The sequence below is a fragment of the Nomascus leucogenys genome, chromosome 22a (assembly GCF_006542625.1).
Source record: "Nomascus leucogenys isolate Asia chromosome 22a, Asia_NLE_v1, whole genome shotgun sequence".
NCBI classification, from domain to species: Eukaryota; Metazoa; Chordata; class Mammalia; order Primates; family Hylobatidae; genus Nomascus; species Nomascus leucogenys.
Window position 1 is genome coordinate 60756556 of NC_044402.1, and position 144179 is coordinate 60900734.

A 144179-nucleotide genomic window follows, 5' to 3' on the forward strand; every position below is an offset into this window, starting at 1 on the left:
AAAATACATACAAGATTTACATGCAGAAAACTGAACTAAATGAATGGAGAGATAGCCCATGTTCATGGGTATGAAGACTCAGTATTGTCAAAATGTCAGTTCTTCCCAACTTGATTTATAGATTCAATGCAATCTCAATCAAAATCCCAGCAGTTATTTTGGGGATATTGACAAACTAGTTCTAAAATTCATATGGAGAGGCAAAAGACCCAGATTAGCTAGCACACTATTGAAGGAGAAGAACAAACCTAGTGAATTGACACTACCCAAATTCAAAACTTATTATGAAGTTCTAGTAGTAAAGACAGTGTGATATTGGCTAAAGAATAGACAAATAGACCAATGGAGCAAAGTAGAAAACACAGAAATAGACCTATATAAACACAATCAACTGATCTTTGCCAACGACATAGCAAAGATAGTTTTTTATTTTTTTTTCAACAAATGGTGCTGGGACAACTGGACAATCATATTTAAAAATAAATTTAGACACAGACTTTCCACCCTTTACAAAAACTAACTTAAAATGGATCACAGACCTAAACATAAAAATGTAAACCTATAAAACCCCTAGATAATAATATAGGAGAAAATTTAGATAACTTTGGGTATGGAGATGACTTTTTAGACACAACACCAAAGGCATGATCCATGAAAAAAGTTAAATTTTAGTAAAATTAAAAATTTATGTTCTATGAAATATACACTGTCAAGAGAATGAAAAAACAAGCTACAGACTGGGAGAAAATATTTTCAGAAGCTATATCTGATAAAGGACTGTTATCCAAAATATCCAAGAACACTTAAACTCAACAATAAGAAAGCAAAGAACCTGCTTAAAAAATGGGCAAAAGATTTATAATTGGGTTTTAAATTTAAGTCTTTAATTCATCTTGAGTTAATTTTTGCATAAGGTATAAGAAAGGGGTCCAGTTTCAGTTTTCTGCATATAGCTAGCCAGTTTTCCCAGCACCATTTATTGAATATAAAATCCTTTTTCCATTGATTGTTTTTGTGAGATTTGTTCAAGATCAGATCGTTGTAGATGTGTGAGGATATTTCCGAGGTCTCTGTTCTGTTCCACTGGTCTAGAAGAAAACCTAGGCAATACCATTCAGGATGTAGGCATGGGCAGAGACTTCATGATGAAAATGCCAAAAGTAATTGCAACAAAAGCCAAATTGACAAATGGGATCTAATTAAACTAAAGAGCTTCTGTACAGCCAAAGAAACTGTCATCAGAGTGAACAGGCAACCTACAGAATGGGAGAAAATTTTTGCAATCTACCCATCTGACAGAGGTCTAATATCCAGAACCTACAAGGAACTTAAATTTACAAGAAAAAAATAAACAACCCCATAATAAAGCAGACAAAGTATATGAACAGACACTTCTCAAAAGAAGACATTTATGTAGCCAACAAAGACATGAAAAAAAGCTCAACACCACTGATTATCAGAGAAATGCAAATCAAAACCACAATGAGACACCATCTCATGCCAGTCAGAATAGCAATTACTAAAAAGTCAGGAAACAATAGATGCTGGCAAGGCTGTGGAGAAGTAGGAATGCTTTTACACTGCTGGTGGGAATGTAAATTAGTTCAACCATTGTGGAAGACAGTGTGGTGATTCCTCGAGGATCTAGAACCAGAAATACCATTTGACCCAGCAATCTCATTACTGGGCATATACCCAAAGGAATATAAATCATTCTACTATAAAGTCACATGCACACACGTTTATTGCAGCACTATTTACAGTAGCAAAGACATGGAACCAACCCCAATGCCTATCAATGATAGACTGGATAAAGAAAATGTGGTACATATACCCCATGGAATACTATGCAGCCATAAAAAGGAATGAGATCATGTTCTTTGCAGGGACATGGAAGTTGCTGGAAGCCATCATCCTCAGGAAACTAACACAGGAACAGAAAACCAAACACTGCATATTCTTACTCATAAGTGGGAGCTGAACAATGAGAACACATGGACACAGGGAAGGGAATGACACATACTGGGGCCTGTTGGGGGCTGGAGGGAAATGGGAGGAACTTAGATAATGGGTCAACAGGTGCAGCAAACCACCATGCTACACATATACCTACGTACCAAACCTGCACGTTCTGCACATGTGTCCTGGAACTCAAAAATATATATAATATAAATAATATATTATATATATATTATTTATATATAAATATATTAATTATATATAAAATATATATTTTATATATAATTATATATATATTTTTAAGTTCCGGGACTATATATATATATATAGAGAGAGAGAGAGACAGAAAAAAACGAACAGAAATGGGCACAAGATCTGAACAGACACCCACCTCACCAAAGAAATTATACAGATGGCAAATAAGCACATTAAAAGATGCTCTACATCATATGTCATCAGAAAACTGCAAATTAAATAACCAATGACACATCTATTAGAAAGACCAAAATCCAGAAAACTGACACCACCAAATGCTGGTGAGGATGTGGAGCAGTAAGAACTCTCATTTACTGCTGGTGGGAATGCAAATGGTACGGCCACTTTGGAAGACAGTTTGGCAGCTTCTTACAAAACTAAATATACTCTTACCATATGACCCTGCAATCATGCTCCTTGCTAATTATTATTAAGAAATTATGCAATAATTTCTCAATACTTAGAAATATTTACTCAAAAGTGTTGAAAACATATGTCCACACAAAATCCTACACATGAACGTTTCTAACAGCTTTTTTCATAGTTGCTAAAACATGGAAGCAACCAAGATATCTTTCAGTAGATTAAAGGATAAGTAAAGTGTAGCCCATAAAGACAATGGAATGTGATTCAACACTGAAAGAAAATGAGTTATCAAGCCATGAAAAGACATGAAAGAAATGAATGCATATTGCTAAGTAAAAGAAGCCAATAGGAAAAGGCTACATACTCTATGATTCCAACTATGTGACATTTTGGAAAAGGCAAGACTATAAAGATAGTAAAAAGATTAGTGGTTGCCAGTGGCTAGGCGGGTGGAAGGAATGAATAGGTGGAACACAGAACATTTTTAGGGCAGTGAAATTACTCTGTGTAATATTATAATGGTGAATTCCTGTCCTTATACATTTTCCCAAACTCATAGAATGTACAACACTGAGTTAACCCTAATTAATATAAATTATGGTTTGGTAACAAAGATGTGTCAGTGTAGGTTCATCAGTTGTAATAAATGTGCCACTCTGGTGGGGGATGTTGATGCTGTAATGGAAAAGACTACTTATGTGTCAAGGCAGGGGTTATACGGAAAATTTCTATACCTTCTGCTCAATTTTGCTGTAAACCTAAAACTACTCTAAAGATAAAATCAATTTTTAAAAAGCGGGCTGGGTAAGGTGGCTCTTTGGGAAGCCAGGCAAAAGGAATGCATGAGTCCACCTGTTGCAATCCTAGTTACTCAGGAGGCTGGGGCAGAAGGATTTCTTAAACACAGGAGTTTGAGGTTACAGTGAGCTATGATCGCACCACTGCACTCCAGCCTGGGCAACAGAACAAAATCCTCTCTCTAAAAATAATAATGAAAACTAATAATTTTTAAAAGGAGATACTCTTGCTTAAATAATAGACTTAAAATAATTTATGTTTACATTATTAAGAGGATTCTATTTCAAGCTTTATCCATAGAGTAATTTTCTCAAAAATCTGTATTTTCTAATTATTGTAGTTAATAAAAAACAGAGAAATACTGGCATCATGAGAAATATACAAATCTATGATATCAGCCAACCACCTATTAACCAAGGTTATTCTATTCTTAACTGAATCAATCTATACCTCTGCTATTTGGCAGATTGGTAGAAAGAGATGATACCCAAAAAGGCTTATTTTATACACTATGTAAATTCAAGTGTATAAAATATATTGATGCCACAAATAAAATTAAAAAGTGTACATTAAATAAGACTTCCTCACTTTTCATTTGGCATGCCACTTAAAATTCTGGTATCTCCACAGAACACCCCACTAGGTATTATTGATACTGTAAAAACAAAACATACCCAAAGTCTGGCTTCTGCAGAGGTGTCTGTGATGCCAAGATTCGCATTTTTGACCTGGGACAGAAGAAAGCAAAAATGGATGAGTTTCCACTCTGAGGCCACGTGGCGTCAGATAAATATGAGCAGTTTTTCTCTGAAGCCCTGGAGGATGCCCACATTTGGGCCAACAGATACATGATAAAAACTTGCAGCAAAATTGGCTTTCATATCCAAGTGTGGTTCCACCCCTTCCAAGTCATCCACAACAGCAAGATGTTGTCCTGTGCTAGAGCTGACAGGCTCCAGATGGGTATGGAAGATGCCTTTGGAAAGCCGCAGAGCACTGTGGCCAGGGTTCACATGAGCCAATTCACATGTCCATTCACACCAAACTGCAGAACAAGGAGCATGTGACTGAGGCCTTATACAGGGCCAAGTTCAAGTTGCCTCACCAGCAGATGATTCACATCTCAGAGAAGTGGGGCTTTACCAAGTTCAAGTCAGATGAATTTGAAGGCATGGTGGCTGAGAAGCAGCTCATCCCAGATGGCTGTAGGGTCAAATATAATTGTGGGTTTTGCCATTAAAAGTAATTTCTTTTGCACCACCCTAATACATCCTCAACTGTGGCCTCCTGGACCAGTGGCAGATGCTACATTCATGAGACTTTCCACTGTGCCCGCTCCTGTTTCTGCCCACCAATAAATCTTGCTTCCTATAAATAAATAGTAAGACTTAAATTTAAGCAAATATGGATCTATCATTTAATAGCCTCATGAAGCTGGGCTTGTGACTTCTTTAAATCGAAAAGTCTCCAGACTTTTAGACAAGGGTGAACTAACACCTATCTCATAAATGTCCTATGCTAGTGTTTTATGCTAGAGTGCCTGGGATAAAAGAAAAGCCAAAACCCTATTATACATGTTAATATTGAGCCCAAAAGTAAATCAACAGCAGAAACAGAATCAAGCAAAGCAGCTGGGATAGATAACGGTAAGAATTTCGAAAGATTAAGCAGGAACTTTACTCTTAAGCCTTGCCTGGAAAAAGAAGTATTCCCATTACTATTACACAGTTGGCTTTATACAATGAGTAGCATATTAGTAAGAAAAATGCCTGTGGGTGTTAGGAATGTTTGTAAGTCTGTTCATTTCAGAACTAACACTTTCTGAGTTCTTCAAGGTGAAATCCGTTTTTATTCTTCCTGACATTGATCTGTCTCCACAACTCGCTCTAAAAAAAATCAATGGCAGTTTCTTGCTGGGCTCTGTTTGGAAGGAACTGGAAGCAAGTCAAACAGCTTTGGAGTTTATTTTTGTTAAAGGGTAGGCACAATAGAGGATGTCCTCGACATCTGCAGCATCTGTGATGAATTATTTATTCCTGATTATTCTGAGCAGACAGACTTGTTTGCTGCAATATGTCACACATATTACAAAAGTTAGAATGCAAATGAAAGAGGGTCAATCTTATTTTTAGAGCCATAAAAATTTCTTAATGTTTAGAAATATTGTCTTTGATGTTAATGATAAGAAATCTTTTAAATCAATTTTTGGCTTCTAATAATACCTTACTCTTATGTTTATATTTATATTTTATTTATCAACCTTTTAGTGGTTGGATCATATAACAATCTTATTTTTTATGGGTATTCTGGAGGATAAATCTTAAATATGACATCTCATTATTAATTTAACTTGAATTGACTTAACTGTTTTCAATGATGGGTTGAATATAGCAATATAATCAAAAGTCATTTTTAAATTAGTTTGAATACATGTGAATCACAATTGAGAAACTTGGTAAAAAGAAAATTCCTTTTTCTTAAGAATAAAATATGAATTTAGTCTTAGTGTGTGCTGTTTTGTTTTGCAGTTTATTATAAATAAAATAATATTCAAGAGCTATCTTTTCATTTAACTAAAATGTATATAATTGCTCATAAATGTAGTACTCAAATATTCCTTATTTACAGTATAGGTAGCTGCTATTGAAGACATATATATCATTTACTAAAACAAAATACCATTTCATATTTTATCTACACCAGACCCTCACCAAACTCTTCAATATCTCCACCATTGTCATCAGCAATCAAGAGTGAGCATACTTGTTTGGTCATGGCTTTGCTATCTTGATAATATTTATAAGATTTTATTGTCAGCCTGCTTCAGTGAACTGATGAATAACTGTTATAGTATTTCTATGAAAAAACATTGTCTCTGCACCTACAATAGATAGACCTCAAAGAACTTGTTAGTTGAAATGTTGGTTGGTATTGTCAAAGTTATCATTTGTAAATTGGTTTTCTATTATATTCCCTTTCAATACCAACTTTTATATGCCCGATTTACAGTTTTTATTATTCATAAAGAATTCAGAAAATTCTGATAATTAACATGGAGAAAACTTTAAAATGATATAACACACCACTTTGGAGAACTCTATACTTATTTTGCCATATTTCCTTCTAAGAATGTTCCTGTCTATATTCATGTCTTTCATATATACAGTTTATTTAAGAAGCCACTGAACCATATTATTTTTAAGCTTATTTTTTTACTATAATATCTTATCTTGCATTTTATTAAATATTATACCACAACAAAATTGTAATGACTACATGGTATGAATTGTATGACTGTATCATGGTTTCTTCTTTATTTTCTAATTTGTCCTGTATTAGAAATTTAGGCTGCCTTCCAATATTTAGCTTTCGAAGCAATTTTGTGATGAACACCACTGTAGCTATACTCTGTCCATATTTCTATTTCTTTGGGATAAATTCTCAGAATAGCAATTCCTGGGTCAACATATAAAAACCTCTTGGCTGGGTATGGTGACTCATGCCTGTAATCCCAGCACATAGGGAGGCCAAGACAGGAGGATCACTTGAGTCCAGTAATTCAGGACCAGCCTGGGCAACATGGAGAGACTCCATCTCTACCAAAAAAATGTTAAAAAATAGCCAAGTGTGGTGGCACGCACCTGCAGTCCCAGCTACTCAGAAGACTGAGGTGGGAGGATCACTTGACCCCAGGAGGTAGAGGCTGTAGTGAGCCATGATTGCACCACTCCACTCCAGCCTGGATGATAGAGTGAGACCCTGTTTCAAATAAATAAATAAATAAATAAGATTTTCAATAGGTACTGACAAATTGTCTTTCAGAAATATATTAGGTTTGTGCAAAAGTAATAATGGTTACTTTTAATGGCAAAAAATTGTGATTACTTTTGCACCACTCGAAGAGTATCAATTTATACTTCCACCAAGTATGTTTAAGGGTCCTCTTTTACTTGACCCCTCATCAAAACCTATGGTCCACTATATTCTTCAGAGTATATACTAGAAAATCAAGGGGGAAACATACAGTCAGGTATGGGGGAATAGTGAGAGTAGAAATAGGAAGAAAAGGAGGCCATGACCTCCAAATGTTGGATAAATCACAACTTTGAGATCACTGTGGAATGAAGAAACGGTTTGTTTGGAAGACTTTGAGGTCCAATGTGATTTTACTATGTGAGTCCCTAAAAGTCTCCTTCATGACTTCCCATGAAATTTCCCATCATTGGTTTTCTCAGGAACTTTCTGCTATACGAGTTTAAAATGTCAGGGCTAATTTGTTCTCTCAAGAGCCTGATTATAAAAGCATTTTAAAATCATGAAAATCTATGCAAACATAGAAAACATCAATAGAAAAATGCTATGGGTGTTAGGAATGTTTATAAGTCTATCAATTTCAGAACTAACACTTTCTGAACTCTTCAGAAAGTTAGAAATTATGATAATTCATACTAATCTCCCAACAAGCTGATAATCCCAAAATACTGTTAGAAATATTAATTATTCATAATGTGTCTCCCATTTAGTGTCTTGGGATTATATGTTCTCTCACCTGACCACCGCAGAACAGCGCACACACTTAGCCTATTATTACTAGATTGCAAAATAATTTATAGAATAGAGATTAGATGATCTATAAAAATATAGTCACTCATTGCTCAATTTACTGGGCACAGGTTCAAAGCATTGTTCAATGTCTTTCATTCACACTGTGTTTCACTCTTCTGTATCCAGCTGGCTGCTTCTCAAGACTCACATTCTCCAAGGTCATTAATATTTTGTGCTAGAATTAAAGTGTGTGTGTGCACGCACGTATGCATGCGTTTATGTGTGTGGAGAGAGAGAGAGCACGTGTGCAGAGATTTGAGTTCACTTTACATCAAATGGAAACCGCTCTCCCAATGCCCGTAAAGGCAAACCAGCCTCTATACTCTGCTTAGGGATTCCTCCAACTAAGCTTTTTTCCTCTCTTGGATACATTGCATTTCTTCTCTATCTTAAGCTACTTTTCAAGTTTTAATTATCACATCTGATTTTAGCTAATATGCTTTTTAATTCTAAAATATTTATGTCAATCTTATAATTTTTCACTGTGGCCTACAAACATCAATTATGAACTCATTTTCATAAGATCATTCAGCCGAATTTTCCTTAGGAGAAAACCTTTTGTCATTTAAATCCGTTAAATATATCTTCAGCCTCATTCCATTTGAGGCTGACTTGGAAATGGTTTCCTTAGTTAGAATATCAAATTATAAAAATTGAATAACTATCTTTATAAATATATAAAGTTGGATCTTACACTACCACTTCAAAATAAGTTTGTTGAAATGGCTCTACTATGAATTTTATAGCTCAAGTTCATTGGACTGCTTATTTTTTATCTAAATAAAATTATGTGCCATTTCTATAGGATGAATGACTCAGAAGACACATTTTAAAAATTCTGGCAATTAATGAGTGCCTACATTTAAATTTTTTTTTTTTTTCTTTTGAGATGGAGTCTCACTCTGTCACTCAGGCTGGAGTGCAGTGGCGCCATCTCGGCTCACTGCAACCTCCACCTCCTGGGTTCAAATGATTCTCCTGCCTCAGCCTCTCGAGCTCGAGTAGTTGGGATTACAGGTGCCCACCACCACACCCAGCTAATTTTTGTATTTTTACATAGTAGAGATGGGGTTTCACCACCTTGGCCAGGCTGGTCTCGAACTCCTGACCTCGTGATCCACCTGCCTCATCCTCCTAAAGTGCTGGGATTACAGGCATGAGCCACCACACCCAGCCTAAAATTTGTTTCCTTTAATCTTTGAAATCCATATTCTAATAACTATAACTTGTCAGTGTTGATGGAGAAATAGATTTAACATTATAAAGATCCTTTTTCTAGTGCTCACAGACTTTTACTTCCCTATTTCTTGTAAATAATTTTTAATGTGTAGCTTTTAGAATCTTTGAAATAAAAGCAGCTTGGTTCATGAAGATGTTAGAGCATTAAACTTCTTTCAGGAGGTCCAAAATTCTTATATGATCTTATTTGTATACCAACTTAATTCATTCTGCCTGCAATTATTTGAACTGTTATTATTATTCTCATTATCGAGAAAAAGTCTCGCTCTATCACCCAGGCTGGAGTGCAGTGGCATGATCTCGGCTCACTGCAACCTCTGCCTCCCGGGTTCAAGCGATTCTCATGTCTAAGCCTCCCAAATAGCTGGGATTACAAGCATGTGCCATTATGCCCTACTAAGTTTTGTATTTTTAGTAGAGACGAGGTTTAACCATGTTGACCATGCTGATCTCGAACTCCTAACCTCAAGTGATCCACCCGCCTTGGCCTTCAAATTGCTGGGATTACAGGTGTGAGCCACCATGCCCGGCCTGATCTATTATTTTAAGTATTCCTAAACAGTTGTCTCCCTTTACCATGGTTCCACTTTCCATGGTTTCAGTCACTCACTGTCCAAAAAAAAAAAAATTCAAATGGCAAATTACAGAAATAAACAAGTCACAAGTTTTAAATTGTGCTACTCTGAGTAGCATGATGAAATTTTGGCTATCCTGCACTCTCCTCTGGACATGAATTATCTGTCCAGCAGATCCACATTGTAGACTTTCCTTTTCCACTAGTAACTTAGTAGCCCTCTCAGTCATTAGATCAACAATAATGATATTTCAGTGCTTGTGTTCAAATAACACTTATTTTACTTAATAATGGCCCCAAAGCACAAGAGTAGTGATGCTATCATATTTTTGTGATTGTTCTATTTTACTACTATTGTCGCTATTCTTTCACTGTGCCTAAAGCATAGGTATGTATGAGTAGGAAAAACACATAGTATATATTCAGCTCAGTATTCTCAGTTTGCAGGTATCCACTGAGGCTTGTGGAATGTATTCCCTGTGGATAAGGGGTAACCGTTGTATTTCAGTTTGACAAAAACAAGTCATGTTTTTAAATAAATGTTATCATTGCATATTTAGTCTGTATTAGAGCTATTAAGATTCATTGGTTTGCTGGGATGGAAAGTATAACAACAGCCCCCAGGGATATTCAAGTCCTATTCTGTATGTTAGGTTATTTGGCAAAGAAAAATTAAGGTTGTAGATAGATTGAGATTGCTAATCAGTCGATATTAAAGCAGCAAAATTATCCTGGTTTATCTAAGTGAGCTCAATATAATCACAGGATTCCTTAAAAGTGGAAGAGGGAAGCAGAAGAGGAAGAATCAGAAGGTGGCAGCATGAGGACTCCACCAGTTGTTGCTGGAGGAAGGGGCCATACACCAAAGAAAGTGGGTGACCCCTAGAAGCTAGAAAAGACAGGGAATGGACTTTCCTCTCAAGCCTCCAGAAAAATACATAGCCTTACTGACCCCTTGATCATAGCCCAATGAGATCCATGTCAAATTTCTGATCTACAGATTTAGAAGATAATAAAGTTGTGCTGTTTTAAACCATGAAATACTTGGTCATTTATTGCATCAGCAAAAGAAAACCAATATAGTTGGTAATTTGGCTGCCTAAGTAAACATTTAGATTAAAATTCTACATTATAATTTAACTAGGTTTAAATATACTCTGTTTTCCCAACTCTGATGTTTGACTCTATACCTTTTCTCCATTTATGTAGTTTTAGTTTAAGTTCTAGTGAGCATTTGTTTATTTTGCAAAAGGCCGCAAACTGTCTCCCTGTTTCTGCTTATCCCTATACCCAGTCGTACAAATATTTCCCGAGTTGCAATTTTCATTTCATCACCCTATTGCTCCCAACTTGGGAATGACTTCTAAACTTCTTCCTCAATATAATTATAATTCTTGATTATGGGTTCTTATTTCTCTACCAACAAACCCCACCTTCTTGGGCAAGTACATGTGCCTTCTCAGGGCTCCAACAGTACTTTGTCTATACTTGTATTCCCACCTTTCATTGCACTTTGGTTTACTTATATGCATCCATCTGCTCCCACCGGATTATCAGCTCTTTGGGATATTGGTATAGTGTATGGCACATGGAAGATGATCAATGTATAGTGAATACATGAGTAATTTCTACAAGAATACTTTCTAGCATCACGGATATACTGTGCTTTTTATTGCTTCTAATTTCCTGTATATTCCACTAACCCCGCACTATACAGGAGGTGCCTTCCATTTGTTTGCTTGCTTGCTTTTAGACAAATGAATTCCTTTAATACTGGTCTCTCTTTACTCTAGAAAACATCCATTGCAAATCTTCACATGCACCGATGCTGTCAGATGTTACTTTAATGATTACGTTTCAGTGAATTTTGGTGTCTGTGCATTTTGGCAGTGGAAAGGGCTACCTGTATTTTTATATGACTCTGAGATTGTATTTATTTTTTGTCTACTTGCCATTCCACTCGTTTTGTTCAGCCTAAGGACTGTAGTGAAAGGAAAGGAATTGTTTCCTCCAGATTATTGACTTGACAAACTGGCATATCCAGGAAGGATACCAGGCTGTACAATTTTGAAACAATATTATATTAGAAATAAAGATATGTTTATTTAGCATGAAGTTAAGACAAAGAAGAAATCTATTTATCTATTCATCCAGAGATTGAAAGACTATCATATAAAAGGAGTATATTTATTTTCGATTCATTGTTGTTTTAGACATTAGAACTTAGATCAATAGATGAGAACTATAGGGAGAATCTAGCTTACACTACAATTAAATATGTCAGTTCGTTTTAATTTTAATTATTTTGAGAGATCAGAATCTTGCTCTGCTGCCCAGGCTGGAATGCAGTGGTACAATCACAGCTCACTGTAACGTCAAACTCCTGGGCTCAAGCAATCCTTCTGTCTCAGTTTCTCGAGTAGCTGGGATTACAGGCACGCACTATCACGTTCCACTAATTTTATTTTTTATTTTTGTAGAGATGGGATCTTGCTATGTTACCCAGGCTGGTCTCTAACTCATGGCCTCAAGCAATCCTCCCACCTCGGCCTCCCAAAGTGTTAGGATTACAGGCGTGAGCCACCATGCCTGGCGTATGTCAGTCTATGTGACTATGTAGGCACTGGTTTCCTGCATATTTTCTAACAAAGGTTGTGCCATCATCTAAATAAAGAAGATGCATCTTTGGGGTGAGGACAGGACACCTCTTAACTCCATCTTATAAATAAAGTATGATTTTTTTATTCACCCTCAATACAAGATAGATGTTTAGAAAATAACTCTTGGGTTGAACAGTTTAGTTTTGAATCCTGGCTCCCAAGCTTCCTAGTTGTTTGATCAAGCAAACTTTTTTTTTTTTTTTTTTTTTTGAGATGGAGTCTTGCTCTGTTGCCCAGGCTAGAGTGCAGTGGCGTGATCTCAGCTTACTGCAATCTCAAGCCATTCCTGCCTCAGCCTCCCTAGTAGCTGGGATTACAGGCGCTCGCCACCATGCCTAATTTGTGTGTGTGTGTGTGTGTATTTTTAGTAAAGTCGGGGTTTCACCATGTTGGCCAGGCTGGTCTCCAACTCCTGACCTCGTGATACACCTGCCTCAGCCTCCCAAAGTGCTGGGATTACAGGCATGAACCACAGTGTCCAGTCAATCAAGCAAACTTTTAAAGTATTGTGCGACTCATTTTTCTTCTCTGAAATCTGGGGAGTTTACTCCCAGTGCTATTGTTAGGAGTAATGAGATTAGGCATGTAAAAAACTTGAGAAGAGGCCGGGCGTGGTGGCTCACGCCTGTAATCCCAGCACTTTGGGAGACCGAGGCTGGTGGATCACGAGATCAGGAGATCGAGACCATGCTGGCTAACACGGTGAAACCCCGTCTCTACTAAAAATACAGAAACAAAATTAGCCAGGCATGGTGGCAGGCACCTGTAGTCCCAGCTACTGGGGAGGCCGAGGTGGGAGAATGGTGTGAACCTCAGGAGGTGGAACTGGCAGTGAGCCGAGATCGCACCACTGAACTTCAGCCTGGGCGACACAGTGAGACTCTGTCTCAAACAAACAAACAAAGAAACAAGCAAAACAAAAAACAAACAAACTTGACAAGAGCGCTTCACAATTGGATATCAATAAATGTTAGCTAATATTATTCTCAACTGTACTGGATTAGTTAGGAATGAGGTTCATTTCCCAATAACTAAAATACTTGTTTTAATTTTACAGTTATATATGTAAAACAGATTTTTACAAAAATTAGTAATAGAGTAACATGTTCCCTTCAAATCCCAACAGTAATATAAATTACTATTCCCAGTCTAATATATATCATATGAGAATTTTATATATATAAAATATTTATGACACCTATGTGTATGAATTTACCTATGTGTATACATATTTACTATACTGCACCATATTTTCTTGCCTTTATTGTATACATGTCTCCATTTGTGTATATAAGGAACAGCTATATCTTATTTTTTCACAGCTAAAGACTAGTTTATATTAAGGATGTATTGTACATTTTTAATTCTTCATAGATGAATATTTAAAATTTTTAACTATTGCTATCAGTGTTATGATGAATAGTCCTGAACATCTTGAGCATATTCTATTAGTATCCCTTTAAGAAATTCCTAGATCTATAATTGATTAGTCACATTTTACCTTTGTTACACTTATCAAAATTGTCCTTCTGTAATTTTTAGCCAATTTGTACCCCCAACCCAACTGTATGAGTGTGTCTGTTTCCCATCACCTTTAATAATATGAGGCATGAAAAAGATTTTCAATTTTATCCAAAGTCATATTTTCTTATTTTGATTTACATTCCCATAGTTAATAGCAACCCTTCATCTGTTTAATTTGATATTTATATTTACTTCTGTTATCATTTGTACAAAAAAAAAGGACAAACATCTTCTCAAAGTTAAATTCTTTGTTTTACTTTTGGGCTATTTGTCATTTAATAATTTGTACGGACTCTTCATATTCTAAGGAGAGTCACATTTTGTAACACTTAAAATAAATATACATATTTTCACTTCTTCATTGATTTTTCAACTTCGTTCATGTCTTCTGAAAAATATAATTTAAAAATATGAACCAAATACAGCATTTAAAAAAAATGTGCACCTTGAAGTCAGAAAAAAAAGGCTATTTCTAACCTACGATTATAAACATATCCTTGAACATTTGCAGTTCAAGTACATGACATTTACAGTTCTACTTTTTCTCTAAATTTTTAATTTGTCCGAAATTCATTTTTTCTCTCCTGTATTTGCAAAAGATACTTTTTTTTCCCAGTGGATAGTCAAATATCCTCAAACCATTTATTCAGTAATCCATTTTTATTCCACTTATTGGTAATGTCAGATATATCTAATATTAAATTCTCATATCTATATTGGACCTGTTTCTGGACTTTACATTTTGTTTGCTAATGTGTTTCTATTTCTATGTCAATATACCACAGTGACTTACTTGCTAGCACCTTATAATATTTATTGATATCTTTCTCACAAGTAACTTGGTTACTCAACGAATGTCTTCACCTAAATGACCGCTTTGTCAAATCCCTTACCTCAAAAGAAGACAGACAAAAATTACAAAAAATAGAGAAAGAATGATGAAAAAGGAACTCATATCTACTGCCATTTTTGGAGAAATTAATTTAGTTTACCTTTGGTAACAATGTACATATTAAGGTGTTGAAGCCTCTCATCCTGAAACATTAATTCCCTCCTTTTATGACTCTCTCTGCTATCTCTCTCATTCTTTCTTCTGTATTCACATTAGTATTCTAGTAAAATTATAGCTGAATTTGACAAAAATTGATAGCTTACTCAGTGCTTACCTTAGTATTTGCCTGTATATTTTTTCTTTAAAACTAATGTCTTTGAACACTAAGCTTTTCCAAATAAATTGATTTTTTAAAATATCAGCCCAGCTCATTTCTTGTTATCTTTATTCCTAGGCATTTGATTGTTATGATTGTTATTCTTTTTCTTTTTAAAATTATTTGCTTTTGTAATTATTTTTTTCTATTATGTATCTATTTTTTATTTTTAAATTCTCTAATTTGTTATTGTTGGTACTGCTTGTTTCATTGTTATTGGTTGGTATTGTATGATTTCTTGAATTTGACCATTTTTTAATTGAATTTTCACTTTCAAATGGAATGCTGCTGCTGCTACCTAACTTTGTGACTCGGATAGTGGTCCCGTTTAGTCATGTGATCACTTGATGTCTCATGGTCAGGCAGTTGGCTTCTATCAGGAACCAATGTCAAGCCAGGAACTGTTTCTCAAAACGGGATAATCATCTGTAAAGGAGGTCATGGCTTTTTTTTCATGACCCTGTGTCTTGCGCTATAATTCTCCTATTGGGGCTTGCCGTACTTGAGCTGTATTTAGTGCAGGTCACCACTGAATGCAGACTTTAGTCAACCAAAAAGCATATGGAGACACTCTCACCCACTTGGGCTAGTACAGCAAATCCATAATCTCTCTGGCATGTGCTCCCATATTAAACTCAACTTAATTGAAACCTATGTTCCTTTTTCCTAGTTCTGGAACTCTTAGAATCGATTCTCACATTTCTCAAGTTTCTACAGGCATAATTTAGAAAAATTTTGTAATTATTTTGGGTCATACCTTGTATTTGGCCTTCAGGGCCAAGTAGGAGGTAGAGGAGCATGTTGGAGGCAATGAGTGGTAAGACATGGGCATGAGGAAAGTTCATGTCTCCTCAAGAAAATATATTAGTTGATGTCACTGAAGAGTCTTCATGCAGGTCAGACTAGCACACCAAGACAACAAGAAAAAAAAAAACACTCTTGCTATCAAGGAGGACTCAATAGAACATTTTGGTTCACAGTGCTCAGACTTATTTATCAAAATACTCAAATTCAATTTCTTAGTATTTCTATCCTTCGCACTAGATATCCAAAAATTCACATAAAAGATACAGTGAGCCTATTAATTCAATTTACATTGTTTCATTAATCCATTGTATCTGACTCTGTCTCATTTTCAGAAATATTAGCTGTGAGATTCTTTAGACCATCGATAGAAAATCCCTAGTCCTCTGATCATGCAAAGAGTTACGAATTTTTCTTTCATTTTTGTTTTTTAAATATACTCTATTTTTTAGAGAAGTTTTAAGTTCACAGCAAAATTGAGCAGAAAGCAAAGAGAATTCCATTATGCTCCCCTATCCTCACAGGTGCATAGGTTTCCCACTATGGACATCCTAAACCAGAGTGTTACATTTGTTATAACTGATAAACCTACACCAGAACATCATTATCACTCAAAGGTCATAGTTTATACTAGAGTTCACTCTTAGGGACGTATATTCATATATAAGAACATGTATCCACCATGTTGGTATTATACAGAATAGTTTCACTACCCTAAAAAATTTCTACTCTCTGCTTATTCATCACTCCCTCCTCCCTAACCCCTGGCAACTGCTTATCTTACTGTCTCCATAGTTTTGCCTTTTCTAAAATGACATTCATCTGGAATTATATAGTATGTATTCAGATTGGCTTCTTAACTTAATAATAGGCATTTAAGTTTCTCCCATTTTCTTTCACAATTCATTTAATTTTTTAGGATGGAATATTCTTTCATTGTCTGGATACACAGCAGTTTATTTATTCACTCATCTACAGAAGGAAATCTTGGTTGCTTCCAAGTTTTGGCAATTATGAAAAAAGCTGCTGTTAACATATATACAGAGTTTCTCGTGTGAACGTATGTTTTCAACTCCTTTGTGTAAATACTAAGAAACATGATTTCTGGATCATATGGTAAGATATATTTAGCTTTGTAAGAAACTACCAAACTGTCTTCCAAAGTGGTTGTATCATTTGCATTCCCACCAATAACAAATGAGAGTTCCTGTGGCTCCACATCCTCACAAGCATTTGGTGGTGTCAGTGTTCTAGATTTTCGCCATTCTAATAGGTGTAGAGTGTTATATTATGCTGATTAATTTGCAGTTTTCTGATGACATATGATATACAGCATCTTTGGATATGCTTATATGCAATCGGTATATTTTTTTTGGTGAGATGGGTGTCTGTTCAGATCTCTTGCCCATTCTTTAGCAGGTTCTTTGATTCCTTATTGTTTAATGTTCTTGGAGTTTAAATGTTCTTGGATATTTTGGATGACAGTCCTTTATCAGACATAAATTTTGTAAATATTTTCTCCCAGTCTGTGGCTTTTCTTTTCATCCTCTTTAAATAATTTTTTTTATTTTGCCAGTGTTGTGAGAATCTACCCACTCCACAGTACCTGTGATCCCCATTCACACTATGTCCTTCCTATATTTACCCTCACTTAACCTGCCTTCCATGGGAATGTTTTTACAGGCAATCACTAACAATAATTTAAGTAACTTTTTTGCCTTTGCATTCTGTGGGCCAATATTTTATTTTCCAACTGCAAGCCGATTAGCATTGTCTTCAGATCCTACCAGGTTAGATACCAGTTACAGATGTCCTTTCCTACAGGTCTATTGCATGACGACATTCATGGTATCTAATATGGTATTAGTCAAGTTCCAACTCAAACAGAAATTACACTAAATTTTTTTAAGAAGAAAGGAATTTAGTGCAAGGAAACAGGTCCTATCATTTGAAGAGCTAGAAAAGTAGCAATCAGGAGGCTATCACTATAATTATTGAATTCAAGGGTATACCGTTGTTACAACAATTCAGGTATCAAAGGAAAAACTATTATGAATAGCCATATTGTGTCCGGAATTGGTGGGTTCTTGGTCTCACTGACTTCAAGAATGAAGCCGCGGACCCTCGCGGTGAGTGTTACAGCTCTTAAGGTGGCGCGTCTGGAGTTGTTCATTCCTTCTGATGTTCAGATGTATTCGGAGCTTCTTCCTTCTGGTGGGTTCATGGTCTCGCTGGCTCAGGAGTGAAGCTGCAGACCTTCGCAGTGAGTGTTACAGCTCATACAAGCAGTGTAGACCCAAAGAGTGAGCAGTAGCAAGATTTATTGCAAAGAGCGAAAGAACAAAGCTTCCACAGTGTGGAAGGGGACCCGAGCGGGTTGCCACTGCTGGCTTGGGCAGCCTGCTTTTATTCTCTTATCTGGCCCCACCCACATCCTGCTGATTGGTAGAGCCGAGTGGTCTGGTTTGACAGGGCCCTGATTGGTACATTTACAATCCGTGAGCTAGACATAAAGGTTCTCCACGTCCCTATCAGATCAGTTAGATACAGGGTATCAACACAAAGGTTCTCCAAGGCCCCACCAGAGCAGCTAGATACAGAGTGTCGATTGGTGCACTCACAAACCTTGAGCTAGACACAGGGTGCTGATTGGTGTGTTTACAAACCTTGAGCTAGATACAGAGTGCCGATTGGTGTATTTACAATCCTTGAGCTAGACATAAAGGTTTTCCAAGGCCCCACCAGAGCAGCTAGATACAGAGTGTCGATTGGTGCATTCACAGACCCTGAGCTAGACACAGGGTGCTGATTGGTGTATTTACAATCCCTGAGCTAGACATAAAGGTTCTCCACATCTCCACCAGACTCAGGAGCCCAGCGGGCTTCACCCAGTGGATCCTGCACCGGGGCTGCAGGTGGAGCTGCCTGCCAGTCCCGTGCCGTGCGCTCGCACTCCTCAGCCCTTGGGTGGTCAATGGGACTGGGTGCCGTGGAGCAGGGGGCGGCGCTGGTCGGGGAGGCTCGGCCGCACAGGAGCCCATGGAGGGGGTGGGAGGCTCAGGCATAGCCGGCTGCAGGTCCCGAACTCTGCCCCGTGGGAAGGCAGCTAAGGTCCGGTGAGAAATCCAGCGCAGCACCTGTGGGCTGGCACTGCTGGGGGACCCAGTACACCCTCCGCAGCCGCTGGACCAGGTGCTAAGTCCCTCATTGCCTGGAGCAGGCAGGGCTGGCCGGCTGCTCCGAGTGCGGGGCCCACCAAGCCCACACCCACCCGGAACTCCAGCTGGCCCGCAAGCGTCGCACGCAGCCCTGGTTCCTGCTAGCGCCTCTCCCTCCACACCTCCCTGCAAGCTGAGGGAGCCGGCTCTGGCCTTGGCCAGCCCAGAAAAGGGCTCCCACAGTGCAGCGGTGGGCTGAAGGACTCCTCAAGTGCCACTGAAGTGGGAGCCCAGGCAGAGGAGGCGACAAGAGCGAGCGAGGGCTGTGAGGACTGCCAGCACGCTGTCACCTTTCAATATCACTACAACATGGTTTGCCTGTAGAAGCAGCAGCAAAAATAGAGCTTCAGTTTTATTTTGCTTTCAAAATCTCATATGAATACATCTAATTGGTAGAAACTAGCTTTTATCCAAAACCATGGCTTCAGACTATGGAAAATATATTTTAGTGTTCTGGACTCCATAGCACAGAAACACACACAAAAGAGAATAAATGCTAACTATATCAGCCTTAGTCATACTCTATAATTAATTATAACCCACACACATTATTAAAATGTATAATTTTGTGCTAGGATACTACTTGACCCATAGTAATAGCAACACAAGGGTTAGCTATTATGATTATTATATTTAACATCTCTTTCTAGACTGAAATCAATATGAATTCTTATTAACACATATGAGTGACTTCATCATGTCCTTATGTCCTTGTAAATTCCTAAAGGACTCTGGGGGTACAGAAGAGATTGTCAACAGGTAAACAGGTGGCAGTGAAGGTTCATGACCAAGCTCCAGACAAGGAGAATAGGCAGGCAGTGAGGAGTTGGATGGGCTCCCCACCCCTCACCTGCTCTGGCTCCAGAGAAGCCCTGAGTTCCTTTGTGTCTTGCACTGTTGTGATAAAGTTCAGCTGAGCATTCTCACAGGGAGCTGTGAAAGAGAAGGAATCAAATGTGTGCCCTTAGATATTTATACTAACCTTGCATTTCCAGAGAGAAACAGAGCTTGAATCCAGTCAGTGGGAGTGGGGGCAGTGGGACATGGGCATTGTGAAAGAAGAGTTCTATGCCCGTTTTTTGATGCTATCTTAATTTTTCTGCCAAGTCCGTATTTTCGTATTAAATTGTAATAGTAGAGGTTAGGATTGAGCCAGTATGCTGCAACATAGACTATTGTAAGGAATTTGTTTGAAAACTTATTTTCACAATCTAGACTAGAATTAACTGCAATTAGGTAAAAATTAATTGCTTTCAGATTCAGATATTCAGATTGCAGAACATAAAAGATGATCCTCACATCTTTATTTTTCAATTCCCTGTTAAAAATATGATGATAAAGACAGCTTCTGCAACACATTCAAAGGCTCTTCTACTTCCTTATAATTTCATTTCAGTTATTCTAATAGAGATATCTCAAGAGTCAAAAAAAAGTGGATGCTAAATAAGTAGCTAACATTGATTGCTAAAAAATGAGAAATGAGAACATTCTCCTAAAACTACATATATATATATATATATATCCTGGTTCTCTGTGAAATTAAGTTAGCATTTTTTTGTTGTTCATGTTCTCTCTCTTGCATCAGGCCTACTGAAAGTTGATATGGCAGAAAAAAATAGAATAGAAAAATCTGTGTATTATCTATTGAAATTCATTAGAGAATGTTCCTCCCTGATAATTTTTGCTCCGTTAAACACTTATTCCAAATTATCAACCGAAACATATTTACGTTTGAGAAGCTCACTGAGAAAGAAACTCCATCTTGAGGATTCTCATCAGCTTTTCCACTTTAACCTGCTTTCCCAAGAGACCCTTCCCTCTGATTGCTAGTCTTCTTATGGAGAAAAACAGAAGTAAGATTTCCTTAGAGACACCCCTGCCCCTTAGGTAAGAATGGGTGAAGATTACTAATCAGAATGGCAGGAGATACAGAATTTTAAAAATTTAACTCAGTTCCTCTTCAGATATTTTTATAAGTTGCTACAAAAAATGAAGAAAAACTAGGTCTAAACCTCTTGGACAAAGTATACTACTTACCCACTCCATAACGATTAAATTGAGACAGAAGTAGGTTCTAAAAATTTATTTCAGACCCTCTCTATAAAAATGCCTGTTTGTGAGCTGACCCCTCAATACGCCTTTCTTGGATGCATTAATCACTCATTTTCAGGAACTTTTTTTTCTTTCTCTAGGGAACTTAAATAGAGCGTGTAAGACTAGAAGTTTAATGTAAATACAACTTCTTAATTTTCTTCTCCAGATCATTATAGGCTGAAGTAGAAAAAGAAATAAATTACAGAAATTATATTATACCTTATCACTGGACCTAGTTATGGTCATAAAAATGATACATATCACTCAGAGTCTGCTGGTGTTGGAAGTTCAGACTAAAGACACTTTTTCAATTATGGAGGAGAAAAAAATATTTGTTAAAAAATTGCTCTATTAAAAGTTGTGGCCTTTCTGCAAAAGAGCAGGTAGACTCTTCCCATTCTAAGCTTTTTTCCTTTTCATTATCATGCATTTACTTCTCAATATAGAATCACTTGATGCTGTCCAATATATGAAATTTTACCTGAGAGCAGGATCTCAGCTTATAGTACAGGGAGTGCAATATGGCCCCAAAGGGTATTCCCAATAGGAAACAGACACAAATGCCATCCTTATAGCCAGGGCGCTTCTCCAGTAAAGTGGGTAATAGAAAATATAACCAAGTGACATTTGTTCCAGGGATTCCTACACAGTTTTAGATAAATCCTTTTGGAAACAGTTTACCAAATGTAAGTGTAGCATACAAATCTAACAAAAATGATTCACTTTACCAAGCACCATAGCAGGCATTAAGCAAACATAAGGAAGTATCACTGTATTAAAGTAATGATGTAATATGCCTTGGGATCCAACAGACTTGGATTTAATTCTTGCTTAATCACTTTCTTGTTGTTTGTCTTAATCTGTTCTCAAGCTGGCTTGCGGAAAAGGAATTTATTGAAAAGTCCACATGTTTCTAGACTTTGCTTCTCTTCTCCTTCTAGGTTTTATTCAATCAGACGTGCTTGTGCCACATGGCTGAAAACATTGCTACTAGAGGTGACTTTGCCTCATTATCTCTGGCCCCAATTTTGTATCCTGGAAAAAGGTTTATAATTGTCTGATTTAAGTTAAGCACCCATCTCAGAGAAAATGGTCTGTTTCTCAGAGCAGATGGTCGGATGGTCTGAAACGGTATTAATAAGAATATGGCATTGTCAATTCGTACCATGTGGTTGCAATGATTTCCATATTAAGAGAATGGCCTGGTGGATTCATGCCTAAATCCATTTCAGTTAGCCTTCTTTGCTACAAGTAAGAGAAATTCAGACCAAACTGGCTTGGACAAAAAGGTATTTATTGTCCAGCATTACAGAAAAGTCCAGTTTTAGATTCAGCTATACAAAGGTGTTAACATGATATCATCCGTTTCTAGTATTCTCTTTCTCTCTCTCTCTTCATTTCTTGGCTTCACTTCATTTTGGGCTTCTTCTCTTAAACAAAAACTTTCATTGTGGTGCCAAAATGGCGGCAGAAACTCCATCTTTGTAGTTTTAAATCCACTGGAAATGGCAAGCCTCTTTCCTAGTAGCCCCCGTGGAAATGTAAAGGTTTATTCCAGTTAGACTGCCTTAGGTCACATTTTAACATGTGAAATGGATAGTGTGACTACAATAATGTTGGATAGTTTAGACTGGCTTTGGCTTGAGTCAGGTGCCCAAGCAGGTAGCAGAGGTATGGAGCCCCACACAGAAGATATTGAAAATTTTTTGAATAATTGATGCTCATCTAAAAACTGGGGTTATTGGGAGAAAATTGTGGAATGGAGGCTGCAAAAGGCAAACACGAAAGTCTATAAATAATACCCTATGGAGAAGTAATAAGCAGAAGGTAGAGTAATTGTGTTAACAGGACACTTTCTCAAAAGTAAAAGCAGTTCTACTTTGATGTCAAAAGTGACAAGGTAGGTCACAACAGGTATTATAAGTATATTCTCCACTCATCTTCTCAGAATACCAGTTAGTTTCAGTACATTGAGGGATAGGATGTGTACTTTAGGTATATAGTTTGAGTAGAGCCAGGAAATAATGGGTTCTGGGAGCATCATTAGTGGGAAGATGCCCCTAAAAAACTTCAGAGAATAACAAAGAACATAAGAGGACTATTCAAAAACTAATGAGTCACCTTGGGTATACATAGAAATTTGTGACATCAACTCAATGATGATAACAGCTGGTGAAAAGTGATTATCAACTTGTTTCACAGGTTGTATTCACAGACTGGTGAAACCCCAGGAAACTTTAGTTAAAATTACCCAAAAAACCTCCAAACAGTAAATGCACTAGAAATAGAGGAAAAAAATTACAGGGGAAGAGACACAAAGCAATAAGGTAGCAAGAAAAAGAGGAAGACAAATTTAGTTCAGCAAGTTGTATATTGCAAGGCACAGTTATATGGGAGGGAAAAAAATAAACTTGACCTGAATCCTGCTCTGGAAGAATCTCTAATCTAGGAGTAAATATAGGACATTTACCTAACTAAATAAAATATGATATAAAAAACAATAAAGAGTACTGTATTAGTTCATTATCACACTGCTATGAAGAACTACCTGAGACTGGGTAATTTATGAAGAAAAAGGGATTAATTGACTCACAATTCTACATGGCTAGGGAAGCCTCAGGAAATGTATAATCATGGTGGAAAGGGAAGCGAGCATGTCTTACCACAGAGAAGCAGATGAGAGAGAGACAGTGAAGGGGAAAGTGCCACTTTTAAACCATCTGATCTCCTGAGAACTCACGATCATGAGAACAGCAAGGGGGAAGTCCACCCCCATGACCCAAACACCTCCCACCAGGCCCCTCCTCTGACACTTGAAGATTACAATTCAAGACAAGATTTGGGTAGGGACACAGAGCCACACCATATTAAGTACCTTGTATTCTTTTGAGAATGTCATGAAATAATAAAAATGCATGATGCATTTAGCATATTACCTGGCATACAGATGAAGCCTAATTAATGTAATAAATATTTTTTAGAAGAAAACAGTGAAAACATAAAAAAGTTACATTAAAAAATACTATGAGGGTTTTGGATGAAGAACACATTGAAAGAAGACTTTTCTGGTATAAGAAAACAGCAGAAGTAGAAGTACTATAGCAAAGATTTCAGAGCATTTGTTTTATTAAGTTGATCAGTTTAATCAGAGTTGAGGAATGGGTTGGAAGGGCCTGGTTAGCAATTTATAGTAAGAGGAGAAGCAGCAAATTAATTCATTGACAGTGGACTCCCAGAATACAGCAATGTGCACTGTGATGGGTAATACCTGTCCTGGGTAGCAAAACTTAGAACTGATAATAGGCATACCAAGAACATGCCATCCCAGATAGAGAGGAAAAACAAACAGAGTGGAAACTGAGCCTGAAAAAGAGGTATGAGTGAAATGTTAAAAGTGAAAATGCTATTATCAGAAACTTGGTCTTTTTCCCACAAGTGACAGTGAGCTAGCAAAAATTTTTGTGTAAGAAGATGATATTATAAATCTACTTTACAAACATAGCCTGGCAGTATATGAAGGAGGGAGGTACAAATTTATTCAGGAAATTATTGCTATGATCCTGCTAGAAGTAGTGATAAGGCCTCAAATGGGACTATGGCAATAGGAATGAAAAGAGAATGGATAAAAAAAATTCCAAAATACAATGAATAAATCATATTGCAAGTGAGGAGTAAGTGAGAAGATGAGAAAAAAAAAAACATTCTGTGGTTTCTAATTTGGATTTCCAGGGGGATGTAATAGAAATCATAGGAAGAAAGGAAATCTTGGAGAGTAGAAAGAGGAAATTTCGGTTTTGGACTTTTGAGTTAGTGCCAGCAGAACATCCAGTTAAAGTCACTCAGTAGATATTTAAAAATCTGTCTTCAGCCCTATAGAAAGGTGAGATCTACAGATTAAAACATATGATGAATTTTCCAAGTGTCAGTATTAGTTAAGAACAGGGAAGTGATTCTATTTGCTTCTAGACTAAGGAAGCATTAAAAAGTATTGCATTGATCATAGGCATGGAAGAAGAGTTAGAGCTGCCCTTTTCACAAATATTCTAAACAAGGCCTCCTCTTGAATGAAGTGCAGGCTACACAAAATGAATTTATCTAATGGAACTTGTAAACCGAGGAAACATTGGAGCAACCTACATACAAAACAAAGAGATAAAAAGCAAGTATTTGACATCTAAGGAAGAAAAAAATAAAAATAATGCAACATAAGTGATTAGTATTGAGAACCTTTGTGGAAAAGATAAACTGAGTTTTAAGTCTTTGAGGTAAAGGTGAATTTTAATTATAAATTTAGTTTTTAGGTAAATGAAGTATTTTTAAGGAAACTGAATATTGTTTTGTAGTAATACAAGTCCAGCGGACACTGAGCTATTTTACAAAATGTGCTTACAATGGACGCTCATAGAAGTTTGGTTGCATTCCTCTGGCGTTTCCATTTACAGTCACAGCATTGATTCCCTTAAAATGGTTAAAACGTTTATTGACTTCATCTCTCCAGGATGTAGCAACTGGTAAAAGACTTGTTCTTTCAGTGTTAAAAATGATAAAACTGGACCATGCATATGAGGCAACTGTTTTCAGGCATTGAATATGGGCAGTTCAGAACTTTCTGAGAGAAAGGAATTAAAAGAGATAAGCCCACATTCACTCAAGCTTTCATCTGGGATCAATTTCCCAAACAGCCCAAATGGGAGGTGGGGCTCAAACAGTGAATGGAGCACTTCATGATGAGAAGAACAGATCAGAAATCAGGACTGGGGAAGAGGCTACTATAGAATTGGTAGGAGTATAAATCAAGGAGGAAGAATCCACACAGGGTACCCTAGAAGTCTGCACGTGATTCCCTGTAGGTCCTTGGCTGAGGACCGAATTGCACACATTCAGGACAAGGGTTTACAATATGTAGCATAGTGTGGTTGCAGTGGGTCTGGGAGCTAAAAAAAAAAATACCAGAAGACTTGTAGGATGAGGAGACGTTAGAGTTCTGACCCAGCTCGGGTAGACAGACCTTACTGAGCACCATGGGAATTCCACTGGAATACATGGAAAGACCATACCTTGAGTAAGAATCACCTACTGAAACAATGACAATACCCAAGGACTAGGAAGAACTGAAACAAACTTACCCCAACAACAAGTAAATCCCAACTAAGAGAATCAAAATTATTTTCTAGTGATTTAACTGCCTGCCAGAGCAAAATTTAACACTAAAGAAAAGCAATACAATCTAGATTCCCTTCAATGAATCAGCCACAATATTTAGCCTACAATAAAAATTACTGGACATGCAAAGAACCAGGAAAAGATGACCCAGGATTACAGAAAAGAGTTGTCAATAAAGAGATACTGTGAAATGACTCAGATATTAGAATTAGCAGACATGTATTTTTCAAAATGCTATTATAGACATATTCAGGACTTTAAAAAATGGACATAATAAAGAGATGAGCTATCTCAGCAGAGAAAATAAACTTTAGAAAAGGCTAACAAAGACTTTTAATGAAAGAGAAATAGAGTTGGAAGACTCACATTCTCTGATTTTAAGCCTTATTGAAAAGCAATAGTAACTAAAACAGCATGATGTTGGCAAAATAATGGAGATATAGATTAATGGAAGAGAAAAAATAATGATGGTCAATTGATTTTCAACAAAGGTACTGGCCCAAATTCAGAGGATAAATTAATCTCTTCAACAAATGGTTCTAGAACAAGTAGATAGCTCTAACTCATACAATCCACAATTTGATTCAGTATGAAGCATAAATGTAAAGACAAAAGTGGAAGCTATAATTCTTTTAAAACAAAGCATAGGACAATAACTATGTGACTATGGGTTGGGTGAAGTTTTCTTAGAATACAAAAAGAACTATAGGCCAGGCATGGTGGCTCACACCTGTAATTCCTGTATTTAGGTCAAGGAGGGAGAATTGCTTAAGGCCCAGAATTCCAGACCAGCCTGGACAACAAAGAGAGACCTCTACTTTTACAAAAAATAAAAAAATTAGCTGAGTGTGGTGGCTTGCACCTGTAGGCCCAGGTACTTGGGAGGCTGAGGTGGGAGGATGCTTGATTTAAGGAGTTTGAGGCTGCAGTAAGCTATGATTGTGCCATATCACCCCAGCATGGGTGATGGAATGAGAGCCTGTCTCTAAAAAAATTAAAATAAGGAAGAACTACAAGAAAAATAATGTTAGACTTCATCAAAAGTAAACATCTCTGCTTATCAAAAACCAGTGTTAAGAAAATAAAAAAAAGAATGGCTAAAGATTGGAAAAACATATTCTAAGTACACATATTTGATGAAAGACTTGTTTCCTGCATATAAAGGATGTTTTCAAGTCAGTAATAAGAAGACAAACAACCTAATTCAAAAGAAGCAAAGGATTTAAAAAGACACTTCACAAAACAAAGTTTTCTAAATGGCCACTAAGCACACGAAAAGATGTTCAATAGCTTTGGTCATCATAGGTATTCCAATTGAAACCACAATGAGATATCATTTCATAGCCCCTAGAAGAAACAAAATTTTAAAAGCTAACAACATAAAACATTGGCAAGGATATGGGAAAACTGGAATTCTCATGCACTGGTAGTGGGAATGTAAAATAGTACCAAACTCTTCAAAGTTTTTTTATAAACATACATCTATCCTACTACTTAGCAATTACAATTGTAGGTATTTACCCAAGGGAAGTGAAAGTATGCATTCATAAAAAGAATAATACAAGAATATTTATAGGAACTTTATTAAAAATAGTCCCAAATTAGAAACAACCTGATGAAGTGAGTTCCACTAACAGAGAATAGAAAAACAAATTGTGGTCCGTTTACTCAACAGAACATTATTCAGCAATAAAAGAAGCAATGAACTAATAAAAGCCATAACATGGATATATATAAAAACCTGCTGAACAAAAAAAGCCAAACATACTATACTCCATTTGGATGACATACAAAAGCAGGCAAAATTAACCTATGACCATAGAATTCAGAACAGTGGTGTTGCCTATGAGTAGTGAAGACTGTCAAGAAAGGGACAGGAAGGAAATAACTTGGTAATGAAATTGTTCTATCTCTTGATTAGAGTGTTGGTTACATAGAATTGTGTGTTTTAAATCTATATATTTTATTGTATGTAAAGTTTACATGCATACACATGTACATACATAAGAAAGAATGTGTACTGAGCTTCTACTAAGTGCAAAGCTCTATAACAGGCATTGTGGGGGATTCATAGAAAAGTGAGATACCAATGAATGTCCAAGTGTTCCCAGACCAAACTGAGGGTTGGGCTGCTATTTCTTGCAGCCCAATAACAAGATGTAGATGAAGAAAGTTTTATTTTCTGCAACTGGTTATGGGAGAAGGCCTAGAAATTATTGCCAGACCAACTCAATATTACAAACTTCTCCAGAGCTTATATACCTTCTAAGTTATATGTCTATGTGTAAGTGTGCATTCATCTAAAGACATAAGTGATTAACTTCTTTTAACCTACAACTGAGGTCTGAGTCTGGAAAAACTTCCTTTGGAGCCTCAGTAAGCTTACTTAATCTAAATGGGTCTTGGTGCTGGGATGATTACCTTTATCATCTCTCCTACTAAATCATAAAGGTTTTGAGAGTTCCTTTAGGCCCCAATAAACTTGTTTGTGCAGGCCTGGGAAGTTTCTTCAGACCCCCAATAAAACTTGTTTAATTCTTAAAGGATTCTGTTAAGAATTTCTTTGTTATCTTGTCATGCTTCAAGGCCCAGGAAAAGCCTAGGCAAAACTCTTTGTGGGCTCTTTGTTACATTCTAGCCTTTGTATAAGGGCACTGGCTCAATCAGCTTTTAACGTATGACCTGGTAACTCAGTCAGTGCTGGGACAGTTGTAATGGAGGCCTGTATTAGTGAGACCTGGCCTGCCACATAAGGTGTGAAAAGCTTTAGTAAATCACTCTTTTGCCTTTAACAAAGCTAGCTTTCTTTTTCATTACAATACGTAGACATTTATAAACAAACACAATTACTAATTTTTTAAACAATTAATTTAGAAGTTAAATATATTTTGTAAAAATATTTATACCTTGGAATGCTTCTGTTTCACTCATTTATTTTTAACAATATTCTTCTTTTTATATTTAAAGGTAACACCTTTTATAATAAAACTCATTCTTATCTCTTAATGTTTTCCATGCCTGCCTTTTCCCAAAACTCCAGAAGCTCTTCCCAACTTTTTAAAGGTAGCTTTCTTTCATTTTTTTCTCTCTAGGGAGAGAGCTGATCAATTCCATCCTAATCAGAGAGTAGGCATTAAGTTGTCTTTTTTAGCATTCTAAATTAGATTGCTCAACACCAAGCATCCCTGTTGTATTCCTCCTGACATCCACGTTTCTTCCCCCTCCTCTTGGCAAAACAGGAGACAAAAATTATGCAGCAGCATGAAGCCTCTAGTCTGAATGAAAATTCTGTAATTGTCTTTTCCCAACCAGCAAGTTCTCTGGCAGACAGCTTCTAAATTGCCTTAAGCTCCCCTCCCAGAAGATATGCTAGATGCTTACTAATTAATTTGAACTGAATGGGCCCTTAGCAACCCTCATTCACAGAATTAAATTTCAGTGCTTTGTAGATTTGAAAAACTATACCCTCCAACAAGAGTGTAACATGTTCCAACCTGGATAACATTTATGAGCAGAAAATAGTTTCTATATGCAGCAAGTTAAGCCTTGTTATTGTAGATCATATGACAAAGAAAAGGATGTGAAAAGCTAGTTTATGGAGAACTGCAGACATTAAACCGAGTCACTTAGCTTTAATTCAACAGATTTTTTAGGTGCCGATTATATGTAATAACACAAAAAGAAAGCATTTGACCATAGTTTATGTATTGTTTCTGAAAGTCTGGAGATTTCATTTATTATTTATTTTTATGTAGTTGATCTTCAAGAGTGGGGAAATACATCAGATTCTAAAAGAAGAAAAACTGAAATATCATTTCAGATGCTCATAAAAATGTTAGAAGTGGATGAATATTAGTTATAAAAAGGCAAAATGATAGTTGCTTAGGAATATTTAGATTAATATTAACTCTGTAATGCTTACTAAAAAATAAATTATAGAAGGCACCCACCTGTAATTTATCATTATCATTACAGAAAATAATTTTTAGAAGAAAGAATGCCAGTGATAGCATATATTACTGGAGCTGAAGTATCTCCTGGAAATAAAACATTTTGAGCTCCTTCTAAGGAAATATCAGGCACCTGGCTAGCTCTGAGAAGTAAACGAACAACTGAATAAACAAGAAGGAAATAGTATCCCAAAACAATAGCCAGGGAAGTTAGAATCAGAACATTTTCAGCTCCTTGTAGAAACTGAAGATAACATCTTAACGTATAGTCCCCAACGTGTTCTTCAGAAACCCAGATCCCACCACACAGAAGATTCGCTGACACGTAGACCTCAGATAAGAGGAAACTGAGCACTGAACTCTGACCACTGGTTATTTGTAATTTCCTCCTGAGGGGCCTACAGGAGGTTATGCCCACCCGCCTGAGCTCACATTCTTTTCTGCTGATCCCAAATTCTAGGCAACATTTTATATCTTTAACCAATAGGAATTCAGAAAATCTTCGAATCCATCTGTGACTAATCCTTCTGCTCTCTCTCAGATGTCTGGCCTTTTCAGGTCAAACCAATGTATGCCTTCCATGTATTGATTTATAACTTTTCCTGTAGCCTCCTCTGCCTCCCTGCCTTTAAAAATCCTCACCTGTGGCCCCGCGCGGTGGCTCACGCCTGTAATCCCAGCACTTTGGGAGGCCAAGGTGGGCGGATCACGAGGTCAGGAGATCGAGACCACGGTGAAACCCTGTCTCTACTAAAAATACAAAAAATGAGCCGGGCGTGGTGGCGGGCGCCTGTAGTCCCAGCTACTCGGAGGCTGAGGCAGGAGAATGGCGTGAACCCGGGAGGCGGAGCTTGCAGTGAGCCGAGATCGCGCCACTGCACTCCAGCCTGGGTGACAGAGCGAGACTCTGTCTCAAAAAAGAAAAAAGAAAAAAAAAAAAAAAGAATGTAGTGAGAACTAAAATAAATAGAATTTGGTCTCTGTGTTAAATTATATTGGGACAGGGTATACTTTACCATTTCTATGCTAAAACACACTGGAATTAAGCAAAAATAATTTAGCTACTTACTTCAAGGAGTATTTGCACTAAGAATATGTTTGTGAACTAACCAAAAAAAAGCTAACTTATCAAGACTAACAGCTTCTACTGTTTGAAGACTCTTCCCTTATTGTGCTCAGAAGTCCAAGATGTTATGTGATAAAATCTGCCAAATCCCGATCAGCTCTTGCTTTTAAACTGGGCTTTAAATTTCTAGCTCAGGCCCTTACACCCTATAAATATCCTTCTTGACCACTACACCCCTTTGGAGAAAGTTTTAAGGCTGTCACAATGGTGTTGCCCTGATGGTGGTAGGAATAAACCTAGCTTTGCTTGATCAACCTGTATTTTGGTAAGCTGGAAGTCACTCAATTGCATAAATTATATATTTCATAACAATCGCCTTTTTTGTAAAAATAAAGTATACAGTTTGATTGAAAGGCACAAACTACCTAGTTATAATAAACTGACACCTGGAATTAATCTGGCATTTTTGCAAATGGTCTCTTAGTTTTTCCTGTCTACAGAAGATTTTGTTCTTACATGAACTCTAGAAATCCTTCAAGCTTTAATATTCCAGAACTTCCTTGTGTAACCTTTTGACCTGAGTCAGCTGTCAAAAATCGCTAAGTATATATAATCTGCTTATTATACCTAAAACCTTAAATAATTCAAACTTCTTACTCTCCCAGGAATGCAGAATCCCTGATATTTTTCCATATCGGAGGTCATTCTGTTGCTGCTTTCATCTGTTAATATATTTCACAAATAGAATTAAAAATCGGAGAAAACACCATTTTCTATAAAAACCCAGTGCTAACCAATCAAGAAAATATTGCATATGGCAATTAAGCAATGACAACATTTATTCTGGCTTCATCTTGCTCCTTTCTTTGAAACAGCCAGTTTCTATTTACTTTATACAGAAATAGCACAATGTTACTCTAATTCTCACTCTGTGCCTGACTTTAGACAAAATTTTTTTAAAAAAGAAAAAAACTTGAGAAAGTACATCTGAACTCATGACCTGAGACACCAAAATGGAAAGTAATTCGAGATTAAGAAACTCTTCAAAGAAAAAAGAAAAATTAATTCAGTTAAGAAAAAAAGAATCTGAGAGAAACACTGGGGTACATATAAAAAAGACAAATAGGACAATCCCATGGGACCGATGAGCTCGGACTTTTAAAGGACACCTATGAAAGATCATTAGGAAGGAATGTGAGAACAGAGGAATGATGTGAAAGTCCAGAAGGAAAGTATAAAAATAAGAATCTGGAATACGACTAATGTTGCCACACAAAAGAAAAATGACATTAAAGTTAAATTTGGCAATAATTGCCTTTTAAATTATGTGTATAATATGAAGAAGAAGAGACACTGAACTTGAAAAACTGGATGGGGCAATTTCAACTCCTCCTGGAAGTATGTGGCTAAAGCTCAACATCTTTAAAATCTTTTCAATCAACTTCGCTAAACCTCAAGTATCTAATTATCTTATTCATAAAGTTTTCCATCATTCCATATTTGAGATAAAGATACACCATAAATTTTTACCATATACATTTGTGACCTACTAGTTGAGGCTTTGGGACATATCTGGTTTAAGGCAATGAAGCAAGAAATTGGAGTCATACAACACCTGAGCTTAGGAGGATATTTACACTGGATCTGCAGTCAAGCTGCATGTTCAGATACAAGTATGATATGTGGCATTGTGTATGCTAGGACTCTATGGCATATTTTAAAAGAAATGAGCATTAGATTTATCCATGATTGTAATTTATTTCTGATTTTATTTTATGAGAATTTGAGAATCAGTAGTTGTGTAGGGAAAAAATTCTCTCCCACCGTGTTTTTCTTTTGCTCTCACACCATCACAACAATTATCAACCTAGAAGACTTCTGTGACTAAAGGTATGGGAGGTTGTCCCCTACACACCACACAGCAGACAAAAGCTGGGTGTTCTTCAATTCAGTTCCAATACTACCTAGTGGGAAATAGTGTCAGATCCCACAGGTTGAGCTCAGCCTCACAAGAGAACCCCTTTCTTTCCCCCAGTCACAAGTCTGGGCCTCCAGAACTTCTGACCAACTGGCTTCAAGTTGGGGTTCCCACAATCCTGTGAGTCCAATTAATTTGGTAGAGGGGCTCACAAAACTCAGGGGAACACTTTCTGATGTTTACTGGTTTATTAAGGAGGATATTTTAAAGGGATAGGGAAAGGGGCATGGGGCTTTCATGCCCTCCCTAGGGGCGTCACCCTCCAGGGACCTCCACACATTCAGATATGCCGAAGCTCTCTGAACCCAGTCTCCTGGGTTCTTATGAAGCTTCATGATGTCAGCATTCCTTCCCTAAGTGTACAGGATGGGACCCTCTCCGAAGGGTCTTAAGACTCACAATCAGAAAGGTGGGGGAAGATTAGAGTCCTGGCCTTGGAGCAGGTGAGAGGAAAACAGAAGATTCTGTGTCTCGAGGCCTGCCCCTGAGACCCAACACACTCAACATTATAATAAAAGACTGTAACAAGGGCTATATCTGTTATGAACTAGGAAACATGAATGAAAACCAATATATATTATAACACAGCAGCGTTAAAGGCAGCAAAGGTGTGCAATGAGTATGGACACTTAAATCTACCAACAGACTTCTGAAGACCTATGGAAAGATGCTTTACAAGACTTAGATACAACACTGACTGGGATAGCAAGAATCAATATTGTGAAAATGACCATGCTGTCAAAAGCAATCTATAAATTCAATGCAATTCCAATCAAAAACCACCACCATTCTTCACAGAAAAATTGTTTAGAAAAAACAATCCTAAAATTCATATGGAACCGAAAAAGAGCCCACATAGCCAAAGCAAGACTAAGCAAAAAGAACAAGTCTGGCAACACATCCTGACTTTAAACTACACTGTAAGGCTACAGTCACTAAAATAGCATGGTACTGGTATAAAAATAGGCACATAGACCAATGAAACAGAATAGAGAACCCAGAAATAAAGCAATATACTTATAGTACACTGAACTTCAACAAAGCAAACAAAAACAAAAAACATAAAGTGGGGAAAGGACACTCTTTTTAACAAATGGTACTGGGATAATTGGCAAGCCACATGTAGAAGAATGAAGCTGGATCATCATCTCTCACCTTATATGAAAATCAACTCAACATGGGTCAAAGACTTAAATCTAAGACCTGAAACCATAAGAATTCTAGAAGATAACATTGGAAAAACCCTTCTAGACGTTCACTTAGGCAAAGACTTCATGACCAAGAACCCAAAAGCAAATGCGACAAAAGCAAAGGTAAATAAATGGGACTTAATTAAACTGAAAATCTTCTACACAGAAAAAGAAATAATCAGCAGAGTAAACAGAAAAAAAAGAGCAAAAGAAATAATCAGCAAACAGTTTATAAAAATCTTCACAAACTATGAATCTAACAAATGATTAATATTCAGAATCTACAAGGAACTCAAATCATCAAGGAAAAAAACCAAACAATACCATCAAAAAGTGGGCTAAGAACATTAATAGACACTTCTCAAAAGAAGTATATACCCAAAGGATTATAAATCATTCTACTATAAAGACACATGCACATGCATGTTTATTGCAGCACTGTTCACAATAGCAAAAACTTGGAACCAACCCATATGCCCATCAATGTTAGGCTGGATAAAGAAAATGTGGCACATATACACCATGGAATACTATGCAGCCATAAAAAAGGAAGCATTCATTTCCTTTGCAGGGACATGGATGAAGATGGAAAACATCATTATCAGCAAACTATCACAAGGACAGAAAACCAAACACCGCATGTTCTAACTCATAAGTGGGAGTTGAACAATGAGAACACATGGACACAGGGAGGGGAACATCACACATCAAGGCCTCTCTGGGGGTGGGGGGCTAGGGGAGGGATAACATTAGGAGAAACACCTAATGTAGATGACCGGTTGATGGGCGTAGCAAACCACCATGGCACGTGTATACCTATGTAACAAACCTACATGTTCTGCAAGTGTATCCCAGGACTTCAAGTATAATAATAAAAAAAAAAAGTTTGAAAAAGAATATATACAAATGGCCAAAAACAAAAACCATGAAAAACTTCTCAATATCACTAATTATCAGGGAACTACAAATTTAAACCACAGTGCGATAGCACCTTACTCCTGCAAGAATGGCCATAATCAAAAAATAAAAAAATAGATGTTGGTGTGGATGTGGTAAAAAGGTAACACTTTTACACTGCTGGTGGGAATGTAAACTAGTACAATTACTATGGAAAACAGTATGGAGATTCCTTAAAAAAAAAAACAAAACTGAAAGTAGATCTACCATTTTGATCCAGCAATCCCACTACTATATCTACCTAGAGAAAAAGAAGTCATTATATGAAAGAGATACTTGCACACAATGTTTATAGCAGCACAACTTGCAATTGCAAAAATACTGAATGAGCTCAAATGTCCATCAATCAACAAAGGTTTGAAAAAGAAAATGTGGGGTGTGTGTGTGTGTGTGTGTGTGTGTATGAATATATATGTGTATGTATGTTTATATATATATATATATACACACACACATATAAAATGGAATACTACTCAACTATAAAGAAGAACAAAATAATGGCATTTGCAGCAACCTATATGGAAGGGGAGACCATTGCTCAGGAATGGAAAATCAAACACTGTATGTCATCACTTGTAAGTGGGAGCTAAGCTATGAGGATGCAAAAGCATAAGAATGATACAATGAACTTTGGGGACTTTGGGGCAAGAGTGGGAGGGGGATGAGGCATAAAAGACTGCACATTGGGTACAGGGTACACTGCTTGGATGATGGGTGCAGCCAAATCTCAGAAATCACCACTAAATAATTTATCTATGTAGCCAAACATCACATGTTACCCAAAAACCTATTGAAATACAAGAAAAAGATTTTTAAAAAGCAAAGGAAAAAGAGAATATTAGACTTCTATTGTGTACTTCCCAGACAAGAACAAAACTTTTGGAACTATAGAAAGTAAAATACAGGCAAGCATTAGTTAAAATTCAAAATAAGTAAATGATCTATAAAAAAACCACCAGGAGACCTCTAGTTTCAGCTCTGATCTTACCATTAGAAAAAGCTAAAAGTTGAAAATCAAAAACTTGTTTTGGCCCCATCAGGATACGGAGGTTGTAGGACAAAATCTAAAGAGAAAGGCATACCCAGAGAGACACAGCAGATATCTGCTTACTTGGAGCAGAAAATCAGGAACTATAAACTGCTGGGAAGACTTAAATGGTAATTTTGATAAACTGCTGGAGGCTGAGTTTGACCCAGTGTGAGAGTAAGAAACTCCTGGGGCCACAGTTTTAGAGGGACCACTACACTTTCATGCATTTTACCTCCAGGAAACCCACCAGGTCCTCAGAGCAAAGAACCAGAAAGATTCCCTTGTGTCTCTGAGAGAAAGAGAGAGGAAAAGTAATCTTTGTGAAGTGCATCCTGAGAATTCTCCATAATGAAGGTGTATTCTTCATGGGAAAATACTTTATCCGATCCTTACCCATCTGGAAGAAAGACATTGCCCCTCTTATTGACTCTTTATAAGTGTATTTTTTACAATAAACACTTGTTAAAGTCACAACCCACGGACGCAGATCTAGTAACAAACTGACATTTAATTATAAGATTATGCTGTAGAATCTTCCCCTTCCCTATACCTTACCACTGTATTAAAAGAGCTCCAGTACAATCACAGTGGATTAAAGCTGAAAGAGCTGCAAGACACAGACTATTTAAGAAGAGGCTGTCAGAAAATTCCAAAGACAGGAGAAGAGAAAAAAGCAAGGGCACTAGAGTAATTTGAAGACCCTGGCACTTGCAGCTACAACAAACATTAAAAACAGTCTAACTCCTAGACAGATCAACTTAAAACCTTAAACTAAAATCTATTTACTCAATTCCTATTATCTAATACATCATGTGTGGTTATCAGTGAAAAATTAAAAGACATGCTAAAAGGCAAGAAAAAACACAAGCAGAGAAGACAAAGCAAAGAGAAGAATTCTCAGATATGACACAGATTTTGGAATTATCACACACAGAATTTAAAATGACTATAATATTTTAAGACCTCTAAGGAAAAAATGGTCAATATATGTGAAAAGATGGCTAATTTAGTAGTGAGATGGAAACTAAGATTCAAAAGGAAGTACTAGAAATCAAAACACTAAGAGAAATTAAGATGTCTTTGGAGGGCTTATCAGTAGACTGGAAATAGATGCAGAATGAGTGAGGTTAAGGACACACAAAGAGAAACTTCTGAAATTGAAATGCAAAGAACAATAACCAAAAACAAATTTAAAAAAAAAAAACAGAACCGAATATCCAAGAATGGGAGGACAATCACAAAACATATAAATACACATAATTGGAATACCAGAAGGAGAAGGAAAAGAACAGAGGCAAAGAAATATTTGAAGTAATATTGGCCAAAAATTTTCCAAAATTAATTACAGATATCAAAGCATAGATCTCAGAAGCTCAGAGAACATTAAGACGGATAAATACCACACAAATCTGTAGGTAGGCATATCATATTCAAATGGCAGTAAACCAAATACAAAGTAAAAATCTTAAAAGAAGGTAGGAGAAAAACACTTTACTTATAGAGGAACAAGGATAAGAATTACAGCAGATGCAGGAAGCTCTGAGAATAATAAGCAGGATAAACACACACCCACAGAAATTACACCTAGGCACATCATGTTAAATTGCAGAAAATGAAAGATAACAGAAAATATTGAAAGAAGCTGGCAAGGAGTGGGGTGGAGTGGAGTGACAGGTGGGGAGATACCTACTTATAGAGGATTGAGGAAAAGAATTTCAACAGACTTTCATCCGAAGCCATATACACAGGAAGAGAGTAGAATAAAATATTTAAAGTCCTAAGACGTGGGGTGGAGGGGGTGGGAGACCACACCAGGACAGGATTCTCTATCCAGATAAATTATCTATATGAAGGAGAGCTAAAGTCTTTCTCAGAAAACACAAACAAACAAGCAGACCAGATCTGCCTTGCAAGAAATGTTAAAAGAAATGATGCTTCAGGGAGAAGGAAGCATAGGTCAGAAACGAGGATCTACATAAAGAAAGAACTTCGGAGATGAAGAAATGAACATGAGAAAATATTTTACTTTTCTTATTCTTAGTTGGTCTAAAAGATAACTGTTTAAAGGAGTAATAGTCATAATAATAAAAGTAATAATAATAATGTGTTGTGTGATTTTGACACATGGTTAAGTAAAATGAATGACAGTAAGGCCAGTAGTGATGAGGAGGAATTGGGAATACCCTATTCAAAGATATCTGAACGGACCTCTTCAAGGAGAACTACAAACCACTGCTCAATGAAATAAAAGAGGATACAAACAAATGGAAGAACATTCCATGCTCATGGGTAGGAAGAATCAATATTGTGAAAATGGCCATACTGCCCAAGGTAATTTACAGATTCAATGCCATCTCCATCAAGCTACCAATGACTTTCTTCACAGAATTGGAAAAAACTACTTTAAAGTTCATATGGAACCAAAAAGAGCCCGCATCGCCAAGTCAATCCTAAGTCAAAAGAACAAAGCTGGAGGCATCACGCTACCTTACTTCAAACTATACTACAAGGCTACAATAACCAAAACAGCATGGTGCTGGTACCAAAACAGAGATATAGATCAATGGAACAGAACAGAGTCCTCAGAAATAATGCTGCATATCTACAACTTATCTGATCTTTGACAAACCTGACAAAAACAATCAATGGGGAAAGGATTCCCTATTTAATAGGTGGTGCTGGGAAAACTGGCTAGCCATGTGCAGAAAGCTGCAACTGGATCCCTTCCTTACACCTTATACAAAATTTAATTCAAGATGGATAAAAGACTTACATGTTAGACCTAAAACCATAAAAACCCTAGAAGAAAACCTAGGCAATACCATTCAGGACATAGGCATGGGCAAGGACTTCATGTCTAAAACACCAAAAGCAATGGCAACAAAAGCCAAAATTGACAAATGGGATCTAATTAAACTAAAGAGCTTCTGCACAGCAAAAGAAACTACCATCAGAGTGAACAGGCAACCTACAGAATGGGAGAAAATTTTTGCCATCTACCCATCTGATGAAGGGCTAATATCCAGAATCTACAATGAACTCAAAGAAATGTACAAGAAAAAAACAAACAACCCCATCAAAAAGTGGGCGAAGGATATGAACAGACACTTCTCAAAAGAAGACATTTATGCAGCCAAAAAACACATGAAAAAATGCTCATCATCACTGGCCGTCAGTGAAATGCAAATCAAAGCCACAATGAGGTACCATCTCACACCAGTTAGAATGGCCATCATTAAAAAGTCAGGAAACAACAGGTGCTGGAGAGGATGTGGAGAAATAGGAACACTTTTACACTGTTGGTGGGACTGTAAACTAGTTCAACCATTGTGGAAGTCAGTGTGGCAATTCCTCAGGGATCTAGAACTAGAAATACCATTTGACCCAGCCATCCCATTACTGGGTATATACCCAAAGGATTATAAGTCATGCTACTATAAAGACACATGCGCATGTATGTTTATTGCGGCACTATTCACAATAGCAAAGACTTGGAACCAACCCAAATGTCCAACGACAATAGACTGGATTAAGAAAATGTGGCACATATACACCATGGAATACTATGCAGCCATAAAAAATGAGGAGTTAATGTCCTTTGCAGGGACATGGATGAAACTGGAAACCATCATTCTCAGCAAACTATTGCAAGGACAAAAAACCAAACACCCCATGTTCTCACTCATAGGTGGGAATTGAGCAATGAGAACACATGGAAACAGGAAGGGGAACATCAAACTCTGGGGACTATTATGGGGCAGGGGGAGAGGGGAGGGATAGCATTAGGAGATATACCTAATGCTAAATGATGAGTTAATGGGTGCAGCACACCAACATGGCACATGTATACATATGTAACAAACCTGCACATTGTGCACATGTACCCTAAAACTTAAAGTATAATAATAATAAAAATAAAAAAAAGAAAGAGGTCAGTGGTCGCCAGGAGCTGGGGAAAGGACCACAAAGGGCACAGGGAACTTTCAGGATGAGGGAAATATTCTATATCTTAATTGTGATGTAGGGGGTCACATGACTGTAGGCTCGTCAAATTTCACCAAACATTAACATGTAATCAGAATGAATTTTTGTTCATGTAAATTACACCTCAATAAAACCCGGCTTAAATAAAAAAAAAGATATCTGCATGACATGCGAAGCAGAATAGTGTTATTCGAAAGCGGATTAAGATTCATTCAAAATGTATAATGTATAGCAACCATTAATTTTTAATTAAGTAGCATGTATAACTGATATACTAAGAGAATAGAGAAAATATAACCATATAAAATGCTCAATTAAAACCAGAGAAAGCAGAAAAATAGTGAAAGACAAAAAAAAAAAACAAATAGAAACAAAACAAATGGAAAAGAGTCACAAATATAGTAGATATTAGTCCAACTATATCAATCATTATACCAAATGTGAGTAATCCAAACATACGACTTAAAAGATGTAGAGTGTCTGAGTGAATTAAAAACAAACAAGTAAGCAAACAAACAAAAAGACCCAAGTATCTGTTGACTCCAGGAGACTTACCTTAAATATAATGATACAGATACAGTAAAAATAAAGGGATGGGTAAAGATTTAGCACTCTAACACTAACAAAAGAAAGCTGAAATACTTATATTAATTTCAGACACAGCAGACTTCAGAACAAGCAAAATTATCAGAGATAAAGAAGGGTATTACATAACGATAAAGGAGTCAATTCTCCAAGAAGACATAGTAATTCTTAATACAAGTGGATTTAACAATAGGTCATTAAAACCATGTGAGACAGCTGTGGTGGCACACACCTGAAATCCCAGCTACTCAGGAGGTTGAGGCAGGAGAATTACTTGAGCTCAAGAGTTTGAAGCCAGCCTGAGCGACTTAGTGAGACCTTGTCTCAAAAAAAAAAAAGGTAGAAAAAAAAATGTGACACAAAAACTGATAAAACATGCAAAGAGAAATAGACAAATCCACTTTTATAGTTGGAGATTTCAAAATTGATTAGTTTGCTAGTATTTTATTGAGGATTTTCGCATCGATATTCATCAGGGATATTGGCATGAATTTTTTGTTGTTGTTGTGTCTCTGTGAGGCTTTGGTATCAGGATGATGCTTGCCTCATAAAATGAGTTAGGGAGGTGTTCCTCTTTTTCTACTGTTTGGAATAGTTTCAGAAGGAATGGTACCAGCTCCTCTTTGTACTTCTGGTAGAATTGGGTTGTGAATCCGTCTGGTCCTGGGCTTTTTTTTTTTTTTTTCTGGTAGGCTATTAATTATTGCCTCAATTTCAGAACTTGTTATTGATCTATTCAGGGATTCGACTTCTTCCCGGTCTAGTCTTGGGAGGGTGTATGTGTCCAGGAATTCATCCATTTCTTCTAGATTTTCTAGTTTACTTGCATAGAGATGTTTATAGTACTGTCTGATGGTAGTTTGTATTTTTGTGGGATCAGTGGTGATCTCCCCTTTATCATTTTTTATTGTGTCTATTTGATCCTTCTCTCTTTTCTTAATAGTTTAGCTAGTGGTCCATTTATTTTGTTAATCTTTTCAAAAAACATCTCCTGGATTAATTTTTTGAAGGGTTTTTTGTGTCTCTATCTCTTTCAGTTCTGCTCTGATCTTAGTCGTCTTCTGCTAGCTTTTGAATTTGTTTGCTCTTGCTTCTGTAGTTCTTTCAATTGTGATGTTAGGGTGTCGATTTTTATCTTTCCAGCTTTCTGTTGTGGGCATTTAGTGCTATAAATTTCCCTCAACACTGCTTTAGCTGTTTCCCAGGGATTCTGGCATGTTGTCTCTTTGTCATTGGTTTCAAAGAATTTTTTTGTTTGCCTCAATTTCATTATTTGCCCAGTAATCATTCAGGAGCAGGTTGTTCAATTTCCATGTAGTTATGCAGTTTTGAGTGAATTTCTCAATTCTGTGTTCTAATTTGATTGCACTATGGTCTGAGAGACTGTTATGATTTCTGTTCTTTTGCCCTTGCTGAGGAGTGTTTTACTTCCAATTACATGGTCGATTTTAGAATACATGCTATGTGACACTGAGAAGAATGTATACTCTGTTGATTTGGGGTGGAGAGTTCTGTAGATGTCTACTAGGTCCACTTGATCCAGAGCTGAGTTCAAGTCCTAAATATCTTTGTTAATTTTCTCTATCGTTGATCTGTCTGCTATTGACAGCGGGTGTTAACTCCTCCCAGTATTATTGTGTAGGAGCCTAAGTCTCTTTGTTGGTGTCTAAGAACTTGTTTTATGAATCAGCAGTTATTTTAAACCCTACAACATAATCTGGAGAATATCTTGAGAACATTAAGTTTTGAAGGGAGAGGGACATTTGGTTTATCTTCAGTCCTGGGTGTTTATTACCTAGATACATATTTAATATAGTAAAGTATATATTATTGTCTGTGGCCACATTATTTTTTATTTTCTTCTTTTATTTTAGGTTTAGGGCATATATGTCCAGGTTTGTTACATTGATAAATTGCACGTTACTGGGGTTTGGTGTACAGATCATTTTGTCACTCGGGTAACGAGTATAGTACCAAGTGGGTAGTTATTTAGTCCTCACCCTCCTCTCACCTTGCACCTTCAATAGACTGCTGTGTCTAGAGTTCTCTACTTTGTGTTCATATGTAGTTAATGCGTACTTCCCACTTATAAGTGAGAACATGCGGTATTTGATTTTCTGTTCCTGTGTTAATTTACCTAGGATAATGGCCTGTAGCTATCTATGTTACTGCAAAGGACATGATTTGTTTTCGACTGCATGGTATTCCACAATGTATATGTACCACATGTTCTTTATCCAGTCCACCATTGATGGGCACCTAGATTGATTCCAGATCTTGGTTATTGTGAATAATGCTGCAATGAAAATGTGAGTGCATATGTCTTTTTGGTGGAAATATTTGTTTTCTTTTGGATATATACCCAGTAATAGGATCGCTGGGTCAAATGGTAGTTCTGTTTTAAGTTCTTTGAGAAATCTCCAAACTGCTTTCACAGTGATTAAACTAATTTACATTTCCACCAACAGTGTATAAGTGTTCCCTTTTCTCTGCAGCCTCATCAGCAGCTATTGTTTGACATTTTAAATAACAGCCATTCTGACTGGTATAAGATGAATTCTCATTGTGATTTTGATTTGCATTTCTCTAATGATTAGTGATGCTGAGCATATTTTCATATGCTTGGTGGCCATGTGTACGTCTTCTTTTAAGAAGTGTCCGTTTATGTCCTTTGTCCAGTTTAAAAAATAGGGTTATTTGGTTTTTACTTGTTAAGTTCCTTATACTAATACTAAATATTACACCTTTGTCAGATGCATAGTTTGCAAATATTTTCTCCTATTCTGTAGGTTGTCTGTTTATTCATTGATAGTTTCTTTTGCTGTGCAGAAGCCCTTTAGTTTAATTAGGTCCTACTTGTCAATTTTTGCTTTTGTTGCAATTGCTTTTGGAGTCTTTGTCATGAAATATTTGCCAGATTCTATGTCTAACATGGTATTTCCTAGGTTTTCTTCTAGAGAGTTTTATGCTTTTTGGTATTACTTTTCGATCCTTAAATCCTTAATCCATCTTGAGTTAATTTTTTTATACGATGAAAGATGGGGGTCCAGGTTAATTCTTCTGCAAATCACTAGCCAGTTATCCCAACACCATTTTTTTTAACTTTTATTTAAGGTTCAAGTGTACATGTGAAGGTTTGTTATATAGGTAAACTTGTGCCATGGGGGTTTGTTGTACAGATTTCATCAACCTGGTATTAAGCCTAGTACCCATTAGTTATTTTTTTCTACTTCTCTTCCTCCACCCACCCTCCACCCTCAAGTAGATCCCAGTATGTGTTGTTCTCTTCTTTGTGTTCATGAGTTCTCATCATTTAGCTCCTACTTATGAGAACATGTGGTATTTGGTTTCCTGTTCCTGCATTAGTTTGCTAAGGATAATAGCCTCTAGCCCCATCCATGTTCCCAGAAAATACACAATCTTGGTTTTTATGTCTGTGTAGTATTCTATGGTGTATGTACCACATTTTCTTAATACAATCTGTCATTGATGGGCATTTAGGTTGATTCCATGTCTTTGCTATTGTGAATAGTGCTGTAATAAACATTCACAGGTATGTGTCTTTATGGTAGAATGATTTATATTCCTGTGGGCATATACTTAGTAATGGGATTGCTGGGTCAAATGGTAGTTCTACTTTTAGCTCTTCGAGGGATCACCATACTGCTTTCCACAATGGTTCAACTAAATTAAACTTCTATTAACAGCATGTATGTTCCCTTTTCTCCACAACCTCACCATTTTCTGACTTTTTAGTAATAGCAATTTTGATTGGTGTGAGGTGGTATCTCATCGTGGTTTTGATTTGCATTTCTCTAATGATCAATGATATTGAGCTTTTTTTTCATGTTTGTTGGTCACATCACATGTATATCCTCTTTTGAAAAGTGTCCATGTCCTTTGCCCCCTTTTTATTGCAGGGATTTTTTTTTGTAAATTTAAGACCCTTACATTAATACTGGATATTAGACCTCTCACAGCTAGCAAATATTTTCTCCCATTCTGTATGTTGTCTGTTTACTCTGTGGATAGTTTTCTTTTTTTTTCCTGTGTAAAAGCTCTTGGGTTTGTCAATTTTTTCTTTTGTTCCTACACCATTTTTTTGAATAGGGTGCCCTTTCCCCATTGCTTATTATTGTCAGCCTTGTGGAAGATCAGATGGTTATAGATGTGAGGCTTTATTCTGGGTTTTCTAACCTGTTCCATTGGTGTATGTGTCTGTTTTTATACAGTACTATGCTGTTTAGGTTACTGTAGGCTTCTAGTATAGTTTGAAGTTGGCTAATATGATGTCTCCAGTTTGGTTCTTTTTGCTTAGGATTGTTTTGGCTATTTGGGCTCTGTTTTGGTTCCATATGAATTTTAAAATAGTTTTTTCTAGCTTTGTGAAAAATGTCATTTGTAGTTTGACAGGAATAGCATTGGATCTGTGAATTGCTTTGGGAAGTATTGCCATTTTAACAATATTGATTCCTTCTATCTGTGAGTATGGAACATTTTTACATTTGTTTGTGTCATCTCTGATTTTTTTCAGTATTGTTTTGCACTTCTTGTTATAGAGATCTTTCACCTCTCTGGTTAGCTGTATTCCTAGGTTTTTTATTTTGTGGTGATTGTGAATGGCATTGTGTTATTTGGCTCTCAGGTTAGACATTATTGGTGTATAGAAATGCTACTAATTTTTCTACTTTGATTTTGTATCCTGAAGCTTTGCTGAAGTTGTTTATCAGATCTAGGAGCTTTTGGGCAGAAACTGTGGGGTTTTCTAGTTAGAAAATTTATCATCTGTAAACAGCAATAATAGTTTGACTTCTACTCTTCCTATTTAAATGCCTTTTACATTTTTCTCTTGTCTGACTTACCTGCTAGGACTTCCAGTACTATGTTGAATAGGAGTGGTGAGAGAGGGCATCCTTGTCTTGTTTTGGTTCTCAAGGGGAATGCTTCCAGCTTTTGCCCATTCAATTTGATGTTGGCTGTGAGTTTATCATAGATGGCTCTTATTATTTTGAGGTATGGTTCTTTGATTCCTAGTTTGTTAAGGGCTTTTAACATGAAAGGATGTTGAATTCTATTGAAAGAATTTTCTGCTTCTATTGAGATACATACATGTTATTTGGTTTTGTTCTTTCTATGTGATAAGTCATTTATTGATTTGCATATGTTGAACCAACCTTGCATTCTAGGAATAAAGCCTACTCCATCATGGATGGTGGATTAGCTTTTTGATGTGCTGCTGGATTTGATTTGCTAGTATTTTGTTCAAGATTTTTGTGATACCAAAACTTGGCAGAGACACAACCAAACAAAAACTGCATGCCAATATCCTTCATGAACATAGATATTTCTGGCCATATTATTATCCTGCACTCTGTGTTTCTGGAGTATACACAGGCTCCATGGAAAATTAATACAGTAACAGCAACTAATAGTTTAAGTTACCACCAAAGACTTTTATTTTCCTTGTTCATCTACAACGTTTATTTTCCTTGTTTTTTAATTTTCCTTGTTCATCTACAACTTTTACTTTCAGGGGATATAATTTAATTGAATATGTTTTTCATGAGTCAATGTGGAATTTCCTTTTTGGATAAAGTTTCATTCAAGCCACTTTAGAAGTAGTTGACCTTCACAGACTACACAGGTAGTTGGTTGTCCAGATTCCCTTCTTCGGGGCATCACCTCTTCCCTCTTCCATAGTAACATCATTTCAGGTACTTAATTTGGTTAGAGTTTATCCTGCCACCATCTGGCCAGAAGTGGTCATGTGATCCAGGCCTGGCCAAAATCCCTGGCCTTCGATTAGTTTAGATATAACCATGTAGCCATATCTTGGAGACTAGAATTCTTCCCAGAGACTTTATTGTCAGGAAAAGCACAACATTTTTCTCTTGAACTTCAGGCTCTTCATTCATTCGTTTATTCATTCATTCATTACATAAATATTAATGAGTATTTTTATATGCTAGGCTCTGGTCTGGTCTGTTGACATAAATCAGTGAACCAAATAGGGTAAACGGTCATGCCTTATGGAGTTTGCATTCTAATCATGGAGTGATAATAAACAGTAAATAAAATGCATAAGTAATAACTGACACACTGAAAAGGAACAAGAGCCATGAAAATGAAGGAAAAATAGGACAAGGTAAGCAGAATTGGTGGTCAGCATAGGTCATATTAAAAAGATGACATTTAAGGCCAGGTGCCGTGGCTCATGCCTGTAATCCCAGCACTTTGGGAGGCTGAGGTGGGCGGATCACGAGGTCGGGAGATCGAGACTATCCTGCTAACACAGTGAAACCCCGTCTCTACTAAAAATACAAAAAATTAGCCAGGCCTGGTGGCAGGTGCCTGCAGTCCCAGCTACTCGGGAGGCTGAGGCAGGAAAATGGTATCAACCTGGGAGGCGGAGCTTGCAGTGAGCTAAGATCGTGCCACTGCATTCCAGCCTAGGCAACAGAGCGAGACTCTGTCCCAAAAAAAAGACATTTAAGCAATGACTTAAAAGAGAAAATAGCCATGCAGATAAATGGGTGTAAAATATAGCATGCAGAAATATTTGCCACCATAAAATTCCTGAGGCAAGAATAAATCAATGTTCAAAGAATGGTGAAATGGCCAATTAGGTTGCTACAAAATGTTCAGTGTGTGGTACAGCAGATAGAATTGAGGTCAGAGAGGCAATGGGAGAAAAACATGTGGTGCTCTGTAGGCCATTTACAGACTTTGGATTTTGCCATATGTAAAACAGGAAGCATTGCAGGATATTGAGAAGAGGAATGTAATTTGACATATTTTAGAAAGAACACCCTGACATCTAAGTTGAGAACAAACTTTAAGATAGAAGAGAAAATTGAAGCTCAGGTTAGAGCAGCAACATTGGAAATGGTAGAAACTGAGAGATACAGGGTAAGTTTTGAAGGTAGATCCGAGGAGATTTTCTGGTGTGCTGAATGAGATATATGATAAAAAGGACCCAAGAAGAATTTCAAAATTTTTGACTTGAGTATCTGTAATAATAGAACAGTCATTAAATGATATGGGGAAGTCTATCTTATGGGCAGACTTAGTGGATCATTGATTTGGGGCATGTTGAGTTTGAGATTTCTATTAGACATCCAAATGAAAACATCAAGTAGGCAGTTGAAAATGTAGGCTTGTAGTCTGTGTCTGGATGTAGGAATTTGGAAGTTGTCAGATTATATTTGTCCTGTAAAGCTACAATACTGAATAATATTGTAAAGGGGAGAGGAAAAAAACAGATCTTTAGATGTTCCTTTAGATCCTTAGATCTTTCCTTTTTAGGGGAAAGATATAAGCCTTAGATCTTTCAAAAATAAGAGGTTGGGGAGACATGGAAGAACATGTGAAAAAGACAAGGAAAGAGCAACCAGTAAGGCAGGAGGCAAATGAGGACAGAGTGGTTTTATGGAGGAAGGTATGATCAATTTCCAGCCACCTTGCCATTGGGTAAAGAAAACCTGTATGATATTGAAGCCAAGCACTGCAAAAAAACTGTGTCGGATAAAAATTGTTTCATAAGCTAGGTGCTGTGGCTCATTCCTGTAATCCCGGCACTTTGGGAGGCCGAGGCAGGCAGATCACTTGAGGCCAGGAGTTCAAGACCAACCTTGCAAACATGTTGAGTTTGAGATTTCTATTAGACATCTAAATGAAAATGTCAAGCAGGCAGTTGAAAATGTAGGCTTTGTCGTTTGCGTCTGGACATAGGAATTTGGAAGTTGTCAGATTATATTTGTCCTGTAAAGCTACAATAGTGAAACCCTGTCTCCACTAAATATAGAAAAATTAGCCAGGCATGGTGGCGCATGTCTGTAGTCCCAGCTACTGGATTAGGCTGACGCATGAGACTTGCTTTAACCTGGGAGGCAGAGGTTGTAGTGAGCTGAGATGGTGCCCCTGTTCTCCAGCTTGGGCAACATTGTGAAACTCTATCTCAAAAAAAAAAAAATTGTTTCACTTTTATTACCACACTGATGCCCTTTAAATTACTTTTGACTAGGACAATGGATTTCAATTCAGTCAACACATATGTGACAAGAGTCACAGTTGCTTAAACAAAGAGCACCATTTAGAAGTTTTCCTAAAAAGGTAGCAATGTAACTGCAGGTATTTTCATTGTTTCCTACACTAAATCTCCCAATTGCTAGGCTCAGCATCTTCTTTTCTAGGTCTACACTTCCAAAAGTATCATCATCAATTTATCATTATAATATTGCTAGTTCATGCCCAACCAAAGTCACATCTGAATAGCAACCAAAATTATGGCTTACTTCTACAAAGAAAGATAATATCTTTAAATTATTCTGAAGATAATGTCTAATATTAAAATTTACTCTCATATGCAACTATAATTTGTTAATTTACAATAAAACTAAACTAAAAGTAAATAAAATCTCCTCTCTCTGGTTATATTCGTTTGCTTTCTATTTTTTAAAATAATACCTCATATATGCAATTTGCCACAAGGCCATTTTTAATATTAGACTTTTATTCTCTGTCTCTTTTTTATTTAGCTAATTGCTCAGTTGATCTAGGACCCTTGCTTCACAGAATAGCACAAACCATAATTTCTAAAAGGTCTAGAGATATCGTATTTTCTTAATGACTTTTTCATGATTTTTTTCAAGATCTATTTTTGAGTATTAGACCTATTGTCCCTTTCAAGGTGGTAATGATTCTTTTCACTATTATCATGACATGAGTAGTCCAAGATTGACAGATGCTATCCACAGGTTGCAATTTGGTAAAACCTTTTTCATATTTTATATAAAATATGTCTACCTCCTTTGGATACTGTCACTTTCATGCCTAAGGTCTCAGAATGAAGGGATTAAAATAGAATTATTCCAAAAGTGGAATATCAGGTAAGATTTTAAAAGCTACTACACTTCCTCCTCCTCAATTTCTATACCTACGCATTTAGCTATGGAAGAGGCAGCATTCTATAAAAATTGTTGTCACAGATCATATAATAAGACAAGGCAGATCTTCAGTCTAGCATAGTTAATTAAGGGAAAGTATGAATAAGTTTTCAATAGGTCAAGTTACCATTGTATAAGGCTGACTACTTATCCATGGTGTGAATATAATAGGAGTAGTTCCTTTCACAAGTGTTAGCTGATTGCTTTACTTCTTTTCTGTGAAATGAGTTCTACAAACAGAAATTACATTGATGTAAGAACTTAGTGGTACATGAGAGAGTAAGTCTATGTCATAGGCAAATGCAACATGGCCACAGGAAGCAAATTTAGAAATAAAGAATAAGAAAGAATGAACAAAGCCTCCAAGAAATTTGAGATTATGTTAAGTGACCAAACCTAAGAATAATTGGTATTCCTGAGGAAGAGAAATATAAAAGTTTGGAAAACATATTTGGGGGAATAATCAACGAAAACTTCCCTGGCCTTGCTAGAGACCTAGATATGCAAATACAACAACCTCAAAGAACATCTGGGAAATTCATCACAAAAAGATCATTGCCAAGGCGCAATATCATCAGGTTATCTGAAGTCAACACAAAGGAAAGAATCTTAAGAGCTGTGAGAAAAAAGCACCAGGTAATCTATAAAAGAAAACCTATCAAATTAACAGCAAATTTCTCAACAGAAACTCTTCAAGCTAGAAGGGATTGGGGCTTTATCTTCAGCTCCCTTAAACAAAACAATTATCAGCCAAGAATTTTGTATCCAGTGAAACAAAGCTTCATAAATGAAGGAAAGATACAGTCTTTTACGGACAAACAAATGCTGAGAGAATATGCCATTACCAAGCCAGCACTACAAGAACTGCTGAAAGGAGCTCTAAGCCTTGAAACAAAACCTGGAAACACATCAAAACAGAACCTCTTTAAAGCATAAATCTCACAGGATATATAAAACAAAAATACAATAATAAAAAAAACAAGGTATATAGACAACAAATAACATGATGAATGGAACGGTACCTCACATCTGAATACTAATGTTGAATGTAAATGGTCTAAATGCTCTACTTAAAATATACAGCATTGCATCATGGATAAGAATTCACCAACCAGCTATCTGCTGCATTCAAGAGACTCACCTAACTCCCAAGGAATCACATAAACTTAAGGTAAAAGGGTGAAAAAAGACACTCTATGCAAATGGTCACCAAAGGCAAGCAGGAGTTGCTATTCTTATATCAGAGGAAACAAACTTTAAACCAACAGCAGTTAAAAAAGACAAAAAGGGGGCCGGGTGACAGGTGGATAACTTGAGGTCAGGAGTTCAAGATCAGCATGACCAACATGGTGAATGAAATCCCATGTTGGCTAAAAATACAAAATTAGCCAGGTGTGTTGGTTCATGCCTGAAATCCCAGCTACTTGGGTGGCTGAGGCAGGAGAATTGCTTGAACCTGGGAGGCGGAGGTTGCAGTGAGCCGAAATCATGCCATTGCACTCCAGCCTGGGCAACAAGAACCAAACTCCATCTCCAAAAAACAAAAAAAAAAAGACAAAGGGGGACACTATATAATAATAAAAGCCTTGTCCAACAGGAAAATATCACAATCCTAAATATATATGCACCTAACACTGGAGCTCTCAAATTTATAAAAACAACTACTACTGGCTAAGAAATGAGATAGACAGCAGCACAATAATACTGGGGGGCTTGAATACTCCACTGACAGCACTAGACAGGTCATCAAGACAGAAAGTCAACAAAGAAACAATGGATTTAAAGTATATCCTGGAAGAAAAGGGCTTAACAGCTATTTACAGAATATCCGACCCAACAGAATATCCGACCCAACAAACGCAGAATATATATTCATCAGTGCACATGGAAATTTCTCCAAGATAGACCATATGATAGGCCACAAAAAAGTCTCAATAAATTTAGGAAAATTTAAATTATATCAGGTAGTCTCTCAGACAACAGTAGGATAAACTGTAAATCAACTCCAAAAGGAACTTTCAAAACCATGCAAATACATGGAAATTAAATAATCTGTTCCTAAGTGATTATTGGGTCAACAATGGAATCACCATGAAAATTTAAAAATTTTTCAAATGGACTGATAATAGTGACACAATGTATAAAAACCCCTGAGATACGGGAAAGGCAGGGCCAAGAAGAAAGTTCACAGCCCTAAATTCCTACATCAAAAAGTCCAAAAGAGCACAAATAGACAATCTAAGATCGCACTTCAAGGAACTAGAGAAACAAGAACAAACCAAACTCAAAACCAGCAGAATAAAGGAAATAACCAAGATCAGAGCAGAACTAAATGAAATTGAAACAAAAGAAATATAAAAGATAAATGAAAAAAAAGTTGGTTCTTTGAAAAGATATATAACACTGATAGACCATTAGCAAGATTAACCAAGAAAAGGGAAAATGCAAATAAGCTCAATTAGAAATGAAAGAGGAGATATTATAACCGATACCTCAGAAATACAAAAGATCATTCAAGGCTACTATGAACATCTTTATGCACATAAACTAAAAAACCTAGAGGAAATGAATAAATTTCTGGCAAGATACAACCCTCCTAGCTTAAATCAGGAAGAATTAGATACCCTGAACAGACCAATAATTGAAATAGGAATAAAAAAATTTGCCAACAAAAAAGTCCAGGATCAGATGGGTTCAAAGCAGGATTTTACCAGACATTCCAAGAATTATTGACACTATTCCACAAGATAGAGAAAGAAGGAATTTTCCCTAACTCATTCTATGAAGCCAGCAAGCATCACCCTAATACCAAAACCAGAAAGGATGTAACCAAAAGAGAAAACTACAGACCAATATCCCTGATGAACACAGATGCTAACATCCTTAACAAAATACTATAAGGCCATAGTCACCAAAACAGCATGGTATTGGTATAAAAATAGAGACATAGACCAATGGAACAGAATAGAGAACCCAGAAATAAACCCAAATACTTACATCCAAATGATCTTTGACAAAGCAAACAAAAACATAAAGTGGGGGAAAGGATACCCTATTCAACAAATGGTGCTGGTATAGTTGGAAAGCCACATATAGGAGAGTGAAACTGGATTCTCATCTCTCAGCTTATACAAAAACCAATTCAAGATGGATCAGGGACTTAAATCTAAGACCTGAAACTATAAAAATTCTAGAAGATAACGTTAGAAAACCCTTCTAGACATTGGCTTAGGCAAGGGTTTCATGACCAAGATCCCAGAAGCAAATGCAATAAAAACAAAGATAAATAGGTGGGACTGAATTAACTGAAGAGCTTTTGCAAGGCAAAAGGAACAATCAGCAGAATCAACACACAACCCACAGAGTGGGAGAAAATCTTCACGTCTATACATCTGACAAAGGACTAATATCCAGAATCTACAACGAGCTCAAACAAATTATCAAGAATAAAACAATTTCATCAAAAAGTAGACTAAGGACATGAATAGACAATTCTCAAAATATAAAAATGGCCAATAAACATATGAAAAAATTCTCAACATCACTAATGATCAGGGAAATACAAATCAAAACCACGTTGTGATACCACCTTTCTTCCCCCAAGAATGGACATAATCAAAACAATAAAAAAAAAGATGTTGGCATGGATGCAGCGAACAGAAAACACTTCTACACTGCTGGTGGTAATGTAAACTAGTACAATCACTGTGGAAAACAGTGTGGAGATTCCTTAAGGAGCTAAAAGTAGAAATACCATTTGATCCAGCAATCTCACTACTGGATATCTACTCAGAGGAAAATAAGTCATCATACAAAAAAGATATTTGTACCTGTATGTTTATAGCAGCACAATTCACAGTTGCAAAAATATGGAACCAACCCCAAAACCCATCAATCAATGAGCAGATAAAGAAACTGTGACATATATAAAAGATGGAATACTTCTTAGCCATAAAAAGGAATGAATTATTGGGATTCATAGCAACCTGGATGGGATTGGAGTCTATTATTCTAAGTGAAGTAACTCACGAATGGAAAACCAAACATTATATATTCTCAAGCATAAGTGATAGCTAAGCTATGAGGATGCAAATGCATAAGAATTACACAATGGATTTTGCAGACTCAGGAGGAAAGGGTGGGAAGGGGGTGAGGGATAAATGACTACAAATTGAGCTCAGTGTATACTGTGTGAGTGATAGGTACACCAAAATCTCACAAATCACCACTAAAGAACTTACTCATGTAACCAAATACCACCTGTTCCCCCAAAACCTATGGAAACAAATAGTATTTTCCAGTGAGGGTAAATAAGTGTAATAGCAATGCTACAAAATCTGATGTGATCAATATGCCATCAGCAGCTATTTTTCAATAATGTATGGTACTCTATCAAAAATTCAAAGCTGTCTTTAATAAATTTTGCCCTCCAATTTAGCTGTAGACAGAATGACCATAATAAGAGAACAAGTAATTAGACACAATCATAGTCCCTGTTCGTCTTCATCACTATATTATTGAGTTAACTGAAAGGAAATTAGCTAGCTGAGGAAAAAAAGTACTGCCAAATGTGGGTCATCTGATCAATTCAAATGTTAACAATGATCCATTGAAATGACTAGTCTCTGGGTTTTCTCTTAAAATCATAATCCATATTGTTCTTATCTAAAACCCTACACAAACCCTCCAACTATACTTCTTCTAAGCCTTTGACAAGTTAGCTAACTGTCTGCCACTGTCTCCAAATGAAAGTAAACGTGGGTCTCAATCTAGGCTTCCTTTCAGGCACAGCAAACTGCAAAATGTCCTCCTTGAAGTTCTGCTGAGTGGAAAGATTTCCTTACTCTATTACCTTTCAGGGTTATTCTTATGAGTGCTCTAATGATAGAGGAATACATTTGTGTATAGTGCTAGCATGCTTTGCAGAATTCCCTAGAAATATCCCTTAAGATTTCAATCCTCTTTAAGTTGAACAGAAAGAATATTCTACAAATCCACAGACATAAGTTGAGAGAAGAATGGCAATATGATCCCTATACAGGCAATGAATATATAGGGAGAATTTGTTCACTGAATGTATCGAGAGTCTCAATCCTAAACGACCACTTCCATTTAATGGTGGACTTCATCTAGTCATATTTGAACTTGTGGTTTGGTGGATCACCATGGTCAACCCATGTCTTGGGATCACCTGTATCTCATGACTAGGCATTTGTTTTCTAGAGGCTTGTGGTAAGTCAAATATTCATCCTCAAAAGGAAAGTGTCATTCTGCTGCAAGATGTCTAACTTTGTGCCTAAACTTTAGGGAACACAACCAGAAGTCCTTTGGGATTTTACCACTTGGGAATTAAGCTCTGTTCAAGACTTCAGGCCTCTGAAAATGAGCAATACATTGGGGAATAAGTGGAAGGACAGCTCATACTTCATTCTGAACCAACTTAAAATTCTTCAGTGGTTCTATAAAGTATGCACAGTGAAGTACAGGAGAACAGCCAAAATAAATTGTTAAACAGTGAAGCATATCTAGAAAGAAAAATAAGATAACTCCAAAATAAGAGGTCAATTAAATGTTATTCTACCTTCTAGTTTAAAAGGACTAAAAGCCGTCCTTAACTTTGGAGGGAATTAAATTTATGCTGTATCTTTAGACTGATAAGAATTTTGCTTACGTATATATTACCATAGGCTTTATTTCTAACTTCTATTAATCTTATTTTTTTGATTTAGAATTCTTACTACCTTCTATTCCATACAGCCAAGCATTCATGGAGAAGCATGATGTTCTGGGGTGAAGATGTGGTTCATATTCTTTATGACTAATTCATGAGAGAAATCTGCCCCTGCCATACACAGGTGTGGTATTTAGTCAGCTTCCATAAAAAGGTCTCTACACACCTCTAGAAAGAACTTATGTTAAATTTTGGATAAAGCGAGGCAATATTCCAGAAACTTCAATATGTTTTACCCAGATCAAACTTGAGAAATAAGAGAGCTTATAAAATCACCATGTCTGGAAAATCTTCACTGGTGATTAAAATCTTAAGAATTTTGAGGGAGAAGGAATATTATTTTGATTAAAAATTTCACAGATAGGAGCACCAATGGCATCCTCCTGGTAATCAACATCCTAACTCCATTCATTATCATTTACTACATAGTTAGGGAATTACCAGCTTGATCTTATTTTTAATTACTAAATATCCTTTCTAAGTATATACTCCTAAATTTGGGATATGATGACTGCATAAAACATGAACCACTTGTCCCATCTATTGTGAGATAAGCTAAGTCTCAATTCTTTATTGCTTAACAGTATTAGCTTCCAGTGGGCCAGTGTGGTTAATCTCTGAAAACTTTTAAAATATTCTCTATAGAGTGATCATATTCTTTTATAATTTTTTGACTTTTTGAAGAAGACAAAGTAAATCAGTCAAGTATGCACAAAGCCATTATAGTAGTCTTTATCAAGGGATCTTCATTTTCTGGTCTCAATCTTTAGTCTCATTGTAACCAAGGAGACCAAGTATCCTCATCATAATAACAAAACTTAATATTTACTATTCCTAGAAGCTTCCTGAGTATTTTTCACACATTATCGTTAATCTCACAACTGTTTTGAGTAGGGTTCTTGTCCTCTTTTCACAACTGAAGAATCTGAGGCCCCAAATCCCACAAGTAGAAGTTGGAGCCACACATGCAGCCTGAACCAAGGCTGTGTGTCTACACTCCTGAGGTCATATCTTGTTAGTATGAGAGAAGCACGGCTCCCACTTTTATCAGTCATTGCAATTTCTCTCATACAGATCAAATAGAATCTTAAGGAATACTTTTAAATTTTCTTTCATGCTTTGTAAGTCATAACCAAATGTCTCCAGCATTGTCATTCCCCAAAACTGGATTACCATCTCCACTTTTTGCTTTTGCTGATAGTCACTACCTGGGTCTACTGACTCTGACCATTTCCACTATAATCAACAACTCTGTTGTGATTATAGCCTTTCCTGCAAGTGGAGAAGGGAAAAGAGGCCCATTTAGCTCTTCAGAGTCTTTCTTTTATAAGCCTCTCCTTCTAGTCACTAATGGGTTGGAAACATTGTGGAGGAAACATAACGTGGCTCCAGCAGCTAGATTCAATAATAAACCTACCATATAAATCCTTTCTCCCCAAACCATTGAATCTCTTTGCCCAAATTATGCAAAATGCTGGCTCTTCACAGTAGTCATGAACCAGGGCTTAGTATAATTGTACATCATTGCTTAAACCAGCAACCTGTTAAAACTTTTCGGATCTGCCTGTTGTGCTTTAATGTGTATTTCCTATGAGTTAAAAAAAAAAACCCAAATGGAGCATATCCCAAATTACTCCAAATATGTGCTCTTGTCTCATAGTCAAAGCATCTTTAAAATCGAAGTCCATTCCATCTCTTCTAGCTTGTCAATATACTGACAGCTTATACAACTCATCCTGGAAACATCTTTACTCCTTCTGAGTATGGTTTTGCATAGTGATTCTAAGGTCAGCGACAAACTTCCACCCTAGTTACTGGATATGTCTCATAACTGGGAAGATAATTATAACTGCAAACAAAAGGAAGATAGGGTGGTAGGTGGGGTTATGTTGTAAAAAAAAAAAAAATGGTTAGAAATGTCCTGATGTGTCAGACATCTCAACCATAAAGCTCACTTAAGACTCCTAAAAGTTTATACTTAAGTGATCAAAATTCTAAATTTCTACCAGTCAGAGCCCTAGCCATGAAAAGTTAAGGCAACTGGTAATTCAGCTTACCTGTACATGGCCCTCTATGCACTATGCTATTGCACTGCCTGGAGTACAGCTGTGCCAGCACTTAGTTCAAGTTGAAAAGTGTTTTCTTCCACAGAGTGACATGGTTGTACCAGTTAGGATACCTTTGAGTACAAAGGTCTGAAACTTAACTAAATGAGCTTCCATAATGGGACTTTGCTTCCTTATACAACCAAGGTCTGGGGTAAGGGAGCTCCCAGTGTTGCTCCGAGAGCTCAGCAGCATCACTGAGGAACAAGTGTCTTCCCATCTTCCTTTTCTATCATACTCAGCACAGCTTTAGGCTTGCCCCTCAACAGTCAGAAGATTGTTACTGCTGTTTCAAGCATCATGACAATCAATATAGCATTCCGTCTAAGGAAAGGGTTATGAAGCATTTGTATAATTGTGGATAAGAAACTTTCCCATAACCCAAACAGATAGCTCTTTACATCCCAAACCAGACTTTAGCTACAATGGGTTAAGATGCCTGGCCATAACCTAGTCACAGATAAAGCAGGCAAAATGATTATCTCACATTTTAATCTTTGGCCAAAAATGTCCTAAAAATATAAAAATGGAGAGTTTGTTTGTTGGGTAATCTGTAAGCATATCTGACACAATAATGGTCCTCGATTTTGTTAGCTGTCTATCATTAGAATGTATTCATGTAGGTAACATAGGGTTACCATAAAATTTTAGTGTATTCTGTTATTCTTTCACATTATAATCTCTCCAAAGCATTCAATATGTCTACTCTGTGGCCCAAAGCCTTGATTTTATTGGGTATGTCCTCCTGAAACAACAGCATAATCAGGTGATAGCCTTATTTTTTATTTACTACCAAAATCTAAATTATGTGTTTCCATTATTAATGGGAATATCTCATGTTTCATGTTCCCCATTTTGTTCCACCCAATCCCATTTCATGTCTGAAGTCTCTTCTTTAAGACCTAACTACATAAGTACCACATACCAATATGTTGCAAAAAGCTGTAAGGTAGAGAAGAGAGTAGGGTTGGGTACAGGACAATTGTTATAAGAGTGCCACAAAATGTCTTATGTCTCTATGCTGTCATCCTGCATTCGGGTCTCAGTTTGGATGAGTGAAATATGCATCAAACTATGCAGGATGAGATCAAGTGACTTGCCTTCTCTTTACTTAGTATAGATCCTAAAAATGATTATTTTGTCACCATTCACTATGCAGACAGATGCTGGGCAGAGTTTTATCTTGGCCACATCAGCATGGATTGGCCTCTTTCCAGAGCAGATACTGGTGGTTATCTTTGAATCATGAATTTTAATTCTGATCCAATCAATTGTGGCTAGGCTTGTCAGGGTTAGTTTTATTCAACACAGGTGGCATAATCTCAGCAGTTTATTGTTAAAACAATATTTTTAGAAGAATATAGTGAATTTCAAATGCACGCTAGACTTTATTTCTGAACCAATTTGAAGCACTAAGGGCAGCCGTTTAGTGAATGGTTGTTTTATAATGGTCAGCATGCTAAGTGTGTCACATAATTAATTAGCATGGAAGTAGTAATATCACCACTGTGCAGGTGAAGAAACAAAATCAGAGGAAGTGAATTCCCCAGGATCATATAACAGATGGGCCTATCAATACTCACTGAAATCTTTGAGCGGCTTGAAAGACAGTCAAAAGTTAAAAAAAAAGTCTTTTAAATTCAGCTACCCTTCAAATCAGAGGCATGTAAAAACAAATACACATAAGAGGCAGCAATGTATTAACAAGCTAGTAAATGTATATGTTTAATACTGTTTCAAGCAGTCTTAAGTAAAATAAAGTTAATATAAAATATGTCTAAACTTTAATAATCTCCATCATAATAGAATTCTATCTATAACTTCTGCTTTTTAAACACATTTGGTGGTTGCTTCGGTTGTAGACGATTTTTGAAATGCTTTCTCCATCTGTTACACAAGAAGGAAATTAACTCTATTGTGACTACTGCACGACGGGCATGAGCTCTGGTGCTTTATGTACAGTGGGCTGCTGAGTCTTATATTTCTATTTGAAATATGTACTTCTCCATTGATTAAAGAAGTGGATTATAATAGCATACATTATATGAGATTCCTTAATATGTGCCTTTAAATATTATACTATATCATTTATCTGAGCCATCTCCAAAATATCTCCTAATCTATAAATCATGTTTTTCCTAAGTGATGCAGGTATTTGTCATTTTTATCATGAGTATGTGTAATTTTTTATCTGATTAAAATCATGTCCTAAATGGAACATTACAAAGTAACCTGGGTAATGGTTTTGATCTATATTCTGATGTTGTATACATGCTTCTCATTTTTAATTTGTATTCAGATATTCACATCAGGAGGGAAGAGTCTAATTGATTGTTCTGAAGACACAGTACATACCACATCAAAATAATTGGAAATTTGGGTTGTGCAGCCTTGTATACATAATGCATTTTTCCCTAGTTAATATCTCCTTTGAATTTGAGGTTGTGCAGTCAAAATGTAAACATTTTGAAAATTAAATTAAAAATTTATTATGAATGCTCTTTAGTTCATAAGCACATGCATTTGAAACACTAAAAAAGTATTAGGGGCTTGCTTTGTGGCGCTGAACTAAATTAAACTTTGTCCAAAATTTACATTTTTCTTTATTAGACAGGTTAATGTGGATGACCTGAGTTGAGATTCTCTCTCTTCTTCTATGTGTTAGTTTAGCCTCAAGCTCAAGCTCTTTAAGCCTCTTTTTTAATCTAGAAAAGACCCACGATGATTCCGCATCCTTTTGTAAGGATTATATGAGATAACATATGAAAGTGTCTACCTAAGATAGGCTTTTTTCCACGTTAGTTTCTGCAAAGTATTAACCTGTTTAAATCCTATACAAACTATGTAAATCACCAAGGTCAAGGGAAATTAGAGTTTATGAACAAAACCTAACCATTTTTTTTCCACTCTGAATGTATACAAATAGTAGGTTTCGAGTTCAGAGGAGAATTATGGTAATCAAGTGGCAAGATATAACTGTTACTCTGCTCTCTCCTTATTTAATCAAGTATTCAAGTCTCTATGGAGTGAGAAGCACTAACCCTTTCCACCAACCACTAAGGACACCTTCCCCAGTGAAAAAAAGTCCATTTCCAATTGTTTTACAATCACCCCCTTCAATCTAATGTCCACCTTGCAGCTCAGGTTTTCTTTCCCAACTGAAAATGTGAATCTTCCCGCCCCCACACTTTTGAAATGCTATTCCATTTGCCTTGAATCACCTATTATCCTACTACCTAATTCCTCCACTTCAAATCTCAACCTAGATAATACCTGCCCTAGAAGGCCTTGCCTGAACATCACACCCTTCCTAAACAAAACTAAACGTTTTACAATTTTATTTTCTACTCTGTTATCACTGGGGAAAGTAGGTGCTCAGTAAATAAGAACATATATGTGGTACTCAACACTTATTAATTAAATCCATCCCTATAGTGCTATTGACCTCTTCTCCTGCCCCCCTTATACGTTCATAATGAAGGGAATATGCTAAGTCAGCAACCAACTTGAAAACTTACCAGGATTAATCAATGTGATTTTACTAGTTCATCTGTATATTTTGGAGTTTAACTTAGCTGTCAAGTCTACAACACAGATAAGTTCAGGGTAGCAAAAAGAGAAGTTGGAGAAACAACTTGGTCTACATCATGAATTTACCTTGATCTGCTCATGAGTTTGGGGAGGAAAGAAGATGGAGTAGTTGCAAAGGACAATGAACTATTAGAATTTTGCACCTGGAATCCAGTTCTCATCAAACTCCTGATGTGTTGTTGGGCACCAACCTTTGACATTCACATTAGAATTATATCAAGCAATTTTGATAGAGCAATTTAAAGCCTTTATGCTACAGGTCTCACAGTAACAAATACAAAAAGGAAATCAGAAAATTCCGAAAAGTATGAATACAGCTAAATATTGTGATCACATTAAAAGTAAATATTAACTCGCAAAATATGTGTAATAGAGTCCCACATTTATTCATATTATATTCAGAAGCACAAAGAAAACACAGCTGTTTATTTTCAATGTACAGATATGTTCACCCAATCCCCTACCTCTGGGGCAGCTAGGAGGGGGAGAGTGGTGGAAACAAGTAGAAAACACATTCATTCCAATATAACACTGGTCCAACTAGAATAAATTGGAAGTATCTTAAACGTTTCTCTTTTAGATAATTCAGTTCTCTCAGAATGCCCTGTTCTTTTGCTCCTCTCCAAATTTGGGGGCTCCTCTCCAAGACAGACCTGGAGTGACTGGGAAAACCGCCTAAGTTTAAGCCTCAGAATCTCTTTTGCAGGGACTCTGGAATCTCTTCCAGGGATCTGGAATCTATTCACAAGCTGATACAGCTTTATAAAATTTGCAAAATTAATATATATTAACCTCAACCAATGAAAATGACTGTCCATTTCCACTCTGATTTCCTCTCTTCGTCTCCCTTTTTGTCTAATAGCACTGGAGTGCCCATGGGAAATTCTGCAATTAGCCTATGGGGACATTTAGCTGAGAATATATGCAGTGTAAGTTTGGAGTAAGATTTTTGTAGTTTGCAGTCACTGCTGTGTAAGTTAAATTATTGCTGGCAATCTTGAAAGACTTCTAGGAATAATGTAGTCAGTGAAAAGAGTATTTAAGGAAACTTGAAATGTCCTGAAATTTTAAAGCTCACATAGGACAGAAGCTTCAGAGGGCTTTCCAGACTTGACAGCAATGGTAAAAATGCACATGGCATTACTAATTATAAGTTGTGAAGCTGAAAGAAACTTTTCCTAAACTGATAGTTTAAGAATTTTAAATTGATAATTTCATAAAAAAGTTCTATTAACTTTGCCAGAGGAAAGACAGTTTTTGTATTCTCTCTGCAGAGGGGTATTCCAAAATCATGACGAGGCAATTAAAATGTAAGCATCCAATAACGTAGAGAGAAAATATAATACAGGGTTGAATCAGGCAGCTAATTATAACAATTAGTTATATCCATTCCCCCCTATTTTCTAAAGCTTTTGACAACTTTTGAAACTTATTTTTGTAGATTAGTTTTTTCATTCAGAATATGTGTTCATTTTCATTCCTAATTTTTTACCCCTAATGTTCTTATTTTTCTAAAAATGCCCCCAAAATCTTTAAGTTTCAGGCAACACCAAAGCTAAATTCATCCTGGATGTGGCTAATGTGAATCTGCAGCTCTAGCTGGGGTGGAGGCCTCAGCTGTCTGTGGTGTTTTCAGGATGCTCTGCGACAGAGCTCCTGGGGGTGCATTGGTGTGAATGGCCCCAGCTGGTCTGTGGGAGAAACTTGCCCTGATGCAAGAGTATTTGTTCCTAGATACTGTGGCTGTTTTTCTCCCTTTGGTGCAACCTCAGGCCTCTGCTTCCCCACCAGCCATCTCTGCACTCCTCTACATTTATCAGTGGGGTTTGCAGTGCTTTGGGATCTGCACTACACACTAACCCTGGGAAGAAGGAGCAGTGCTCCAGAGTCTCTTGCGTAGCTGCCTTCCTCTAATACCACTAAATTCCTGCAGAGATGGGAAGGACTCCCAGCCAGGGCTTTGCCTGGAAGTTGTGGCTCCCCATAGAAAATGCAGAGAACTGTGCTTTTCTACTCACTCTTAACAATCTATAAGTTTTTAGAGATCATTATCCTATAATTTAGCCCAAATAGTGATAATCCCAACATTTAACCAGTTTTTCTATTTTCTCAATCCATTGAGACCATGATTTTATTTTCTCTTTGACCATAACCTTCCTTACATAAAATTCTGTTTCAAGTCTATTTCTTGATATAATAGATGAGAAGTTCTATTCATACAACCATGGAACCCAAGCCAATTCTCTTGGAGTTTTGAAAATCCTATTTTGGGTGTCTGAAACTAAAAATGAATTATGTCTTTCTTTTTGCATTTTTCCTGCAATAAATTCTAGTTTCTATCCCCAATCCACTAACCATACAAAATAATGGGTCTCATGCTGATTAAGGAAAAGGTCATGTACAAGGTAAAACAAAGGAATAAAAAAACACAGACATTACATGGTTTTTCCAGTCTTCTTCCCCTTACTTCACATGGGTAGACGAAAAATAAGGAAAATAATTTCAGAAATAAAATCTCTGCGCTAGTAGGAAAAAGAAAGTGAGAAAGAAGAAACTCTAATACATCATAAGCACCGAACTTTCTTCCACTTGATCATATTTACTCTATTTTAAGGGCTTTTAACTGAACTACCCCTTTGATGAGAGAAAAAGAGGGGGAAGAGTCGGCTCCCCCACAGTAGGTGACTTGCCTGACATCACTGATAGAGCAATGACACTGAGATTCTCCCCTTGGAACCGCAAAGAAGGTACTACTCAAGGTTAGGATTTTAATGAGGAGCACATAAGATGTTTAAGGTTGTTTTTAATGGTGACAAGGCAAAAAAATAGAATGAACATCCATTTGGGTAATTTATCCTATTTGTATTTGTATCTTTTCCCTTGAGTAACTGGAAGAAACCTATGCATTATGAATTTTTAATTTCATAATTGGTAATAGCTTTTCTGACAGACATGACATAATTTGACCACTAGATTTCATTTATTCTTTTTTATATTTGGCCAATTTGTCACAAAGCTGAAGAAACATATTTACAGTAAATATGAAAACCTAGAGAAAGTACAATCCAATTGGCAATGCTGTTTGCTGAAATATGAACTCAACCCTTAAAGTGTCGAAAGATGTTTTCCCATCTATTGTTCATCTGTTTCATTTATCCATCAAACATTCCATAATGATGACTGAAGCACTCAATGCTGTGAACAGTTATTTTTTCCACATTTCCAAAGACATTTCTAACCTGCATAGATTACCATATTTTAAATAATTCCATTTACTTTAAATTGGAAGAAATGGAGTCTCTAAAAGGAATAAATATCTTTTCTGAAAATGCACACCAAAACAGCTGAAATTAGACAACCTATCTTGTGACTCTCAGTCTATCACCCTTCATAATATATAATACCCTATTTCTGTGTTTGGCTATACTTGAATGCACCCTTTCTACTTTACAAGACACCTGTTAGGTAAAATCATAAAATTTTAGGTCTTGAGAGATATCAATGGAAATACTATTTATTTCTCTTATTTTACAAATGATAGAACCAAAATCCTGAGAAGGTAAATGTCTTACTGAAAGTCACACACCTAAATGGTGACAGATACAGAACTTCCCTGTTAGACATCATATAATATAATCAGCTGAAACATAAAGAGTTATGATTTGGGATAATGAAAAGAACCTTGTATTTGATACTGAGTGAAGCAAAAATATTAAATTTAGAGCATTAAGATTTTGTTCAAGTGTAACACATGAAAATATGCCTAGGAAAATTATCTTTAAAAAGGATCCCAAATAAGTTTCAGATTAACTGATGGGCAAAATTATATGTAAAAAAATCTGTTATTGGTGTATAGGAATGCTTGTGATTTTTGCACATTGATTTTGTATCCTGAGACTTTGCTGAAGTTGCTTATCAACTTAAGGAGATTTGGGGCTGAAACTATGGGGTTTTCTAAATATACAATCATGTCATCTGCAAACAGGGACAATTTGACTTCCTCTTTTCCTAACTGAATACCCTTTATTTCTTTCTCTTGCCTGATTGCCCTGGCCAGAACTTCCAACACTATGTTGAGTAGAAGTGGTGAGAGAGGGCATCCCTGTCTTGTGCCAGTTTTCAAAGGGAATGCTTCCAGTTTTTGCCCATTCAGTGTGACATTGGCTGTGGGTTTGTCATAAATAGCTCTTATTATTTTGAGATATGTTCCATCAATACCTAGTTTATTGAGAGTTTTTAGCATGAAGGGCTGTTTAATTTTGTTGAAGGCCTTTCCTGCATCTATTGAGATAATCATGTGGTTTTTGTCACTGGTTCTGTTTATGTGATGGATTACGTTTTTTGATTTGCATATGTTGAACCAGACTTGCATCCCAGGGATGATGCTGACTTGATTGTGGTGGATAAGCTTTTTGATGTGTTGCTGGATTCCATTTGCCAGTATTTTATTGAGGATTTTTGCATCGATGTTCATCAGGGATATTGGTCTAAAATTCTCTTTTTTGGTTGTGTCTCTACCAGGCTTTGGTATCAGGATGATGCTGGCCTCATAAAATGAGTTAGGGAGGATTCCCTCTTTTTCTGTTGATTGGAATAGTTTCCAAAGGAATGGTACCAGCTCCTCTTTGTACCTCTCCTAGAATTTGGCTGTGAATCCGTCTGGTCCTGGACTTTTTCTGGTTGGTAAGCTATTAATTATTGCCTCAGTTTCAGAGCCTGTTATTGGTCTATTCAGAGATTAGACTTTTTCCTGGTTTAGTCTTGGGAGGTTGTATGTATCCAGGAGTTTATCCATTTCTTCTAGATTTTCTAGTTTATTTGCGCAGAGGTGTTTATAGTATTCTCTGATGGTAGTTTGTTATTTCTGTAGGATTGGTGGTTATATACCCTTTATCATTTTTTATTGCATCTATTGAGTCTTCTCTCTTTTCTATTAGTCTTGCTAGTGGTCTATCAATTTTGTTGATCTTTTCAAAAAGCCAGCTCCTGGATTCATTGATTTTTTGAAGGGTTTTTTGTGTCTCTATCTCCTTCAGTTCTGCTCTGATCTTAGTTATTTCTTGCCTTCTGCTAGCTTTTGAATTTGTTTGCTCTTCTTTCTCTAGTTCTTTTAACTGTGATGTTAGAGTGTCGATTTTAGATCATTCCTGCTTTCTCTGGTGGGCATTTAGTGCTATAAATTTCCCTCTACACACCTCTTTAAATGTGTCCCAGAGATTTTGGTATGTTGTGTCTTTGTTCTCATTGGCTTCAAATAACATCTTTATTTCTGCCTTCATTTCGTGATTTGCCCAGTAGTCACTCAGGAGCAAATTGTTCAGTTTCTATGTAGTTATGCAGTTTTGAGTGAGTTTCTTAATCCTGAGTCCTAATTTGATTGCAGTGTGGTCTGAGAGACAGTTTGTTGTGATTTCTTTTCTTTTACATTTGCTGAGGAGTGCTTTACTTCCAACTATGTGGTCAATTTTGGTGTGATGTGGTGTGGAGAAGAACGTATATTCTATTGATTTGGAGTAGAGAATTCTGGAGATGTCTATTAGGTCTGCTTGGTGCAGGGCTGTGTTCAAGTCCTGGATATCCTTGTTAACCTTCTGTCTCGTTGATCTGTCTGATACTGACAGTGGGGTGTCAAAGTCTCCATTATTGTGTGGGATTCTAACAGAGAGCCAAATCATGAGTGAACTCCCATTCACAATTGCTGCAAAGAGAATAAAATACCTAGGAATCCAACTTAGAAGGGAGGTGAAGGAACTCTTCAAGGAGAACTACAAACCACTGCTTAATGAAATAAAAGAGGACACAGACAAATGGAGGAACATTCCATGCTCATGAGTAGGAAGAAGCAATATCGTGAAAATGGCCATACTGCCCAAGGTAATTTATAGATTCAATGCCATCCCCATCAAGCTACCAATTACTTTCTTCACAGAACCAGAAAAAAATACTTTAATGTTCATATGAAACCAAAAAAAGAGCACACATTGCCAAGTCAATCCTAAGCCAAAAGAACAAAGCTGGAGGCATCACACTACCTGACTTCAAACTATACTACAAGGCTACAGTAACCAAAACAGCATGGTACTGGTACCAAAACAGAGATATAGAACAATGGAACAGAACAGAGGTCTCAAAAATAACACCACACATTTACAACCATCTGATCTTTGACAAACCTGACAAAAACAAGAAATGGGGAAAGGATTCCCTATTTAATAAATGGTGCTAGGAAAACTGGCTAGCCATATGTAGAAAGCTGAAACTGGATCCCTTCCTTACACCTTATACAAAAATCAATTCAAGATGGATTAAAGACTTAAATATTAGACCTAAAACCATAAAAACCCTAGAAGAAAACCTAGGCAATACCATTCAGGATATAGGCATGGGCAAGGACTTCATGACTAAAACACCAAAAGCAATGGCAACAAAAGCCAAAATAGACAAATGGGATTTAATTCAACTAAAGAGCTTCCGCACAGCAAAAGAAACTACCATCAGAGTGAACAGGCAACCTACAGAATGGGAGAAAATTTTTGCCATCTACCCATCTGATGAAGGGCTAATATCCAGAATCTACAAAGAACTTAAATTTACAAGAAAAAAAAAAAATCCCCATCAAAAACTGGGCAAAGGAGGCTGGTCATGGTGGCTCACACCTGTAATCCCAGCACTTTGGGAGGCCAAGGCAGGTGGATCACAAGGTCAGGAGATTGAGACCATCCTGGCTAACACGGTGAAACCCCGTCTCTACTAAAAATACAAAAAATTAGCCGGGTGCAGTGGCGGGCACCTGTAGTCCCAGTTACTCGGGAGGCTGAGGCAGGAGAATGGCACGAACCCGGGAGGCTGAGCTTGCAGTGAGCCGAGATTGCGCCACTGCACTCCAGCCTGGGCAACAGAGCGAGACTCCGTCTCAAAAAAAAAAAAAAAAGTGGGCAAAGGACATGAACAGACACTTCTCAAAAGACGACATTTATGCAGGCAACAGACACATGAAAAAATGCTCATCACTGGTCATCAGAGAAATGCAAATCAAAACTACAATGAGCTACCATCTCACACCAGTTAGAATGGCAATCATTAAAAAGTCAAAAAACAACAGATGCTGGAGAGGATGTGGAGAAACAGAACACTTTTATACTTTTGGTGGGAGTGTAAACTAGTTCAACCATTGTGGAAGACGGTGTGGCGATTCCTCAAGGATCTAGAACTAGAAATATCATTTGACCTAGTGATCTCATTACTGGGTATATACCCAAAGGACTATAAATCATGCTACTATAAAGACACATGCACACGTATGTTTATTATGGCACTATTCATAATAGCAAAAACTTGGAACCAACCTAAATGTCCATCAATGATAGTCTGGATTAAGAAAATGTGGCACATATACACCATGGAATACTATGCAGCCATAAAAAAGGATGAGTTCATGTCCTTTGCAGGGACATGGATGCAGCTGGACATGGATGCATGCAGGATAGTTTCCTTCTGAGCAAACTATCACAAGGACAGAAAACCAAATACCGCATGTTCTCACTCATAGGTGGGAATTGAACAATGAGAACACTTGGATGCAGGGCGGGGAACATCACGTCCCGGGGCCTGTCATTGGGTGGCGGGCAGGGGGAGTGATAGCATTAGGAGAAATACCTAATGTAGATTACTAGTTAATGGGTGCAGCAAACCAACATGGCACTTTTATACCTGTGTAACAAACCTGCACGTTGAGCACATGTACCCTAGAACTTAAATTATTAAAAAAAAAACAGAAAATGTAAAAAAAATTTTATTAACGGAGAGGGGAAACAAATTAATTTTTAAATCTCTGTGTAGGATAAAACTTTCCACTTAATGATCAATTGATAAAGCAATAAAACATAAATGAATTTGACCACACAAAAATAAGAATTATTTGAGTAAAATACATACAAACAGGATAGCAGGGGCAATAATAAAAATTAAAAAACAATTTTAAATTACAAAGATAATTAAAGTCAAGTAACAAGCCTGGACAATATATTTGCAAAAATATTACAAAGGTATAATGTCTTTAACATTTTAAAAAGGAAAGTAAAACACTCAGACTCCATTCTGGGTTTAATCATCACTCCCATGGCCCTCCAACAAAAAGATGTGTTGAAGCCCTAACCCCTATTAACTGAGAATGTGACCTTGTTTGAAAACAATCTTTACAGAGTAAATAAATTAAAATGAGATCATTAGGGTATGCCCTAATCCAATGTTACAGGAGCATTTATTAAAAAAAAAGGGAAAGTTAGATACAAACATGTACACAAGGAAGACTCCATGTGAACACGTAGGCACAGATGAAGGAGTGGAGGTGGTGATGTATCTTCAAGCCAAGGAACACCAAAGATTGCCAGCAAATCTCTGAAAACTAGGAGAGAGGTGTGGGACAGAGCTTTCTTTCACAGCCCTCGGAAGGAACCAAACCTGCTTACAACTTGATCTTAGACCTAAAGCCTTCAGAACTGTGAAACAACAAAGTTCTCCGTTTTAGGCTATCCAGCCTGTAATAGTTTGTTAGGCAACCCTAGCAAACTAATACGGACTCCAAATCATAAATGGGCAAGAAGCAGATAAACTTTAAAAATAATTATATCACTAATAAATATTTTAAAATTAAAATTTACTGATAATTTGAAAATGCATATTTAAGTAATACAATTTTATTTTCCACAAAATAAATTGGCAATTAAAATGTTAATACTGAATGCTCCTGGGTGTGTATGAGGAAACAGCATTTTTCAACGTGAATTAAGAGACTTAAAAATGCCCATACATTTGACTATTTTCCATTTCTTTAAATATCCGTTTAAGAAAATAGGCAGGCAAAAGTTGACGTACATGACAACACTTATAATAGCAAATAAAACGCAAATTTCCAAAAATAAGAAAACAGTTAAAGAAATTGAAGTATTTTTTATAAGACAGACTAGTTTATAGATAATGGAAATGATATTAAAGAAAACTATTTTTACTACTACTGGAAAAAGTCTAATTTTTTATTTATTTTTTAACTTTTATTTTAACTGCGCAGGTTTGTTACCTGGGTATATTGCATGATGCTGAGGTTTGGGGTATCATTGATCCTGTTACCCAGGTACTATGCCTAGTACCTAATAGTTTTTCAACCCTTGCCCTCCTCTTCCTCTCTCTTCTAGTAGTACCTGGTGTCTATTGTTGCAATCTTCATGTACACAGTTACCCAATGTTTAGCTCCCACTCTTAAATGAGAACATGTGGTATTTGGTTTTCTGTTCCTGCCTTAATTTGCTTAGGATAATGGCCTCTACCTACATCCACGTTGCTGCAAAGGACATGATTTTGTTCTTTTTGATGGCTATATTCCATGGTTTATATGTACCTCATTTTCTTTATCCAATCCACCATTAAAATGGGCACCTAGGTTGATTCCATGTCTCGGCTATTGTGAATAGTGCTGTGATAAACATGTGATTGCAAGTGTCTTTTTGATAGAAAGATTTGTTTTCTTTTAGATATATACCCAATAATGGGATTGCTGGTTAAATGGTAGTTCAGTTTTCAGATTGAGAAGTCTCCAGAATGCTTTCCACAGTGGCTGAACTAATTTATGTTCCCACCAATAGTGTATGAGCAATCCCTTTTCTCTGAAGCCTGGCCAGCATATGTTTGACTTTTTGGCATTAGCCATTCTGACTGGCGTGAGATGTTCTTTTATTGTGGTTTTGATTTACATTTCTCTGATGAATAGTAATGTGAAGCAGTTTTTTCATGTTTGTTGGCCATGTGTATGTTTTCTTTGGAGAAGTGTCTGTTCATTTTTTGCCCATTTTTAATGGGGTTAGTTGTTTTTTGCTTAATTGTTTAGTTCTTTATAGATTCTGGATATTAGGCCTGTGTCAGATGTATGCTTTGAGAATATTTTCTCCCATTCTGTAGGTTGTCTGTTTACTCTCTTGATAGTTTATTTTGCTGTGCAGAAACTCTTCAGTTAGGTCCCACTTGTCAATTTTTGTTTTTGTCACAATTGCTTTTGAAGACAGTCATCAATTCTTTCCCAAGGTGTTTTCTAAGTTTTCTTTTAAGATTCTTATTGCTTAAGGTCTTACATTTATATCTTTAATTCATCTTAATTTTTGTATATGATGAAAGATAGGGGTCAAGTTTCATTCTTCTGTATATGGCTAGCCAGCTATCCCAGCACAATTTTCTGAGTAGAGCGTCCTTTCCACATTGTTTATTTTTCTCAACTTTGTCGAACATCAGATGGTTGTAGGTATATGGCTTTATTTTTGGATTCTCTATTATGAAAACTAATTTTTTTAATAAAAAAGAAAATTTTATAATTAGATCTGAATTTACAATTATAAGCTTGACATCATAAAATCTTATTTGAAGAGAATGGGTAGAGGTCAATTTTAAATGTAAAAGTTGGCTGTCTTAAAATACATGGGATTATTTCACAGATTTAGAAAGCCCCCAGGTTTTACTGTGACAATAAAGAGAATCATAGAAAATAAAAAGACAAAATAAATAGTGTACAGTTTCCTCAAGCTACCATAACAAATTACCGCAAACCAAGCAGTTGAAAACAATAGAAATTTATTTTCTCACTGTTCCAAAGGCCAGAAGTCCAAAACTGAGCTTTCAGCAGCACCGCGCTCCTTCAGAAGGTGTGAGGGGAGGATCCATTCTTGCCTCTTGAAGCATCTGATGGCTCCTTGCTTTCATTGTTTTATCGTGTCACAACTTTCATCTTTCAAGTTCACATGGGCTTCTTCCCTGTGTCTCTAGGTTTTCTCCTCTTTTTATAAGTAAAGCAACTCAATACATTTACAGTCCCCTCTAAATCCAAGATGATTTCATCTCCCAATCCTTAACTATATCTGATATTAGTTATAAACATAATTTACATATTATATATAAGATATATTAATATCTGCAAAGATATTATTTCCAAAAAGGTCATTATCTGAAGTGCCAGGTAAGCATGAATGTTGGGAGGATACTATTCAACCCATTAGAGAGAAAAAACTCAAAATGAAAACAGTGGCTATTGTGTTAGGAGTGTATTTTACATGAGATTATGCATTTTACAGATTCTTTGTATTAAAAGTTTGATTTTCTTTATGCTGTTACAGAATAAGTTTATATGTGTAAGATCATGAGTCCTAGGCAAATTAAAAACGCATCAAATATTTTATTCAATTCATTTAATAAAGTAGTAGTAATATGTTAAAACTGACTTAAAGATATTTCCAAACAGCAGGACAATGCCCCTGCCTTCAGTATGGCTGAGATGGGGAGAGAAGAGCAGACACAGACATCAGTGCCAAAGTGCTTTGGTGATGTGGAGTCTAAAAGTCATGAGGGCCTCAGTCACTATGTCTTTTCCCCTGAAGAGACTGAGTTCTGAGCTCCTATGTCTAGGAGAAAGCCAAACTATCCTAACTGCCTGCTAGCAGGGGAGAAAACCTAGACAAGGGAGCTATTTTTCAGATGGTTGATAAAAATCTTGTGCTACAATGGAAAGCTATTCTGCAGGGATTGGCAGACTACAGCCTGTGGCCAAATCCAACCTACTGCCTGCCTTCAAATAAAGTTTCGTTGTTAACACTCATACACGTGCACAAACACACACACACACAACTGGTCCCCAAAGCATTTGAGATGCTCAATATTGATAGGCAATATTAAGATAAAATTGCTAATCTAAAAACTAGATGAATTTCAAAAGGCAATAAACCAGAAGCTTTGAAATTATTTATTCTACCAGACAGAAATAATCTGATCTCTACAGGATAAAAATCAAAGTTAATATGTAACTTCACTAAATCTCAGGATTTTAATCAATAGTAAACAGTGAATTGAACTAAATACATTTCCCTCATACTTCTATAACACTGAAAACAATCAGTTGCATGATGAAAAGAAATACAATTTTATTTTTTATTTTTTGTTATTTTTGAGACACGGTCTCTCTCACCCAGGCTAGAGTGTGGTGGCCCAATATCGGCTCACTGCAACCTCTACCTCCCAGGCTCAAGAAATTCTCCCACTTCAGCCTTCCAAGTAGCTGGGACTACAGGCATGTGACACACTATGCCCAACTCATTTTGGTATTTTTAGTAGAGATAACATTTCACCATGTTGCCCAGGCTAGTCTCAAACTCTTGAGCTCAAAGCAGTCTGCCCTACTCTGTCTCCCAAAGTGCTGGAATTACAGGCGTGAGCCACTGTGCCTGGCCAATAAATACATTTTTAAAAAGGATAAATATGTTATTGTGTACTGAAAAATTCAAAAGTTAGTTGTAATTATATCATCAGAAAAAAATTGGTCATAAAATAGTAAGAAGATTGAAATTATTTACCATTTATTGTCGATATAACTAATGATTCCATATGTAATTTCAGTAGCAAAGATCTTGTGATTATTATACTGAAATTCTTGAGGTTATTTTGAGTAACAAAAAAGTATTATGAATCATTAATTTCTATTCAACATAACTAAATTCAAGCTCATTTACACACCAGGGGTTTTGTTTGTCTAAACAGCTCAAATATAATAAAAATTAAATGTCAACTGCGTAATTTCTGAAGTATGAATTATATAAAAAATAAAACCATTAACACAATATTCCTTCTCTCTATATAAATATATAAATGTGTATGTTTTATGTATACATATATAACTATGAAGCTTTAAAATCATACACACATATATACACATACATAGGTATATAACTATACATGTAGCTTTTAAAGCTAGTTTTTTTAAACCTGGTTTTTTAAAAGATGGGACAAAGTCTGTCAACAATTAAAAAGTTTTCCTCACTCAATAACCTCAGGTAGAAAGTAGATTTTTTTAATAACTCAAAGTAGGCACAGAAATTTTTCAAAATAATTTTGGATCCATACATGTGTTTCACTACAGGTTATAAGAACGTGCTTTAAAATGTTTGAATCATTTGTTCCCCAAAGACTATCCAGATTTTTTTTATGAATACTTTTTCTGATCTACTACTGTTATATACTCCTACAATGCCAATTTTTGTTAACCAGATCAGAGTGACATATGTATCAGTTGTACCTTAACCACGTCAATATCAAGTATGATTCGCAAGTAGAGATCCAGAAAGAAGCCAAAAAATATTTTAAATAAACTCACTGGAATATACGTCAAAAACATTATTAAACTTCTTAATATTAACTACTTCATTTAAATACAAGCAAATAACAATTGAGTACCTTATATGAGCCTGGTACTTGTTGGATACTTTAGTAGAAATTAAAGTCATACTCACTTTTAGAGCTTTCTGTTTCTACTACTGTAAAATTCTCTTAGCTTAGAAGAGCTGCTAATTATAATACCTTCTCTGGATACTATCTGGAAAATTATGTTTGTTTTTTGTTAGTTCACAATCTAAGAGAGCCTGAATGAAATGTGAGGACTAGTACATCATCAAGGTTGACATCAAAAAGAAAAAGCAATCTGGCCGGGCACAGTGGCTCACACCTGAAATCCCAGCACTTTGGGAAGCCGAGGTGGGTGGATCATCTGATGTCAGGCATTCAAGACCAGCCTGGCCAACATGGTGAAACCCAATCTCCACTTAAAAAATATGAAAATCAACCAGGCAATGGCACACACCTGTAATCCCAGCTACTTGGGAGACTGAGGCAGGAGAATCACTTGAACCCAGGAGGCAGAGATTGCAGTGAGCCGAGATCACGCCACTGCACTTCAGTCTGGGTGATGAAGTGAGACTGTCTCAATAAACCCCAAAAAACAAAGAAACAGCAACAACAACAACAACAAAATAAAACCACATTCATCCATTTAGCAAGTAATTACAGAGTGTCTACAAAATGCCACACACTGTGTTAGGCAACTGAGGCCAACCCCATTGAGTCCTCTCTTTCAGGATGCTGGCTATGTCATTAGAGATAAATATCTATTCACATAAAACAATTTGAAATCTATAAAAGAGCATATAACCAAGTACTAAAGCAATGTTAGGATTTTCAATCTGGTGCTGAAACATTGGAGCCATTTTTGACAATTTTTTTTTCAAATTCCATAGCCAATCATCAGGAAATCCTGCATGCTCTTCTTTCAAAATACTTCAAATTCAAGTGCTTTTTGTGACCTCTCTTGTCTGAGCTAGCATCTTCACTAGGCTGAGTATAGCAGTGGGCATCTATCCAGTCACCTAGCTACCATCTTTGTCTTCCTGTTGCCTATTCTCAACACAGCTATGACGGTGATCTGCATAAAATTTAAGGTAGGTCCTATAATTCTCCCACTAAAAACCTTCCAATAACTTCCCATTTCATTCACAATAAAAGCCAACATGTTTTCAATGGCCTTTAAACCCTGTGTGATCTTGCCTTGGCCACCTCTCTGATGTGTCTTTTATGGCTCTCCCTCCCACCACTGGGCCAGTCATTCTATAGTTTATTTTTCAAACATGACAAACTTACTTTCACATATCACAAATTTTATATTTGTTCTGCCTTGAATGCTATTCAATGAGTGTTCCTGAATGTCTCCCTCTCTCCCTTCTTTTTAGGTCTCTACTCACACATCAGTTTATTAGAGACTTCTTCACTGACTACAGTATATAAAAAAATAAAATACCTCTGCCCCTTTCCACCTTGCCTTGTTTGTTATTCTTCATAGATGTCAATTGCTATTGATTGCTCTAGATGTTGACTTATTTTTTTGTGGTTTGCTAAAGAGGAGGAAAGAGCATCCTGAACATGAGGAAGTATAAAGTGTAAGGACTTTTAGTCAGCACAGATCTGCATTCTGGGCCAGTGAAGCTGGAATGCAGTGTGTGTGTGTGTGTGTGTGTGTGTGTGTGTGTGTGTGTGTGTGTTCACGAGCATATGAAAAGAGAGACAGAGGGAGAAGGGATAGGTTTAAATGAAAAGAGAAACAAGGTGGCATGGTAAAATTTTTAATTTCATTCTAATTGCTATGGGTGTTTTAAGTATTTGATTCACAAGGTCTGAATGGTATTTTTTTAAGTTGCATTTTTTAATGTATAGAAAAAGGATTGTGGTAGAGTATATTGGATATTCCTGGCCTTCCAAATCTACTTTCCCCCTTTATCCATCCAGGGAGGCTGATCATTATAGATAGTATCAGACACCCTAGCCATCTCTCTTCCCATTGGATTTGGCCAATGGCAGAATTCACAGTGAAAGGAGAAAGAAATTGAAGAAATGTCCCCCCAAGAACATATCTGCTGAGCTGAGGTTTGACATCCCTCATGCTCCCATACCTAAGGCCTCAGATGCTGTCAGTGGCCCAGGTTGGGAGGACTTCCTATAGTCACTGCTCATGCCAGATTTCAGTAACTACATCCTTGGCTTGCTCCATATGGCCTTGGGCTGACCCAGACACTGTTTTCTCATCCCTTGTTCATTCTTCAATGACGCCCTCGTCGTGTGATGTACCATTTCTTACCAGGACCCTGATAGCAAATAGTTGGAGGAGTTATGAAGCAGCTGCAGGTGTCTAGAAGAGAAGTGACTTGAACTACCATGGTGTCAGCAGAGACAAACAGGTAAGAGATGTATTTTGAAGGTAAAATTAAAGGACTTTGCTGCATGATTGTCACCAGGAGATAAGAAAAAGGAATAAATGAGAATGACTCCTATGTTTGTACCTGAGCCTCCAGCTAGATCAAGGTGTTGTGTAGAGTCAGAGAAGAACAGGGATGGTAGAGAACAGCATAGAAGATGAAAATATGAAGAGGTTTTTTTCTTGACATGTTGAGTTGAAGTTGCTTCCTTGGATAAAACTTGATTATGAGGTTGGATACCAGGGAGACACCAGGGATAGCCACAAGTGTGGAAGTCATGTGCTCAGAGGTGATATTTAACATCACATACTGGATGAGGGAATCATGTAGAAAGCAAACATTAATTTAATTGAAAAAATATCCTGGGTATACCCCGTCCAAAAGTGGGAAACTTAAATGTTTAGAAACTTAATAGAGAAGGAGGAGTCAGCAGAAATGACTGGGAAATATGGAATGTAGCATGTGTGTGCATAGGAAGGAAAGAATCAGAATAGAGTGTCCCAAAGGCAGGAAGGCGTGACAGCAATCGTCTTGAGAGCAATTTTTGTGTAAGTGCGGAGTGGGAGTGGAAGTTAAATGAAACAGGCTTTCATTAGAATATAACATCGCTCATTAGAGATTTATTCTGAGGATAAAAGTTAGAACATCAGCTGGTAATAAAATGTTCCTTTATTTATTTGACAGCTGAGGATATATTTTCCTTGGCACCATTTAGATGGACTTTGTTACTCATTGGCAGGATTCAGATAATCAGTTCCTTGCCCCAGTTGCTATATGTCTATTCTACTACTACCCAATCTTAATTGAATTATAAAGCTTTACAAGCAGAATAATAACAATAACAGCAAAACAAATTAGATGTTCAAGTTAGAATAATGAACTATCATCCAGAATTCTACTCGCAAAATTTTGATTATATCAAAGACCTGTATTAACATTAAAAGAGACTTTCAAATTTTAACTTATAAAATAAAACTACACTAATTATATGATTTACTTTATTATTATTATTTATTTATTGAGACAGAGTATCCCTCTCCCATGCTAGAGTACAGTGGTGCGATCTTGGCGCACTGCAACCTTCACCTCTGGGTTCAAGCAATTCTCATGCCTCAGTCTCTGAAGTAGCTGGGATTACAGGTGGCTGCCACCATGCCCAGCTAATTTTTGTATTTTTAGGAGAGACAAGGTTTCACTGCATTGGCAAGGCTGGTCTCGAACTCATGACCTCAAGCAATCCGCCCACCTCGGCCTCCCAAAGTGCTGAGATTACAGGCATGAGCCACCACACCCAGCCATTATTTACTTTATTGATGGGCTCCGTGAAACGTACTGCTATGAAAAAGAATTCTACTGTTACAAGGTGACTATACAGGTAATTTTGAGAAAAAAGTGGCACACTTATTTTTCAAGAACTCTACTTTTTTTCATTTTTGAAATTGCATTGTTACTCAAAATATTTTTTGCCAATATTAACATTTTCTTTGCTATTTCTCTTGCAAATATAACGTTCTAATAAATGACATGATCCTACCTCAACATTAAGGTAGACTTTAACTACGTTGTCAAAAAGCACGATAAAAGCTTAAAAAAAGACGTGAATTACAGAATGCATTTTAAATTTTAAACTAGAATTATAAATGAAATATCCACTTTTCTTACTAGTTATCCTATTTTTTAGATGACATTTTAAACCTAACATTCTATAAAGTACTGAAAATAAGAACACAAATGTGGGCTGGCCTCTAATTTTTCCATTCTGTATTTTAAGACTTCTGATGTGCCAATTCTCTCATCTTTTTAAAAAACAACATTGAATGCAAATTAACTGATTAAGATTTTTAATCTAATATGAAAATGAATCTTTCAAGCCAAGATACGGACAGATGGGTAATGTAGTAATTAACTGAAACACAGATCTTTGTTTCACATTTAGATAAACAAAATTCAACAAATAACCTCCTTTTATACTTACAGATAGCTGCATTCCTTAAACTGCCTTCTCAGCTTCAAAATTATATTTAAAAAACCAAAATATAAGCAGATTAAAAGTGGATGTCTACAACAGCATATAGTTATTACGATTATTACATTCAAAATAGGATATTGAAATGGAACAAAACCAACTCTCAGAACAAGAAGAAAGGAATGGAAGACTGGATTTAACACAAGGCTTTACCTACTGGCTCTTGGGAAAGTCAAATTTCTCTTATGTTAACTTCCTTATGAATAAAATGAAGGGAATACTGCTCCTGTTTCAGGGGAGATTTTTTTGGGGGGGTGATGGGGAGGTAGTTTTTTTTTTCTTTTTTAGTTAGGCAAAACTCCTGTGGAAATGAGAGATATAAATACAACTTAAAGTGGTAATATAAGTGATTACATTTATTATTTGAATGAATGCCTCCTTAAAAGATTCATCCTTGATGAAAGATTATATGCCTTAATTTTAACAAGGTGTCAAATTTTCATGCTATGGATTTCGTTTCTCTGTGAAGGAAAAAATTAATAAATATTTAATAAATTGATATTACTTAATATAAACTATGTGGATGACTGTTATAGTAGCAACTACTATTTTGAGCATGTCATCAAATGTACATAAGTTTAGAAAGGGTTTCCAATTGGATATCACTCGTCACAAATGTCAGAAGTGACATGTACCTGTTATCTATCTATTTTTTTGTAATCTAAATGCAACTTTTTGTCTTCCACTGTTTGCCCAAAATTTATTCATTAGAGAAAGTTTTTCTCTGCTGAAAGACCAAACTGACAGGATCCATGATTTCCTGGAGACTTGGAGGTAATAGAAAACTCTGTGGTTTTAGTTGTAAACAATCTTGACGAAGAAATTATATTGTCAAGACTAATATATTAAGCAATACTTCAATCTGTACTCAAAAGATGTACCTTTGCCAACCTCTTCACTTAGAATCTGTAGTAGGCAGGCTACTTGCTTTCAGGGGAGGACAGTGAAGAAGGCTGACATTTTTTTTTTTTAACAGATATCAGATGTACAAAAATGTTGCAATAGTACAAAAATTTTCCTTATGTCCTTCACTCGGGTTTCACAAATGCTAATATGACTATTTTATCATATCTGTTTTATTCTGCTCTATCCATATCTATATGATTTCTTTCTGAGCTATTGAGACTGACTTGCAGCCATGATGCCTCTTTATTCTTAAATTTCTCAGTGTGGTTTTCCTAAAAACAAGGTCTTTATCATATAGTTACGGAATTATTTTCAAAATCAGGATAATACTATTGATACAATCCTATTATCTAATCTGTGAACCTTATTCTGAATTTTCTGATTGTCTTAATAACATCCTTTACAGCAAAAGAAAATATGAGGTCCCACATTACATTCAGTTGTCATGTTTTTTTTAGACTGCTAAATTAATCTTGAACAGTTCAGCAGTCATTTAGTGTGTTTCAAGACACAGGCCAGTAATTTTGTAGAATGTACTTCAATTTCAATTTGTCTGATGTTTCCTCATGAGTAGCATCAGGCATTTGGCAGGTATCCCACAAAAATGATCTGATATTATTGCATGCTATCAAGAGGCAAATGATGCTGATTTATCCCATTTACTGGTGATGTTAACTTTGATCACTTGGTTTAGATAATGTTTGCCAGTTACTTCTACTATAATGGTATTACTACTCCTTTTGTAACTAATAAGAACCTCGTGGGAAGATACTTTGAGATTATGTAAATCCCTGTTACTTCTCAAACTTTCAATCTGATTAAACCATCTGCTGATGATCCTCGCCTGAATAGATGATTACGTTCACTAAATGGTGATTTTTAATTCTATACTTTTTCACATTTATTTTTTGCCATTGTACTGTAACAAAAGATTTTACCTACCTTCCCTCCCTTCCTTCTTCCCTCCCTCCCTTCTTCCCTTCCTCTCTACCTCCCTTCCATCTATTCTTTCTATCTAGGTGGACTTATAAATTCTTATTTGGTGAGTTATATTTTTAAAGTGTTATTTATTATATGCTCAAATTATCCAAGACTTGGCAAGTGGGAATTCCCTGAAACTGAATCATAAATGCTTTTACATCTCTTCATCATTCTTTAAACATTTTGCTATGTTCTGTCAAATGAAAATATTCCAGGTTCATCATGAACTTCCCATTCTCCAGCACTAGAATCAGCCATTTCTTCTAAGAGTCTCATTTTTTTAATAGAAAATGGTGTTTGGAAACCTAGGTCTGAGATCCAGGTAAGTTGTGCTCATTGCTTCTGGAGCAATATTGTTTCTAAATCCTCTGCACAGAGCACCTATAAAACACACACACACACACACACACACACACACACACACGATACAAACAGACATACATATCTATGTCTACATTTATGTGTCTACGTATTAAAAGTTTTGAGTAGATTTTGATATCTCTAATTTTAATCTACCATCACTGGGTTCACTCTATCTTCTCCTTTCTATGTTTGTAAATCCTTTTACCAACAATGAGAAATCTGTCTTCTAGTCTCAAGATATCCACTTATTTAATTCCAAAGTATATACAAAATAGTTCCAGAATTACTAATCCAGGCCTCTGCATAAAAAGAAGCCTACCAGCTGGACTCCAATAATTGTTTAGAGTTCTTTTCTCTTTAACATGAGAGAATCCCAATATTATGTTAAAATTTCCTAAATGTTAGTTCTTTTTTTCAGCTTTTCAGCGTCAGGATGGCTATACTATTCATTTGTTAATACAGCCCAATTTATTTGTTTCTATTTATAGAAACAGAGTTACTGTAGACCAAAAGTAATGACTACTTTACATCCAGCCTAACAAATGACCTTCAAAGAGATCAAACGTATCCATCAGTAAAATAAAGGGTTACACATCTGGCCACAAGATGTCCATGCATCCCTTCTTCAAACCTGTAGAAATCTCTTCCTAGGAAGAAAAAAGTCATGCATCTTCTCAACCTGTCTCTGAACCCAGTTCAAATCCTGGATCTCTGGGTGATGTCAAATGTTAACCTTGAGGTCTAGATCTGGTGATCTATGTATTATATATAAATTTAATTATATTATTATATGTGTATATTTAATATAAATATCCGTGTGTGCACGCGTGCGCGTGTGTATTTTTTTTTATCTTTGTGTGGTTCTTAGCTCCACTTTCTGGAAGATTTTTTTGTCTGTTGTTCATTTTTTTCTTTGACCACAATTGCAATAATTATTGGGAATATGATTTTTTATCCTTGCTCATGTAAATATGGGGGCCTCAGTATTGCTTTGATGCTAGAACAGTTAGGGAATTTTTTGTTGTTGTTACCTAGTTTGGTTTAGTTTGGTGTTTACCTAGGCTTGTGAGTTCTTTAGCAAAATGATTCTCTAAAAAATTTAGTAGGCTTTTACTCTATTTGTTTCTAATGAGTTCCTGGTGCCAGCAGGCATACTGAAAATATTTTTCTTAGACGTGATCTGCAAATTTGATTTATTCCTTTGCTTCCGTGCCTCATACCTCTTTTTCTCAATTATAGCAGCCTTGGTCTGCCACTGTGAAACGTGGAACTATTCCACCATTAGACTGCAAACAAATCACTGACTTCATGTTCTCTTTTTGCATGTGCACTAACAAATTCTCCCTCCCTGTAGAGATTGTACGGACCATATTTCTATCTCTTGTCTATGTTATTAATGAAATACTATGAGTACTATTGATTGTCACCTGATAAAAGCATTTTTTCTAACAAAATACATAAAATAGGTCCCCACTCAGTTTTTTCCTTGACCCCAGTCATCTTTATCAGCACTTACCTACTTTGGATTTTTGGTTATTCATTTTTAACCCTGCAAGTTTCCTGCTGCCCCCTAAAATGTAAATAGCATGAGGGAAGAGCCAAGCACAATGTCTAGTATATAGGAATCCATCAATGATTATGAATCAAATTGACTTATGGATAAGTGAGCAAGTATACACTTCAGTTAAAACGTGTGGTACAACACTTTAGAATTACAGCGTTTAATGCCTCTTGAGCCATTACCTTTAAGTGGTTCACAAGCACAGTGCACAAAAAAATGGGAAGAAAATTCTAACCAGACCCAAAGTTATATATTTATTTTTTGAGTCACGTGGGAACACTTGACACGGAACAGAGCACCCTCTCTGTAAAAGTAAGGCATTACGTTAATGAGTACCTTGCCCCCTCACTTTGCCTGTTAAGCCAATTTCAAAAGACGTTCAAGAGTCTTCTTAATTTGCTGGTTTTAGTTTACCATCCCTTCCCTGATGTCTGAGAATAATCTGAAATAGTTCATTCCACTACTGTCAACAATATAAGGAATTCAGGAGTGGTCTTCTTTCATATGAAAAGTTGGCAAAAATATATGGACTCCTTAGCATTTTTACAATTTTATAGGGTGTTGTCAGAATAATGAAGCAAACCTAGAAATCCAAAGAAAATAGCAAATTAAAAAAAAAAAAAGTATGTTACACTTTTAGCAAGTTCAGTGGAACAGAAAAGTTGGTATATTATCCAAATGTAAAGTTCAAGAACATTGATTATGTGACACACTATTGTGACACATCTGGTGACTTTAAAATTAAGATCTTAAGTTTGAATTATTATAAAAGCAGAAGTGAGAGATCCTTCAGGTCCTTTATTCATGGTTTAAAATATTTTACATGCTAATACACTCTTACCCTACAGGGATGACACTTAAATTTTACTGAGTCATGGAATATAGAGAGAGTTCAAGGCTGAGGAAAGCTGCTGTATTCAAAAGGATGCCAGTTCTGGGCATGTAGTCAATTTCCGGATAAGTTATCACAGGGAGCCACCTGGAGTGAGTAATGGAAACCTGAGAACCTCCTAGTGTACAGATCTCTCTATATATATCTATATATGTATCATCAATCTGGATATATGTATATTTCAGATATTTTATATAATCAGACATTTTTATATATGAACATATATATGAATAGATGATTTTTAATATTTTATGTATTTCTCTTATATTTCTAGATACCTATATATTATCTTAAGGAGTCAGATAACTTCCAAAATGATGAAGTCTGTCAATCATTCACTCCTTTGTAAATTATAATATTTTCATTTGATTTTTCACAGGGAATGAGAGAATGCCTTATATGTGTGTTTGTGAGGTTCTGTGGATAAGTATTCATGTGTGTTTTTCTAACAAAAGAGCCACTCTCTTATTTAACAGTAGAAGTTATTTCTCAATTTGATTTAACATTTATATTTTCCCTAATCTCTTGCCAATTGGAAAATGTATCTATGCTTTTCAGTGCTCCAGTTCAATATCCCATCCCCCAGAGTTCCCAAGATAAATGTTAGGATTCAGTGAAAGATACAGTTTTTCCCAAAAAAGCCGACACTTTCTTCAAACTGGATTCAGACAGCAGGTAAGGTCAAGGAGTCAACCAATACTTAGGTCTGGAACCTCCATCAACCTAATCCATCCATATAAGAAAACGCTCATGCTGTCCTTAAGCGGTGGCTCACGCCTGTAATCCTAGCACTTTGCGAGGCTGAGGCGGGTGGATCACTTGAGGTCAGGAGTTCAAGACCAGCCTGGCCAATATGGTGAAACCCCATCTCTACTAAAAATACGAAATTAGCCAGGCGCAGTGGCATGTGCCTGTAATCCCAGCTACTCAGGAGGTTGAGGCAGAAGAACGCTTGAACCCAGAAGACAAAAGTTGCAGTGAGCTGAGATTGCACCACTGCACTCCAGCCTGGGCAACAGAGTGAGACTCTGTCAAAAAAAAAAAAAAAAAAAAAAAAAAAGAAAGAAAAGAAAAGAAAAGAGAAAAGAGAAGAGAAGAGCAGAGAGAGAAGAGAGAAAAAAGAAAAGAAAAGAGGAAGGAAAAAGAAAAACCTCATACTGATAATAAAACTGCAGGTAAGTTCAAGACTGGTAACTGTAGGCAAAAATGTTAGAACTGAAATAAGGTGAGTTCTACCAACACCTTCCTTCCAGTTTTACATACAGAAAACGTGGTTTGCTATATAATCTGTATTGCAAACATCTTCCCTCTTCCATTCTGCTGCTTAGAGCCTGAGGGATACTGGAACCATGAACTAGAAGGAGCTCAACTCCCAGAGAACTTTGCAGATCAGAGCTCAAATTCTTTCCTTGGATTGTGTTCCTCCACATTTTTATGTGAGAGAAAATTGAACTTTGGATTTAGCCACAGATATTTAGACTTGCATCACATGAAGAAAAATGTAATTCCAAATGAAACATCACCCCACTTGGAGTAAAATCCAAAGCCTTACATGGCCCCAGTGATCTGGTTACCAGCTACATAGACCCATGAGTCTCCCTTCTCCATCTACTCTAAGGCTACCCAGACAGACACTGCTGGCTCAGGCCCTTAGACATTTCCTCAGTCTACATTATTTCTTCCCCAGAGAATTGGATGCTCTTTCTCTCCCTTAATTGAGTTTGCTCTTCAAATATCATTTTATTAGAATGGCCTTCACTGATCCATATATTAATATTAAATCGGCCAGGCGCGGTGGCTCACGCTTGTAATCCCAGCACTTTGGGAGGCCGAGGCGGGCGGATCACAAGGTCAGGAGATGGAGACCACGGTGAAACCCCGTCTCTACTAAAAATACCAAAAAATTAGCCGGGCGTGGTGGCGGGCGCCTGTAGTCCCAGCTATTCGGAGAGGCTGAGGCAGGAGAATGGCGTGAACCCGGGAGGCGGAGCTTGCAGTGAGCCGAGATTGCGCCACTGCACTCCAGCCTGGGCGACAGAGCAAGACTCCTTCTCAAAAAAAAAAAAAAAAAAAAATACATATATATATATGAAATCTATCCTCCATCTTTTCCTTTTCCTGCTTTTTCTGCCTTGTTGTTCTCCTTAATCCTTATCATCTAAAATAGTAACTATTCACACATTTATTTGTTCATTTTCTGTCTCTCTCCACTAGTATGTAAGCTCCATGAGTTTAGAGTGCCTTTTTACCCACTGCTGTATCTCCACCACCTTGAATAATGCCTGGCTGATTGTAGTTCAGTGAATGAATGAATGTGAATGCACATCATATAGACAGTGGGAATACAATAGCTAATTGATATTACGATGTGCCTGAGAGCCCCAAAATATTGTAGGGTTTATGGTTTTCAAAAGTTAGAAAGCCTTACATAGAAAAAAAATCAAAACCGTTCCCTCTTTGCTAGAAAGCTATGGATATTGAATCCTATGCTTTTAAACAATACAGCTAGTACGGAAGAAAATTGGTGACTGTTGGAAATCCTACAGAATAAAAATGTCACTGCTGTGAAGTAGACAGCTGCAGCTGGAAGTAGGCAAAAAATTTTTTCTTGAAAAAACAAACTAGAAATTCAGTATAAATTTAGAAAACAGTTAAAAATTCAGTGTAAATTCATAATTTAATTGTGTAGCATTGCTATACACTTAGAATCAGGAATTAAAATGTCAATTTTCATCATGTTTGATAGCAATGCAATAAGGCTTGGAAACAAAATAACACAAAGCTATTGGAGATAGGGAAACCAAATTAGCACACGCAGGCTATGTTATTTTATACGTACAAAATCTAAGGAAATAAGTAAAATTGGAGTTGATAAATATGTAGTAAAGCAACTGAGAACAAAATAAATGTTAAAAACTTATAAGGTTTAAAAATAGTTGAAGCTTGTAATATAGTGTTTAATGTTCTTTTTTTCCCCTGTCTAAAGTTGAAGTTATCTTTTAAAAGGTTATTTATAACAGAAATAAGGAAAAATACTTAGGTAACAATTCATGAAATATAGAGCATTCAATTAAGAAAAGAATGATGTAAAACTCTACTGAAGTCAGATAATTAAAAAGAATATACAATTGCTGGAGGGAAGACACTATTGTAGAAATGTTGATTCTTCACAAATTACTTTTCTAGTTTAAATTTAATTCAATTCTATATCCCAATGGGATTTTATTATACAAATATTTTAAAGTTCATTTAGAATATTAAATAGGTATGAATATCTAAAAGTTTTTATTTTTAAAAAGTCTAATACACATACATATCAAAAAGCTAAAAGAGGCCCCGCATGGTAGCTCACGCCTGTAATCCCAGCACTTTGGGAGGCCAAGGCAGGAGGATCACCTGAGGTCAAGAGTTCAAACCAGCCTGGCCAACATGGTGAAACCCGATCTCTACTAAATATATAAAAAATTAGCAGGGCATAGTGGCATGCACCTGTAGTCCCAGCTACTCAGGAGGCTGAGGCAAGAGAATTGCTTGAACGTGGCAGAGAGATTACAGTGAGCCAAAATCACGCCACTGCACTCCAGCCTGGGAAACAGAGTGAGACTCAGTCTCAAACAAACAAACAAAACACAGATATAAAAGTATTAAGTGTCATACTATACAAAATAGCGGTCTTTGACAGTTAAGAATCTATTAATTCTACAAACATAAATCAACCTACCATCCTGTCATTTAACATAATATAGTAATAGTTCATTCATAATAGTCATAATTTGAGATACAATAAACTTGGTGTTTACATCGTGAGTAGATAAATATTGTCTTTATATGTTTGTGCTTAGATTTTTCTTCCTGCTTTTGTTTTCTAATAAGTTTAATTACTTATTTCCCCCGGTGTATGCTTTTAAGCTGTGCTGTAAAATTTTCAAGCTGCTCCATTGGATCCACTACAAAAAGAATATCAATTTGTTCTTCAGAATTCTCATATTTATCTGAGAATCTATGAATTCTCTGTTTTCTATTTTCATGATTCAGGCCTACTGTATAAGTCTTTTTTCTAAAACTTTTAACAATTTCTAGGTTGAAACAAATGTTTTCTGGATCCCATGCTCTCCTCTTTCTCCTTTATGTTGTGCTACTAGATTTGCTGGGAGAATCACCTTACAGCTTCCTAAGAGATCTGAACTTACATTCTGTAGGTGGAAAAGAGGGAATCATCTGTTAGTGCAGGATGTAGCTGATATTCTGCTCCATGGTGGAATGCCTTTGACCAGTTTCCTTCATTTTCTGCCCTGTGCCTCCACCCTACACCCTTCACTAAATTAATACATCCAAATATTTAATATCTCATGAATTCTGCAGAGTTAATTAGCTGTCATAGTATTATCCTACCATTCATTTAAGACTGAGATTTTCTGCCTTGCCATATTGATAATCATTTATCTATTCACTTTATTTATGATATTGTGTTGACTTCCATTGCCATATGGATTTTTTTCACTCTTTGGTTTATATCATTTTTATTCTTTCACAATTATTTTAGTTTGGATCTCAGGAAATCAAAGTAATAAACTCAAAGTGCCATATTTAAATGAATTTTTAATACAATTATTTGAAAAAAACAGGAATAAGGAAATTCTACCGTAAGACATATTAAATACAAGTAAATAAATAATTAAGTTAATTGGGTACTGATTTAGAAGTAGAATGTTATCAGTAGTATGGAAAAATATCCAGAAAAAACATATCTTGGCATATATAGAAATTAAGTAAATATGAAGTTAGCATGAGATTAGTAAGGAAAAAAATCAAAACAATTTTACAACTGATTAATTATTTGGATAAATTAATGGATTAGATTGATCAGTGATTCTTAACTATTTTTTCATCTACATTTACCTATATAACACATTATACTCAGTAATAGCTCTCATAATCTGCTATAATTCACATCAAGAGAAGCAGGATCAACACATTCTCCAGAAGACATATGAAAATATCCAGGGAAAGGCTAATATAGATTTTAAAATTTATATTCCCCACCTAACCTGATATACTCTCCCTTTCTCTACTAGAGGAAAGAGTTGTACTTCTTTGCAGATTTTTATTACCGTTCTAAATAAAAATCAAGATATTAAAAACCAGAAGAAAATGTGAGAGCTATTTCTCAGATACCTAGTTTGGGAAAAAAATAGATTTAGAAGAAAGTATTTTGGGAAAATTGTCAAGTATTACAACAAAATTAACAAAATTATATAAAACTATATAAAAGGTACTATAAACTAAAACCTTCTTTCTGTGGGAAAAAAAGACTTAAAAGATAACCAACACACTTGGAAAATCTACAAAATCTACAGAATAAACAATACACAGATAATTTTTATGTCAAAGCAAGGAAAATAAATCTCCCAATGGAAAATGGAGCACAGATATGAGCAGACAATTTAAAGAAGATTCAAAAGGATAATATTTGAAAAAATCTTGGCAATAATTAAAAAATAAAATTTAAAATTGAATTACTGAATTTCTAGATCCAGAAAAGTTGGAAAAGATTCACTTTTCCCTGTTCCTCCTTTCTAAACACAACTAAATAACCTAGAAAAGTATTCAACAAACCACAGTAAAAAGATTCTGACAGGCAGACAAAGGCAGACTGGCTAGGGACCTCTTGATGGAGGACAATATGGTGAATTCTTAGGGGAAGGGAGTCCTTTTATGAAATTTACAAACATTAAGTGTGACTCTTTGTGTTACACAGCTGTGTTTTGATAAATGCATAATGTTAATTAAACACAATTACAGTATCATACAGAATAGTTTTACCCTAAAATTCTTTTGCATCACTTATTAAAACTTCTCCCCACTCCCCACCCCCGGCCCCCACATTGCCTCCCAGTCTCTGGCAATCACTCTTTTATCCTGTCTGCCTAGCTTTGCTATTTCAGGAATGTCATAAATAGGATCACCTACTAAGTAACCTTTTCAGACTACCTTCTTTCACTAAGTAAAATTCAATTTCTTTTTATTGCTGGATAATATTACATTTTATACATGTAGTACCTGTTTTATTTGAATTTATCAGCTTTGTTAAGGTATTATTATTGACAAAAACCATATACTTTTAAGGTGTCCAATGTGATGATATATGTATACACTGTTGCCACAATTAAATTAACACATCTATCAGCACACAGTTACCATTGTGTGTGTGTGTGTGGTGAGGGCAGTTAATATCTACTCTGTTGGAAAATTTCAAGTAAATAATACGGTACTATTAATGATAGTCACCATGCTATACACTAGGTCTCCAGAAGTTATTCATCTTAAAACTGAAAGTCTGATCCTTTGACTAATATCTCCCCATTTCCTCAATCCTCTAGCTCCTGGCAACCAGTTTTCTAACTCTCGGCTTTTATGAGAGCGACTGTTTTAGATTCTACATATATGCTAGATCATAAAATATTTCTCTATTCAACTACTGTGCTACCCTCAGTTCTTATGAGTTTGAGTGTTTTAGATTCTACATGTATGTTAGATAATAGAATATTTGTCTATCTGTTTGACTTATTTCATTTAGTATGATGTCCTTCAGTTTCATCTGCATTGTTGAAATGGCCGAATTTGCTTTTTATTAGGCTGGTAATATTCAATCTCACACACACACCCCCTCAAATTTTCTTTATTTATCCAGGAGCATGAACTAGGCTGTTTTCATATATTAGCGACTGAATAATATTAAAATGAACTTGTGATTGCACATGTCTCTTGAAGATATAATTTTATTTTCTTTGGATGTATACATAGAAGTAGAATTGAAGGATTCTATGGTAGTTCTGTTTTTTGTGTGTGTGGAACCCTCATACTGTTTTCCATAATGACTGGACCATTTTATATTCCCATCAAGAGTTTACAAAGATTCCCTTATATCCATCCATATCCTCAACTCTTGTTATCCTTTTCTTGATTATAGCCAGAATGACAGGAGTGAAATGTTATTCTATTTGCATTTCCCTGATGATTAGTGATATTGAGCACCTTTTCATATATAGCCATACCTCATTTTATTGATCTTCACTTTATTGAGTTTTACAGATATTGCATTTTTTATAAATCTAAGGTTTGTGGCAACCCTGCATCAAGCAAGTATATTAGTGCCATTTTCCAACAACATATGCTCATATTGTGTCTCTGTGTCACATTTTGCTAATTCTTGCAATATTTCAGACATTTCATTATTATATCTTTTATGGTGACTTGTGATCACTGATCATTGATGTTACTATTGGAATTGTTTGGGGGCACCACAAACTAGGCCCAGATAAGTCAGCAAACTTAATAGATGAATACTGTGTGTGTTATGACTGCTCCAGCAACCAGCCAACCAGCCATTCCTGTGTCTCTCTATTGCCTTGGGGCTTCCTATTCTCAGAGACACATCAATGTTGAAACTAGGCCAATTAATAACCCTACAATGGCCTCTAAGTAGTCAAGTGGAAGGAAAAGTCCCACGTCTCTCTAAATAATAAGAAATAATTAGGATGAGCAAGGAAGGCATGTCTAAAGCCAAGAGAGGTCGAAAGCTAGGTCTCTTCTGCCAAAAAGCCAAGTTGTGAATGCAAAGGAAAAGTTCTTGAAGGAATTAAAAGTGCTATTCTAGTGAACACACAAATGACAAGAAAGTGAAACAACTTTATTGCTGATACGGAGAAAATTTTAGTGGTCTGAATATAAGGTCAAACTAGTCACGACATTCCTTTAAACTAAAGCCTAATCCAGAATAAGGCTGTAACTCTCTTCAATTCTATGAAGGCTGTAAGAGGTAAGGAAGCTGCAAAATTTGAAGCTAGCAGAAGGTGGCTCATGAGGTTTAAGGAAAGAAGACATCTCTATAAAATAAAAGTTTATAGTTATCCATACAATCTAAGATAATTGATAAAGATAGCTATACTAAACAGATTTTTAGTCTAGACAAAACAATCTCTATTTCAAGAATTTACCCTTCCTTTATTTCATAGCTAGAAAGGAGAAGTCACTGTACCTGGATACTAAGCTTCAAATATTAAAAAACAAACAAACAAACAGGCTGACCCTCTTATTAGGGGATAATGCAGCTGGTAACTAAGTTGAAGCCAGTGCTCATTTACCATTCTGAAAATCTCAGGGCCTTATTATGCCAAATCTACTCTGCCTGTGTTCTATAAATGAAACAACAAAGCCTGAATGGCAGCATATCTAGTTACAGCATGGTTTACTGAATATTTTAAGACTACTGTTAAGACCTGCTGCTCAGAAAACAAAAATTCCTTTCAAAATATTACTCCTCATCGACAATGCACCTAGTTATCCAAGACCTTTGCTGGAGATGTACAAGGAGATTAATGTTTTCATTCCTGCTAACACAACATCCACTCTGCAACCCATGAATCAAGAAGTAATTTCAAAAAAAGTAATTTCAACTTTCAAGGTTTATTATTTAATAAATACATTTTATAAGGCTACAGCTGCCATAGATAGTAATTCCTCTGATGGATTTGGGAAAAGTCAGTTGAAAACCTGAAAAGGATTCACCATTCTAGATGCCATTAAGAGTATTTGTAACTCATGAGAGAAGGTAAAAATATCAACATTAATAGGAGCCTGGAAGAAGTTGATTCTAACCACATAGATAACTTTGAGGGGTTCAAGACTTTTATGGAGGAAATAATTGCAGATATATCGAAAATATCAAGAGAACTAGAATTAAAAGTGGATCCCAAGAATGTGACTGAATTTCTGCAATCTAACGATAGATAAAACTTAAATGAATGAGGAATTGCTTCTTATGGATGAGCAAAGAAAGTTTTGTTTTTTTGTTTTTGTTTTTTTGAGATGGAATCTACTCCCGGTGATGATCTGGACATCATTGAAATGACAACAAAGGATTTAGAATATTATATAAACCTAATTGATAAAGCAGTAGCAGAGTTTGAGAGAATTGACTCCCAATTTTGAAAGAGGTTCTACTTTGGGTAAAATGTTATCAAACACCATCACATGCTACAGAGAAGTCTTTTGTTACAGAAAAATTCAATCAATGTGACAAACTTCAGTGTTATATTATAAAAAGTTGTTGCCACCTTAATCTTCAAAAACCACCACCTTGATCAGTCAGTTGACATCAGCATGGAGGCAAGACTCTATACCAGCAAAAGATAACGATATGCTGAAGTCTCAGATAATTGATAGCATTTTTTTAGCAATAAAGTATTTTTAATTAAGTATGTATATTGTCTTTCTAGACATAATGCTATGCACACTTAATGGGCTAAACTATATTGTAAACATATACACAAGAAAACAAAAAATCTCTTATAATTTGCTTTATTGCAATATTCACTTTATTGTGGTGGTCTGGAATAAAACCTGCAATATCTCTGAGGTAAGTCTGTATCTGTTGGCCATGTGTATGACTTTTTGGGGAAAAAAAGCCTATTCAGATTCTGTCCTCATTTGTTAATCAGGCTATTTGTCTTTCTTTTCCTATGGAGTTTTATGAATTCCTTATTTTGATTCTAACTCATTACTGGATATATAGTTTACAAATATTTTATCTTATTCTATGGGCTATCTCTCCATTATGTTATTTCCTTTGCTGTGCAGAAAGTTTTAGTTTGATGTAGTCAAACTTGTTTATATTTGCTTTTGTTGCTTGTGCTTTTGGTGTCAAATCCAAAACCAGTGTCAAGGAGATCTCCCCCTAAGTCTTCTAGGCATAGGTCTTACCTCATTTTCAGGTCTTACTTTTAAGGCTTTAATCCAGTGCATTACATTACATTTAAGGTGTTTTTGTCTTTTTTTTTTTTTTGGTATATTGTGATAAGTATCCAATTTTATTCTTTTGCATGTGGATATCTATTTTTCCTAACACTATTATTGAAGAGACTATCCTTTCTCTATTGGATATTATTGCAGCCCTTGTCAAAGATTGGTTAACTAATGCATGTGTTTATTTCTGGGCTTTCTATTCTGTTCCATTGGTCTAATGTGTCTGTTTTATGCTACTTTTGATCACTATAATCTTGAAATACAGTTTGAAATTAGGAAATGTGATGTCTCCAGTTTTACTCTTTTTGTTCAAGATTGCTTTGGCTTTTGAGGTTTTATATGTTTCCTTATGAATTTTAAGTTTTTTCTATTTCTGTGAAAAATGACAATTGAATTTTGATAAATGTTACACTTAATCTGTAGATCATGTATGGTAGTATGGACATTCTGACAATTATTCTGATCCATGAACACATGACGTCGTTCCATTTATTTGGGTCTTCCATTTCTTTCATCAAAGTTGTGTAATTTTTAGTGAATAGATTTTCACCTCCTTAAATTTATTCCTAAGTATTTTATTCTTTTAGATGTTATTATAAATTTTGCTTTATTTCTTTATTTCTTTTCAGATAGTTTGTAATGAGTATGTAGAAATGCAATTCATTTTTATATGTTGATTTGTATTCTGCAGATTTACTAAGTTCACTTATTAGTTCTAGCAGTTTTTTAGTGGAGTCTTCAGGGTATTCTATATGTTTGCAGATGATGTCATTTACAAACAGACAGTTTTACTTGTTCCTTTCTGATTTGGAAGCCTTTTATTTCTTTTTCTTGCCTAATTGCTCCAGCTAAGACTTGTAGTTCTATGCTAAATAGAACTGGTGAGAGTTAAGTGAGTAGCCTTGCCTTTTCCTGATCTCAGAAAACGCTTTCAGTTTTTCACCATTTAGTATGATGTTAACTGTGGGCTTTTGACATATGGCCTTTATTGTCTTGAGGTACATTGCTTCTACATCTAATCTGGTGAGAGTTTTTGTCAATGTTGAATTTTGTCAAATACTTTTTCTGTATCAATTGAGATGACCATATGATTTTTTATTCTCAATTCTGTTCATGTGGCATATCACATTTATCGATTTTTGTATGTTGAATCACCCTTACATCCCAGGGTTAAGTCCCACTTGATTGTAGTATACAAGTCCTTTAATGTGGCATTGGATTTTGTTTGCTAGTACTTTGTAGATAATTTTTGTATCTTTGTTAATCAGGGATATTGACCCATAATCTTTTCTTGCAGTGTTATTTTCTTGCCTTAATTTGAGGGTGATGCTGGCTTTTTAAAGATTAGTTTAAGAGTATTTCCTCTTCTTAAAGATTTTGAAACATTTTCAGAAGGATTAATTCTTTTTTACATTCTTTGTATAATTCACCTGTGAAGCCATCTGGTCTTGAGCTTTTCTTTGTTGGGTGATTTTTGGTCGCTGATTCATTTCTTTACTCATCATTGAGCCATTCAGGTTTCTTACCTTTTATTTATGTTTTTTGAGAACAGTATCTTACCTGTTGATCAGGCTGGAGTGCAGTGGCATGATCTTGGCTCACTGCAGCCTTAAATTCCTGGGCTCAAACTATCCTCCCACCTCAGTCTCCCAAGTAGCTGGGACTACAGCCACATGCCGCCACATCTCGTTTTTGTTTTTGTTTCTGTTTGTTTTTTGTAGAGACGAGGCTTCACCATATTGCCCAGGCTAGTCTTGAACTCTTGGCCTTAAGCAATCCACCTGCCTTGGCCTCCCAAAGTGCTGGGATTACAGATGTGAGCTGCTGTATCTGGCCTGTCTTCTTTTCTCAATCTAAGCATTTATTGTTAAACTTCCCTCTTAGTACTGCTTTTCGTCATCCCATAAGTTTTGGTATGTTATGTTTCTGTTTTTGTTTCAAGATACTTTTTGATTTTCCTTCGATTTCTTCTTTATCTATTTCAGTAGTGTATTGTTTAATTTCCACATATTTTAATGTTCTAACATTCTTCTTGTTAGTTTCTAGTTTCACATTATTACAGTCAGAAAAATACTTGGTATGATTTAAGTCCTCTTAAGTTAGTTAATACTTGTTTTGTGGCCCAATTTGTGTTCTACTCTGATGAATGTCCCATGTGTGCTTGAGAAAAAAAAAGTAATTTCTTTTGAGAAAAAAAAGTGTAACATCTGCTGCTGTTGGATGGAATATTCTATATGTCTGTTAAGTTCACTTTTTTGTATTGTGTTGTTCAAGTCTGCTGTTTATACTATTTCTGGAATATCTATACGTTGTTGGAAGTATTAAGGCTCTCTACTATTATTGTATTGCTATTTCTCCCTTCATTTTTGTCAATATTTGCTTTATATATTTAGGTGCTCTAATGTTGAGTGCATATATATTTACAACTGTTATATCTTAGTGATGAATTGATTCCTTTATCATTAGTCACCTTATTTGCTTCCTATGACAGATTTTGACTGAAAGTCCATCTTGTCTGATATAAGTACAGCCATCCCTTCTCTCTTTTCGTTACCATTTACATGGAATAGCTTTTCCCATCCCTTCACTTTCAGCCTACATGTGTCTTCAAGGCTAAAGCTAGTCTCTTGTATATCATATTGTTGACTCTTTTTTGAAAAATCCATTCAGCCACTTTATCTTTTGATTTAGTTCAGTTATATTGTAATTATTATAGGTAAGGATTCATTGTTTTCATTCTGTTTTCTGCTTTGGTAATTCTTTTTATTGTCTTCCTTTGTGATTTGCTAACTATGTTTCAGTTATATGCTTTGATTCCTTTTTCTTAATTTTTTGTATATATAGAAGCCTTCATTTCTGTATATGGTTATCAAGAAGTTTCCATAAAATGTGTTATAGTTATTAATTAGCTCAAAATTGATATATCATATACTAAAATTCCACACTTTTAGTTTACACACACATAAGTTTATACTATTGATACCATATTTTAACCTTTTTGTATTATGCATTAACACATTTTTGTAGCAATAGCTATTTTTTAATACTTTTTTACTTCTATACTAGAGTTAAATTTATACAACACCATTACAGTATTATTCTGAATTTGGCTACATATATTTACCTTCACCAGTGAATAAAGGTAAATACTTTCATTTGTTTTTATGTTGTTACTTAGTAATCTTTTGTTTAAACTGAAATAATTTCCTTTAGCATTTCTTATAAGGTAGATCTAATGGTGTGAACTCCTCAAGCTTTGATTTATCTGGAAATGTCTATCTCTCCTTTATTTTTTCTAATTATACTTTAAGTTCTAGGGTACATGTGTACAATGTACCGGTTTGTTACATATGTATACATGTGCAATGTTGATTTGCCACACCCATAAACTCATCATTTACATTAGGTATTTCTCCTAATGCTATCCCTCTCCCAGTCCCCCACCCCCTAACAGGCCCCAGTGTGTGATGTTCCCCGCCCTGTGTCCATGTGTTCTCATTGTTCAACTCCCACCTATGAGTAAGAATATGTGGCATTTGGTTTTCTGTCCTTGTGATAGTTTGCTCAGAATGATGGTTTCCAGCTTCATCCATGTCCCTGCAGAGGACATAAACTCATCTTTTTATGGCTGCATAGTATTCCATGGTGTATATGTGCCACATTTTCTTAATCCAGTCTATTGTTGTGGGACATTTGGGTTGGTTCCGAGTCTTTGCTATTGTGAATAGTGCTGCAATAAACATACGTGTGCATGTGTCTTTATAGCAGCATGATTTATAGTCCTTTGGGTATATATCCAGTAATGGAATTGCTGAGTCAAATGTTATTTCTAGTTCTAGATTCTTGAGCAATCACCACACTGTCTTCTACAATGGTTGCACTAATTTACACTCCCACCAACAGTATAAAAGCATTCCCATTTCTCCACATCCTCTCCAGCATCTGTTGTTTCCTGACTTTTAATGATCCAACAGACATATGAAAAAATGCTCATAACTGGTCAGAGAAATGCAAATCAAAATCACGATGAGATACCATCTTATGCCAGTTAGAATGGCAATCATTAAAAAGTCTCTATTTTTAAAGAACAGATTTTCCAGGTATAATATTCTTATATTGCAGTTCTGTGAGTTTTTTTTTTTTTTTAGTACTTTTAATATGTCATCCCACCTCTTCCTGGTCTTCAAGGTTTCTGCTGAGAAATATTTTGATAGTTTTATAGATGTTCTGCTGTATCAGAAACTTCTCTTACTATACTTTCAAAATTTCATCTTTGACTATTGGCAATTTGATTATTATGTGTCACAGGGTAACCTTTGTGATTATCTTGCTAAGAGACCTATGAACTTCATGAATGAGAATGTCCATATTCTTCCCAAAATTTGAGGAGTTTCCAACCATTACTTCTTTAAATAAGCTTTCAACTCCTTTCTTTATATGTTCTCCTTCTGTCACTTGTATGATGTATAAATTTGTTTGATGATGTTTCATAGGTCTCTATATACTTTTTAAAATTCTTTTTTTTTTTCTATTTTTCTAGCTGGCTAATTTCAAATGACCAGTCTTCACATGCACTGTCCTCTTATTCTGCATGATCAAGTTTACTCTTGAAGATCTCTATTAAAATTTTCAGTTCTATATTTGTATTCTTCAGCTCCAAGGTTTCTATTTGGTTCCTTCCTATGGTTTCTATTTCTTTATTAAACTCCTCACTATGTTCATTTATTGTTTCTTGATTTTAGTTTTTTAAGTGTTTTTTTTTTGCATCTCATTGAATTTTTAGATGATTATTTTGACATTTTTCTCAGGCAATTTATAGATCTCCATTTCTTTTGGGTTTGTTATTGGAGGTTTTTGTTTCCTTTGGTGGTATCATGTTTGCCTGGTTGTACTCTGTAGCCTTATATTTGTGTTGATGTATTTGAAGCACAAACACCTCTTCCTGTATTTATGACTTGATTGACAGATTGAGAGATAAAAGCTTTCTCCTGTCTGGTTTCTAGAATGGTGGGATTGCCTCTAGGCTTATAGCCAAGCAGGGTCACAACCAGGTCACATGACATCTTTACATGTGGATCCGCAGTGTGGTTCATTATGGGGTCAGTGTTTGGCAGGACCATTACAGAGGCAGGCATGGATCCTGATTGACTCCTGGTCAGATGAAACTGCCTCCAGGACTTTGGTTAGTAGGGGTGATTCTGGGATAAAGGTCCACTTCAGGATATTGCAGTTGGGTCAACAGATGATGGGCCTGTTTCCTGTGGATAAATGTTATGCCATCTGGGTCCCTTGGAAAGCTCCTGCTCATTCACTGTTTGGAACTCTGGCCAGGCAAGATTGGCTCGGGAGTATGGTTGAAGAGGACAGGATCTGAATCACAGGGCTGTTTCAGTTACAAAGCTGAATCCAAGATCTGTAGGTCTGCCTCTGTGGGCATAAATGGGTGTTTATCCTATCCCATACCTGGGTGGGTAGGACTATTTGGACAATGTCTGAGCAAGGCTTTTGTGGGGTCATAGGACTGCTTAAAGATTTGCAGTCAGTCTGAGGTCAAGAGTCCTGCCTTTAGGGGCATGGATGGTTGTGTCTTTTGCAGGTCCCTGGGCAGCAGGAATGCTCTCAGACAATAGCTGAATGGTAGAGTTGGGCTACAGGATCTTTTTAGGATCATTTGTGAGACTAAGGCTCTAAGGCCTACTCTGGAAAAACCAGATAGGCATACCACAAATTTTATCAATTCACCTATTGAAGGATACCTGAGTTCACTACAATTTTTTGCAATTATAAAGTTGACATAAAATTTCATGTGTAGGTTTTAGTGTGGGTATAACTTTTTAGGTTGGCTGGAGAATATCCCAAATAAATGAAAACATTTTCATGTAAAACTTTATACACATAAGTTAATAGAAACTTTATTCTTAATAGCCAAAAACTAGGTACTAGATACTACCATGCAATGGGTAAATGGCTAAACAAAGGAAAGTAAATTCATACCATGCACTACTGCTCAGCAATAAAAAAAACACAAACTATTGATACATGCAACATCTTAGATAAACTTCAATGAAATTATGCTGAGTGAAAAAAGTCAATCATAAAAGGATACTTGTAGGGTTCCCTAATTCTTCCTACTTTCTGTGTCCTGACTAAAAATTCCCAGAGTACCTTGACTGCTTTGTGCCCTAGACAGTGGCAGGTATTTCCCAGCAAGCTTGACCCCAAACCAAGGCCTTGAACATTCTCAAACACTGATAAAGGTATCTAGGTTGTTGCCCCAAACACTGAAAGATTTTGGCTTTGTCCCTGAGCCAAATTCCTTAAACTCTCATAAAAATTCCATACCCGGCCTTCTTGATGCAAACGTATCTAGGTATGTAGCCATTTACCCATTGAATGGTATCTAGGTAGATCACTTTTCTTTTGCTCTCTATCATGTGGATTGCTGTAGCACTCTAAGTTCTCCTAATAAATGCTTTGGACTGACTACTCTGGTGTTTAGTTAGCTTCTTTCTTTGGAGTCTCAAACAGCCACATAACAGGACAGTTCAAAGCACTCTTGTGCGAACATTTCTCCCACCACTTTTGGAGTGATTTCAGCTGCATTTCAGTGGAACAAAATGGAGACACCACATGATGCCATTCGTTCAACATTCATTAAACATCAGAATTATAGAGATGGAGAACAGATTAATGGTTTCCAGAGATTATGAATTTGGGGCGGAGGGGGGGAATGTGTGGTAATAAAGTGATAGTATGAGGGAGAAATTTTATGAAGTACAATTAATAGTCTTGATTGTAGTGGTTGTTATATAATGAAATTACACTGAGCTACACCCCTCCACACATGCACATAAGCAAGCACATGTATAACTAGTAAAATCTGAATAAATTCTGTGGTGTAGCAAATTCATTTTTCTGATTTTGATGGCGTGCTATAATTGTACAAAATGTTAACACTACTGGAGTCTGGTGAAGGGTGTTGGGATCCCCTTGTATGTGTTTCTTTATACCTTTGTGAACATCTGTGTAATTATTTCAAAATAAGATGTTTAAGAAATAAGTAGGCTGGGCACGGTGGCTCACACCTGTTTTCCCAGCACTTTGGGAGGCTGAGGAGGGCGGATCACGAGGTCAGGAGATCGAGACCATCCTGGCCAACATGGTGAAATTCCGTCTGTACTAAAAATACAAAAACTATCTGGATGGCGCCTGTAAATTCAGCTGGGTGTGGTGGCACCTATAATCTCAGCTACTTGGGAGGCTGAGGCAGAAGAATCGCTTGAACCCGAGAGGTGGAGATTGCAGTAAGCCAAGATCTTGGCACTGCACTCCAGCCTGGTGACAGAGCAAGACTGTCTCAAAAAAAAAAAAAAAAAGTTACTGAATTATAAATCTCCCCACATGTCTTACAAAATCAACAAGGAGTATTAATAGTCATTTACATTTCTAATTCCATTAGGAGAAAATATAATATTACAAATTTCCATTTCCATTGAAATTTGTTATATTGGAAACTCAAAAGCAGCAGAGCCAGCTCAGGAGCCCATTCCAAAGCAAAAATTTAGAAGGAAACAGTAAAGATGAGAATGCAGCAAAGGTCTAGCAGTGGTGAGCTAAAGACAAAGTCACACGCAGAGTTCCACAGTGATTGGGGAAAACACTGAGTCATTGTGAATCAGAATTGTCTGCTAGGAAATCAAAGGATAGGAGCTTGCATATGCAAGAGTAGAGAAACAGTCTTGGAAAGGCATCACCTCCGAGGAGAGAGGGAAGTTATAAAGTGGATGCATCATGGAAACGAGAAAGAAAAAAAATCAAATGGCAGAAATTAAGGATCCTAATGAAACAAAAGAATATCATGGTATTAAAACACTGTCCCTCAAATCAAAGGTGCTATATTTTACTGTACCTATAGAAACATCATTTTCTAGAAAAAGAAAATGTAGTAAGCCACACAAATAGCTCACACCTTTTCCACCCCATGCAGAAATGCCAGTTATTTCTGGTCCATAAAAAAAACCATTTAAAAATAAGCATAAAACCACAGGAAAATCTATAAAATGCTCCTATTAAAACTACTGAAGTATTGAGAAAACTTTTCAGCTGATTAAAATAATCTCTGCAAAAGCAGCCATTAAGGCAAAGGTAGACTATAAAACAAGATATTGACATGATGAAATGTCATTAAAGAATTTTTACTAAAAACATACCTTGAGTCAGAAGTTCACATGCCAAGATTAGGAATGGACAGAAAATACAGATATAAGGTATAAAAATAAATTTGAAGAAAAAGAAAAAGTGAAAGTCTAAAAATCTAAATGTTAATATTAGAAGTATATTATGAAAAAATAGGGATAAAGAATTCCAAAGTGTTATTACAGAGGACATTTAAGCATTAACAAGAAGGCTGGGTAAAATGGCTAGACGTGAGGCTAAATTAGGACTCAGTCTACGGAGAAAGCATTTTAGCTTGGACTGACTATAGTCATAGGGGTATGTATGCCCTGAACAGTCTGTGAACTTGGGGGAGGTAGAGATAGCAATTGTGGGACTTTGCATTGGAGTACAATGCTGCTGTGGCACAGCAGAAAGCAACACTGGACAGAACTCAGGTGGAACCTAGGGAAGGAGTATTCCGACCTGCTCTAGCCAGAAGGGAATCACCCATCCTAGCAGTCAGAACTTGAATTTGGGCAAGGCTCACCACAATGGGCAAAAGTGCTCTGGGGTCTTAAATAAATCTGAAAGACAATCAAGGCCGTAAGGATTGCAAATTCTAGGCAAGATCAAGTGTTGTGCTGGGCTTGGGGCCACTGGACTTGGGGAGGGCACACATGCCTAGTGAGACATGAGCCAAGGCAGCTAAGGGACTGCTTGCATGACTTGCTCCCAACCCCAGGCATTGCAGCCTGCAGCTCTAAAAGAGACTTCTTCCTTCTGCTTGAGAAGAGAAGGAAGAGTAAATAGGACTTTTTCTTGAAAATTGGATACTAGCTCAACCACAGTAGGGTAAGGAACCAGGGAGAGTCATGAGGCCCCTATTTCAGGCCCTAGCTCCTGGATGACATTTCTAGACAGACCCTGGGGCAGCAGAGAACCTGGTTCCTTAAAAGGAAGGACCCAGTCCTAGCAGAATTTATCACCTGCTCACTAAAGAGCCCTTAGGCTCTAAATCTGCGCAGTAAGCAGGTAGTACATACTGTGGGTCTTGGATGAAACTCTTGAGTCATGCTGGCTTCAGGTATGACCCAGCACAGTCCCAGCAATGATGCCTACAGAGAAAGGCCCCTTCTGCTTGAGAAAAGCGAGAGAAGAATAAAGGGGACTGTTCTGCAGCAGAGGTACCAGCTCTGTCACAGTGGGGAAGGGCACCAAGCAGGCCCCTGAGGTCCCTGATTCTTCCCTTGGCTCTTACAGTGTTTCTGGGCCTACCTTGGGCCAGAGAGAAGCCCACTATCCTGAAAAGTGAGTCCCAGGCGTGGCAGCGTTTACTACAAGTTGACTGAAGATATCTTGGGCCCTAAGTGAACATCAGTGGTACCCTGGCAGTACTCCCCATGGGCCTGTAGTGGTGGCAGACATGGGGAGAGACTCCTCTGCCTGGGGAAAGGGAAAGGAAGAGTGGGAAGGACTTTGTCTCATGGCTTGGGTGCCATCTCAGCCACAGCAAAATAGATCACCAGGTAGATTTATATGGTTTCTGACTCCTTGTCCTGTTTCCTGGACAGCATTACTGGACTCACCTGGCACCAGGGGAACTTGCCACCCTCAAGAGAAAAACAGAAGCCTAGCTGGCTTCACTACCTGCTGATTATAGAGCCCTAGGGCCTTGAGTAAACATAAGTGCTAGCCAGGTAGTAGTTACAGTGGGCCTTGGGCAAAACCCAGTGCTGTGCTAGCTTCAGGTCTGACCCAGTACAGTTCCAGTATTGGTGGCCACAAGGCTGCTTGTGTCACCCTTCCCCTAGCTCCAGGCAGCTCAGCATGGAGAGAGAGACTCCATTTGTTTGCGTGAAAATAAGGGAAGAAAACAAGATTCTCTGCCTGGTAATCCAGAGAATTCTTCCAGATCTTATCTAAGACCAGCAAGGCAGTACCTCTGTGAGTCTGCAAGAACCATAGCATTATTGGGCTTGGGGTACCCTCTAATTCAGATACAGCTACAGTAACCAAAAGCATAGATGAAAACACTTAAGTCTCTTCAAATACCTGGAAAGGCTTCCCAAGAAGTACAAGTACAAACAAACCTAGACTATGAAGACTATAATAAATACCTCACTCTTCAATGCCCAGACACCAATGAATATCCACAAGCATCAAGAGTATCCAGGAAAACATGACCTCACCTAAGGCGCCAGGGACCAATAGAGAGACAGATGTGTGACCTTTCAAACAGAGAATTCAAAATAGTTGTTTTGAGGAAACAAAGAAATTCAAGATAACACACAGAAGAAATTCAGGATATCATCAGGTAAATTTAGCAAAGAAATTGAAATAAGCAGAATCCAGTAGAAATTTTGGAGCTGAAAATATAACTGACATACTAAAAATGCACTAGAGTCTCTTAGTAGCAGAACTGATCAAGCAGAAGAATTAGTGAGCCTGAAGATAAGCTACTTGAAAATACACAGTCAGAGGAGACAAAAGAAAAAAGAAAAAAGAATGTGGCACAATTAAGATCTAGAAAATAGCCCCCAAAAGGCAAATCTAAGAGTTATTGGCCTTGAAGAGACAGAGAGAGAGTGCACTAGGGGTAGAAAGTTTATTCAAAGGGATAATAGAGAACTTCTCAAACCTAGAGAAAGATATCAATACTCAAATACAAGAAGGTTATAGAGTACCAAGCAGAGTTATCCCAAAGACCACTACCTCAAGCCATTCAATAATCAAACCCCCAAAAGTCAAGGATAAAGGATTCTAAAAGTAGCAAAGGAAAGGAACAAATTACAAACAATGAAGCTCCAATATGCCTGGCAGCAGACTTTTCAGTGGAAACCTTATAGACCAGGAGAGAGTAGCATGACATATTTAAATTGCTGACAGAAAAAACAAACGAAAAAACTTCTACCTGAGAACAGTATATCCAGCGACAATACACTTAAAACATGAAGAATAGACAAAGAACATTATTACATAATGATAAAGGAGTCAATTTAGCAAGAGGACATAATGATTTAAAATATATGCACCCAACATGAAGCACCAAGATATATAAAGTAAATATTATTAGAGCTAGAGAGACAGACTAATACAATAATTGCTGGAGACTTCAACACCCCACTATCAGCAGTGGACAGGTTATTTAAGACAGAAAATTAACAAGGAAACATTAGACTTAATCTGCACCGTGGAACAAATACACCTAATAAATATTTACAGGACATTTTATCCAACACCTGCAGAATAAACATTTGTCTCCTCAGCACATGAATCATTCTCAAGGATAGACTACATGTTAAGCCACCAAACAAGACTTAAACATTCAAAATGTTAAAATTATATCAAACCTTATCTGATGACAAGGGAAGAAAACAATAAATCAATAACAATAGAAATTTCTGGAAACTATACAAACACATGAAAATTAAACATTATACTCCTGAATGACCAGTGGGTCAATGAAAAAATTGTGCACATGTACCCTAAAACCTAAAGTATAATAATAAAAAAATAAAATAAAATAAAATAAAGAAATTGAAAAATATTTTGAAACAAATGATTATGGAAACGCAACATGCCAAAACCTATGGGGTACAGCAAAAGCAGTACCGAGAGGGAAGTTTATAGCTAAAAGTGCCTACATCAGAAAAGAAGATACACTTCACATAAAGAACCGAATGAGGCATCTTAAAGAACTAGGAAAGCAAGAGCAAACTAAATCCAAATTTAGAAGAGAAGAATAGACACAGTAAAGATTAGAGCATTAATAAATTTGAATGAACAAAACAACACAAAAGATTAATGAAAAGAAAAGATGCTTTTGAAAAGAAACTTGACAAACCTTTAGACAAAGAATAAAATAAACTTGACAAATGTTTAGACAGACTCATAACATCAAAAATGAAAAAGGAGACATTACAACAAATAACTCAAAAATTTGAGGCTGCTATGAGCAACTCTATGCCAATAAGTTGGAAAGCTTAGAAGAAATGGATAAATTTTTAGACACATAGTATCTACCAACATTGAATCATGAAGAAATCAAAAACCTAAACAGATGAATAACAAGTAATGAGATCAAAGCTGTAAGAAATAGTCTCCAAAGAAAAGCCTGGGACCCAATGGCTTCACTACTGAATTTTGCCAAATGTAAAAAACAAACAAAAAACTAATACAATCCCACCCAAACTATCCCAAAATATAGAGGAGAAGGGGAGGAGGAAGTACTTCCATAATCATTATTATTACCCTGGTACCAAAACCAAAGATAAATCAAAGGAAAAAAAAAAAAAACTACAGGCCAATATCCCTGATGAATATTAATGTAAAAATCTTACAAAATACTAGCAAACCAAATTCAACAACACATTAAAAAGATCATTCTTCATCATCTTTGGGATTTATCACAAGGATACAAGGATGGTCAATGTATACAAATCAATGTGATACATCATATCAACAGAATGAAGGACAAAAGCGATAGAATCATTTCAATTGATGCTGAAAAATAATGAATTTTAACATCCCCTCTTGATAAATACCCTAAGAAATGGTTATACAAGAAACATACTTCAACATAATAAAAGCCATGTATGACAGATCCACAGCTAGTATAATAATGAATAGAAAAAGAAACACTGAAAGCCTTTCCTTGAATATCTGGAACATGACAAGGATGCCCACTATGACTACTGTTATCCAACATAGCACTGAAAATTCTAGCTAGATCAAACAGACAAGAGAAATAAAAAGACATCCAAATTGGAAAGGAAGAAGTCAAATTATCCTTGTTTGCAAATGATATGATCTCATATTTGGAAAAAAACTAAGGATTTCACAAAAAATTATTAGAACTGATAAATTCAGTACAGTTGCAGTATTCAAAAATCAACACGGAAAAATCAGGAGCATTTTTATATGCCGGAAGCAAATAATCTGAAAAAGAAATTTAAAAAGTAATCCCATTTACAATAGGTACAAAGCAAGTTGAATACCTGGAAATTAACCAAAGACATGAAAGATCCAATGATAACTATAAAATATTGATGCAAGAAACTGAAGAGGACACAGTAAAATGGGAAGGTATTTCATGTTCAGGGATTGGAATAATCAATATTGTCAAAATTTCCACACTACCCAAAGCAGTCTACTGATTCAATTCAATCCCTGTCAAAATACCAATGACATTCTTCCCAGAAATAGAAAAAAAAATCCTAAAACTTATATGGAATTACAAAAGACCCAGAACAGTCACAGCTATCTTGAGCAAAAAGAGCAAAACTGGAGGAATCACATTATCTGACTTCAAATAATACTACACAGCTATAGTAACCAAAAGAGCATGGCACTGGCATAAAAAGAGACACATAGACCAATGGAAAAGAATAGAAAGATCAGAAACAAATCTATACATACACCGTGAACTTATTTTTGACAAAGCTGCCAGGAACATGCAGTTGGAGAAGGATAGTTTCTTCAATAAATGGTGCTGGGAAAACTGGATATCCATATGCAGAAGAATAAAACTAGTTACCTATCTCTTGCCATATACAAAAATCCAACTAGAGGTAATTATGTTAAGTGATAAAAGCCTGACACAAAAAGACAAACTTTGTATGTTCTCGCTTATTTGTGAGAGGTAAAAATTAGAACCATGGAACTCATGGAGATAGTGGGTAGAATGATGGTTACCAGAGGCTGGGAAGTATAGTGGGGCAAGGGAAGTAGGGATAGCCAATAGGTACCAAAAAATAGTTAGAAAGAATGAATAAGATCCAGTATTTGATAGCACAACATGGTAACTATAATCATTTAATCATACATTGTAAAAATAACCAAAAGAGTGTAACTGGCTCATTCGTAACATGAAGTATAAGTGCTTGGGGTGATGGATATCTAATTTACCCTGATGTGATTATTATACATATCAATATATGTATGTATATGATACATATACTATCAAAATATACCCCATACCTACTATGTGCCCACAACAATTTAAAATTTTTAAAAATTATCAGAAATTTTAATTTGTACCAGGTACCATGGTACAAATTTGTCTTATGAAGATAAGACAAAGTCCTTGTCCTCAAAAAATTTACAGTCAGGTGGGCAATAAATTGTAAATTGTCAACTGCAATGTGGTATACAAAATGTTATGATGATTATGAATGGGTAGCCATATGAACTCACTGAAGAAATAGTTAACCTATACTTTGGATGTAGAAATAGGGTTACATAAAATTTCATCAGAGCTCTGACAGATTATAGGGAACTTTTGAGGAAAAAGAAGTTGTTAAAAGGATGCTAGGCATTCTGATGCATGGTTAATGAGTTCAAATTGGGGGCCAGATGAAGATGAAGGGTAAAGGCTAGCATGAGAGATCCATGAGGGCATTTGGCTTTTATCCTAGAGAGGGTTTGAGCCCATTAACATTTTTTAAGCATGGGAGTAATTTAGTGGTCTAATTAACATAGAAGTATTACTCTTATGGCAATATAGATGATTAATTTGAGGAAGACTGGGAGAAGGAATACCACTGAGAATTGTTTCAATAATCCATATCACAAATGAAAAAGGCTGAAGTTGGTGAGATGAAATATTAATACATTTCATAGAAATTAATGTCAAGTGAAACTAAACAAATGTACAACTGAAGCCCTACAAATACCGTTACATAGTCAGCAAAGAAAATGGAGGGTCTAGTGTGGGGAGGACAACACAAAGGTCATAGGAATACTTTGAGATAGCTGTCCATAGAAGCTATCTCAATGTTAACATTGTGGTACATTGAAAAATAAATGCCAAAATAGTTTCCTGCTACCTGAGCCGGCAGAGGGGCACCTGCGGCAGCAGTCAGACACCAAGGCTGTGCTGAACAGGAAGGGCCTCTGCACTGGTACCCTTTACATCGCTGAGAGCCACCTGTCTTGGCTAGATAGCTCTGGATTAGGATTCTCACTGGAATACCCCACCGTTAGTTTACTTACATTATCCAGGGACCAAAGTGAGTGTCTGGGAGAACATTTGTATGTTATGGTGAATGACATATTTGAAGAATCCAAAGAATCTGTCGCTGATGAAGAAGAGGAAGACAGTGATGATGTTGAACTTCTTACTGAATTTATATTTGTACCTAGTGATAAATCAGCATTGGAGGCAATGTTCACTGCAATGTGTGAATGCCAGGCCTTGCATCCAGATCCTGAGGATGAAGATTCAGATGACTACAATGGAGAAGAATATGATGTGGAAGCACATGAATGAGGACAAGGGGACATCCCTAAATTTTACACCTATGAAGTAGGATTACCCCATTAACAGCAGAAGGCCAAGCTACATTGGAGAGATTAGAAGAAATGCTTTCTCAGTCTGTGAGCAGCCAGTATAATATGGCTGGGGTCAGGACAGAAGATTCAATATGATTATGAAGATGGGATGGAGGTGGGTACCACACCAATAGTTGCTGGACAGTTTGAGGATGCAGATGTTGATCACTGAAAATGATTTATGCAGGTTTAAGATTCTGCTCCTATTGCAGTGAGCAGAGATCATGCCATTGCACTCCAGCCTGGGCAACAAGAATGAAATTCCATCTCAAAAAAAAAAAAAAAAATTCTGCTCCTAACTATAGGAGAGAACTTGGTGCCTTTTCCACTCTGGAGCAAAGTTGATGAAAGTCTTTTTCCTTTTCCAAAACCCAACCCGAACCAGTTCTTTCTTGAGACAGACTATACTGAGATAAGTTGTCACCAGCAGAAGATAGATACTATGACCTTTATTAACTTGATGAATTAACTTAAACAAGAGGGATTTGTAGTTTATTATTTACCCCAAAACTGTATGTGTCTGAGTACCCTCTGAGTAGGCCTATAATTCCTGCCTTCATTGTATGCATCTTCTGTAGGCTAGCAGACCTATGTGGTAAAAATGCACAGGAGCTTGGAGATGTCGGTAGACTGGGTGGGAAAGAGAGGGCTTTTTCATCATGTTTTACCAGCCTGCTCTGTTATAACCTCTAAAAGGTTATATCTTTTAATTTCCACCTTCTAGATTAGTTTCTGTAACAGAACAAGTGAGTCTGGGATGAAGTCCTCAAAGTACTTCAAATGGTAATTGTTTTGTTTTTGTAATAGCTTAATAAGCCTAAGTTTTCTATATTTAAAAAAAGAAATAAATGCCAAACTCATATACAAGATAATAACAAAGCTCTTTTGAGAACCTTGACAGATGGGGAAATTATGGGAAACTTGAAAGGCTACAAGTGATCAAGAAGTACCCTGAGTTTATGGGAAAAATATAAGATGTTTGGGATATCAATTTAGATAGAACTTGGAATAAGTTTATAACTCTTCTACATCCCCTCTAATACAAAAAAGGAACAGGGTAAGGGCCAATGCATAAGTTGCAAGCAGGAAACAAGAAGTTTAGAGTTTTACTCCTATATGATAGCTTTTGTTTTCTCAGTGATATAAATTATGATATAGCCATCTAGGTAAGAAAATATTATACAGCCATTAAAATAATGTTTCTGAATGGTCTAAATAATGTATACCCTGGGTACAACACTGTTTACTTCAAGGTAAATGAGATTGAATAAATCATTTTCTGCTTTTCACTTTTATATACTTCAAAATGTTCTTCATTGAATCTATATGTTTTTATCATCATAAATGAATAATATTATTGCAGGATAAGCTATCTTCATCGCATTTATAGACAAGAAAAAGACAAAAGAATGAGTGTTTTTAATGTAATATAAAGTTGGGAAGAGGAACAGATAACTCTTTACCATAATTTCAAGAAGCTATGGAAATATTGACAGAGGTTAACTCTAGGGTATAAGATGCTTGAATTTTTTAAGTAAAATATTTAGATTCCTCATGAAAGAAAGGCAAGCTGCTATCCAGGGTCAAGCTGACATTGTTGACCTTCATTTTTCCTGCTCTCCAGACTGTTACCACCCTCACTCCTACCTGCATCCTACACAAGGGTCAAAAAAATCATGGCTGTGCCAGAGGCCTCAAGGTTTTTATTTCTAAAGAGAATAGGGGAACGTTGACAGTCAGGGAATTGGGACATAGGTCAGGGGGATATTTGTGGAGGAAGCAAGGAAAAAAATGGAAGGAATCAAAGGTCTCAGCATTGGGAAAAGGGAACAGATGTTTTCATTGGAGGTGGGGAAATGATCTCTGCCATTTTAGAGGAGTATCTTCAAGAGATGGCTGAATGGCCCTGTTTTTGATGACTTAGCTGGACATAATGTACTATAACTAGAGTTTTACCCAGCAGCCCATTTGACTTTGGTTAAAGGGAAGTGGGGAGGCAGATTTTGCCTGTGTGTGTGTTTTAGAGCTATCACAACGACATACCGAAAACTTGGTGACCTAACACAATATAAATTTATTCTGAGTTACAGAGGCAGAAGTAAAAAAAAAAAAAAAAAAAAAAAAAAAAAATCAAAATGTGGGACACGGTTGTTCTCCTTCTCAAGGGAAGAATTCTTCCCTGCCTCTTTCTAGAGTCTGGTGGCTCCCAGCAACCCTTTGTGTTCCTTGGTTTGTAGCTGCATCACTCCTATCCCCGTCTCTATGGTCACATGTCTTCCGCTGTATGTCTTTGTGTCTTCTGTTCTTCATATAAGGATACTAACATTCACTGGATGTAGGGCCCACCCTAATCCAATATGACATCTTCTTAGCCTGATTACATCTAAGAAGAGCCTATTTCCAAATAAGGTCACATTTATACATATTAGAAATTAGAACTTGAATAAATCTTTTTAAGGGACACAATTGAACCCACTACAGACATGAAAAAGAAACAGGGTATGGCCTCTACCTAAAGTTGGACCATGAGAAGCATGAGGATAAAATCAGGTAGCTTAAGCAGGGAAATCTACTGTGCTCAGTTTCCGTAGGAGCTTTTTTCCTAATTCCTTGATGAAGGTGATGGGGCAACAAATACTTTGACTTGTTGCCTACCTGAACACATCATCAGAAAATCCATAGTCACCTTCTAGAGTATCATTTAGATCAGTGGTTCTCAAACTTGAGCATGCACTAGAATCACCAGAAGGGCTTATTAGAACACAGATTGTTAGGCTCCACCTCGGAGTTTGATTCAGCAGGTCTGTAGTGAGGTTCCACAATTTGCATATCTAACAAATTTTTAAGTGATAATGCCACCAGGAGCCATATTTTTGGGGCCAGAACTTCCCAAACTTTGAAGTGTATATTTATTATGTGGAATTTATGTTAAAATAGTCCACGCGATTTTTTAGGAAGTGGCAACAACTATCAATGATTAATATGGATTAATTTAATCCTACATTTAATCATATTGATAGAAAATACAGAATTAACTTGAGGAAAAATCGACATCATGAGAGAATAGTAACATGCTAAATTTTTTAAATGTACTTCCTCAAGAAAATAGTGGATATGCAGAAAAAAGGACATGGCTTATTTTTATCTCTATTTGTTACCCAAAGAATGATATGCAAAGAAATTTGCATCCATGAAATAAGAGTGATATGCTAGGTAGAGAGAAGATTCAGAACAAAAATATTAAATATGCTTATAAGAAACTCAAGAAGGACAAAATAAAAATAAAAACTCTGCTCCAATTAGTTATTTGAAATGGCAAATTGAATTATTTCTGAATGTAAAACAAAAAACAAAGAAAAAGGGAATTAGTGAAAATGTGACATGGAAGTGTGATCCAAGGGAATATTTATAAAATTGGATATGTAAAGGCAAAGATGTGAAAGTAGAAGCAATAATCAAGAAAATAATAAAATGAATGTTTTTTCTTAAGGTGACTAAAGAGTCAAGTTTTAAGACTATAAGAGGGCAAAAGAGAAGACATGAAAAGAATATTTCTTTTTAGAAAAATGTGATAAATTTTATTAAATTTCAAGAGGGCAACTGTTATGTAAGTTTCCAAAGAGAATAAACAAGTTAATGACAAACAGAATAAAATTAGATTATCTTCAAAATAGAATATATTAAAATTCCTACCTGTTATTGATAAAGGAGTGCTGGGAAGGGAAGAGCATCGTCCCTTTAAATAATATGGAAGCAAGGGAAGGGAAATGCTGGGTAGGGGAGGGCATGGTCCCTGGGTAAGGCTCCACCCCCACAGATCTAGGTGAGGACAGGCATTTCCTGCCCAAATGTTGCATTTCACAAGACCACCCTGGCCTACCATACCCCCATCCTGGGCCTATAAAATCCCGAACCGTAGTGGGCAGACACACAGGTGGCCAGACTTCCAGAGGAGGACATCAGCGGCAGAAGACACAAGCTGCTGGCGGTAGAGAGCAGCACTTCAGCAGAAGAGCACACTAACACCACCAGCACTCCGGCCAGCCATCGACCAGGTGGAGTTTGGCCAGGGCAGTTGGAGGAGAGCCAGGGCTGTAGGGCTGCTGAGCAGCCCAATTCCAAGGGAAGACCATCTCCCTTCTGGCTCCCCCATCAGCTGAGAGCTAGTTCAACTCAGTAAAACTTGCACTCATTCTCCAAGCCCATGTGTGATCCGATTCTTCTGGTACACCAAGGCAAGAACCTGGGATACAGAAAGCCCTCTGTCCTTGCGACAATGTTGAGAGCGTAATTGAGCTGGTTAACACAAGCCACCTATAGATGGCAAACTAAGAGCATCCTGTAACACATGCCCACTGGGGCTTCAGGAGCTGTAAACATTCACCCCTAGAACCTGCTGTGGGATCAGAGCCCCACAGCCCGCCTGTCCTTATGCTCCCCTAGAGGTTTGAGCAGCCAGGCACTGAAGAAGCGAGTCACACCCCCATCACATACCCTGCAAGCAAGGGGCACAAGGGAACTTTTCCCGTTTCATTATCAAGAGACAAGAATTGTGATGTAAGAAATCCCATTACTGGGTATGTACCCAAAGGATTATAAATCATTCTACTATAAAGACGCATGCACATGTATGTTTATTACGGCACTGTTCACAATAGCAATGACTTGGAACCAACCCAAATGCCCATCAATGATAGACTGGATAAAGAAAATGTGGCACATATATACCATGGAATACTATGCAGCAATATAAAAGGATGAGTTCACGTCCTTTTCAGGAACATGGATGAAGCTGGAAACCATCATTCTTAGCAACTAACACAAGAACAGAAAACCAAACACCGCATGTTCTCGCTCATAAGTGGGAGTTGAATAATGACAACACATGGACACAGAGGGGAACATCACACACTGGGGCCTGTCAGAGGATGGGAGGCTAGGGGAAGGATAGCATTAGGAGAAATATTTAATGTAGATGACTAGATGATGGGTTGATGGGTGCAGCAAACCACCATGGCACGTGTATACCTATGTAACAAACCTGCACATTCTGCACATGTACCCCAGAACTTACAGTATAATTAAAACAACAAAAGAATTATATTCAAATAAGTAAACAAAAATCACTGAAGTATGAGAACCAATTAGCTAAATTATTAAATGAGGAAAGAATCAAAGTATATAACACTGAAATGTACTTTAAGGGAAAAAAATTTGAAAGACTCTCAGGACAATAATAAATCAGAATATTTTAAAATGGGAAATGACAAAACGCTGGGATAAGAAAAGAAGTTAATAAAGCCTTTTTATGTATAATTGTTAATGTAAAATATGTATTAGTAAATAAAACTCTTTTGAAGAGAATTATAAAATGGAAAAATGTGGTGTAATAAAATCAACTATTATCTGAAATAAAACTCCAATTATTTCAAGAAATCATAGGATATGAGAAATGAAGCAACAGTAAAAACGTGAAAAACACCACCGAATTCAAAGAAATATAGATTTAAAAGTGTTAAAATATGTGTCAAAAATTTATGAGTAACTAGACATAAAATTTAAATAGGTTATGGAATTTCAAATCCAACAGAGGAAGAAACAACAACAAATTAGTTATCTATTGCTGCATAACAAATTACCTCAAAACTCTGCAGCTTAAAATAACATTCTGTCAGTTTCCATGGCTCACAAATCCAGGTATGGTTTAGTTGAGTGGTTCTGGCTCAGAAGCTCTGAGGTTGCAGTTAAACTGTCAACCAGTGCTGAATGACCTCATATGAGACAGAGGCTCCATTTCCAGGCTCACCAACATAGTTGCTCAGAAGCCTCAGTTCTTCACTGGCTGTTGGACAGATACTTCAATTATTTGTCATATCTACTTCTGCGCTGACTGCCTGAGTGTCTTTAGCACATGGCATTTGGATTCTCCCAGTGAGTGATAAGAGAAAGAACAAAGATCGGGGGCTGGAGAGAGAGAGAGAAGGGTGCCCAACCTATTACTGGAGGTGATATGCTGTCAGTTCTCCCTTGTTCTGTTCACCCCACAGACTGATCCCAGTTCATTGTGAGAAGGAACCAAACAAGGTTGTAAACACCAGGAGGAATCATTAGGCTCTTATAGGTTTACTACCACAATAAGCAACCACAGAAGTTTAGTAATTACTGTAAAAATGGGAAATAACTAAAAGGAAACAGTAGACATAAGAAATGGAAAGCAAAAAGGAAGGAAAGAAGGGAGGGGGGGAAAGAAAATGTTAATTAACCACAGACTATGTGAATAATTGAATTTTTCCAATGTAAGACAAACATTTCCTAATGGATTAAAAAAGAACATTCAGCTATGGGTTGCTTACAATAAAAAAACTGAAAATAAAATGACACAGAAAAGTTGTAAATGAAAGGATAAACCTACGTATACCAGGCTTATGTTAAGCAAACAAACAAAAAAGAGAGGAAAATGTAAACATTAGGCCTTTAGACAAGGTTGAATTTAAAGAAGCATTAAAAAAGATAAGAAACATTTTATATTGGTAAAAGGTTTAGTCCTCAAAGAATATATAATAATGGTCATATTCATCTTAATACATAGAATTCACATAAATACTACTCCTAATAGTTCATGTTGATACTTCTACCATAAATCTTAGAAATACAAAGAGAGCCAGATGAAGTTATAATTAGAGTGAAAAATATTAATGCACTTCTCCCCGTACAGAGCTAGACCTCAGTAACAAAATGACACCAATATCTAACACCTTGGAAAGTTAAAACACTCATGTAAACTGAAAGTGAAGTGAAATCATAGTTGATGAACCACACACAGAAATCTACATATGTATTATGGCTGAAATAGTACTCACTAGAAAAATTGTAGTCTCAAGAAATTTCATTAGAGAGGGAATGGAGAGAATGCATTAACTATGCATTTAATATAGTCTTGAATGCAAACAGTAGAGAGAAAACAACTGTAAAATAAAAGAGGGTAGATTATAACCTCTGAGGACAGGGATCTACTTCTTTGTCTTATTTATTACTATATCTCCCGCACCTAGAACTATGTCCGGCACACTCAAAATAGATGGGATAATGAAACACATAGAAATTAACAATTAGTTTTAAAAGTTTACCTTAATAGAATCAACCAGAAACCAATAAAATAAACAATCTTTCTGTAAAGGAAAGTAAGAATCCAAATATCAGAGGTGTAAATAAGAATTGAATAGATAAACATATCACAATCGACTTTAAATTTTAAGAAACACTATGTGAAACAAACATGTACAAGAAAATAGAGGCTGATATGTTTAAAGTTTGTTTGTAAAACATGTATATTCAGAATCATTAGGAGAGCTTGTAAATCTCTTCCTGAAGATTCTTATTCACTGGGGTGTATGGTGGAACTTAGGATTCTGTATTTCAATAAACTTCCCTTCTACCCCAAGAAATTCCTATGCACATTTAAGTTTAGGAATGTTTAAATCTGTGTGGATGTTGAAAACCTGAAAGGGGCCGGGCGCGGTGGCTCACGCTTGTAATCCCAGCACTTTGGGAGGCCGAGGCGGGCGGATCACGAGGTCAGGAGATCGAGACCACGGTGAAACCCCGTCTCTACTAAAAAATACAAAAAATTAGCCGGGCGTGGTGGCGGGCGCCTGTAGTCCCAGCTACTCAGAGAGGCTGAGGCAGGAGAATGGCGTGAACCCGGGAGGCGGAGCTTGCAGTGAGCCGAGATTGCGCCACTGCACTCCGGCCTGGGCGACAGAGCGAGACTCTGTCTCAAAAAAAAAAAAAAAAAAAAGAAAACCTGAAAGGGAGAAGAACAGCCAGCACAAGAATGGAAAATAATCTACTATGATGATGTCCTGTCCAAGAGAAGTCGACAAATGTCAGCATAGGCAAAAGATTTCTCACAAAAGGGGAAAGAAAGATATACAAATTGGCTGTAAACATGGGAAGATACTCAACATCATTAGTCATAAAGAAAAATGAAAGCTGGATCACAGTGAAATACTGCCACCAACCAGAATGGCAAAAACTGACAAAACCAAGTGTTGGTAAATATATAAAATATTTGGAATGTTCATACATTACTGGTGGGACTATAAAATGTTTATAAGTGCTTTAGAAAACTGGCAGTATCTAATAAAGCTAAATATATGCCTGTTATACAACTAAAAAAACTTTAATTCTAAAGATATGCTCAAAAGAAATGAATCTGTCCCATAAAAGGCACATAAAAATATTCAAAGTTTCATTTACAACATTCAAACATTGAAAATAGCCATCTAGAAAGAAATGGATAAAGTATGGTATATTTATACAACCGAAAATTAGAGTAATTTTTTTAAATGAACAACTGCTACATCTAACACGGATGAATCTCAGAGACATAATGTTGAACAAAAGCCACATAGAAGAACGTGTATGTGAAGCTCAAATACAAGCAAAACTATAGTGATTAGTGTATAGTCTGGGTATAGGGTATAGTGTATAGTCTGGGTATAAAATTCATTGATCTTATACATAGTACTTAAGATTTATATATGTTACTACAGATATGATATATACGTCAATGAAAAATATATATTAATCCACAAATAGTACCTGTATTAACTAAAAATTTCTTAATGCTCTTTCCAGGTACATAATTTGTATTGCCATTAAGTAGTTTTCTATCTATATTTAACAAACACTGCCAATTTCTTCTCTTTCTACCCAGATAAGTGTAGGAAACCTACTTACTAATTATCTGCTATTTCATTACCCTGATCTGTTTTCTCTGGGAATTTTTTTCTCATTCTCAACAGCTTAATGATCATTTAGAGTTTTAAATAGTCTGAATAAATTTGCCTAAGCCAAAGCATCACTTTGAAGCTCAAAAATCCATTGAACGACTAAGCATTTCTATGTCATCCGAAGAGTGTGATTTAAATTACAGCAGAAATGGCAATCAAATCCCTAGTAAAGCAATGTGGCAAAGAGAAAATGAATCTAATATCTTCTCATCACTCTTTTTAGTAGTACCAGATTAAAGTGATCTCTAATGCCTTCATTACCCAGACTCTCCCATACTCTGAGGAGCCCAGGAAACGAAGGATGTTGGCCTAATCTTTTGTTATAAGTGAGAATGTTGTGTGCCCTTTGCCATTACTTCATTGAAGACAAATATATAGAAAAAATAGACTAATTTCATTCAAGAAGATTGCCAAAAATATTTGTGTGATAGATTACACTATAATATACATTTTAGGATTTTACTCTAAATTTTACTTTAAATTTTACTCCAAATTTTACTCTAAATGTATAGTATACATTTTAGTGGTTTTACTCTGCTTAGACTGCCATAACAAACTACCATAGACTCAGTGACTTAAACAGAAATTTATTTTCCCCAGTTCTGGAGGCTGAAAGTTTGAGATCAGAGTGCCAGCAAGGTGGGATTCTCTGCCTCCTTGCTGTGTACCCACATAGTCTTTCCTAGATGCATGTGGGGAGAGCAAGATCTCTTTCCTTCTACCTTCTTATAAGGGCCACCAATTCTGTTAGATTAGTACCCCACCCTTATGACCTCATTTAACCTTAAGTACCTCCCCAAAGTCCTCTCTCCAAGTACAGTCACCTTGGAGATTAAGTCTCCAATATATGAATGGATTTTGAGGAGACATATTTAGTCCATAGCAACACTGTAGTAGTTAAAAGAGGGAGCTCTGGAGTTAATAACCAGATGTAGACCACCAATCTACCATCTCTTAACTGTAGGACCCTAAATTCTCTATGATACACTTTTCTCACCTGTAAAGTAAGATAATAGTACCAGCCTCATAGAATTATTGTAGTTAAATGAATACATATACGACTACATAGCCCATGGTAATTATTTTAAACATTTAAAAATGTCAAAAGCTTTTGGCGTATCAGTAGTTTTTTGTTACATGAATGATACAGTGGTGAATTCTGAGGTTTTAGTGTACCCATCATCAGAGTAGTGGACGTTGTAACAAATGTGTAGTTTTTTATCCCTCGCCTCCCTCCCACTTTCCCCTTTCTGAGTCTCTATAGTCCATCACTCTGCATGCCTTTGCATACTCATAGCTTAGCTCCCACTTGTGAGAACAGTTTTTGATTTTCCACTCCTGTGTTACTTCACTTAGAATAACAGCCTCCAGCTGCATCCAAGTTGCTGCAAAAGACATTATTTCATTCCTTTTAATGGCTGAGTAGTAATCTATGGTGTATATATGCCACATTTTCTTTATCCACTCATTAACTGCTGGGCACTTAAGTTGGCCCCACATCTTTGCAGCTGTGAATTGTGCTGCGATAAATATACATAGAAGGTGGTACTTTTTCAATAAATATTAGCTTGTATTATTAGGGTAACGTACATCATATAGGAAAATATCTTAAAAATAGATTTGAGTTGTCAGACTTGATCGTATTGTTGAGCAAAACTTATTTTAAAAGTATTACCTTATAGCAATGCAGTGAAGTTAATATAGCAATGGTTCTCATTTTTATGTCAAATCAGCAGCATCTGCAAATATGTTATAAATGCAAATTATTGAGTCCCACCCAGACCTATTTAAACAGCTCTCTGGGGGTGAGGCCCAACAGTCAGCATTTTTTTTTTTTTTTTTTTGAGACGGAGTCTCGCTCTGTAGCCCAGGCTGGAGTGCAGTGGCGCAATCTCGGCTCACTGCAAGCTCTGCCTCCCGGGTTCACGCCATTCTCCTGCCTCAGCCTCTCCGAATAGCTGGGACTACAGGTGCCCGCCACTACGCCCGGCTAATTTTTTTGTTATTTTTAGTAGAGACGGGGTTTCACCGTGGTCTCGATCTCCTGACCTGGTGATCTGCCCGCCTCGGCCTCCCAAAGTGCTGGGATTACAAGCGTGAGCCACCGCATCCGGCCTAACAGTCAGCATTTTAACAAGCCCTCCGGTTAATTTTGCTGCATACCAATATTTGAGAAACACTGTAAAAACGTGAGGCAGTCTTCATAGAGAAGCACTATTTGGTGAATCCTTGGCACAGAACATTGAGCTTCCTATGACTTAGCAACTTGATTTATTATTCAAATTAAAATGAATACAGGAATGATACAGAAATGATAAACCATAAAATAACTGGAACATAATTTCATGCTACTGATGAATAGAAGAAACACAGACATCTATAGGCAAATAAATAAAGCAAATGTGCTTAAAATAAAGGCTTTTGTTTAGGTTCCCAGCAATTTAAAAGTGAAATCTACCTCAGAGATGATAGTGTAACTTCTGGTATCTCCCTCAAATCTTTAGGGTTTGTTATTAAAAAAAGGAAATGTCACATGAAAAACTATACCTCTACAAGATTTTTGCAAGCCATTTATGTTCTAGGCTAACCTCTCACTTAAGGGCAACTGCATTTGATAATACAGTTGTGCAAAGCACTTAAGAACTAAAACCTACTTTTGCGTGATCCCACTTTATCTCTGTATTTGGCTTTGCAAATGTGCTTCACTTTGTTTTCAAATAGCATTATGTCATTTTTCACTTGGAGAGTTGATATTGATTGACGGAAAGCATTAAATTAGAAAGACCTGGCTAGAGTCCAAGTTATCACCCACAGCTGTATCTCCAAGGCATTAAAAAATGAATCTTAAAAAAATCAAAGCCATGGGTCTGTTTCATAGATAAAATGAAATGGATCAAAGATTTCAGTGGCCTATGGCTTGCCACAATTGAGCATGAATGTAAAGAAGTGATTCATTGTTCATATTAATTTATATCGAGTTATTCACCAAAAAGCCCTCTTGTGACCCTCATATTAAGAGGCTTCATTGTTTTTTATTGTTTTTCTCACTTAATATACTGGAGAAAACTCCTCACCATTAATTCAAGATTTCTTTCTTAGTTATTCATACCTAATCTAGGGCCCCGGTAGTAAAAAGACATTTTTTTCAAAATTAGGAGTTGGGATAAATGAGTGAGTGGGTAAAGGGGTATAAGAAAAGTTGAGGGAGCAAAAGAAGAGTGAAGGTGGATGGAAACCTTGATATGAACCATCTTTAATATTCTACAATTCAGGAGAATAATTTATTCTGTGCAAATGTGATAGAATCTTCTTGCCATAAACTAATGGAGATACCAGTTTATGCACTTTCCACCCATCCAACGAATCTTTGCCAAAAACAAGCAGCATATAGTGATATGCAAAGAGTGGATATTCAAAAAAGGCTTGGTTATGAATTCAATAAGCAGGAGACCAGGAAAAAACTCTTTATCATCAAATTACCTCCCTCTACTGATGTCTGAAGAGATAGCTTACATATCTCAATTGGGTTTCTATAGTATTGCAAAGGGTCTCCTAAGTGTTTGAGTTACTGTCTTATTACTACAATACATTTGGTGACTTGTAATAACCACTTCATTTACATAGGAAACAAGGTATCCCACAAATGTTTAATTAAAATTTTATTGCAAATGGAACTGAGGTTAGTGGCTTATCAAAAGTGTATTAAGTTAGTAGTTAACTAGAGTATGGCTTTAAACACATGTGCATTATATAAAGACATTTGTACCAGGATTTTGGAGTTACTTCATCATGCTAATGGATTGATCATCCTAACCATTCTAAAGTCCGGTGGTTGAAACATCAGTTTGATTTTTTTAAATAAAATTCACTAACCATAAATATCGCATATAAATCAAAATGGCTTGCTTTAATTAACAACAACACAAAAACATTACTTAGATATTAAATTCAAGAAATTTATAGTGAAGTAAAACTGCTCACAGCCTATCATTTCACAATAGACCATTTAATTTTAATCAACTAAGACTTTCAGTAATATATCAAAAGACATAAAGATGGGTCTTTCAATTTTTAAATATGACGTGATTTTAAATGTCAAGAACAATCCTTTGTGAAACTCAACTTCCCTTGAAAACTTTACAATTTAAAAATATTGCAGTAGTAGTTAACTCTTGCATTCCCAAAGAAACCTCTTTCTTAACCTTGAAGTTTTTGCCACAAGTATTTCTATTTTAAAAAATAAAATTTTTATTCCATTATATAAAACATAGTTTTAAACAAAGCATGCACTAATTTTACTAAAACTGTCCAAATGAGATTCTATATACAGAAAGTTAAAGTATTTTGAGAAAATGAAGGTCTGAGAATACGATTTAATTAGCAACAGGTAATTTGCAGAATACTCTAAGTCACAATAATTTGCAATCAGGATAAACCTTGATTATAGTGCTCAGATCAGATTTTTAGATGATTTCTTACTCCTCAAAATAATTTCCCATGGAGGATTTACTATTTGATATAAAAATTTTAAGTATGCATTATACATTCAATATTGCATGTTTCATATTGCTGCTGATGTTGCCTTTTGAGTCCTCAACCAATTTTCCAATAAGTAATAGTAAAGTGATTATCCATGCAGCTCTGGATTCAGGCTGCCTGGGATTGAGTCATGGTTTTTCCCAATGAACCAGCTACAATGGAGTGCAGTTTATTTCTTTAGTTTCTTTATATGTAAAATAGGGGCATATTGGTTATCTATTACTATATAACAAGTTACCATAAACATAGTGGCTTAAAACAATGCACATTTATTATCTCATAGCTTCAGTGGGTCAGTAGTCTGGGCATGGTTTACCAAGATCTTCTGCTTAGGGTCCTATTAGGCTAAAATTAAGGCATTGGCCAAGCTTCATTGTCTTCTGGAACCCAGAGTCCTCTTTGAAGCTTACTTAAGTTATTGGCAAGATTTTGTTTTTGGAGGTTGTATTAGTTTGTTTTTTTTCACACTGCCGTAAAGATACTATCAGAGACTGGGTAATTTATAAAGGAAAGAAGTTAATTGACTCACAGTTACGCATGGCTTGAGGCAGTCCTCAGGAAACTTACAATCACCGCAGAAGGCACCTTCTTCACGAGGTGGCAGGAGGGAGAAGGAACACAGGAGGACCTACCAAACACTTATAAAACCATCAGATCTCGCGAGAACTCACTATCAGGAGAACAGCATGGGAGAAACTGCCATCATGATTCAATTACCTCCACCTGGCCTCTCCCTTGACATGTGGGGATTATTGGGATTAATGGTGATTATAATTCAAGGTGAGATTTTGGATGCAGACACAGCCAAACCAAATCAGAGGTTGTAGGACTGAAATCCTTCAGCATCTATAGACTGCCCCTCTCCGTAGGCAGTACACAGTGGCTATTTGTTTCAAGGCCAGCATGAGAGCGTATCTCCTACTTCCAGTTTCTTCTCTCAGGGACAGGGTAAGTCTTCTTTTTATTTATTTATTTTTTTTGGTGGCTCAAGCCTGTAATCCTAGCACTTTGGGAGGCCGAGGTGGGCAGATCACGAGGTCAGGAGTTCGAGACCATCCTGGCCACCATAGTGAAACACTGTCTCTACTAAAAATGCAAAAAAATTAGCAGGGCGTGGTGGCAGGCGCCTGTAGTCTCAGCTACTCGGGAGGCTGAGGCAGGAGAATGGTGTGAACCCGGGAGGCAGAGCTTGCAGTGAGCCGAGATGGTGCCACTGCACTCCAGCCTGAGGGACAGAGCCAGACTCTGTCTCAAAAAAAAAAAAAAAAAAGTCTTCTTTTAAAGGGCTCCCCTGATAAAGTCAGGACCACCCAAAATATTCTTTTTTATTAACTCAGAGTCAATTGATTAGAGGCCTTAATTGCCTCCTGAAAATCCTTTCACCTTTGCCATATTCTATTGGTTTGTTGACCAAAAGTCAGACTCTGTAAAATATTTGAAGAGATTTATTCTGAGCCAAATATGAGTTACCATGGCCCATGACACAGCCTTCAGGAGACCATGAGAACATGTGCCCAAGGTGGTTGGGGAACAGCCTAGTTTTATACAGTTTAGGAAGACATGAGATATCAATCATGTTAAGTTGTACACTGTTTTGGTCTGGAAAGGCAGGACAACTGGAAGCAGGGGCTTCCAGGTTATAGATAGACTTAAACATTTTCTGATTGGCAACTGGTTGAGCTAAGCTGTTATCTAAAGACCTGGAATCAATAGAAAGGAATGTCTGGGATGGTAAAGGGATATGGAGACCAAAGTTTCATCGTGTACATGAAGCCTCTAAGTAGCAGGCTTCAGAGAGAATAGATTGTAAATATTTCTCTTCAGACTTAAGAACTGTATTAATGTTAATGTTGGTCAGCTTTTCCTGAACTCCAAAAGGGAGGAGGGTATAATGAATCATTTCTGACCCTCCTTTCAGGACCTGAACCAGTTTTTCAGGTTAGCTTCGGAATGCCTTGGCCAAAAAGAGGGGTTCATTTGAATGGTTGCAGGAAACTTAGAATTTTATTTTTTGGTTTACAGGTTAGAATTTATAGGTTCTAGGCTGGGCGCGGTGGCTCACACCTATAATCCTAGCACTTTGGGAGGCCAAGGCAGGCAGATCACCTGAGGTCAGGAGTTCGCGTCCAGCCTGGCCAACATAGTGAAACCCTGTCTCTACTAAAAATAAAAAAAATTAGCTGGGTGTGGTGGCATGTGCCTGTAATCTCAGCTATCTGGGAGGCTGAGGCAGGAGAATTGCTGGAACTCGTGAGGCAGAGGCTGCAGTGAGCTGAGATCACATTATTGCACTCCAGCCTGGGTGACAGAGCGAGAATCCATCTCAAAAAAAAAAAAAAAAGAAGGAAAAAAAAGTTACAGGTTCTACCTGCAATCAATGAGAAGGGGGTTACACAAAAGTGTGGATACCAGAAAGCAGAAATCACAGGGGGCATCTGATATTTCTGCCTATTGCTGTGGAATAATAACAATACATATCTCTTTAGGTTGATTTTTTTAAAAGCGTATTTGTACAAAGTAAGTAGAATAGTTCATGATGCATAATAAATATTACTTATTACTCTTTTTAGTTTGATAGTCATTTTTGCAAAAGCTTTGAGTGGCTAAAATAGTGATGTTATTGGGAGAGAATATAAGCTGGGTGGAAATTATAGGTTGTAAGAGAGCCTCCAGTATTCATTGTATTCCATTTGTATCTTGATGGTAAGTGTGTTCTGTTACCTTGCTCATAAAAGTAATGGAAACAACTGTCAAATTCCCATAGCATTGTTGCCAAACCCTGTAATGTTCCATGGTCTAACATATTTTGAACATTATAAATATTTTGCCTACCAAATATCGAGTTATCAAGTGAAAGTTGAGGATAGGTAGGTTATAATATGGGTTATTCTATATCCTTCACATCTATGTTCTTCTCATTGTTTTTATGTAGGATTCAGAAAATTTTTCTAAGCAAATAACTGCTGATAATATGAATAGTAAACAACGTTTTATTAAAGAAAGTGTACTAAAAGCAACAACAGTATTTCTGATTATCTTGCTTTTTCTCCTACATATTCCTCAGAAAAATCTTCTAATTATTTATACAAATGCATCATTTAACAGGCATAAACAAGCTATGGTGATGTCAATTTTTGCTTTGAACAAAAGGAAAGGAAAGTGTTTTTCTTTCACTTAAGGCCACAGACAGGTGAGATGGAGATAGATGGGGAGTGAATGTCACATTCTCATGTTACATGAATTAAGTATAAATAATTTTTTTAAAACTTCTCTGGATGTACCTGAAAACAAAGCTCATACTTATTTCGGTCGACTTTATCCAGCTCTCCACTTCAATACCTAGGGAACTCAGAGGAAGGCAGGAGTACACCAAAACACAGTCCCTATTATTTTTAAATAATAGTCACCAAAAGATTTTCACAGTTTTTTCTCATTAATTCTTCAAAAATCTAGTGGAAAAAGATAATTCTTAAAAACAAATTTCAGAATATTTAATGATTCCAAAAGGTAATTAGAGAGAGGAGGCATTTTTCTTTGTTTTTAAAAGTCATTGACATTTTAGCTTAATTCACAAAATGTTTTACGGGAACTTCAAGAGCATTCTGTCTTCAATATCCAGCACTAAAAGAACCCATTGTGTACTTCCTCTAGCATATAAGTTACTGGTTACTCCCCTTTGCTCTTTCCCAAAAGCTTCTTTCCTATGATTTCTTGAGGAATAACTCAACTTGTTTGTGGATGCTGCCAAAGAAATTGATCAGTTTCATATTCCAGTCAAAATTATAAGTTCAGTTTTTAAACTGCAGAATAGGCAAATATGTTAATCAAAGTGAAGAGAGAAATTGTTTTTTGATTATCATTTTTTAACAGACCTGTGCGGTATTTATCAAACTTTCTCTACTTTTAAAAATTATTCCACTTCTTTCATTACCTAGTGTCTGCTAATAGTTTGGTTTCAATTTCTTGATGATATAATTTTAATATGTTTTGTTGATTTGTTCTGGATGTAGGAAAATATTTTAAAAATAAAGTATTAGTTTATATAAACATGCCCATCTTCATATACATATAACCACATAATTTTATGTATATGTTTCTGGGAGAGATTTATGTGTGTGTACCCACCCATGTTGTATGTTTTCAGGTCTTTTGAGGCCACTGTATCCCATATTTACAACTTCCCACCCATTCTCTCATATGCAAAATTGCATATTGAGAGTCTCAGTTTTTTAGTTAAAAATGTTAATTCCTGAAAAGCAGGTTTAGGATGAGAATTGCAGTTTGATATTTGTTTGGCAGGCAGCTAATGTTCCTCTGAAATACTTGGGAAGTTATACTTACACACACACACACACACACACACACACACACAAAATTTGAAAACAGACCCCTATATAAAGTGGGACTGATTATCCATTTACTCACAGAATCATGGCAAAATTTTCACTTAACTAAGAAAAAAAAAAGAGAAATGGATTAGAAAGCCCAATCAATAGAAACTGTGATATAATGCCAGTGAATCTATTATTGCCTTCAAATATATTGAAAAATCCTGTAAGCTCTCATTCTTTTGGACTCAGGTTTGGATAAACCAGAAGAAAAGACCTCTATTATTTTACTCTGTGGCCACTTGTTTAAGGCAGCTGGTAGATTCCTCCTCTTTCCTCTAATCAGTCTTCTTTTCTGATGCCATTGAGAGGCAGAAATGCTTGAAAAAAAACAAAACAAAACAACAATAAAACAACTTTGTTGAACTTGGTGCGGAGTAGATTGGAATTGGCACATTGCTTAATGGGAATAATGTTTCTTACAGTGCAAAGTAGATTTTGCAGAAAGAGGAAAAGTTCTCAAATGCATGGGCATTCTGGGAATTGAAGTTATTCATGTACTTCTTTCCTTTAACTTCGATGTTTCATGGCTCCAGAAAATGAGCATAAATGAAGGCCCATTTTAACATAGATGAAAGAGAAAAGAGCCTTTTGGATACAGGGAATTGGCTGAGTTGATATTTTTCCAAGTACTCATGTTCTAAATAACTACCATAGATATTACATAATGCACGCAAATGAATAAGATACAGGATCTTGTGTTCAAGTGACTGAAAAAATAAGTTATTTTTAAAAAGCAATTTTCCTAATAAGATTTATCATATTTTTATTATGCTAATATGCATCGTAATCAGGACTATGGGGACAGCAAGCTGCATAGTTTGCAGTATTTACCAAAAAATGTTTACCATAAAGTGCAACACCTTCTTCCCTGGACATTTTGTGGAATTAGTATTCCCAACAGAGAATACAATTATTAGAAACAACACATGTCACACATCCTTATTCTGCAAATCTGAGAAACTATACAAATTAAACTCCTTAAAAATAAAGATTTCTTGCATGAATAAATGAACTGAAATGGGCAAGGCTTTGATAAATTAGGCAGACCTGGGAACAACACACTTTCTTTAGTGGAGTGCATAGTATCTCTCTTAATTACCCATCTCCTCTCTCAGTAGTAGCTAGCTAACCCTGTCGCAACAGACATCTTGATCTTCATTTTCTGATCTAAATTTGAGAGGAGAAAGTATGTATAGCTTGACTAATTAGTATCACTTCATATTGTGCTGAGGTCTTGGCACCTTGCCAGGTCATGTGTCTCTGACGTGGATGGAGTCACCCTTGGCACAGGGCCTACCCATGCTCCTACCCTTGGCCTTTTACGTTTTCTGACATACTTGAAAAGAAAACTGAGCATGACCAAAACCCTGACTGATCATTTCACACTTACGAAATAAAATTACAGAATTAAGGTGAAAAATAAACATCATTCAGAAAATAAGCAAATATCTGAAAATAACCTTCTGAAATAAGCACAAGATGATTAAAATATTTGAAAATCTTTATATGATTCCAGAAGACACAACCTGTGGATAAAACCAGATACTTTTAAGAGAGAAAAATGTCAAATGAGGGAAAAGCAGAATCAAATGAAAAGAGATTGTATCAAAGAATAAAAATAAATGTTTAAAAAATTCTAAGGCACAATAACATTTTAAAGAGCTTAGTTGAGTAAGAAGTAATTCATGAATTGGGGAACATCAGACTGAAAGGGTTTTGGTGACAAATCAGTTCTGATGACAAATAGTCAGAGACAGGTATTTATGGGATAAGTACAGAAACAAAATAAAAAATATTTGATTGGTTGCTCTTATACAGTGTCTTATTTGCTGTATCCCATTTTAAAGTCCCGAATTATATAACATAAATTTGTTGGCTACTTCTGATTGGTTGAGCTTAAGTTCTGTTTTTCATTAATATAGGCATTTACAAAAAAGAGCTCAAGTTAAGTTTCATTTATGTTTGCAAATCAAGCAAGGTTGGGGTCACTTATGAAGCCTAAGTTGTTTTGTCTGCTCAGATTCTTCAGGTCTGGTCTCCATTTTAATGTACTGTAACACATACAATAGCAGAATTCAAAGATGCTTCCAATGAATAAAAAGAAGAATTAATACCATAGAAATTTAAACATTTGATGTGAAAGTCAAACTGCAAAATGATAGAACCAGAAAAATATGGTATTCATGTGAAGTAGAAAACACTGGTTCAAGCCCAAGTCCTCCCAGATCTTCTCACTGTGCACTCTGGAATTCATGCTCTGTAACCAACATCTTCCCTGCATTTAGTCCTTATTGAAATATGTCCTGAGGATGACACTTTTTTTTTCGTTTTCAATAGGCAGGACAGACATCTCTTTACTGTATTTTATTTTTTTAACTTTTAAGTTCAGGGTTACATGTGCAGGTTTGTTTTATAGGTAAACTTCCATTATGGGAGTTTGTTGTTCCAATTATGACCCAGGTATTAAGCCTGGGTGATAACCCATTAGTTATTTTTCCTTTTCCTCTTCCTAATCCCACCCTCCACCCTCCGATAGGCCCCAGTGTCTGTTGTTCCTTTCTATGTGTGCATGAGTTCTGATCCTTTAGCTCCTACTTATAAGTGAGAACATGTATTTGATTTTCTGTTCCTGCATTCATTTGCTGAGGATAATGGCCTCCAGCTTCATCCATGTCCCTGCAAAGGACATGAACTAATTCTTTTTTATGCCTGCATAGTATTTCATGGTGTATATGTACCACATTTTCTTTGTCAATCTATCATTGATGGGAATTTAGCTTGATTTCATGTCTTGTGAATAGTGCTGTGATAAATATATGTCTGCATGTGCCTTTATGGGAGAACAATTAATACTCCTTTGGGTGTATACTCAGTAATGGAATTGCTGGATTGAATGGTAGTTCTGTTTGAAATTCTTTGAAGAATATCCAAACTGCTTTCCACGATGATTGAATTAATCTACATTCCCACCACCAGTGTATAAACTGTATTAGTCTGTTTTCACACTGCTGATAAAGACATACCTGAGGCTGAGAAGAAAAAGAGATTTAATTGATCTTACAGTTCCACGTGGCTGAGGAGGCCTCAGAATCACAGCAGGAGGTGAAAGCCACCTCTTACATGGCAGCAGCAAGAGAAAATGAGAAAGAAGCAAAAGCAGAAACACCTGATAAATCCATCTGATCTCATGAGACTTATTCACTATCATGAGAATAGCACAGAAAAGACTGGCCCCCATGATTCAATTACCTCCCCCAGGTCCCTCCCACAACACGTGGGAATTCTGGAAGATACAATTCAAGTTAAGATTTGTGTAGGGACACAGCCAAACCATATTATAAACTATTCCCTTTTCTTCCCAACCTCATCAGCAACTGTTATTTTTTGACTTCTTTAAAATAGTCATTCTGAGTGGTGTGAGATGGTATTTCATTGTGGTTTTGATTTGCATTTCTCTAACGATCAGTGATGTTGAGCTTTCCCCTTTGCTTGTTTTTGTCAGGTTTGTCAGAGAACAGATAGTTTTAGGTGTGTGGTCTTATTTCTGAGTTCTCTATTCTGTTCTATTGGTCTATATTTCTGTGTTTTGTTTGTTTGTTTGCTTTTGATTTTTTTTCCAAGGGTGACACTTTCTTTACAACTTTCTTATGTCAAAGCTGCTTTTTATTTTATTCACCATGTGAACCAGTTTGTAAAGATGGGTCAAGGTTCTCTTCGTTCCTCTTTGCTATTTTCAAACCATTTTTGGTCTTTTTGTGCCCCCACAAATCTCAATCTCTTTGAAAGTCAGGCTCTGAGATTCTGCCATTTCCCACCCTCACTTATATGTCATCCATATTTTTTTTTTTGCAAAAGGCACAATGTCCTCCTCTTTACCTGTACTTTCACAACCATTCCTGATGGCATCAATTCTCATTTGGATAATTCCTCTGGCCTCTCAGTTCTTTGACCTTCCAAACTCCAGTGATCATTTCTTTTATCCCACAGTAGTCAAGCACATGGTTATACCCTTGATTTTGTTTTAGCAACAAGTGGCCCACCTTCAAACTCACGATAACAAGTATCCTTTCTTCTAATGATCACCTCTAATTCTTCCAGTTCACCTAACCTGGAATCCCCATACCATCATTCCTTCAAGGGCCCTGAGAGTTTTAATCCATTAACCCAACTACATTTTCAATATTGGTCATACTTTCATCTTCTCTCATCACTCTGCTCCATCTCTTACCTAGATTCCAGAACTCTTCTTCCTCCACCTACCCAAACTTTTACTTCTGCTGGTCTCTTTTGCCCATGCCTTTCTACAAATAAACAACCAGAAGCATTTTTTAAAAGTTCTTTCCTCAACCATCATAATCAATCTCTCAGCAAGTATTGTCAATTCAACCTCCAAAATATGTCCTAAATCCATTCACTGCCCTCTGTCTGCCTACCACCACCCTGGTTCAAGCTGCTCTCACCTGAAGTGCTGCATGAGATCCTTAACTGGATTTCCTGCTTCTACTCTTACCTCTTACAATCATTTGTGAAATAATAACAAAGGAAAATATTTTGAAAATGTAGACCAAATCATATCTTTTCATTTTGTAAAACTTTTCAATCCTACCTCTTTGATTTTAGCTCCTACCACTTTTTGCCACATTCGCTATGCTCTCAACACTCTGTTTCTCATTTATCTGAGCAGTCCCCAGGTCTCCAAACAAATGTTAATCTCTTCAGAGAGGTCCTTTCTTATTCTATTTAAAATTGACCAGCTCCCTCTCTTCTCTCACCAGTGCTTTCTATCAACTTACCTTTTTTTTTTTCTTTTTACTTGTTTATTATTAATCTCTCCCTGCTAAAATTTAAGATCCATGAAAATGAGACCTTTTCTATCTCACTCAATCTCCGACAGCCAGAACAGTGCCTGGTATGTAGTGATTGCTACTCAGTAAGAGACCAGAAAAAATAGGATACAAACCAAAAGTAAATATACAGTTAAGAAAACTTTCCTTTTCCAGTTGAAAAATAATCTGGTTATTCAGACTGAAAGTGCTAGAGAGAGAGAGAGAGAGAGACAGAAGGAAGGAAGGAAGGAAGGAAGGAAGGAAGGAAGGAAGGAAGGAAGGAAGGAAGGGCGAGAAAGAAAGAAGAGAATGATCAGCAAAGAATAAAGACAGGCTTCTCTCAGTCTTTTCAACTGCAACAGGAACCCAACAACTGTGGAACGCTATCTATAGACTATGAAAAGAGATGGTGGTGTTTTAAGGAATTTATAATGAGCTTGATTTTCTTTAATGTATCAAGGCTACTGAAAGAAACTCTCAAATATGTAATGGCTCAGGAAGGTTACCACGATTTCTCTTTAAATGAAAAAGAAAAAAATGAATGACTAAAAAATCAGAACCTAAAAATAAAAAAGACTTCTTTTTCATGTTTTTAATTTTTTAACTTCAGAAACCCTGTTGAACTACATATTGTAAGGTACATTTTATGGCTTCCTAAAATATGACCTAAAGTACTTTTCTCAGTATTTTATCTTTTCCTGCAACTTCTTTTGCAACCAATAATTTCTCAGTATACAAACTTTATGTTTCAAATGCAATATATTGCCAACCATGGCAACCAATTAAAACAATAATTGGTTGTATATAGTTCCAAACTTGAACTATTTTTGATATTGTGACATTAGTGGAGGGAATAAAATCTGTTTCTCTCTTTCTTCTTCCTCCACATTAAGAAGAGATTGATAGAGCTCTGTAATGGCAATTTGCATTACCTAAAAATTTAAGTGATAATTTTCATTATCTTTGAATGACTTCAAACACAAAGTTATTTTCATTTTAACTCAGGAAGACTTATAAATTACACTGTGACAGATTTTATGTGTCATCAACAAGCCTTTGCAAGGAAATTCACCAAAGTGTTAGTGTTACTGCTAAATGACAAAATTATTCATGTTTTTCCTCTTTACGAATTATTGAATTTTTATACTCTGTGATTATCATTGCATTTATGTTCAGTTGAAAGGCCTTATAAATGGTATAATTTTATAGATACTATTTTATCATCGTTAGGTAGAAAATGCATCACAAGAGATTTCATAGAAAAGGTATCAAAGTGTTAACAGTAGTCAAGTCTGCTTGTATAAAGAAGTGACTTTTTTCTTTCTTTTAATCAACTTTTTTTTTACATTTGTTTTCTTCATGAACACGTGTGTTAACTTTATATTAAGAATGATTAAACCTTGATTTTAAAATCCAGGCATTGCTGGAAAAGTTAACATAGCAATCTGCAATCAGCTGCTTTATATCCCAGTGAGAATGAAGAAATCAAGAATGGAATTAATAAGGGCAAATGTGGGAGAGTAGCGAGGAAGATGACTAGAAGGGAGAGAAGGATGTTAAGCTACAGGAAGTTTCTATAAGGTAGGGAAAAGGATAGGGAATGCAAATAACAAATATTCGCATATTTACCATAACCCCATCTTTGCATTATTTTAAACATGATTGAGCTATTTGCTATTAAGTACTTTTCAATTTTGGTTAAAGCTGACTTGATTTTTTTGTAAGTCAAAACAACATGAGCTGCAACCACTGTCAGATTGATATTTTGGAAATGAATGCATTTTATAAATAAATATCCATAAATGAATGAATGAATGGACAGTTGTTAAAGAGATTTCACAGTTCATTCATTTATTCCCCAGGCATTTGTCTAATACCTACTGTTTGGCACTGGAGCACAATATTAAACATTATAGACGCATATTTTAAATACTAGTGTAAGTGTGTGAGTGGGGGACAAATAATAAAAGATAAGCAAATAATGAGAAAATAATTTTATATATTGATAAATTCTATGAAGAAAATAAAACAGATTAATACAAGAGGCAAAATGGGGGAAATTGGAATTTGATAGGAATCTAGGAGCCACCTGAGTTACATGTTTAGTAAATATTGATTTGGTGAGAATTTATCATGTTCAATGCAGCATACTAGGTGAGAGGAGGAGTGATGAGACAAAGTTACTGCTCTGTGAGGGCCACGACCTAACAATCTAGTGGATTCACAGAGCATATATTTTTTAATGCAGTCGTTCCTAAAGTGTGGGTCTCCAGACCAGCACAATCAGAATCACCTGGTACTTAACACAAATGCAAATTATTGAGCCTCACCCTAGAATGACTGAATCAGAAATTCTAGGGATGGCCCAGCTGTCTGTATTTTAACAGCCCTCCAGGTGATTCTGATGCACACTAACGTTTGAAAACCACAGCCTACTCCCTACTCAGCTGAATGTGTTAATTAGGACCGATTTTCTCACCGCAGCTAACTGAAAATTAATTGCAATGGAAATCTGTTCCCTTTTCTCCCTCCTTATCTAGGACTTCTCAGAAAGTCATGGAAAATGCATATTGGCTTAAATAGTCTAAAAAAGCTTAGTCTCTTCTCATAATCTGTAGGGAAAAGCACAGATTTCCTTTCACAAACAACTGCAAAGTGACTGATTACCATGCTGCAAGAGAGGCCGTGCAGGAGAGGTGAGAAAACCCACTTAGTCTCAGCACACTGGCTACTCAAAGAAAAAAGCAAGAATTATTTCTTTAAAAAACCCAAACCAAAAGTAGAACTATATGCTTTGTGTTACTGAGAAAAAGCATGGCTCTTTATATGATGTAGATGAATTAATCTCAAGACAAATCACTCATTCTTGTAGTTGTTTGCTCTTACTGAATAGCTGTGTGATGAAAAAAATATGGTAGAATATAGTTTTTTTGCTACAAGTAACTATATCAGAAAAATTACTAAAATGTTGGCAAAGCAAACTCAAATAGTCAATATCGATTATACAACTTACACTTTGTCTAAAGAGACTTCTGCATTCTTGCTACTGTTATGGCTGGACAATGTGCAAAGCTGCTAGTTCCTCTCTTCAATTGTAGACATTCTCATTACAACCACTGAGTTATTAGTAGTGCTAGCAACAGTTCTCTAGGTCATAAATGAAGGTAGAGCGGTATTTCATTCTCCCCAGTGATAGGTCTTCCTATTTTAAGGAACAAGGGAGAGGAAGTGAGAGGAAGGAAAGAGAGAACAGGAAGTTATCCTGTCAGATACAGGGCCTAATAAGACATCATATTTCAAAGCAAAATAAAATTCCATTAAATGTTTCTCAGTGAATAAAATAAGGACCAATGTCAGGATTTTCTCATTTTAGGTTTTCACATTCAGAAAGACATTTAAGTTCAAAAGATTACAAATAGAATGCTAGGCAGTTATATTCACAAATATAACTGCTCTTATTGAATTTTCAAATCATGATTTCAAATCAGATCAAATCAAATTTTCAATTATTTCAAAACGATCATTTGTCATTGAGAATAATACTTAAAATTTATGAATTAGGCTTGGTGTTATTGTAGAGTCTTACTCTGTTATTTTCAACATCCACATAGTTCTGAGATTTTGTGTTTCATTCTAGTTTTAAATATTATACCTGTTGTGCTTCCAAGCAGTCCAGAAGAGGACACTTAACCAGAATTATCACCGTCTGTCCAACTGATAGGCCCCTCGTGAGCTCGTTATTACTCTTGGTGAGCTCTGTTCTTTCATGTCTAAAACGTGTTTGTGCTGAAGCCAAACCAATTACACAATTTCAACCCCAAATTGTTCCAAATTTCTGGTAAATTAGAGTGTAGAGCAGGTACACGTTTTATTCATTCACTCACAGATGTACAATATTCTGCTAATACTATATGAAATCTAGTTTAACAAAAAACATAGTTATTCAATCAAAAATAATATGCAGATAATGAAAGTCCTTTGATCTATAAAATACATGCATAGTATAAAAGAAATTTCAATCCTTTTGGGGAAAGCACTTGTAAAAGAATACATTCATATACACGGCAATTTGGGACAAATTAACAATATATTTTCATATTTTATAACATCTCATTGAAATACCTTGATTCTCTAATAAAAGTAACAGAAAATGGAACCTGGTACAGCAAACACAAAATTATAAAAGATGGAATTTCAGCAGCAAATACAATAACCAAAAATAATTGTCAATGAGGCCTCAAAGGAGTATAAAAAGGAAATGTAATTAAAGCTTGTTTGAGGAGTTAATCAGTTAAATAGGTATTTTGTTAAAAAATGCAAATAAAATACATATTGGAACAATGAGAGATACAGGGAGATCACTACTAAGTTAGAAACATTGTGCATTCATGATTTTAGAAAAAAATCGCTTTTGCACCTCTCTCATTAACGTACCCTGGCACAGCATCATTTTGGCTACCAGCAATATAACTAAGACCATCTTATGTGCACCCTAACACCTCTAAAAGAAGGAGAACAAGGAAAGAAGCTTATTTTGTATCTCATAGCAAGGAACATTCAAGGCAGGCTAAACTAGCTTGAGAAAAAGCAAGAATTATTTCATGGGTTTTAGAGGGTATTGCTCAAATGGTAAAGGAGCTATATCAGATTGTCAAATGTCTAGCCACTATGAAAAACATAATGAAATAGAACAAGATAAATCTATGAAAATTCACAAGTCTAAAATAGGAAAATAAATATAAGACATTTAAAGTGATTTATGATGCAAAAGAATGGCAGCTCAAATAATGTATAATTAGATTCATTGATTTTAATTAGTATGGGAGTATTTGAGTTTTCTGTTTCTACTATTAAGTACATTTTCACTCGTCAAGAAGAACTTTCTCTACCAATTGAACAAATAAATGATAACAGGACACTATGCTAAATACTCCTGAGAAATGTGGGAACTGTATGAAGAATGTGTCGTTGTACACACAAAGACCAAACAAAAAGGAGTTAGCAATGTGTTCCCAAATAATGGCTTAAAAATGTTCTCAAGAGAAGTAATTATGCAGACTCAATCCTTTGTCTCCTGGTTAAATTATTTATAATGACATATTAATAGGTCAAACATTAATTTTCCATTGTACTAACACTTCAGATTAATAGAAGAGGACCAAACAGTGGGGATGTAATAATGACCCAGTAAAATTTCTCTAAATAATTTTGGGAAAGGGAACAGGATCTACAAAGCTAAAGCTCAGTGGAAATGTTTGGGCTCAGGGAGTTCTGTGGACGTAGCAAGTAAAGATGGGAAATTAAACGATGTCCAGCCTGGAGCATTACTGTCAAGGTTTGGAAAATACAACTAAGTCCATATGCCAACAAAGAACCAATTGATCATCCAGAACTTGCAACTTCAGCTGCAATGAGACAATAATCTTTTATTTTTGGCTTGGAAGATGGCTATATCCTTAGGAAATAAACAATATGACTGATGACGTTATTGTAACCCCAAGAAGAGCCAAGAAGAAATTTAAGAGTGAACACGTTAACAAGAATGAGAATAATAATAAAAATACAATGAAAACAAGGCTACATCCACTCTATTGATAATTTTGTAACTGGGTTAAATATAAATCTTTAAAAATTTTGAGATAATTTCAAGTATTTTCCTGCTTTATTTAAGTGACTGAAAGTCTTAAATGTGATATAATATACTTATGATTTTAATTACATGTTTCAGAAATCTAATTAAGCAAGTGTTAATTTTTTTTTAAAGGACATGGTACTCACCCTTTTACTTCATTTTCAAGTTTCGGATAGTTTTTTTTTTTTTTTTAACATACATATCCATGTGCCATGTTGGTTTGCTGCACCCATTAGCTCGTCATTTACATTAAGTATATCTCCTAATGCTGTCCCTGCCCCCCCAACCCCATGACAGCCCCCAGTGTGTGATGTTTCCCTTCCTGTGTCCAAGTGTTCTCATTGTTCAATTCCTACCTATGAGTGAGAACATGCAGTGTTTGGTTTTCTGTTCTTGCGATAGTTTGCTGAGAATGATGGTTTCCAGCTTCATCCACGTCCCTACAAAGGACATGGCTGCATAGTATTCCATGGTGTATATGTGACACATTTTCTTAATCCAGTCTATCATTGATGGGCATTTGGGTTGGTTCCAAGTCTTCGCTATTGTGAATAGTGCTGCAATAAATATACGTGTGCATGTGTCTTTATAGCAGCAAGATTTATAATCCTTTGCGTATATACCCTGTAATGGGATGGCTGGGTAAAATGGTATTTCTAGTTCTAGATCCTTGAGGAATTGCCACACTGTCTTCCCCAATGGTTGAACTAGTTTACAGTCCCACCAACAGTGTAAAAGTGTTTCTATTTCTCCACATCCTCTCCAGCACCTGTTGTTTCCTGATTTTTTAATGATTGCCATTGTAACTGGAGTGAGATGGTATCTCATTGTGGTTTTGATTTGCATTTCTCTGATGGCCAGTGATGATGAGCATTCTTTCATGTGTCTGTTGGCTGCATAAATGTCTTCTTTTGAGAAGTGTCTGTTCATCTCCTTTGCCCACTTTTTGATGGGGTTGTTTGTTTTTTTCTTGTAAATTTGTTTGAGTTCATTGTAGAGTTTGGATATGAGCCTGTTGTCAGATGAGTAGATTGCAAAATTTTTTTCCCATTCTGTAGGTTGCCTGTTCACTCTGATGATAGTTTCTTTTGCTGTGCAGAAGCTCTTTCATTTAATTAGATCCCATTTGTCAATTTTGGCTTTTGTTGCCATTGCTTTTGGTGTTTTAGACATGAAGTCCTTGCCCATGTCTATGTCCTGAATGGTATTGCCTAGGTTTTCTTCTAGGGTTTTTATGGTTTTAGGTCTAACATGTAAGTCTTTGATCCATCTTGAATTAATTTTTGTATAAGGTGTAAGGAAGGGATCTAGTTTCAGCTTTCTATATATAGCTAGCCAGTTTTCCCAGCACCATTTATTAAATAGGGAATCCTTTCCTCATTTCTTGTTTCTGTCAGGTTTGTCAAAAATCAGATGGTTGTAGATGTGTGGTATTATTTCTGAGGGCCCTGTTCTGTTCCATTGGTCTACATCTCTGTTTTGGTACCAGTACCATGCTGTTTTGGTTACTATAGCCTTGTAGTATAGTTTGAAGTCAGGTAGTGTGATACCTCCAGCTTTGTTCTTTTGGCTTCGGATTGACTTGGCAATGGGGGCTCTTTTTTGGTTCCATATGAATTTTAAAGTATTTTTTTTCCAATTCTGTGAAGAAAGTCATTGGTAGCTTGATGGGGATGGAATTGAATCTATAAATTACCTTGAGCAGTATGGCCATTTTCATGATATTGATTCTTCCTATCCCTGAGCATGGAATGTTCTTCCATTTGTTTGTGTCCTCTTTTATTTCGTTGAGCAGTGGTTTGTAGTTCTCCTTGAAGAGGTCCTTCACATCCCTTGTAAGTTGGATTCCTAGGTATTTTATTCCTTTGTAGCAATTTTGAATGGGAGTTCACTCATGATTTGGCTCTCTGTTTGTCTGTTATTGGTGTATAAGAATGCCTGTGATTTTTGCACATTGATTTTGTATCCTGAGACTTTGCTGAAGTTGCTTATCAGCTTAAGGAGATTTTGGGCTGAGACAATGGGGTTCAGACAATCAAACTTCTCTGAGCTAAAGGAGAAAGTTCGAACCCATCGCAAAGAAGCTAAAATCCTTGAATAAAGATTAGACGAATGGCTAACTAGAATAACCAGTGTAGAGAAGTCCTTAAATGACCTGATGGAGCTGAAAACCATGGCACGAGAACTACATGACGAATGCACAAACTTCAGTAGCCGATTCGATCAACTGGAAGAAAGGGTATCAGTGATAGAAGATCAAATGAGTGAAATGAAGTGAGAAGAGAAGTTTAGAGAAAAAAGAGTAAAAATAAACGAACAAAGCCTCCAAGAAATATGGGACTATGTGAAAAGACCAAACCTATGTCTGATTGGTGTACCTGAAAGTGACCGGGAGAATGGAACCAAGTTGGAAAACACTCTGCAGGATATTATCCAGGAGAACTTCCCCAATCTAACAAGGCAGGCCAACATTCAAATTCAGGAAATACAGAGTACGCCACAAAGATACTCCTCGAGAAGAGCAACTCCAAGGCACATAATTGTCAGATTCACCAAAGTTGAAATGAAGGAAAAAATGTTAAGGGCAGCCAGAGAGAAAGGTCGGGTTACCCACAAAGGGAAGCCCATCAAACTAACAGCTGATCTCTCAGCAGAAACTCTACAAGCCAGAAGAGAGTGGGGGCCAATATTCAACATTCTTAAAGAAAAGAATTTTCAACCCAGAATTTCACATCCAGCCAAACTAACCTTCATAAGCAAAGGAGAAATAAAATCCTTTATAGACAAGGAAATGCTGACAGATTTTGTCACCACCAGGCCTGCCTTACAAGAGCTCCTGAAGGAAGCACTAAACATGGAAAGGAACAACCGGTACCAGCCACTGCAAAAACATGCCAAATTGTAAAGACCATCAAGGCTAGGAAGAAACTGCATCAACTAACGAGCAAAATAACCAGCTAACATCATAATGACAGGATCAAATTCACACATGGCAATATTAACCTTAAATGTAAATGGGCTAAACGCTCCAATTAAAAGACACAGACTGGCAAATTGGATAAAGAGTCAAGACTTATCAGTGTGCTGTATTCAGGAGACCCATCTCACGTGCAGAGACACAAATAGGCTCAAAATAAAGGGATGGAGGAAGATCTACCAAGCAAATGGAAAACAAAATAAGGCAGAGGTTTCAATCCTAGTCTCTGATAAAACAGACTTTAAACCAACAAAGATCAAAAGAGACAAAGAAGGCAATTACATAATGGTAAAGGGATCAATTCAACAAGAAGAGCTAACTATCCTAAATATACATGCACCCAATACAGGAGCACCCAGATTCATAAAGCAAGTCCTTAGAGACCTACAAAGAGACTTAGACTCCCACACAATAATAATGGGAGACTTTAACACCCCACTGTCAACATTAGACAGATCAGTGAGACAGAAAGTTAACAAGAATGTCCAGGAATTGAACTCAGCTCTGCACCAAGAGGACCTAATAGACATCTACGGAACTCTCCACCCCAAATCAACAGAATATACATTCTTCTCAGCACCATACTGCACTTATTCCAAAATTGACCACATAGTTGGAAATAAAGCACTCCTCAGCAAATGTAAAAGAACAGAAATTATAACAAACTGTCTCTCAGACCACAGTGCAATCAAACTAGAACTCAGGATTAAGAAACTCACTCAAAACCCCTCAACTACGTGGAAACTGAACAACCTGCTCCTGAATGACTACTGGGTACATAATGAAATGAAGGCAGAAATAAAGATGTTATTTGAAACCAACAAGAACAAAGACACAACATACCACAATCTCTGGAACACATTTAAAGCAGTGTGTAGAGGGAATTTATAGCACTAAATGCCCACCAGAGAAAGCAGGAAAGATCTAAAATTGACACCCTAAGATCACAATTAAAAGAACTAGAGAAGCAAGAGCAAACACATTCAAAAGCTAGCAGAAGACAAGAAATAACTAAGATCAGAGCAGAACTGAAGGAGAGAAAGACACAAAAAAACCTTCAAAAAATCAATGAATCCAGGAGCTGGTTTTTTGAAAAGATCAACAAAATTGATAGACTGATAGCAAGACTAATAAAGAAGAAAAGAGAGAAGACTCAAATAGATGCAATACAAAATGATAAAGGGGATATCACCACCGAGCCCACAGAAATACCACCTACCATCAGAGAATGCTATAAACACTTCTTTGCAAATAAACTAGAAAATCTAGAAAAAATGGATAAATTCCTCAACACATACACCCTCCCAAGACTAAACCAGGAAGAAGCCAAATCCCTGAATAGACCAATAACAGGCTCTGAAATTGAGGCAATAATAGCCTACCAATCAAAAAAAGTCCAGGGCCAGACGGATTCACAGCCGAATTCTACCAGAGGTAAAAAGAGGAGCTGGTACCATTCCTTCAGACACTATTCCAATCAATAGAAAAAGAGGGAATCCTCCCTAACTCATTTTATGAGGCCAGCATCATCCTGATACCAAAGCCTGGCAGAGACACACAAAAAAAAGAGAATTTTAGACCAATATCCCTGGTGAACATCGATGCAAAAATCCTCAATAAAATACTGGCAAACCGAATCCAGCAGCACATCAAAAAGCTTATCCACCATGATCAAATGGGTTTCATCCCTGGGATGCAAGACTGGTTCAACATACCAAATCAATAAACGTAATCCAGCATATAAACAGAACCAAAGACAAAAACCACATGATTATCTCAATAGATGCAGAAAAGGCCTTTGACAAAATTCAACAGCCCTTCATGCTAAAACTCTCAATAAATTAGGTATTGATGGGATGTATCTCAAAATAATAAAAGCTATTTATGACAAACTCACAGCCAATATGATACTGAATAGGCAAAAACTGGAAGCATTCCCTTTGAAAACTGGCACAAGACAGGGATGCCCTCTCTCACCACTCCTATTCAACATAGTGTTGGAAGTTCTGGCCCAGGCAATCAGGCAAGAGAAAGAAATAAGGAGTATTCGATTAGGAAAAAAGAAAGTCAAATTGTCTCTGTTTGCAGATGACATGATTGTATATTTAGTGTTAATCAATATTTAAATAACTGGATAATTTTGCTTTTTGCAACTTTTGATATATGTTTTTTTCTGAATTTAAGCATCAAAAGAATATTATTTAATAGCTATATAATACTAAAACAGTGAACATTAAGTAAAGTAAAAATAGTTTCAAATGTATCTCACCATACATAAGAGAGCCAAGTGGACATTAAAGTTAATACTTATGTGTGGTAGGTACTGTTTTTCACGACTTCTCCTGTTTTCTCTCTCAGTTTATCCTTAACCCTATCACAGTTCTATGAGTTTTACAGTGTTGTATTTTATAGATGAGGAAACCCCCGCACAAACAGATTAGTTGATTTGTCCTAGGTTACAAATCATGCAATCCCAGGCTTCACTTGTTCCTGGACATAACCAATGGTGCCAACTAGTTACACCGCATGTAATAAACTGTACTGAGTCACTATTACATTTCAGCTTGAATTCTTTTCTGTAAAGTTGAATTTATCCACGCTGCACCTTTTTCAGTCTATATCAAAACAGGGCATTTACACAAGTGACAAATGGGCCTCATATTCTGTTTAATGGATCTCCCCTTCACTCTGTTGAAAAGAATAAAACAAGACATCACTTAAAATTAAAATTTTTGAAAGAAAGTCTCTGAAGAAAATGTGTTTGCCCAATCCCGTAATTCGTATTTTGATGATAGTAATAATGTATAGAGTAGGCAATATTTTGAGTTTAAAATCATTTTGAAACATTAAAAATGTTTTTACCTTTATTTGAAATATCAAGAAATACAGAGACATAATTGTTCTGAATCATTTAATATTCTTTCCAGAGTTTCTCCATTTATTTGTATTTTTACAGTTGCAAATACGGTGAAGAGGAGGATGAAATGAGTCAAGCCGACAGTTTTGGAAAGGATCAGTTCTGTCCTGCCTTGCAGCAATCGCCACAAGCACAGGTTTCCATCTTATTGTTAACGTCCTACTAGCATTTAATCATCACCTGCTACAAAACTCACCCAGGACTTGGATAATGATGAATAACTAGAAAGTATGCTTAAATGTTTCCTAAATATCTGGACTGCTACACAACAAAGGTATTTCATTACCTCTGAAAGTAGAAATATGGTATTAAAGATAAATTCAAAAACAAAATGGCTTTAAAATCTAAGCCAGTCTCCTGAATTAATGATTTCATAACCCAGTCACTTTGACAGGTATGTTCAAGTTCCACATAATGAACCTGAATGTGCTCTAGAATAGATGAGGATAGCAATGTCTCCATTTCTACTCTTACATTCTCGAATTACCCTCCAGTCCCAGAGAAAATAGTCATCTTTCTTTACAATGCTGCTCTCCACTTCTATTTATATTCCTTGATGCCATCCAGTATGCTTTTTGACCTTGTTTTTTCAATTGCTTCCTCTCTGTATTTTATTAACTTATGTAAGAGTAATAATCCACTGCTGGCAAAATGTTTTCACATATACTGAGTCCTCATAACAATCCTAAAGTTAGAAATAATACCAGCCCCCTATATTCAATATCAGACTTAACTGTACCTTTCCTATCATCCAAGCTCTGTGGATACCAGAAACCAATAAAGAGGAAATTCAGTTATTTTCTTGCCCCTCATTACCATTTCCAAACCCCCTTTGGGGTTCTTGTCTAGTAGAATCACTATTGTTTCCTCCTTTTTTTGCACTATCATCTGCCAAC

General features: G+C 36.3%; 2 pseudogenes; both read left to right on the plus strand.

Moving 5' to 3' along the window:
- Positions 1–4037: 4037 nt before the first annotated feature.
- On the plus strand, positions 4038–4618 carry LOC100583526 (annotated as a pseudogene).
- Positions 4619–19892: 15274 nt separating this feature from the next.
- On the plus strand, positions 19893–109401 carry LOC100583863 (annotated as a pseudogene).
- The last annotated feature ends 34778 nt before the right edge of the window (positions 109402–144179 follow it).